A 144,179-nucleotide genomic window follows, 5' to 3' on the forward strand; every position below is an offset into this window, starting at 1 on the left:
TTCCAGTGTTTTTAGTGATCATTGTATTTTGTAAATAAGAATTATAATGCCTGCAACACACTTAAACAATCTGGGACAGCATCTAGTTCCATCAGCCTTCCTATTAATGAAACATTTTTCAGGCACTTTTTCAAGTTAAATTATTCTCAATTTGTGCTTGATATGAGAATTCAGTCTATGGTCACCGTTGGCTAATTGTTCACTTCAAGATGCACCATACATTTTCAATAGAAGATACAGTGCCTTGCAAAAGTATTCAGCCCCCTTGAACTTTTCAACCTTTTGCCACATTTCAGGCTTCAAACATAACGATATGAAATTGTAATTTTTTGTGAAGAATCAACAACAAGTGGGACACAATCGTGAAGTGGAACGAAATTTATTGGATATTTTAAACTTTTTTTAGAAATAAAAAACTGAAAAGTGGGGCGTGCAATATTATTCAGCCCCCTTGCGTTAATACTTTGTAGCGCCACCTTTTGCTGCGATTACAGCTGCAAGTCGCTTGGGGTATGTCTCTATCAGTTTTGCACATCGAGAGACAGACATTTTTGCCCATTCTTCCTTGCAAAACAGCTCGAGCTCAGTGAGGTTGGATGGAGAGCGTTTGTGAACAGCAGTTTTCAGCTCTTTCCACAGATTCTCGATGGGATTCAGGTCTGGACTTTGACTTGGCCATTCTAACACCTGGATACGTTTATTTGTGAACCATTCCATTGTAGATTTTGCTTTATGTTTTGGATCATTGTCTTGTTGGAAGATAAATCTCCGTCCCAGTCTCAGGTCTTTTGCAGACTGCAACAGGTTTTCTTCCAGAATGGTCCTGTATTTGGCTCCATCCATCTTCCCATCAATTTTAACCATCTTCCCTGTCCCTGCTGAAGAAAAGCAGGCCCAAACCATGATGCTGCCACCACCATGTTTGACAGTGGGGATGGTGTGTTCAGGGTGATGAGCTGTGTTGCTTTTACGCCAAACATAACGTTTTGCATTGTGGCCAAAAAGTTCGATTTTGGTTTCATCTGACCAGAGCACCTTCTTCCACATGTTTGGTGTGTCTCCCAGGTGACTTTTTATAGATATCTTTGAGAAATGGCTTTCTTCTTGCCACTCTTCCATAAAGGCCAGATTTGTGCAGTGTACGACTGATTGTGTCCTATGGACAGAGTCTCCCACCTCAGCTGTAGATCTCTGCAGTTCATTCATGCATCTCTGATCAGTCTTCTCCTTGTTTGAGCTGAAAGTTTAGAGGGACGGCCGGGTCTTGGTAGATTTGCAGTGGTCTGATACTCCTTCCATTTCAATATGATCGCTTGCACAGTGCTCCTTGAGATGTTTAAAGCTTGGGAAATCTTTTTGTATCCAAATCCGGCTTTAAACTTCTCCACAACAGTATCTCGGACCTGCCTGGTGTGTTCCTTGGTCTTCATGATGCTCTCTGCGCTTTAAACAGAACTCTGAGACTGTCACAGAGCAGGTGCATTTATACGGAGACTTGATTACACACAGGTGGATTCTATTTATCACCATCAGTCATTTAGGTCAACATTGGATCATTCAGAGATCCTCACTGAACTTCTGGAGTGAGTTTGCTGCACTGAAAGTAAAGGGGCTGAATAATATTGCACGCCCCACTTTTTAGTTTTTTATTTCTAAAAAAAGTTTAAAATATCCAATAAATTTCGTTCCACTTCACGATTGTGTCCCACTTGTTGGTGATTCTTCACAAAAAATTACAATTTCATATCGTTATGTTTGAAGCCTGAAATGTGGCAAAAGGTTGAAAAGTTCAAGGGGGCTGAATACTTTTGCAAGGCACTGTAGCTCTGGACTGCAGTTAGGGCAGTCAAACACTGTCAAACTCTGCTTCTATGAAGCTACACTATTGTATCATGTAAAGAATGAGGCATAGAATTCTGCTATTAAAATAACCACAGACTTTCCAAAAAAAGTCACCTTGGTAGCAGCATGTCTCTCTAAAATCAAAATATACTTAATAATCAAATATTTAAAATCAAATTAGGCTGCTTTTGACCTTCTTAGTATGTGGTTCTTTTTTTTGCTGTACATTTTTTGTCTGTTTACTTTATTTAAGTTAGCTGCAGTCTTGACTGTTGTGTGCATACGGGTGTGTATGACCTGTCTATGTTTTGTTTTGTTTTATTAGGTTTTTAACGTCATGTTTTACACTTTGGTTACATTCATGACAGGATTATTATTATTCACTCATTATACAAGATTCTTCAGTTCACAAGGTTATATCGAACACAGTCATGGACAATTTTGTATCTCCAATTTACCTCACTTGCATGTCTTTGGACTGTGGAAGGAAACCGGAGCACCACTTAGCCATGGTGTCGCCCTGACCTGTCTATGTAAATGTATGTGTGTGCTCTTTAACTGTGGCAGGTAGCTTTGGTTTCTGCTAAGGCCAGTGGGAATGTGAAAGGCAACCCAAAACAAGAGGGATTAGTGGCATTCCCAGCATTCCTGACATAGTCGAAGAGCAAATGCTTCCTGACCCTGCTTATCTTATCTTCTCCCAGAGCTGAACTCGCCCCGCTAGCCTGTGTGTGTGGAAGTATGCTTTGCATAACTCCTGTCAACTCTTGGTATTGCACATGGTAAACTTAGGGTTATGCGAGACTGCTCTATCATGTAAAGCCATTTTATAAAGCTTCTAATAAACATTTTAGTGCTCATGAAGTTACTAGAACCAATTGGAAGTACTACTACCAATTGGTAGTACGTGTTAAACTGAGGGAAGACAATTTTCACATGCTTTAGCACTTCATAATTGCATTCTATGAGCGTGTAAAGCGTACAGCTTTGAGATTAAGCTGTTTTTTTTTTTTCCTGGAGCACTGCTTATGATTAGTGCCACATTGAAAGTAACTAAACACCACAGTATAGGTTGCAGTATAGTATAGAATTGCAAATGACATGACTAAATAACTTAAGTTCTGTGAGGTGTGCCATAAATTACAAAAAAACTTTTGCACAGATAAAATAAGCCTGTGATGTAAACAAATTTTTTTTTTTGAAACACTGCATTTTGTATCTATATGAATAACATTTTCTAAGCCAAGCTGCTAGCGCTGTTGCTAGGTGCTGTTGGATGTGTGGATTGTTGGATGTAGCTGTGTGTGGGTGTCCCTCTCTCACGCATTATGATTCAGTATCACTTCAGTTACAATATCTACTGTTAATCTAAAAAACCGTGATGGGCTAATTCAGACACACACACATGATTTTCTGATTATCCATATAATCTATATGGATAATTATTCAAACTCAACCGACACATAGTATATTACAAACGTAATCAATCTCAGCCTTGAACAAAGACAACCCTTTCGACACACACACACACGCACACGCACACGCACACGCACACGCACAGGTTATAAAGTCCTTTTGGTTTATAAGTCTAATCATACACTGAAAATATACAACCCAAAATCAGAAAAAGTTGGGATGGCATGAAAAAAGCAAATAATAAAAAAACACAAAGTTTATTACATTTACTTTGACTTTTATTTGATTGCAGACAGGATGAACCTGAGATATTTCATGTTTTATATGTTCAACTTCATTTCATTTATTAATAACCATCCATTCCTGCATTTCAGGTCTGCAACACATTCCCAAAAAAATTGGGACGGTAAAGCATTTACCACTTTGTAATGTTGCCATTCTTTTTCACCACACTTAAAAGAAGTTAATGGACCAAGGATACCAAGTGATTTAGTGTTTCAGTTTTTATTTTATCCCATTCTTCCTGCAAACACGTCTTAAGATGTGCAACAGTACGGGGTCGTTGTTGTCACATTTTTCCTTTCAGAATTCTCCATTGGGGACAGGTCAGAACTGCAGGCAGGTCAGTCCAGTACTATAACTGCTTAGCATAAAAAGTACAATACAAATTTTACATATTTCATTTTCACGCTACTTTCTAATTTCAGGTTTGGTGACTATCTGAAAACATTGGGCACAAGGCAGTAATATTTCCTACCAAATCCCTCGAACCTGTCTCTCAAACAGTAATCATATATGAGAATTAAAACCAGGTACTTTTTATATTATGACTCATAAAATGAGTGGACTGAAATGTTATTGACAGTTTAAAGTTGGAACTATTAGCTTTTTGCAAACTAACTCGTGTAGTTTGTCTATTGACCTGGTACACTAAACCATAAGCAGATTCTCTGCCTTACACTTATTTAGCAATTCTAAACACACTTTTTGCAAAACACCAAACAGTTACTTACAACAGACACATCATTCAAAACTGAAAATACTGTGATTCTTTTGGAAAACATTGCCATGAAAATACCACACATACCTACCAATTACCCAAAACCCAGTTCTCACAGTTAAAAAAACAATGAAGGCCAGTGATAGACAGAGAGGACAAGAAAGAGGACGAGCAACTATTACAGATGAGATCCGGGCCATGTGGTCAACCATGGGTTGAGTTTTTGGAAGACTGGGCAGAGGGTCCAGCCTAATCTGAGCTGCTACACTGTAGCAAGCATCATGTGGACATTTAATATGTTCTATATACTGTAACCACTGAACTCACAGAGCTGAATTGTGTATACCACTGTACATTTTATTTAATGCTGAAAAGCCATTTACATCATATTTCTGCAGAACTGCTAGACTACCCCTTACTGGAGGAAGACGGCTATTTACCCCTGAGCAGGAAGAGACCAAAGTAAACATGGTCAGAGCAAACAATAGCATACGTTTAAAAGAACTACATCAGCACATTACTGACAATGTCATGTTCGGCAACATTTAATCGGTAAGCTTATCGGCACTGGGTTGTCTTGTCTCCTAAAAAGACATCAAGTACAGGTATGTACAGTATTCCAGTGTCCTGCACAACACAATATTGACTATGACTATTTCACACTGTAATACCATACTTCAGAGAGTGATGGAGCTAGATGCTGCTGCAGTAAAACACAGTTTTCATTACATTGATGAGGGTGGCTTTAACCTTGCCAAAACAAGGCACAGGGGAAGAAAAATCATAGGACACTGTCATTGTCCCTGGGCAGCATGGTGGCAACATCACAATGTGTAGAGCCACTAGCCAAAGTGGTGTTCATAATCAAGATATTCTTTGTTCTTACAGCACTGCCCACATCATCACATTCCTCAACAAACTGCAGAACATACTTATTCCCTGTCACCAGGCGATTGGACCTGAGTAGTCCAGGTATGTTGTCGTCTGGGACAAAAAAAGTTTTCACCAGGCTGCTCAGGTACGCAGCTGGTTCACTGAACACCAGCAATCTGTTGTGCTTCACCTTCATACTCTCCTATTCTTAATCCTATTAAAGAGTTCTTTTTAGCATGGAGGTGAAAGGTGTATGATCACCAACCGCATCAGCGCATACCCCTTCTCCAGGCCATGAAGGAAGCCTGTGGTGACATTGATGAGGCAGCCTGCCAGGGGTGGATGCATGACTCCAGGCGGTACTTCCCCTGCTGTCTGGTCCAAAAGCACATCGCCTGTGAAATCCATAAGAACTTGGAGCTGGACCCAAATAAAAGACCTGATGCACCCAAATTTTTTTTCTCAGTTACAAGTCTATTTTTATATACAGCATGTGTTGCAGTACTTTTCATGCAAAACACAGTAAATAAAAATAAACCTTCCCACTGTAATTGTTTTACTTTAAGGTGTATATGTACTAAATATACATAAATAGCCTGTATATTTGTGAAAATACATGTACACCTGAAAACTATGACAGCGTTTTACAGGAGACTGCTGCATCCTGCACACTGAAAAAACACAAGTTAGTATCACATCAGTGTGTAGTTATGTAGCAAAAGCTGTTCATTTAAAATTTGCGTGTAGAATTTGGATGCAAAAAATACCAATTTGGCAAAGAGTTTAAAAGAGTTTTGGATGAAGTGGTTGCTTTTTCCAAAAGTGTGAGACATAGTTTCAAATACTGGGTCTTAGCGACAGCAAAACAGTATAATATTTAACTAATAGACCACTAGGTAACAGGCTGACATACCAACTGCAAGAAACATGTTAAAATGTCCACTAACCTCTCGTCATAGAAAGTATCTGGTTTTTAATTTGATCCAAACATCAGTAAATATAATCAGGAGGACGTTATTCTTCAAAACTTAAATTGTTGTATCATGCTGTCTACAGATGAGGGCAGCAGAGGTCCTTAGTGACACCTTTCTGAACGCTGCAATCGGAAATATTCAACCCTTTAAAGAAAGTAAATTTGCAAAGCTAGATTGACATTTTTATCAATTGAATAATGAAGCGAATTAACAGAGAAAATTAATTATGCATTTTTGATTAGCAGGATAATTTGTTAACACTGCCATGTGACATTTATTCAATTAAACTTTTTTCTTTAACATTGCTGACCTTGGGTGCTCATGTAGCGCAGCGGTAAAACACACTAGCCCACTGCTGCTGAGATCTCGGAATCTTGAGATCTGCTATTGGCCGACCAGGCACCTGTACAGACATGATTGGCTATGTCTGAGGGATGGTGGGATGAAGAGATTTCTCATTGCTGCTGCAATTACGGCCTCTGCTGGTTGGTTGATGGAGCATCCACAGAGTTGGGGAATAATAGTGATCAAAGCATGACTCTGCACTTGTGATACTGATCCCTCTGTGATCTCGCCATGTGCAAGTGAAAAGAAGTGGTTAGCTACTGCACGTGTCAGTGTGTTAGGTACGGCCCCCCTCAGTCAGGGTAGGGCTCTGCAGCAGTGGGGGAGATTGGCATGCATGAATACAATTTTTAAAATACATTCCTGATTTTAAAATGGGTCATAACATGATTAAACCCTTGAGAACTTAATAACAACCCCTAATTTACTTTAGCTACAGAGCTGTAACAAAAGCTGATAGAAGAGATCATTTCATTTTGTATGGGCATAAGAAGATTTTTAAAGGCATTGGAAGTAATGACCAGAGGTTCCAAACAACCATAAGATCTCTTAATAATTAGGAACTTGATAACCAGACCATGATGCAAGCTACTCTTGAATAGGAAGCACAGGAAGGGACAACTGGAATATGCCAGGAGGAAGTTGAATAAACCTGGAAAACTTCAACCATATTCTAGCACAAGAAAGGCTTATGATCAGAAGAATACTGTCCCCATGGTCAAGCATGGAGGTGGGTCAGTGATGATGTAGGAATGTTTTTCTGCTGCAGGAACTGGCAATCATGACCATGTGACTGTCAGCATGGATTCTCAGAAATAACAAGGCATTCTAAAGAATTTTATGCTTACTGTGATGAAACTGAACCTGGACCTTTCAGTAAAAAAATAATCCCAAACACACTTTTAAATCAACAACTAAATAGGTGGCGGAAGCTTGATAGACCAAAAAAGCTTATTGGAGGTTATTAAGGCTGGGGGCTGAATAATAGTGCACATGGATATTTGTTAAGGTAACTACTGTAGGTTTTTATTTAAACTCAAAATTATGTCAACTTATGTTATTAAACTTGCTTGTATGTAATAATAATAAATATATTGTTTTTGTTTACTGAGACTTGTTACATATTCATGTTTAATTCTCTACAGTTTACCATAATACCTTTTAAGGTAAGAAGGAATGAATATTTCCGATTGCACTGCATATAGCTGAGAATCTAACATAGAGCACCAACACCTCACACCTGGTCAAAAATGCCCAACAACATATTTACATTGATGTACAATGAATTTAGAAAGTATTTTAAAAGTATTTAAGTATCAACAAAAGCACGTCGCCTATGAAATCCATAAGAACTTGTAGCTGGACCCAAATAAAAGACCTGATGCACCCAAATTTTTTTTCTTAGTTACAAGTCTATTTTTTGTTTATACAGTATATACAGCATGTGTTGCAGTACTTTTCATGCAAAACACAGTAAATAAAAATAAACCTTCCCACTGTAATTGTTTTACTTTGAGGTGTATATGTACTAAATATACATAAATAGCCTGTATATTTGTGAAAATACATGTACACCTGAAAACTATGACAGCGTTTTACAGGACACTGCTGCATCCTGCACACTGAAAGAACACAAGTTAGTAGTGTTTTCCATTTATCACATCAGTGTGTAGTTGTTATGTAGCATAAGCTGTTCATTTAAAATTTGCGTGTAGAATTTGGATGCAAAAAATACCAATTTGGCAAAGAGTTTAAAAGAGTTTTGGATGAAGTGGTTGCTTTTTCCAAAAGTGTGAGACGTTTTGCATGTTGTGTGTGTGGCTTTGCCTGCTGTGTGTTAAATTTTGACAAAAGGAGACATAGTTTCAAATACTGGGTCTTAGCGACAGCAAAACAGTATAATATTTAACTAATAGACCACTAGGTAACAGGCTGACATACCAACTGCAAGAAACATGTTAAAATGTCCACTAACCTCTCGTCATAGAAAGTATCTGGTTTTTAATTTGATCCAAACATCAGTAAATATAATCAGGAGGACGTTATTCTTCAAAACTTAAATTGTTGCATCATGCTGTTCCAACATATTTGTGTTAGTGCAACACCCACTCTACTACCTAGCTAAAAAATGTAGTACAATAATATTAGTTTTATTAAATAAAAAAAACTGTTTTGTGTTGCATTTTGCTTTGTTTCTTTGTAAAAGGCATACAAATTGCTTTTTCAGATGCACAAAATAAATAAAACAAAATGGTTTATAAAAAAAATTGAGATTAAAATATTCTGTAAGTGCTTTTTATTAGTGGATAAGCAATTTTAAGCATACATAACCCATTACTGATTTATTTCTGTTCTGCTCTTCAGTTAAATTTATCTTTGAAAAATTCATGCTTAAAATGTTGTATTTTCTAATTAGTTTTTTATACACTGGTTTATTTTCCCTTAAGACTGTCATTTACAAAAAATATGTCCATGCATACATGTTTAATTTACAAAGCAAAATCACCATTTAATGATATGTATCTCACCAGTTACCTTTAACCATCCACATAATGAGTCAGGTAATATAGTGTTCTCTGCAATGGAGATTATACAGTAGACTATAGCATAGAGACATTAGTCACGATTAGAACAGGGAATACTCATTTAAAGGTGTTTTTCCTCTGAAACCATTTCATGTAACAGCTCCATCAGTCACAATTTATTTTTTTAAAAATTAAAAGTTTGCACCCCCTTGTATAAACATTCAAAAAAATTGAATTTAAATATGTAAAATTAGGTGTATTGATCATTTAAAAATCAATGACCGCATTAAATGCTTAATGAGTGGCATCACGTGATTAGCCTTGTCATTTAAACGTGCGGTAAGGAGCAGTTTTAAGCAGTTTGCTGAGAGCAAAAATGATATCAGGCAAACTCCTGCCTTCAAATTTGGCATACCAGTAGCAACCTTGAAGACCATAATCAAGAAATGGAAGAAATTTGGACACATTAAGATTCTACCAAATAGTGAAACTAAAACTGAAAACTCTTTAACAATTCAAAACACATAGCAGTGATTTAAAAAAATCCTTATGGGCAAATGGAGTAAATGTGGAACCACAGTCTATACAAGTCTTTACTGTCTGTAAGAAAAGCATGCAGGAAGCCACTGCTTTCCTCTCTAAACAAAAGGCAGCATGAATATGAAGTATGCTTGGTGTACGCTTAAAAGCATATTTACAAACCAGATACATTTTTGAACAATATTATGTGGTCTGATGAGACCAAAGTTAAATGTTTTGGTCATAATTTAACACAGTGGTGAGATGTGTGGTCTGTGTCTATGAGAAGAAAAATACACTATTCACACAGTAAAACATTGTGGTGGATCACTGATGCTTTGGGGTGTACAGTATGTCTGTGTCAGGGACTGGAGCTCTGCAGAAAGTGGAAGAAGGAAGGCCATTATCAACTAATTTTAGAGCAAAAAAAGTAAAGCTAAAAAAGAAGTGTAAAGGGATACTGCAACAAGACAATTAACCAAAGCAAAGTCAACTGAGATACGGTTTAAAAGGAAAAATGTAAAAGTTTTGCCACAGCCTCCCCAGTCTCCAGTAGTCTCTTAGTAAAAAAAGTCTGTAAATAGATTTCAAGGTAGCAGTTCATGACAGCCAGGCCATCAATTTGGTAAAACTAGAGCATACCAGCCAGAATGGCTGGCATACTACAAGAGTTGCTCAGCAGATACCCAAAGATGCTGGAGGACATTATATTACACAGTATTTCAATAAGGGGGGGGGTGTACAAACTTGAAACGAATAATATTTAATGTATGCCAATATTATTTTTATGTTATGTCTGATTTTTCATAATATTAAGTTCATTAAGTACATTAAGTAAGGGGATCCAAACTTTTGCACTTGACTGTATGTGTGTGTTTAGGCATACAATAATTAAATAAGCTGAAAGAATGAAAAGTGTTTGTATTGTTCACAGTTTAGTTGTGTCTACACAGGTGCATATGTGAGTATGCCTTCTAACTACAATACAAACATAGAAATTCCCCAGTATAAAATATACTCAGCAACGCTTTCTATATGTGAAAGTGCTCGTTCATGAATATTCTTTATGAAAATGTCCATTTGAATTATTTTTATAATATATTGTATTTTATATACAAATTTACTTTCAACATAACAAAGTGAATACAGTTACACATGACAAATGTACAAAATAGAAGAAGTCATAATCTGGTCAAAAGCCAAATGTTCATCACATGTACATGGTAGCAAATGTATACTGTACCCAAACAGCTAATTAAATATAAATCTACACAAACAATGGTAAAACACATAAAATGATGAATGGTACAAATGGAAAATATAAAAAATCAATAAAAAAGTAGTACAAAACAGGAATGATTTTAAATAACGGTAGAAAGTCTTAGTGGCAACAATGATGTAAACGACTAAAACGTTTGAATGTACAAAGCAAGAGAAATTTATAATGATATTAATGAGTTTACCTATTTAATTTTTGTTTTGGGAAGGGGGTAAACCTTTGACAGAAAGTCAAACTTAAGTGCAACTTGACAAAATACAACATCTTACATGCTGTAATAAACTAGTTACAATTTCATTATCATGCTTACTTTTCTCTTTTGATTGTCCTCATTTTTCTGTGGTTTTCTTACCATGTTAATACAATTGATTAAGAACATAATCCAATACGATTGCTTCTGGCCTTTCTCATTAAGGACGAAACATAAACCTAGTGCTTCTTTCTTTAATAACTTATTCACTTTCATCGATAAGTTTTTGTGACAGAACAGCAACAATTTGATGTAGTTGGTGTTTTAACAGTGGTGCAAACATGGTGCAAATCCATGCTTTGGTTAGATTTTCATTTCTTTTCACATTTAAATTAATCTTAAAAGCATTCTTATTTTAAACCTAAATTTTCTCTAATAGTGCCTTAGCTGCATCACCCTTTCTAGAAAAAGGGTCTCCAGCATTTCTTTCACAAAGCTACATGGAGTAACAATGGGCTACACTACAGACTTATGTCACGTGAGTTCTGCTGGTAGCTACTGTTTGAAGCATTTGTACAGCACATTGTTTAGGACAAGGAAAGGTTAAGGAAAAGTTATGTCCATACATTATCTTTCCACTTAACAGTCAAAACCACTATCCAAGTAATCATGCAGGAAAGTATTTTGTACTATTTGTAAGTTTCGTCAACCAAACCACCACCAATCCACTGTAACGGTGGATGAAGTCCCCTGCTTTGAAAAGGCAGACTTAAGGTGCAATTCCTTCTTAAATCATTGGCTGTCAATAAAGGCACACACTTGTGTGGTTAAACCACCTCTGAACTGTGGAGATGCTGATCAGACAGCAGCACCATCTTGTGGTAAAACTACTTCACACATCTGCAGTCTCTATGCTTTACACACAAAGTTTATAAAGCATGAGCTGCACAAAATGATCCACAATATTACGTAACAAGTAATTTCCAGTTTGCCTGAGAGGGGTGATTAGACCCTTTTCTATTTTCTTTTACCTCAGTTTAAATCCATAGTCCATCTGTATCGGTCTCTTAATATTTAACTACTGGCTGAAGATAATGGCCCAAAACACCAAGTGACAGGTCGGTAATGGTCACCATCCCAGACATTGCCAATAAACATCCTGAGTCTCTGCAACTGTGCTTTGCATGGGGCCACAGTGGTGCCAGCACTAACATTTCCTAGTTAGGCTTTTTGCCCTGATGCACCCTCCTCACTGCTGTCTGGGCTGCCAAACACTGCCCTCAGCCAGGTGACACAAATGGAAACACACAGAGACCCAGAGGACCTGTAAGTGTATGAATCAGATTTCAATACAATTCATTAGATGATCACAGTGGTGGCTCTTCTTCCATTGGCTCTTCATCTGTCCTAAGGGTAAAAGAGTAAGAACACAAATTAATGCCAAGACAGTATAGATAATCTTCCTATTCATTTAAGAAGGCAGGTATTCTAGTCAAAAATAATTAAAATGAAGTCACTAAAATAAGAAATAAATAGATTGATTCATTCATTTTCAAGTGACTGCCACTTATTGATTTTTTAATTCCTGTATAACATTATATTTAGCTTGTGACCACAGATTGACTGGTATACTAATGGTGTACAAAGCTACAAGTACATCATACCATTAGGCAGGGGTGTAAGCCTAGGAGCACTGATGTTGGGTTTAAACTGTTCTACAGTAGTCTTAAAAGTAAACTTGAAAGAAGAGTACATTAAGAATGTAGTGATAGTAAAAAAAAACAGTGCTGATGAATGTAACCGGTGAATATGCCCCAAAAGTGGGTTGTGAGAAATAAAAGAGGTCTGAAGTGAATTAGATAAAATGGTGATGATTGTACCCAAAAAGAAAAAGAGTTGGGATTGGAGCTGACTTCAGTGGGTATGTTGGTGAAGAAAACAGAGGTGATAAGAAGGTGTAGTTATGGTGTTAAGGACAGAAATAAGGAAGGGCAGATGGTGGTAGATTTTGCATACATGGCTGTAGTGAGCACACATTTTAAGAAAAAACACTGTGACATAAAAATGGTGGAAGGGGCACAAAGGTGGAAAGAAACTGTAGACCGTACGGTGGTAGCAGGGGAGAGTGTAGTTAGATAGAATTGGAAGGTGGTCTGAAGGATTTCTTTGGAGGTGAAGAGGAGAAAAGTGAATAAGGGCGGAACCAAGAATAAGATGGTGGAGATTAAAGGAAGTGGTTCAGAGAAAAGGTAAGACAGACACTGCATGGTGGTTAAACACTTGGGCAACAACTGCAAAAGTGGTAAGGAAATCAGCTAAGAAGGTACTTGATGTGACATACTGACAGAGGAAGAAAGAAAAAGAGACTTGGTGGTGAAATGAAGAGAGCAGGAATGTTTAAGAAAGAAAAGGATGATAAAAAAGAACTGGGATTTTGAAAGAAACAAAGAGAGTAGACAAGAGTACTAGAAGACGTGCTGTAAGTCAAAAAGAAAAGTGACAGAGGCTAAGGAAAATGTGTGGAAGAGTGGAAAGGATTCCTCCTACAGACTACAGAGTAGTTCTACTGGAACATTTCATTGATCATTTTGAGAAGCTGGACATTTTGTAAAGTGCAATAAAAACAATGATCTGTGATTTCTTATTTTGCTTGTATTTAAAAGTACAAAGAAAAGATTTTTTGTGTTTTCACTGGCAACATTCACTGGATTTTTCAGCTGCTCCACGGTCCATGATCATTATTGTCTAATTCTCCTCTTCATGATGCACCATACATTTTTAATAGGAGACAGATCTGTAATGTAGGCAGGAAAGTAAAACGCACACTCTGTCTACAAAATCACATGGTTGTAACATGTGCAGAATGAGGCCTGGTATTGTCTTGCTGAGAGAACCATGAACTGCTGGGGGATAAATGTTGCATATGACAGCATATGTCTCTCAAAAATCACAATATACACATTCATGTCAATAGTACTTTCAGATACATGCAGGTCAACCCTGCTGTTTGCACTAATACACCCAAATACCATGACAGTTGTTGGCTTTTTCACCTTTTCCTGCTAACAGTCTGTTGCCTTTTTGTTTTTGACATGGATAACTTAATGAACTCATTCGACCACAGCACGATTCAACTATTGGTCCAGGGAACTTGGCAGCGTTTTCGAATAGAATTGATGTATGGCTTCCTCCTGGCATATCATAGGTTCAGGTTGCATTTTGTAATGCAGAAGCGGACTGTGTAAACTATGGTTTTCCAAAGTACTACCAAGTCCATGTGGCTGTATTTATCACAGCAGCATGACGGCGTCTCATGCCATCATATGCAAAACAGTTGTTTTTGGCCTTGCCCTGTATGGACTAAGATTTCTTTGAATTCCCTGAATCTTTTTCCGATATTATACACAGTACATGGTAAAAGACTTTAATTTGGCTTTAAATGTTTTTTTCCCCAATAATTTTCACTAAGTGGTGAGCTATGACCTGCCTTTGCTTGCAAAGACTGAAACTTTGTAGGATTCTCCTTTTTTTTTTTTTTTTTTAACTCTATTTTTATTGGGTTTTAACAATGGATACAATAAGAGAAAAGCAAAACAGTAACAAAAAACAAAAAAAATACAGAGAAGGCAGATCTTAAACTGTCAGGGATTATTGTTGGGTTACATTTCCTTAAATGTCCTTATCATTGATATTTATAGTCCTTGAGGTTATAACAGGGATGGATCGTTGACATTACAGAAAGATATACAGTCCCAATTTTAAGTCAGACAGAGCATAGGCCTTTATACAGAGATAAATGATGTACAAATTATTATAAAGGAGTAAATAAATCAGCTCAGAGCAATGTATGATTTCCAGTTTCCCCAGTATTTTTCAAATCTTTTAGCAGCGTGTCTCAATGAAAACGTCATTCGTTCCATGACATAAATCTCCTGAACTATTTCAACCCATTCTGAAATTGTCGGGGAATCTTTGCTTAGCCATTTCCTAGTTATGGCTTTTTTGCTACCTGCTAATAATATTTGTACCAGGTATCTATCCTGTTGTCTCAATTCAGCAGGCACATTTCCCAGGTAAATGACACTGAAATTAAAATCTAATTCAAAATTGATTATTAATCTTATCTCCTTTACCACATTTTCCCAATAAGTAGAAATGTTTGGGCATTCCCAGAAGATATGAAAATGATTAGCTGACCTATTACCACACATTCTCCAGCACTGTCCATATATGGGGTTCTTACTTTGTAGTTTTTTAATTTTGCAGGTTATAAAGAACCTTAAAATATTTTTCCAAGTAAATTCCCTCCAAAGACCTGAGCTAGAGGTAGAGGACAGTGTTTTGCATATATTTAACCAGTCATCCTCAGTTAACTTTATATTAGCCTCTTTCTCCCATTTTGATTTAACATACATTGTGGAAATACCCTTTTCTAACTGTAGAGATGAATATATCCTAGAGATCAATCCTCGATTAGTGCTCCCTTTATATGAGTCAGTAAATATCTTAATTAAAGTCATTCCCCTTTCTCCCACCGTTTTAATGTTTTTATCAAAATAATATCTAAGTTGAAGATATCTAAAAAAAATCTTGTTTTTCCAAGTTGTATTTTTTTGTAAGTTGTTGGTAACTATCTATACCCCTTTTGAAAGATATTGTACAGTATGAAGTAATACCCTCATTTATCCAATGCTTGAATCTACTGTCCATTTTAGCTGGTGTAAATTCTGAATCAAACGCTACCCAGCGTAAAGTTCGTGCATTTCTTTCAAATTCTGGGTCTTTGATTTCTTTGTACCAAATACTTAAGGGGACTGCAATCCATATATTCATTTTATCCAAATGTTTTTTTATTAGATTTGTGTCACCTAATACAGATGGTAGGGGGAGGATTCTCCTTTTTTACACAATCATAATACCCTTACCTGTTATTTCCAAACAGTGCAACATGAATATGTGAAAAAACTTTTATTTTGCCCTTGTACCAACTTTGTGAGAAAAAAACTCGAAATAAATTCTAAATAAATTAATCTGATGTTACACAGTTACATTACACTAAAAGGGATGCCTGTTTTTTGTTTCCTGGAAAGTATCTTGTTAGAGCAGCAAAACAAAGCGCAGGTAACAAGAAGTATACTCATAACAACCAGAAATAATTTGTAAATAATGAAAAAACTAAATATACAGGGGATTCTGAAAGACTTTTTGCACAATTTATTGTAACTAATAAACCAAAAAATTTATTTTAAAAAATTGAAATATCTTATCAAAACTTTGTAGCATCTCATAGTTGTGACGAAATACAGTTCAAGCACTTGATGGTTAAGGGCTGTTTTAGGGGCCTAAAAGTGACAACACTTAAGGACCTAATGACACTGTCCACACGTCTTTACAAGCTGGGCTTTGGCTGGGCCACTTAGACATTCAGAGACTTGCCCCGGAGCCACTCCAGTGTTGGTTCAGCTGTATGCTTCAGGTCAATGTTGTGCTAAAAGGTAAACTGTTGCCTCAGAGACTGTGTCTGAGACTGTTGTCTGAGACTGTGTGTACTCTGGAAAACGTTTTTTCTAAGCATGTTCCTATATTTGGTTGCAGTCATCTGTCTTTCAGTTCATACCAGTGTCCCTGTCCTACTCGCTTTGAAGTAATCCTATAACATAAAGCTGTCACCACCATGTTTACCTGTAGAGATGGTATTAGCCAGGTGATGTGTAGTGCATGTTTTTGGCCAGACTATAGTGTTTGCTGTTCTGCACAAAGAGTTAATTTTATCTAATTAAAACTGAAAATCCTTATCCTTATGTTGCCTCATGAATCGTTTACATGCCTTTAATATAGATTTTACTCAACAGTGGCTTCTGTCTTGCCATTTGGCCATAAAAGCCTGATTTATGAGTAGCTGCAGAGATGATTGTCCGTTCAACAGGCTCTCTCATACCTCCTTGCTTGGATCCATGCCTTGCCACATTTTGAACATGGAGATCCACAGACAGCTCCTTGAAATTCAAAGCTTGTTTTTTGTCCCAACAATTAGGGCTGCAATGATTAGTCGACGTAATCGATAACGTGGACTATAAAAATTTGTCGACGTGGAATTTCATTGTCGACTAGTCGTTATTGATGCAATGCACTAAAGGGACTGCAGGGGGCGCAGCATCGCTTCCATGGCGCAGCGGGGAGTTTATGAAGACAGAGAGGTAAAGATAAAGAGACTGAAACTTTCTAAAGTATTTCAGCCAAAATAACCCAAAGAAACGAGCTGGACGCAGACACTACAGAGCAGAGTTATGGTTTCACGCCAGCACTACGGTGAAACGCCTTGCAGCTGTGATGAGCAGCGTTATTACGGTAAGTTTTTACACCGCTTTGTGCTTTAACCAACGTAGTTAATGTTTGTTAATGCTAGAGTACTTGTCGGAAAACTATCTAAGAGATCGCTATTTTTCAGGTTTGTTTGCTAGCTAACTCATTAAGTGCAATAGTTAATCAGTCATTTATATGAGTAACGTTATATAACTTAACATTATAGCCAAACGTTAACCTGTCTCGTCTTCCATATTTTTTTCTCTCGTTTATGAGAGCATTCATTCTAAATAATAAGCCTCCTCCACTTAATGATAGCTAGTTAGCTCAGCAGATAATTCAGTTAAGATATTTAACCTGTTATGGTTTAGTTGGCATAGCCCAGGGGTCGGCAACCCGCGGCTCCGGAGCCGCATGAGCTCATTCATCCTTATACTGCGGCTCCGCGTGGCTTGGGAAAATAAATTATAAGTACAGTCGAACTTCGGATCCACATATGTATGTGAGCAGCTATTCTCCACCATGAACAATGTTAAAAACAAACACCGCTCACGCCTCACAGACGGCAGCTTACAGTCCTGCGTAAAGATGAAAGTGACTTCGTACAGCCCCGATTTGCAGACGCTGTGCGCAGAGGTTCAGGTCAAGGCTCCGCTACACGCTCCGAAAGCCCAAAGGCGATATAAGGATGACTGCTCACGGCATTTTTTGTTTGCTACATGGATATTTAAAGTTCAGCTTTTTAATTCATTTGAAAGAGACCTTCAACTCGGCGTGTTTTTTTATTATTATTTTTTTAAGAGTTCAGAATGTGTTCATTAAATAAATAAAACAAAATTTTCACTGTAGCACTTCATGGATTTCATAAGCAACACACTATACAGTGGTACCTCGGTATACGTCCTTAATCCGTTCCAGATCCTTGGACTTATACCAAACAGGACGTATACCAAACGAAAATCCTATTGTTATTGGCATATTATAAGTTGATGGGGTTGTATAAAATAATTTATAAAACGGATAGTTCCGGTGTTACGGAGAATTCAGTTCCCCCTGTTTCCCCTTTAACGCGCATGTGCAAAAATCATGACTTTTTTTCAGTCGCTTCGTTGAGCATCGGTTTATTTGGAATATGTATTTATAGCGGTATGTTCTTTTTAAATTTCATGTTGTATGTTAGGTAGTTTGTGATTAAATACATACTTTAAAGTACTGAGTGAACTACTGTCAGAGGTTTTATTGCTCCACCGCAAGTCAGAGGTTTTCACACTGCTGTCTTCAGCCTTGCTGTCAAACAACTAGAATTAACGTGTCAGATTTATTTGTAAATAAATCCTAATACAGGACATGCTCTTATTCACACACTAGTTTGTTTCTTCTCGTTTTGTGGCACAAGATAAAGTTTTGGTGCAGATACAAATAAACTATATCGTACAGGACAATAAGCAGTCGGTGTTATTATTTAAGGTTACTCATCTCAGCTGCACCACCATTTACTTTCAAAAATAGTTTCATTCATGGTGATCTCTCGTTCATTTAAACTTCACAAACTGCATCCATGTGATTTTAAAATTAACAAATAGTATGTAGAACAAGTTTAACCTATAGACCAGTCCATTACACTAACAACACAGGGGGGAACACATTTACCTGGAGAATATGGTTCCCCACATGTATATCACTGTGTGTGTAATTATAAAACACTACAGTGATGCTGGTGATGTATTTACCTGTTGTCATTATGTAGAACAAGTTTAAACTATAGATCAGTCCATTACACTAACAACACAGTGGAGAACAGATTTATCTGGAGGCCTGGGGAATATGGTTCCCCACATGTATATCACTGTGTGTGTAATTATAAAACACTAGAGTGATGCTGGTGATGTATTTACCTATTGTCATTATGTAGAACAAGTTTAAACTATAGACCAGTCCATTACACTAACAACACAGTGGGGAACAGATTTACCTGGAGACCTGGGGAAAATGGTTCCCCACATGTATATCACTGTGTGTGTAATTATAAAACACTACAGTGATGCTGGTGATGTATTTACCTGTTGTCATTATGTAGAACAAGTTTAACCTATAGATCAGTCCATTACACTAACAACACAGGGGGGAACAGATTTACCTGGAGGCCTGGGGAATATGGTTCCCCACATGTATATTACTGTGTGATGAATCTTTTTTTTTTTTTTATTGCAAACTGCACACACACATTTTAAGAACAAAATATCTGTATTAGAAATTAGTGTTAAAAAAAATTATGCATATATTACAATTATGCAAATATATAATAAAGAGGCCAACACATGACTGGTGGTACCATCTGTCACATCCATCACCGGCAATCTCAATGATCACACAGTCCTTCAATTGATCAATAAAAAGTCACACAATAGTTTTATGGTTACATTAGACTTCTCAATTACAAGTGTAGCTATAATAGATAGATCACTTTATTAATCCCAGAGGGAAAGTCAAGGACATATATAATAGCATGGTGCAATGAAAAAGCCAATAAAATTAAGGCATTATTACTATTTCTTTGGTACCACCAGTCATGTGTTGGCAACCCACCAGTAGAGGAAGATCTTCATTGTCCGGCATGTACTGAAGATTAGACCAAGGTTAACTGGGACGTTATTTCTAAAAAGTTTGCTTGTTGCTGTATTTTATTTTATGTTGCTCTTTTAGTTTATTTAAAAAGTAGATAGTAAATTAATCATTCATTTCTGTTTAGTAACTGCTTTATCCTGGTCATGGCCGTGGAGGATCCAGAACTGTTCCTGGGGAAACTGGACGTATGGCAGGAGTGCACTATGGATGTGATGCTAGTCAATCTCAGGGCACCATCCCCAAATAAATTTGCACATGTCAGATTTTATTTTATTTAGTTTAAAAAATATATATTTTTATTAAGCTATAAATATGTTAGTTTTTCAAGTATTTAAGTTTTACTTTGCATTGAGGTGGATTTCTTTATTATATATTTGCATAATTGTAATATATGCATAATTTAGTTTAACACTAATTTCTAATACAGATATTTTGTTCTTAAAATGTGTGTGTGCCTGTAGTTTGCAATAAAAAAAAAAAAAGAATCATCACACAGTAATATACATGTGGGGAACCATATATCCAGGTAAATGTGTTCCCCCCTGTGTTGTTAGTGTAATGGACTGATCTAAAGGTTAAACTTGTTCTACATAATGACAACAGGTAAATACATCACCAGCATCACTGTAGTGTTTTATAATTACACACACAGTGATATACATGTGGGGAACCATATTCCACAGGCCTCCAGGTAAATCTGTTCCCCACTGTGTTGTTAGTGTAATGGACTGGTCTATAGGTTAAACTTGTTCTACATAATGACAACAGTTAAATACATCACCAGCATCACTGTAGTGTTTTATAATTACACACACAGTGATATACATGTGGGGAACCATATTCCCCAGGTCTCCAGGTAAATGTGTTCCCCCCTGTGTTGTTAGTGTAATGGACTGGTCTATAGGTTAAACTTGTTCTACATACTGTTTGTTAATTTTAAAATCACATGGATGCAGTTTGTGAAGTTTAAATGAACAAGAGAGATCACCATGAATGAAACTATTTTTGAAAGTAAATGGTAGTGCAGCTGAGATGAGTAACCTTAAATAATAACACAGACTACTTATTGTCCTGTACGATATAGTTTATTTGTATCTGCACCAAAACTTTATCTTGTGCCACAAAACGAGAAGAAACAAACTAGTGTGTGAATAAGAGCATGTCCTGTATTAGGATTTATTTACAAATAAATCTGACACGTTAATTCTAGTTGTTTGACAGCAAGGCTGAAGACAGCAGTGTGAAAACCTCTGACTTGCGGTGGAGCAATAAAACCTCTGACAGTAGTTCACTCAGTACTTTAAAGTATGTATTTAATCACAAACTACCTAACATACAACATGAAATTTAAAAAGAACATACCGCTATAAATACATATTCCAAATAAACCGATGCTCAACGAAGCGACTGAAAAAAAGTCATGATTTTTGCACATGCATAAAGGGGAAACAGGGGGAACTGAATTCTCTGTAACACCGGTCCTAAAATCTGATTGGCTGAGCTGCGTATAAAGCCGTTGTAAAATCCCCGATACACACGCACCTGTCACCACCTCACATCATTCCATATTAATACGTCACTCAAAAGACAAAGTGCAAACTTGGTTGAACACTATTTTAAGTCATGTACTAATACATGGAAATGCCCAGATTAATATAAACAGTAATCCTAATCATTAAGCGGGCGTTTCGTCCAAGAAATAGTGTAATAGTTTGTGAATGTTATGTTCGCCCTCATGTTGCCTAGCAACACGGCACGCCGTTAACGGGACTACAGTACCTGAAAATTCACAGAGAGTTATAGCGCGTTATAGCTATAGATTATAGCGCGGGTTGTTCACTGAATGGTAAATTTTTCACGTCCAAACAGGACGTATACCAAGTTGGACTTATTCCAAAGCAGACGTATACCGAGGTTCCACTGTACTTGTTTATACAAAGCGTAAAGGTAAAAAAAACAATATATACAGCGTTATCTTCATTTTAGATGTCAAAAAGTATTCGCGGCTCCCAGTGTTTTCTTTTCCGTGGAAACCGGGTCCAAATGGCTCTTTGGGTGTTAAAGGTTGCCGACCCCTGGCATAGCCAGTACACTATTTGTAATAAACTATTATACATAGACTTCAGTTTGTAATAATTAATACAGCTTTCTCTTTTGTGCTTTCTATTAATAGCACTAAGCAATGGAGTGTGGATGAGAAGAGAAGAGGTTCATGCACCCCTCAGATGGCTGAGGTCTTCACAGACAGCATTCACATGTTTCTCAACCACATGTTATATATGTTTTTGACTTCCAGAGTGATAAAATCTGAAACATAACAGTTTCTAATGCTGTCCAAAGCTTTCTTATTTCATTGAATTTTTTTTATTGTGATTGTGTATTAATGTTTCAAATATATTTAATTAAACTATCAAGCTTAAGTGTAATACTCATGTTTCATGGGTCATTATTTTAATTTGATATTGGAACGTAAATAACATAACAGGGTTTTATGTTAAGGCAGAAAATGGAGGGTATGACATAAATAATCGCTGACTAGTCGACTAATCGAAAAAATTATCGTCAGATTAGTCGACTACTAAAATAATCGTTAGTTGCAGCCCTACCAACAATGCAGTGTAAATTGTGTGCCTGTACAGATCTACTGTAGGTGTCCATTTATTTCAACTTGCAACAGGTGGACTCCAATTGAGTTCTCGACACATCTCAAGGATAATGAAAACAAATATCTGATATTGTACCAGACCACAGTTTTAAGTGCCTCAGCAAAGGTATAAATAGATTTTAAAAAATAGATTTAAAAAAATAGATTTTAGTTTTTGTTTTTAATAAACATGTCGAAAAACTCTAGAAAATATATTTCTACTTCATTAAAGGTAACTAAGTGTCAAATAATGTGTACCACTGGCCCTTATATTTATTCAAAAATGAAATTCACAACACAAACTGTGCAAAAAGTCAAGGGATCTAAATATATATTGGACCTACTGTATTTCAGACTGCAGTTTAGTATGAAGATTTGTATTGATGTACCTTTTCTCCATAGTGGCTACCGACAGAGAGGCCATGGCACTGACGGTCTCATTTTCATCTGAGTCACAATGCTGAGCTTCCAGAAGAGAAAAGCCTACTGTGGACATGAAGTGCTGAACCGACCTCCAGTACTTAGCTTCACACACACACACACACACAAACACACAAACCAAGAGAGAGATATGTTAGTTCATTAAAGTCATTAAGTCAAAAAGTCATTAAACACAAAGTCAGTCATTAACTGAAACAGTAAGAGCTGTGTAGAAGGCTTTAAACTAGGTGAGGAACAGTCAAACTCTGCTTCAAAGGTAAGATTGTGGAAGATGTCACAGGTCATCCACCATATCAAGAGCACAGAACAGCAACAAGACACAAGGTAGTTATACTGCATAAGCAAGGTCTCTCCCAGGCAACTAGGGTTTCAAGATGTGCTGTTCAAGCTCTTTTGAAAAAGCACAAATAAACGGCAACATAGAGGACAGTGGATGCAGTGGCTGGTCAAGGAAACTTAGTGCAGAAGATGAAAGACACTTAAAATATGTTTACCTCCCTTTGAAACTGGAAGATGTCCAGCAGTGCCATCAGGCCAAAATTTGCCTGATTGGTTTTATATATACAAAACCAGTGGGACCCAAGTACATCCATCTACTGTTCTGAGAAGTCTGGCCAAAAGTTGTGTTCATGGAAGAATTGCAGCCAAAAAGCCACATTTTCATTGTGTAAACAATTGTGAACTGGGGTGCAGACAAATGGCAGCAGGTGCTCTGGAGTGATGAAATATTTGGCTGTAACAGAAGGCAGTTTCGGCTTGAGAGCGGTACAATAATGAGTGTCTGAAGGCAAAAATGAAGAGTGGTGGCGGTTCCTTGCAAGTTTGGGGCTGCATTTCAGCAAATTAAGTTAAATATTTGATCAGGAATAATCGTGTGCTCAATGCTGAGAAACACAGGCAGATACTGCAGCAGGACAACAACCCCAAACATACAGCCAATGTCATTAAGAACTATCTTCAGCATAAAGAAGAACAAGGAGTCCTGGAAGTGATATGGCCCCCAAAGTGCCTTGATGTCAAAATCATCGAGTCTGTGTGGTATTACATGAAGAGACAGAAGAATCTGAGCAAGCCTACGTTCACAGAAAAAAGTATCTATCTATCTATCCATCCATCCATCCATTTATCCATCCATCCATCCATCCACAAGATGTTTGGAACAACCTTCCTGCTGAGTTTCTTCAAAAACTGTTTGACAGTGAACGTCGAATAATTGCTGCTGTGAAAGCATGAACTTGTTAATTAATAAAAAAAAGTCTATTAACACTTCTATTTTTAAAAGCATAAATATATATAATCACATAAGAGGTAAATATGCAAAGCAGAAAACACTTACATTGGGTTTCAAGAACTTTTCCTAAAGAGCTCACAGCATTTGCACAGGGTCTCTGTTTCAGGAGCTTTTGTGAAAGTGGGTCCAACTTTAACAGACAGAGATTATATCACACACTTACATGAGGTACTACAAAAATTGCAAGTAACATATTCCAGTAGAATCTTCACAGCAACAGCATAGAAAAAGCCAAGCATTAGTCTTTTGCTTTTACCTCTTTCTCTAGTAGAGAAGATACACAGGCCTCTGAGGCATCACATATGGCTTTGAGGTCATGACCTCCTTCCAATGCCAGCACTACACGACCTCCGGCCAGCCCCATCAGTTGTTTCGTTAGGTAACCAAAACCTGCAGCACAAAACAGGATTATGAGCAGTACACCATTTACACATTTAGTATTTTTTATCTATACATAAGGATGTCATACAATTTGTACAGCAATGTAACTCTTTTTAAAATGCACTTTATTAACTGTAGTATTACAGTTTTTCACCATTTTATACACACAAAAATTAAACGATGCCAGTAATTAAAAGGTTGCCAGTTCAAGGCCTGCCACTGCCAGGTTGCTACTGTTGGGCCCCTGTGCAAGGCCCTTAACCCTCAATTGCTCTAATTCTATTCAGTCATAATTGTCATAATTAAAGTCGCTTTGGATGGAAGTGTCTGCTAAATGCTGCAAATGTAAATGTCAATGATAATGTATTACCAGATCGCTAAACTTTAAAGCACAATTCCATTTGTTTTCATGCAAATATAATTCTGAATCACAGATTTTTAAATCTCTGAACACAAATTGCATCATTTTACAGTAAGTGGAGTCCTAGCAGGCCACAGAGGCCATCAAGAAGAAGAAGAAAGAACGCAAAGGCAAGCCTATATTTCCAATGACATTTGTGCAACTTTGGTGGACAATTGTGGCCTAACCATGACTGAAGCTGGGCAGCAATTCTAGCTGAATTTAAGCCATTTTACAGTAGCCTCAGTTATTCAGGCGTTTAGAGAAGAGAATGGGTAAGTTACCACTTAAGTAGTCTTACAGTATTCACTATAGTAGTTACAATATACTGTAACTTTATGGTTTCTATAGATATTTACAGTGCTCACAGAAATGTACCCTAGAGTTTAATGTTTTGTCTTACATTGACGTATTTGTACAGTAAAATGTGTATATACTTTTTACAGAATAGAAAAACAACCAGCAAAAGGTGGCAGATGCTGGAATTTCACAGACAAGAAAGGAACCACCAGTCAACATAATTTTGAAAAATAATGCTATCACCCTAAAGAAAATCAAAGCCTGTCCACAATAGACTGTGTCTTGAATCAACACCAGCTGAAGGTGAAACATGTTTATTATATTCCATTTGAGTGCAACGCTGGCCGAGTGAAAAAGCAACAATACCAATATGTGCATGTAAATACAACAGTACTTCCAGTTTTCTGTATAGACATGACACTACCTCAGTGTTTCTGTAAATAGGCCTTTTGTCATTCTCCCTTTTTTAGAAAGAGCTTAAACTTGGGAGGAGCTTGTCAATGATCTCAAGGGAGCTGGGAGCACAGTCACCAAGAAAACCATTAGTAACACACTTCGCCGTAATGGATTGAGATCCTCCAAAGTCCCTTTGCTCAAGAATGCTCATGTACAGGCCCGTCTGAAGTTTGCCAATGAACACCTGAATGATTCAGAGAAAGCTTGGGAGAATGTGATATGGTCAGATGAGACCAAAATTGAGCTCTTTGGCATCAACTCCACTCGCCGTGTTTGGAGGCAAAGAAATGCCCGGTGGGGATGGTGTTCTTGGGGTCATATCCAGCATTTCTCTGCTCCCAGCTCCCTTGAGATCATTGACAAGCCCCTCCAGTGTAATTCTGGACTGACCTCACCTTTCTCAGAATCATTCTTACCCCACCAGGTGAGATCTTGCATGGAGCTCCAGAGTGAGGGTGATTGACTGGGATCTTGTATTTCTTCCATTTTCGAATTATCGCACCAACAGTGGTCTCTTTCTCACCAAGCTTCTTGCTGATGGTCTTGTAGCCCATTCCAGCCTTGTGCAGGTCTACAATCTTGTCCCTGACGTCCTTTGATAGCTCTTTGGTCTTGCCCATGGTGGTCGAGAGATTTGAACGGAAGAAACTGATTCTGTGACAGGAGTCTTTTATACAGGGACAGGACTAATTTGTGTGCCTCATGGGCACATAACCGGTCTGTGGGGGTCAGAATTCTTGCTGGTTGGTAGGGGATCAAATACTTATTTCCCTTAATTAAATTCAAATTAATTTATAACTTTTATTTAATGTTTGTTTTCTGGATTTTTTGTTGATATTCTGTCTCTCTCTGTAAAAATAAACCTTCCATAAAAATTATAGACTGTTCAAGTCTTTGTAAGGGGGTAAACTTACAAAATCAGCAGGGGATCAAATACTTATTTCCCCCACTGTATATTCATTGGCGAGATTCATTGCAGAGAACCAGGTGGTGTTGGAGAAACATTGTTGGCAACCATTTCATTGTCAGTCCCTGGGCAGCATAATGAAAATTTCACTATGTGTGCCGCTATTTTGTTGGAGTTTTGAGAAATTGAGCCCCTGTTCTGGAAATGTGTTAAAACATTTGTGGAAAAACTGTAAAACTGAGTTATCTGAGAGTAATCAGCATTAATTAAAGAAGGAATAAAAAATAAATTTATGAAGAGGAAGGATGGCGAGAACCAACAATCAAATTATGATGAAATAAGTAATTTTAAAAATACTATTGCAGTAAATGATAAAAAAAGAAAAAAAGATCTAAAAAATGTAAAATACTTACATTTGGAGGTGACCTTATAGCCTCCCAGTGGAGGCTGGTGTCCTTCCACAGCATCAAAACCTGCAGACACCAGCACAATGTCTGGAGCAAACTCAATCGCAATAGGCATCAGTACCATTCTGCAGAGAAAACCAACCAAAAGATAATATTAGAACAGTGGCTGCTTTAAAATAAAATGATAAAACATGCTCTGGGAAATTGAAAATGGTTGTTTAAAACCATAAACTGTATACCTACCAAAAAAGTTAGTAATGTAATATGTCTCTTTCTTAAACTACATATGAATTCTTAATATATGTGTGTGTGTGACACAGTCACATTATTATGACCACCAGCTAATATCCACATTAACCGCCGTGTGCAGCACGGCCAGCAGCTAGACGGGCTGGGAGTGACTCAGTAAGGTCCTGGTAGGTTGTCACAGGTATCTGGAGCCATGCTGACTGCAGTGCATCCCACAGCTGCTAGAGGGTGCGTGGGGGAAGATCCATAGAAAGTAGGAAGTCATAATACTGTGACTCGACTGTGTCCACAGTACTGTGACAGTATACTGTCTAAGCAATTGAGGTTTAAGGGCCTTGCTCAAGGACCCTACAGTGGTAACCTGGCAGTGGTGGGGCTTAAACCAGCGACCTTTCCATTACTAGTCCAGTAACTTAAGCAACCTACAACACCAACTGAACACTATTAGGATAAAATGGATTGTCTATTGCAAGCCAAGCCTTCTCATCCAACATCAGTGTCTGACCTCCCAAATGCTCACAAATTCCAACAGACACTCTTGAAAGCCTTTCCAGAAGAGTGAAGCCTGTTACAGCAGCAAACTTAAGGCTAACTCCATATTAATATCCATGGTTTTGTCATGAGATACAGTGTACATAAGAACAGAAGACTAAAACTAAATTAGCATTGTGGACACCACAAGCACTGGAAAGGCAACCTTCCAGAGGATTCTGATATAGAATGGCATAGACTACCATCCAAAGACTACTCTAAACTTGTCCAGAAATAGACATGAGGCGTTTTACTAAAAATAATATTTCTATTCTTAATTATTATAAGAGAAAAACTGAAATCTGCATGACATCAGGGACTATGACAGTTTTACATAAAAAAAACTGTGCATATAAAGCTGTGTGATACCAATTCAGTATTTATAAAACCAAATCTGTACAGTTATCCAAGACTTTCTCATGAGGCATTATATCACAGGATATTACTGATAGGTGTATTCTATAAAAGAACATAAATCTTACCTGAAGGCAGATAGGTATTCTGCATCACCCATAGGTGGATCCAAACCACCAGTAAAAGCTATGTTAACATTAAAACCCACTCCTGGTCCACTCCCCACCTGTGGATTAGCAGAACTGTGAGAAAAACAATGCCCCCACAAACATTTGCTTACTTGCTGCTGAGGTTCCTAATTACTTGATTACCTCATCAGGCTGATTACCTCATCAGAAGCCCCACTGCCTGGGAAGAAGTTCCCATCATCGTACCGATGGAGAGAGATATAAAGAACACTGGGGTCATCATAAAAAGCCTGCTGGGTTCCATTGCCATGGTGCACATCCTGTGTGGAAATTTTTATCAAAACACATTTATGAAACACTTCCAAAAATTCCATTTTGACGCTCTATCTCTGTAAATGTATAATCCAGGCACATTTGATGTAGAATTATTATTATTAATAGAATACTAAACAAGGAACTGTTTTGTACTATTTTTTTAGCTAATGGGTAGACTCGTTGGTGCTCCAGTTTTCCCAAAAGAAAAAGACCCTATCTAAAACTCATTCACCACAGAGTGTTGATATTTCCAGCTTGTGCAGGCAACAGTCTCCTTTCATTAAACACGGTCACCAGAAAACCTGCTGTGGCTCCCAACAGCCTTTGTCTGACAGGCTAGTTTGGTGTGCTATAATGCTGTAAAACTGTTTAAAAAAGAAGTATGTGTGTTATTGTAGACTAGTAAGTCAAAGAGGGCAGCCAGAGGTATGCAGCACATCTGGTGTACAAGTCAGTGTCTTAGTTCTTGTTACTGCATGGGCATAGTCAAGGTGGAGCTATATCTGTGTCCTTAATGTGGTATGGTGTGTGCTTTTTTTTCACACAGCTTTCACTCGCTGGCTAGTTCAGATGCTAATTCCCAAACATTTAATCTATTTTTGCAAACAGATTTTTGATCAAAATGTAATATAGGACACAGACAACCTCAGTTTTAAAACCTCATTTCATTTATCGAAGGGAAAAAAGGTTATTCAACACTAACTGGCCTGTGTAAAAAGTAATTCTCCGCTTAGTTACTTGAACAATCAATTAACCACATTTAATTGATAATTGGGTTTAATTAGACTAGACATGACAAGGTCCTGTTTAATCTAAACATTTCAGAAATATGAACAAGGTTAAATGATCCTAACAAGCACATTATACCATGAACAAAGAAATTCAGGAATACAGGACAAAAACATTACTGGAATATACCAGTTTGATAAAAGTTATAAAGCAATTTCTAAAACTATGGGACTAAAAAAAAAAACACACCACAAAAAAATGGGAAATGGGAAGAAAACTAGCATTAGTAGTAAATTCCCCCAGAAGCAGCTAGCATGGCAAAAAATAGTTTTTAATGTTTAAACTATAATTATTCTACAATTACCAAGTGTTAATACCCCAGGGAAAGAAAAAGCTTACCCAGTCAACAATCAGTATTTTATTGACATTAAGTCGCTGTTGTAGAAGTTTTGCTGCTATGGCAATTGAGTTAAAGTAACAAAACCCCCTGTAATAAAACAGAGAGTACAAAATCAGGGTCTTCCACAAAATAACTTTAAAATGACAATGTGATGTATAAGCAAACAAAAAAATGGGATGAGACTTACATAGGAGTGCTCTCTTCAGCATGATGTCCAGGAGGTCGCACCACTGCAAAGCCATTCTGCAAAGATGAGGACAATAAAATTCTGGCTATGAGTGACATAAGACAAACAGCACTGTCTGGGAAAAAAAATCATTCTTATCACCTTAAGTTCCCCTGATGCCACTTTAAAGACAAGTTCAACCACAGAGCCAACAGCCAGACGTGCTGCACTTGAGGAATGAACCTCATTCCAGATAGTGTCACTGTCCACCTGATACACATACACAACAAAGGGAAAGACTGACAATGTCTTGTATCATAAATAAAGAGATCTAATTTTGTGATGAGTGAGGAGTTGATTCGTATGAAGCGAAGCGTGTGTACATTTCACTCATATGCAGATGATACTCAGCTCATTCTGTCGTTTCCTCCTTCAGACACACAAGTCTCAGCTCGCATTTCAGCATGTCTGCGAGATATCTCACAATGGATGTCAGCTCATCATCTAAAACTTAATCCCAGCAAGACAGAGCTGTTGCTCATTCCTGGAGATCAATCTCCAACCCAGGACCTAGTCATCTCTCTTGATGACTCCCAGATCAGACCATCTGATACGGTAAGAAGCCTTGGTGTCGTCCTGGATAACCAGCTGACCTTCTCTCCAAACGTAGCCAACATGACAAGATTGTGCCGGTTCCTTCTCTACAACATCAGGAAGATTCGACCATTTCTCTCCATGGAAGCCACTCAGATTCTGGTTCAGTCACTTGTAATCTCATGGTTGGACTACTGCAACTCCCTCCTGGCAGGTGCTCCAATGTCCACTACTAAACCCTTGCAGCTCATTCAAAATGCAGCTGCTCGCCTGGTTTTTAACCAACCTAAACACTGCCACATCACCCCACTGCTGCGTTCTCTTCACTGGCTTCCTGTAGCTGCACGCATTCAGTTTAAAACTCTGATGCTCGCCTACAAAGCCAAAAATGGACCAGCCCCAAGCTACCTTCATGGTCTTATAAAACCACGATCTGTACCACGCAACCTCCGAGCCACTAGTCTTGCTCGACTTGATCCTCCACCCAGGACTAGAGGAAGACAAGCATCAAGGCTCTTCTCTGTACTGGCACCCAAATGGTGGAACGAACTTCCTCTGTCTGTCCGAACATCGGAGTCTTTTGCTATCTTTAAAAAATTATTAAAAACCCACCTTTTTACTAAGCACTTAAGCTAATTTGTACTTACTAACACACTTTTCCTAGAGTAATGAAATGTTTACTATGGAAGCACTACTGTAAGTCGCTCTGGATAAGAGCGTCTGCCAAATGCCGAAAATGTAAATGTAAATGTACATTCTGAGTTTCTCTCCTCAGTCAGCTCTCTGTTTTCACTCTTATTAATAAATTCTGTGATTTCAAATAAACACCAGCTACTACAGAACATTTTGTGTGACTCGCTTTCCTTACAGGTCAGAGGCTCAATTAAACTGAGTATTACCACAGAGCGACAGCCAAGTCAGGCTTGTTCTGGGCGTGGAACTAAAAGTTAGCTCCCCTGACTCTTCTGACTACTGACAGAAAGCGGGAATTAGGAAAGGTAACACTGCATTGATCAGCTGAGGACTCCACTAGCGAGGCCATCCATTACAATACTGTTAATAATCTACATCTTTTGGCTGTCAGTCAAAGCAGAGTATCCTAAACTAGCAAACTTAGCATTTGTACTTTTGCTCTGTGAAGCAACATTTTTTGCTCTCATCTACATCAAAAGCAAGTACCACTTACAATTTATGACTAGCTGGAACTGATATTGACCCACAAACTTCAATAAAAAGTGCTCGCAGAAACAAGCTCAGCCGTAGCATTAAGGTAGTAAATATTTAAATCAGCAAAATTTCATCATATGTATTAGAACTGGCACCGATCCGTGATATTGGCCCAAATCACAGGATTGGATATAGGAAGGAAAAAAAACATGTAATCCGATACTGTTGCTTAATGTAAATAACACTTAATGTAAATAAGGCCATTGTTTGTGTGTAAAGCAAATAACACACAAAGATACGTTCCAACAGTGCAGTTTATTGCCAGCTTGCAACTTGATGGCATCATTAACATGTGCCACTGATCTACAACTCATCTGCAAGAAAATTAAATTAAAACACACTGATCTACTTAAACTTTTAGCATTTCAAAAAATCTTCTACTTTTGCCAAATCTAAAAACACTGTTTAAACACAATAAAAATCGTTTTATAAATGATACATCGCTCACCTGAGATAAAGAATCTCTCACATCCTCAACGATAAATCCATTAGTGTTATGAAATAAAACAACTACACCGTTTCCCGTTTTCCTTGTCAAAATCCAGCAGGGTTTTTTAATAAGCGCGCTTTGGTTTTTAATAATCTAAAAACTTGACAGAACTTTAACAGAAAATCTCAACCAAACACTGCGTCAATTCTAATTGGTCCATCGTGTTTGATTGCTTGAACGTAAGTGAAACCAAAAATGCTGCTAAATGTTCTGTGTGTAAAAGTTAAAATAAAAACAGAAGTTTTGCATAACTGTGGTGTTGTAGGTTCTGTATTTATTCCTTTAGAATATTTGTTTCACAGTCTGAGCATTGTTATTTATATAGCTAGTTTAACCATGGTGCATTGAGACATGTATTATTACTGCTTAGTTGTTTGAGAGGAGAAATGACGGTATCGGATTGGTATTGGCAGATACTCAATTTGCAGTATCGAGCCAGCCCTATGATGAGCATAGCATGTTAAAGCTCCATATACAGCATACATGTAAAGTATTAAAATATGTGGTCAGCTGTTTCACACAGCTGCTAGACTGCAAACCAGTATGGCCAGTGTGGGTGTAGTGTCGTGCATGTGACAAATAAATTAAAAATGAAAGGAACAAAATTACAGACAAACATGGTTGCTAATAAAACTGTATTTACATGCTGTCCATATAAAAGCACACACATATGCATGCACACGATTTCCACTTACCCCAATACCACCACAAGGCAATCTGACAAACATGGACATCACAGAGCCTTTACAAGAGTAAGAACAACAAGTACATTTTAATACCAAGCAATATGATGATAAGTTATGTTCAAGTGTTATGTAAGTATAGTAAATAGCTTACTGTCTAGTTTTTGGCATAGCGGGTTGGTGCCATACAGCATGACATGAGCCTCAGAGTGCACTGTCTGTAGCTCCTCTAAAGTGGCCTTCCTTCCTCGAATACACTGAATGAAAGAGGAGCCAGTGATTATTATATTAAATGTACATACAAACATGAATATTGTCATTTCCAATGAACAGTACATTCATATAATGAAACACCTATTAATAGTCCAAACTAAAAACAGTCATATCATATATAAGACTAGTGGTGTATTATACCAGATAGGGTATTGTACCAGACAAACTTGCAAGGGCAAGAAGTCTATGTAAACCAGCCAAAAATTAATGGAGCACCAAGTCCTGTTATTAGATTGTTCACTTTCTAGAAGCACTACACTGATACCTACTGGCTGGATGTGTGATGTATTTATTGCAATATAACACAGTCAGCAGCAGGTAACAGCCTATCAGACTGCTATCATATGAACTGCTATTATATGGCCAAAAGTATTTGGACACCTAACCATAAGCTTGTTGGACATCGAATTTCAGAAACAAATGATATTAAAAATTGAGTGACTTCTGTCTGATCTTTTTAGCTATAACAGCTAAGTTCAGGGCTCTGTGCAGGCCACTGGGGTCTTTTTAAACCAAACTTTTCTTAATGTCTTTATAGCCCTTGCTTTGCCTTACATAACTCTTGCTGCAAATCTTTATACATATACATTACATGTATAATAAATTCATCCCACCTGTTAGCAACTGTTGTGGCTAAAACACAGCAATGTAGTAATTAGAAAGGTTGTCAAAATCGTCTGTATGTACGTGTATGTATGTGTATATATATATATATATATATATATATATACTGTATATATATACAGTGTATCACAAAAGTGAGTACACCCCTCACATTTCTGCAAATATTTCATTATATCTTTTCATGGGACAACACTATAGACATGAAACTTGGATATAACTTAGAGTAGTCAGTAGATTTAATGTCTTCTGAAAATAACTCAACACACAGCCATTAATGTCTAAATAGCTGGCAACATAAGTGAGTACACCCCACAGTGAACATGTCCAAATTGTGCCCAAATGTGTCGTTGTCCCTCCCTGGTGTCATGTGTCAAGGTCCCAGGTGTAAATGGGGAGCAGGGCTGTTAAATTTGGTGTTTTGGGTACAATTCTCTCATACTGGCCACTGGATATTCAACATGGCACCTCATGGCAAAGAACTCTCTGAGGATGTGAGAAATAGAATTGTTGCTCTCCACAAAGATGGCCTGGGCTATAAGAAGATTGCTAACACCCTGAAACTGAGCTACAGCATGGTGGCCAAGGTCATACAGCGGTTTTCCAGGACAGGTTCCACTCGGAACAGGCTTCGCCAGGGTCGACCAAAGAAGTTGAGTCCACGTGTTCGGCGTCATATCCAGAGGTTGGCTTTAAAAAATAGACACATGAGTGCTGCCAGCATTGCTGCAGAGGTTGAAGACGTGGGAGGTCAGCCTGTCAGTGCTCAGACCATACGCCGCACACTGCATCAACTCGGTCTGCATGGTCGTCATCCCAGAAGGAAGCTGACGCACAAGAAAGCCCGCAAACAGTTTGCTGAAGACAAGCAGTCCAAGAACATGGATTACTGGAATGCCCTGTGGTCTGACGAGACCAAGATAAACTTGTTTGGCTCAGATGGTGTCCAGCATGTGTGGCGGCGCCCTGGTGAGAAGTACCAAGACAACTGTATCTTGCCTACAGTCAAGCATGGTGGTGGTAGCATCATGGTCTTGGGCTGCATGAGTGTTGCTGGCACTGGGGAGCTGCAGTTCATTGAGGGAAACATGAATTCCAACATGTACTGTGACATTCTGAAACAGAGCATGATCCCCTCCCTTCGAAAACTGGGCCTCATGGCAGTTTTCCAACAGGATAACGACCCCAAACAATCTCCAAGATGACAACTGCCTTGCTGAGGAAGCTGAAGGTAAAGGTGATGGACTAAACCCAATTGAGCACCTGTAGCGCATCCTCAAGTGGAAGGTGGAGAAGTTCAAGGTGTCTAACATCCACCAGCTCCGTGATGTCATCATGGAGGAGTGGAAGAGGATTCCAGTAGCAACCTGTGCAGCTCTGGTGAATTCCATGCCCAGGAGGGTTAAGGCAGTGCTGGTTATATCCAAGTTTTATTTCTATAGTGTTGTCCCATGAAAAGATATAATAAAATATTTGCAGAAATGTGAGGGGTGTACTCACTTTTGTGATACACTGTATATATATAAATATAAATATAAATTTCACAAAACTTAAACGATGTTTTGGCACTGAGGATAACAAGCGACATAATGTTTCAGCTGTTATTTGATCCCATTCTTTCTGTAAACATATCTGAAGTTGTGCAACAGTACAGGGTTGTCATTTTTCATTTCAAGTTTTTCATACATTCTCTACTTAGCACAGGTCAAGACTGCAGGCAGGCCAGTCCAATATTTGTACCCTCTTCTTTTGCAGACCCACCTTTGTAATGTGTGCAGGATTATGCACTGTAGAGGAAGAAATATGCAAATCCTTTTCAATCCCTTTCAAGAAACATAATTTTTAAACATTTCAATAATTTTCTCCTGCATTTGTTGACAAACTGGAGATCCTCTGCCCACCTTTGCGACTCAAAGACTCAGCCCTGTAGTGACACTGCTTTTGTACCAAATCATGATTATAATCACCAGTTGACATCAGCTGTTTGAAATCACATTATTATTTATGCAAAGCCACCGCCATCCAACATCAGCAGAGACGAGAGGTATGCACTTACTACACTTAGTAAGGACAATAACATCATCATACTTCCTGCTGACAAGGGTAGATGTACTGTTCTGTTAAACCAGATAGACTATCATGAGAAAGTGATGTTGTTACTTAGTGACACTAACACTTATGAGCTGCTAAAACAAGATCCAGGTAGTAGCTACAACAAAAAGGTGATAGATTGTCTGAAAGTTTTAGAACAGAACAATGCTATTGACAGGGCTTTGTACTACAAATTATATCCAGGGGAGGCTACACCTAGTCTGTATGGGTTACCTAAGATACACAAACAGGATGTACCTTTACGACCCATTGTTTGTATGATTAACTCTGTGACTTATAACATTTCTACGTTTCTAGCATCGATTCTCAACCCGTTGGTAGGTAGCACGGAACACCACATTCAGAACACCATGGATTTTGTGGACAAGGTGAAGGGCGTCATCATGGAGACAGAGGAAACAATGGTCTCGTATGATACATCCCTTTTCACGTGCATTCCAGTTGCTGAGGCAGTGGAGGTGGTCCGTAGGAAATTACAAGGTGACCCCACCCTGAGCAAGAGGACCACCCTTACCGCGGACCAGGTGTGCGCACTCCTAGAACTGTGTCTTCAGTCCACCTACTTCTCGTACAGAGGACAGTTCTACAAACAAAAACATGGGTGTGCTTATGGGGTCCCCAGTCTCACCTATTGTTGCAAACCTGTACATGGAGGAAGTGGAAAAGAAGGCACTAAGGTCCTACTCAGGGACACCACCGAGTCATTGTTTCAGATATGTGGACGACACCTGGATTAAAATAAAATCAGAGGAAGTACCACATTTCACGGACCACATCAACTCAGTGGACAAACACATCAAGTTCACAAGGGAGGATGCAAGCAACAACAGTTTAGCCTTCTTAGACTGTGAAATTGCTATTCAAGATGGGGGACGTTTGAAAGTAAATGTGTACCGCAAACCAACACACACGGACCAGTACTTAAGGTTTGACTCCCATCATTCATTGGAGCACAAACTAGGAGTCATCAGGACGCTGCACCACCGGGTATCCCCACAGACACTTTGGCCAAGGATAGAGAGAAATCTCATGTCAAGAAGGCCCTGGGTGAATGTGGTTACCCCAACTGGGCATTCGTAAAAGCGGGAAAAATGCCCAAACATGGCTCCAGTGGATCGAAGGAAGGAGAAGGACAACCGCGGTCTAAGCGCAAACCAGTGGTGATTCCATATCGTATCGTGAGTATCGGAACAATTGAGATGGATATTCTCCAAACACCGTGTTTCAGTTGCTTTCAAACCCCAGAACACGCTACGCCAGAAATTTGTTCACCCTAAGGACCGGGTTCCTTGACACAAACAGAGTAACGTAGTGTATGCTGTTAGGTGCAGGGAGGATTGCCAGGAACTGTACATCTGGGAAACTAAACAGCCACTGGCGAAACGGACGGCCCAACAAAGAAGATCAACCTCTTCTGGCCAGGACTCCGTGGTTTACACCCACCTGCAAGCCAGTGGCCACTCATTTAATGATGAAGATGTGCAGATCCTTGACAAGGAGGAACGCTGGTTTGAACGGGGAGTCAAAGAGGCCATCTATGTGAAGAGGGAACGACCATCCCTGAACCGGGGAGGGGGCCTGAGAGTACATCTTTCACCATCTTACAACGCCGTAATAGGAGCTATACCCCAATCATATGTAAAAGACACACATGACCATTGTAATTAATGCTCATTGTGATTTGCATATGGACCTGATCACCAGTTCCATTGTTATGCAATGAGCGGTGATCGGTCGTTATGCAAATCGGCTGCATATAAGGTTGGGGTTATTCACCACCAGCTCAGACTGAAGAAGTCATTCGGATTGAGTGACGAAACGTATCTCTACAACAAACTTGTGTCCAGATGAACTGATTCAACTTTGTGGATTATTATTTAGTTTTCACTAACTCATTACTATCCCTAAATTGCCCTGTCCCAACTTTTTTGAAATGTGTTGAAGACCTGAAATGAAGGAATAGTTGTATATTAACAAATGAAATATAGTTTACCAGACAAGACATGAACTATCTTGAGTTTATACTGTCAACAAAATCAAAGTCAATGTAGAAAAACATCTAGCTGCATTAGAGAGGCCAGTCCACATTGTGCATGTTTTTGAGCGTGAAAGGACACCGCATTACCCTACACAAACAAGGGAAGACATGAATTTTGCTGCATAGCCAGTTTAGAATTTTGACTGATTTCAGCAAGTGATATAAAACAGAAATTTCACTTACAATGAATCGTATCAAAGTTGATTATTGTATGTGTAATCTACTATTGTAGAACCAATCTTTGTTCAGTAGAAGGATGTACTTTTTGTGTTATAAAATTTGTGTGGTATGGCAGAAAGAATACCTCACACTGCCCTCGTAAGCCTGTCTCCTGCAGTCGCGACCAGATGCTTTGAATCCGGCCTGCATGCTCGGGGTGTGTGCTAGTATTGCCACACATACACTGGTGCTTCTGCATCAGTGAGTCATATACAAGACCTGCAATAAAAGTCATATTGTGGGAGATGCAACAGATTACTTGATGATGAATTTGTGGAATGTGACAAGTCATGTGGGATAAAGCTAGAGAAATATAACAAGAAATAGAAGAGGAAAGGAGTGAATAGTGCAATTATTCTTTTCAAAGCTGACCTGTAGTAAAGCAAGGTTTGGACAGCGGCTCCTGTACGGTAATAAAGGAGGATGATGCTGGAGACGATTGGGCCCTGGAGAGAGGGCGGTGTCCTGGAAAGGTAACTGACATGCCAGCAGCCTCCATGGAGGCCTGGTAGTTCCTCAGCTGATTAATCCTCTGCTGCTCCAGTAGAAGGGCTTGCTGTTCACACAAAGAGAAAACAGACATGCTTAAATCACAAACATGTCATCTATATCTTCAGCTGTAACAAACTTCATAATCATTTTCCAGAAATTCCTCTGTATCCCTGAAATGAAGAATGCTTGAGCATTGATGCATTGTCTCTTGGGTGGTGCAATGGAATATTATGCTTGCTCACCACTGTTGAGATATGGGTTTAATTCTTAACAGTGCTATCAACCAACCAGGCATTTACACAGACATGACTGGTTATGTCTATAGGGGGGATTGCCAAAGCCCTGTGATGGTCCAGGGTATTTCTGCTTTGTGCCTGGTGTAATTCATTGGAACCGGAACCTTTGCAACCCTGACCAAAATAAAATAATTAATAAAAATAAAATTTATGATTACAGGTTTTATAGTAAATAAACACATTACACATAAGTTTTAATTGCTGCATGTTTGCAAAACAGGTTGCACAGCAAAGTCTTCAGTGTTGAATTCAAAAAACAACATGGGCAGTAACTTATAACCAAACCATATAATACAAAAACACGACACACAAAATTACACTTTTTTTGAGTGGCCCACTGAGATTTTAATTCAGATTATGGAAACTTTGCACATTAAGGTTAATTGTAAAGTTTAATAGAAGAAGACGAAGATAGAAGATATACTTTATTTGTCATATATACATATACAGGTGTACAGTACAATGAAATTCTTTCTTTGCATATTCCAGCTTGTTTGGAAGCTGGGGTCAGAGCGCAGAGGTCAGCCATCGTACGGCGCCCCTGGAGCAGACAGGGTTAGGGGCCTTGCTCAAGGACCCAACAGTGGCTGCATAGCAGCTCCAACCAAAATTACCCAAATGTACTGCACACTGCAGTGGTCAGTTTATAAAGATGTGTAAATGGTGCTAATAATGTGGGTGGTTCTTTTAACACTGCTTGGCTGAAAGCATTAGTGGCAAAATACTGTACTATATATGCAAAATCAATCAATTATCAACAATGTTAAGTACTACAAGTAGTATACTATGTATTAAGTATTGTGAGGTTTGGAACAGAGTCTCTGTAATGATGAGAGCATTTGATATGCATTATTAAAATAAGTTATTCACATGTTATGGTATCAGCATGCTTAATTAGATTAAAATAGCTTTAACAAATTTAAAAATGTATAGAAATAATAAAAGTATCTCCTTAAAAACATTAAAAGGTCCCCAAAATTCTTTTTTGTAGGACACAGAAAAGATACGCAAGATCACGTTTGATCATCACTGCCATGTTTTTTTTAAGATTTATACTTTATTGATTTTCTTCTCTCCGTTTCACAATATAAAACAAAGCAAATACTTCTGCAGATACATGACATATATACCGAAGAGTGAAAAAAAATAAAAATAAAATAAAAAAATCAAACGAAAAACACAGTAATACAGCAGGTATCCTCATAAACTCACAAAAAAAAAAAAAATAATAAATAAAAATTAAACGTACGATTTTAGAAAAACCTTAACATTTTTAATGCCGTTCCTCATAGGTTGAAATACAATAAAATGAATAACTCCCCACTACATACATTTAATTATCTGATTCTATCTCTTCCTCTTCTTCTAAATAACTTAAATATCTTCCCCATTTTTTAGTAAATCCGTCCATCCTCTGCCAGAGCCTGAATGACATTCTCTCATAAGCTGCCACTTTTGCCAGTTCATTTTGCCATTCATATGTAGATGGGATACCTGGTAATTTCCATTTCCTAAGAATTATTTGTCTTCCAATCATAATACACGTATGGATCCAGTTGGCCAGAGATTCTGGCCACTGTATCAAAACTGTAGGATCCCCAAGCACATAAAGTCTTGAGCAAAAGGGAAATTGTATTCTCATAATCTTGACCAAGTATTCATGAATTTTCAGCCAGAAGTCTTGAACTTTAGGGCATTCCCACAGGGCATGAATCAGTGTACCTTCCTCCCCTTGACATTTCCAACATTCTGCTGTTTGTTTTAACCCAAGTTTTTTAAGTCTTTGTGGTGTCCAGTAAAATCTATGTAAAATTTTAAATTGCATCAGGTCCCTTGACTGTTTTTTCAAATTCCGACATATTTTGACCCACTCGTCTTCACTAATATCTGTATTTAGATCCCGAGCCCATATTACCCTGAGGGCCTGCATATATCCTGCCCTTGATTGATTTATCAAAATTAGATAATATTTGGATGCTTCATGACCCTTACCGTATACATTTAAAATCTGAGACAACCAATCTGCAGGTAGTGGCTCTATAGCACCCAACTTAAAAATTTCTTTGAACATATGTCGTAGCTGAAAATATCTCCATAACTGTGATTTAGATAAATCAAACTGTTGTACTAACTGGTCAAATGATTTCAGATTTCCTTGTTCATAGACGTCTGCTAATGTTAAGATCCCTTTCTGTACCCGCTCTTTCCATAAGAAAGGTTTTTTGCCAATACACAGCTTAGGGTTTAGCCATATACTGGATGACAGATTTAGATATGGGTTGTTTTTGACTATATGACTCACCCTTTTCCAAATCTGTTGCATATTCACAAGAATGGGGTGTGATCTACCCTGTTCAGGTAGTCTAACAGATAGACAGTGAAGGAGAGGCAGTGGAGCCACCACTGACTGTTCAATACCATACCATGGTGGAGCTCTTTCAGGAGGTAGTGACCAGTGGGCTAAATGCCGCAGACCAAAAGCATAATAATAATATAGAAGTTTTGGAAGCCCAAGTCCCCCATCTCCAACCAGTTGCTGTAATTTCCCCAAATGCAAACGGGGTCTTTTTCCATTCCAAATAAATGTTTTGCATATTGTGTCAAATTGTTTGAAATATTTTAATGGGAATTCCAATGGTAAAGCTTGTAATAAGTAATTAATCTTAGGAACACTATTCATTTTAAGTGTGTTAACCTTGCCTGTTAAGGATAGATTTAAAGTTGACCATCTGCTTGTGTCAGATGCAATATTTTTCAATAGGGGATCTAGATTTTCTTTAACAATATCTTTAATATGCGGGGGGAACAATATACCTAAGTAACGTATCCCCTGTTTTGGCCATTGAAAATTTCCTGCCTGAAAAAGTGAAGCAGGACAATATTGTGTTAATGCGAGAGCTTCTGATTTTGCCCAGTTTATCTTGAAACCAGATACTTTAGAGAAAGAGTCAATATTATTAAGAACCGCCGGGACCGATTTCTCAGGTTCAGTAACAAATAACAAAATATCATCTGCATATAGCATTAACTTATGTATTCCACCTCCTAACATAACTCCTGGAAAATTTTGGTCCTTGCGTATTGCTATAGCCAAGGGTTCCAAAGCTAGACAAATCAATAATGGTGAGAGCGGTGAGCCCTGGCGAGTTCCTCTACCAAGTTTGAAATATTCTGAGCTAATACCATTTGTCCACACTGCTGCTTCTGATGAATTATATAACAGTTTAATCCAGTTAACAAAAGTTTTGCCAAATGCGAAAGTCTCAAGGGTAATAAATAGGTACTCCCATTCAACCCGGTCAAATGCTTTTTCTGCGTCTAACGATATGGCTGCAGTAGGAGAATTATTATTGGATACCGCCCACATAATATTAATAAGACGTCTTATATTATCCAATGAGCTTCGGTTACGAATAAATCCCACCTGATCATTGTGTACTACAGAGGGGATTACCTCCTCAAGTCTATTTGCAAACACTTTTGACAAAATCTTAATATCTAATGGCATTAATGAGATTGGACGATAATTTTTGCAATCACAAGGATCTTTACCTTTTTTCAAGATTAGTGTAATTAGTGCCTGTGAGAGAGTAGGAGGTAACCGCCCCACCTCATACGCCTCATTGAACATATTGTGTAGTGGTGGAGTGAATTCATCAACATAGCATTTAAACAGTTCTGCTGTAAGCCCGTCCGGACCTGGTGTTTTGCCAGTGGGTAATTTGCGTATTACACTTGCAATCTCCTCACCCGTAATAGGGGAATCTATTAAATTTTTTTGCTCTTCTGTTAATTTGGGTAATTTCAAATCCTCCAAATATGCACGGATTTCCTCAACCTGAATATTTGTTTCTGACGTATATAGCCTTTCATAAAACTCTCTAAAAGCCTTGTTAATTTCTAATGGTTCCACTTGGAGGATACCAGAAGAGTCCTGTATAGCAGGAATAATAGCTGTTGATTCTCTTTCTTTTATATAACTAGCAAGTAGTTTCCCTGCTTTGTCACCTGACTCAAAATATTTCTGTCTTAATCGGAACAACCCAAATTCTGCCTTTTGAGACAATATATTATTGTATTTATACTTCAATTGGGTCAGCATTCTCCTTTCAGGTAATGATACATTAGTTTTTGCTTTTGTTTCTAAGGCTTTTATTTCTTTTTCTAATTGTACAGTTTTGTCTCTCTCAGTTTTTTTCTTATATGATGCATGTTGGATGACATAGCCCCTAATTACTGCCTTAAGTGTTTCCCATACCACCCCATCCGATGGCTTTGATGGAACATTGATCTCAATGAATGTCCTTATATGTGTTCTTAAGTTTTCCCTAAATTTTTCATCCTGGAATAAGGAAGAGTTAAGTATAAACCTAAATGATCGCTTTCTTTTGATATAAGGCTTTATATTAAGGTCAACATTCGCATGATCAGAGATTATAATATTTCCAATTGAGCAATTCAATATGGAGGGGAGAAGAAGTTTAGATACCAAAAACATATCGATTCTTGAGTATGTTCCATGAACTGCTGAGAAGAATGTATAATCCCTGCCTACCGGGTTTTGAATTCGCCATATGTCAACCAGGCCTAGCGTAGCACACATATCTCTCATTGTTAATAGAGCTCTAGATGTTTTTAGCCCCCTCAGTTCACTGCGGTCTAACACTGGATCCATAACTAAATTGAAGTCTCCTCCCAATATTACTGGATAGTTTCCCAAACTAAGTATCTTATGCTCCAAATCCGAAAAAAAGTCGGGATTGTCTATGTTTGGTGCATATATATTTGCCAATATCATTTGTTGTCCCTGTACTTCTGCCAATAATAGAATCATTCTGCCATTTTCATCCTTAACCACTTTCAAATGTTTAAACTGTAAGTTTTTATTAATCAAAATTATCACCCCTTTGCTTTTACTATTTCCCACACTACTATATACTTGACCCACCCAATCATTGCATAATTTTTTAGACTCTTGCATTGATAAATGTGTTTCTTGTAAAAAGATCACATCATATTTTTTGGGTTTTAGGTAAGATAATATTTTTTTCCTTTTTATTGGATGTCCTAAACCCTTAACATTCCATGTAGTGAAGGAGATTCTACCAGATTTAGCTGTTACCATAGCCATTACATAGTATCTGCAAATCTATCAACAGAGCCACGTGAGGAACGGCACAATCAGTCGAGTTTAAAGTAAACAAAAACACAAACGCAAAAAGATAATATGACATCGTGTACATGCGCAACGCGCATCAAAACCGAACAAAAACCATCTACAGGGTCCATGAAACACCGACTGCGGATCGCCCCACGAAGAGCCACTCCGACGTCGCCATTACTTATAAACTTTTTGTCAGAACAAAAATAGACATTCCACTGAAGTTTACAACAGTAAACCTATCCGCATTTCCCGAATACTTCCTGATAAGCTTTTAGTACAAAATTCTAACATCGAGAGCAGAGAATTTCTTTACACAAACAACTCCCCCGATCTGGTTCTAGTTTACATGCATACTTATCCATAATTATTTGTTCATTTTGCGGAAATAGTCCAAAGCGTCTTTGGGATTATTGAAACGTTTATATCCACCGGCAACTTGAATCCTCAGAACCGCCGGATACATCATGGCGAATTGGATCTTTCGCTCTTTGAGCAATTTCTTGCACTCTTTAAATTGGTCTCGCTTCAGTTGTGTGTCTCTTGCGAAATCAGGGAAAATCATGATGCGTTTATCATTCCAGTACAGCTCGCCTTTCTCTCTTGCGAGCCGTAAGATGTAGTCTCTGTCCCCCGATCTCAGAAAACGGGCCAGGATGGTACGCGGTCTCTCACCTGGATTTGGACGTGGTATTGGGGCTCTACGTGCGCGCTCGATTTCCAACTGCCGCTCATTAGTGTCAATGCACAACATTTTCGGTATCGTTTCTTGTAAAAACTGCGTAGTATTTCCTTTTTCAATTCCTTCAGGAAACCCAACCAACCGAATGTTATTGCGTCTGCTGCGGTTTTCATAGTCCTTAAGTTTCTCGCGGAGAGCTTCTAATTCTGATCTAGCTGCTGGTGGGTTAATTGCGGCCTGATCATTTATCTCGCGGTTTGCATCTTCAAGAAATTCCAGTCTTTTTTCCACGTCCGTTATCCTGGTTATTAGAGCTGATAATTTTCCCTCAACCGAAACAGTAGTCTTTTTAACCTCTGCCAAACCTTCAAGTGCACTCGCCATTTGTTTCAGAGTCTCATATATTTTAGCGATATCCTGGGCCATATCGGTCTGTTCATCCTCATATTCGCTCTCGCCATCTTGATTAGTCTTTGCTTCGGGGCCTTGCGAGCGTAATTGCCTCTTACATTCACCAAATGTATTAATCTTCGGTTGTTTTGACATCTTTAAATTATAATTCACTGTTGTGTGCAAAAAAAAATTACTTCTGACAGTTTTCGGATAGTTTCAAAAGGATAAAAATAATGACGCGTCACGGAGCTCCCCGCTACGCAGCTTTCACCTTCATCGCGTCACGTGACTCCCATCACTGCCATGTTTGATAAACCAGCATGTAATCACAGCCCAAATAGAGAAATACATAGTTATACTTTTGGACTGATGTCAGGGGTTTTAAATGCATGTGTTACATTATAACAACAGTGTTCATGAAAAGTCAGTTGCAAACTAAATATGTCTAAAATTATTAAAGAAAGCTAATATCTCTGTTACCTTTCTAAAGAGAAACTCTTGTTCATTTTGTGCTTCCTCCTCCTCTTGGGGATCCGGGGGCTCCTGCTTGATGATGACACTCAGAGGTAGTCCTTCCACCTGGGTAGAGTCCTGCTGCTCCCTTAGCTCCTCCTCTGTCTCCTCAGGGTGGCTTTGGTGCTGCCGGCCCACCTCTCCTGGCTTGGGCAAAATCTAACAAATACGATTTAGAAAAAATAAAAAGTTGATCAGTTCCTACAAGGATTTGAGAACAAGAATAAAGATTCCTATTCCAAACTGAAGACAACATTTATACCATTTTTATCAAGTCATATGAATTACTGATTATATAGCTTGAACTGAGAGAGTAGTTAGCCCATATATCTATGTCAATGTGGTTGTCCGGTGATGCCAGGAAATATAGTTTACTGGCCTAGCTATAATTGGTTAACCCTTAAAGCACAGCACTGGTTTGATCTGCTTATACCTAAAAGCATCAAACACCATTCATTTTACCACTGTGACTAGCTACTATGAACTATGTTTGTTTTATCTACTTATAGTGTCAACTTATATACTCAAAAACAAGGATGCTGTTACTGAAACATGAAGATCGCTGGATGGCATCTTGCACAAGTAAATAGTGAGGTTTTAGGATCGACTTGTGTTAGGTGTCATTTATTTCCATATGAATAAAGATAAATGCCTTTATTTCTCATATATACATATACACGAAAACAGTACAACAAAATTCCTCTTCCATGTAACCCAAAATGTCAAAATGCCATTGTACAGAAAAAAAGGTAAGAAAGGAAACCCTGAACAAACCTGGGACATAATGAATGAGCTGAACTGGTGCTGCTCATGCTCAGTGTGGATCCATATGTGGAGCCTGCACTTTGCGCTCTGAGCAGCTTCTGTAATTACAGATGACAGAAACCACCTACACCCTCACCTCTTTTCTCAACCATCCTCATCTGCTTTTATTTTCATGCTTTTTGGAGCAGGAAAAGAGCCCATGGTCCTAGGTTGCCCATACAATAAAAAGGCAAATACACACATATGTAAATCCTAAGGCTTAGAAAACTATCCAGTCCCTGTTTAATTTGTATTCAATGGAAGACATTTCTCTCTGCTTAGCTTTATCACAGCTACAGACAGTGACTATAAATAGAAAAGCTGTCAATCACTTCTCCAGCACTCAATAGATGCATACCACAAAGTGATGCTGCGTAATCCTGCATGCACATGGAAGTGGATGCTTTTCAATAGGTAAAATGCTTCTGGTAGACTCTGATCATGGTATCATGGAGTTCGATTTACTTAAACCATACACTGCAATTCAAAGTTTAGTACCCTGTGGCCATGTATAATTTTTATTTTTAATTGTGTAAAATGACATATTTGTTTTGGATCCCTGCCTCTGGCAACTGCCTTGAACCCAGCTCTGTAAACATGTCCTTCTTACTCTAGGTCAAACAGTAATAGTCTAAAAACAATATTGCTCAGTTTAATACAGGTTTTATATTCATACTACCAAATAACCTTTAGTAACTCAGTACTCTGCAAATACTCATAGCATTATCCTTATCTTCTACACTAGGAGTAGCAGCTTGTGCCAGATCCAGCACAAAAGCACACCACTACTGCAGAAGAAATGCCCTGTCATGGATTGTTGACTGTGTTAAGGCCTTGTGCCCAGTGTTTCCAATATTGGCTCAGTATTAACAAACTATAAGCCTGGCCCAAAGTATAGCAATTACATAAGATGAACAAATTAATGAATAAATGTCTACAAAATGACAGAAAAGGAAGCTGATTAAAACTGCTGGCATTTTCTAAATTAACAGTATTCAATAGAGTAGTTTTCCCTGTTACATCAGTGTCATGCATACATCCTACAGATCACTATTTCTCAGCCAATATAACAAACTCCTGCACCACTTAAAACACAATGACAGCAATGCAAACTGAAGCGTGGGCGCTAAATACTGTCTACCTGAGACATTCTCCACTGCTGACTCACCACAGGCTAACACTGGAACAGGCAACTCAGGTCACATTTCCTCTGCATTACCATGGCAGGGCTATAGCACTGCCATCACAGAGCAAGACATCTCTCACTGTTTCTGTGAGACAGAATATATTCAGAAATAGAATATATTCAAACTTCGCTGGATATAATTAACCTCCCTTTTTAACAACAAATCAATAACAATGCAAAATGAGTCTTTGATTAAATTTTTACATACGTATAGGGAACCTTATTCCATTATATTGTCCATGTTTTTTTTTTTTTTGATTGGATGTCCATAAACAGAAGGACATCACACAGTTTACAATGAATAGATTATACTCAGGTATACTAACAACCACTTAAAATAATGTATCTGATTAAAGAAAATACATTATGTATTAGTCCATGAATACAATCTAAGCAAAGATCTAAGCAAAACAGGTTACCTTGTTAATGTGAAGCTGCTGAAACTGCTGTTTGTGTTTCTCCAGAAACTGCTGGTGCTGCTGCTGGACCACTAACTGCTGAAGAGCCTGGTGGCTTTGGGGGAGAGGGGCAGACTGTGTTCGACCCAGAGGACGGTGCTGCCTTAGCTTCTGTAGGGCAGGGGACTGTAGCGGAAGGGGACTAATGCCTGTCAGATGAAACGTTACAAATTTACTCAAATTCCCTACGTAACCGAGCATGGGTTTCTCTACTGGAATTTTGGACAAATCTTCTTTTGCCAACTGCTTCAGGTTTCTTAGATATAAAGTAATTGTTCGCAGGCTGTTTTAAGATCTCTCTATAAGTCTTTTAATGTAATTCTATAATGTTTAAAGTAATTCCCTGCTGATGTGGTTATATCAGCTATTGATAAATGACCGTTCTTGATGCAGTAAGGGATCACATCATTATTTAGTTTTTTTCACCTCATTACTAGCCCTAAATTGCCCCGTCCCAACTTTTTTTGAATGTGTTGCAGTTCTTGACATGCAGGAATGGATGTTTACTAATAAAAGAAATGAAGCTGGCCTCACAAAACATGAAATATCTTTCTTCATACTGTTTGCAATGAATAAAAAAGTCAAAGTAAATGTAAGAAACACTGCATTTTTTTTACTTTGCATTTTCCATACTGTCCCAACTTGTTTCTGATTTGGATCAAATGTTTCTTTGCTATTAACATCAAATAACTTTGCTGTACTCACCTGTAGCTAAGGGACTCTGAGGAGCTGACTGCTCCAGCAGAACCATGTGCTGGAGTAAAGCATTATGTGAACTGGTAGAGTCAGAGGTGCCCAGGTATGATGGTAGGTGGGAGGTGGCCAGGAAAGGAGTGGTTATGGGTAGACTGGTAATGGGCAGAAGTTCGCTGTCCTGCTGGGTGAATGTCACCTATAAAATCCAATCACAAAATCAAAATAAATGCTGTACAAAAAAAAATTAATTAAGCAACCAGAACATCCAGTACCACCTAGTGCCTTAATGCTGTATTTTATTATCACAGAGTTATAAGTGTTTGTTTTCTGATAATTATGTTACTGAAGAATTATTTCACATCACCCAAGGTATGCTCTCCGACACATCCGAAAAGACATCCAAAAAACCATGTAAGGGCTTTTGTATTATATAAGTATCAGGACGTAATAAAAATCATCTAGTCCTAAGCAGGTCTTAAAAACAGGTAAATCCAACTCCAAATTCCCTGTGTTATTATTTCTTTAACAAAATGAAGCCAAAGTGGAAAAGCCATGTGTAAAAAAAACTATGGGCATGTAAACCAATAGCATGTAAAACCACCTTTAGCAGTAATAACTTAAAGTAATTGTTTTCTGTATGACTATCAGCCTCACACGTTGTTCTGAAGGAACTTTGGCCCACCCTTCTTTACAACATTTTTCAGTTCTTTGAGGTTTTTGGACATTCGTTTATGCATAGGTCTCCCCACAGCATTTCAACTGGGTTTGCAACACCTTAATTCTTTCCTTTTTCAGCCATTCTGTTGTAGATATGATGGTGTGTTTGGAATCATTGTCCTGTTGCATGACCCAGTTTTGGCAAAGCTTTAGCTGCTGGCTGAATGGCCTCATGTTTGACTCCAGAATACTTTGGTAGACAGTCAAGTTCATGGTTGAATCAATGATTGCAAGGTGCCCAGAACCTGTGGTTGCAAAACAAGCCCAAATCATCACCCCTCCACCACCGTGCTTGAGAGTTGGTATAAAGTGTTTGTGCTGGTATGCTGTGACGTGGCACTGTGCAAAATGGCCAAACTTCTCCTTTTTGGTCCAGTCTGTCCAAAGGATATTGCTCCAGAAGTCTTGTGGTTTGCTCAGATGCAACTTTGTAAACGTAATCAATGCCACCATGTTCTTTAGACTTTCACCTGGCAACCCTTCAAAACAAGCAATATTGTTTAGTCTTTTTCTAAATGTACTGCCAACTTGAACATTTGACATGCTAACTAAGGCCTGTAGAGTCTAAGCAACGCACAGTCTGACCTTGGGGTGTATTTGCAGGAATGTCCACTCCTGGGAAGATAACTGTAACTGTCTTGAATGTTTTCCACTTGTAAATACATAATTTAAATAATTACTACTAGGGCTGCAACTAACGATTATTTTAGTAGTCGACTAATCTGATGATTTTTTTTTTTTTTTTTTTTTTCGATTAGTCGACTAGTCAGCGATTATTTATGTCATACCCTCCATTTTCTGCCTTAACATAAAACCCTGTTATGTTATTTAAGTTCCAATATCAAATTAAAATAATGACCCATGAAACATGAATATGAAACTTAGGCTTGATAGTTTAATTAAATATATTTGAAACATTAATACACAATCACAATAAAAAAAATTCAATGAAATAAGAAAGCTTTGGACAGCATTAGAAACTGTTATGTTTCAGAAGTTATCACTCTGGAAGTCAAAAACATATATAACGTGGTTGAGAAACATGTGAATGCTGTCTGTGAAGACCTCAGCCATCTGAGGGGTGCATGAACCTCTTCTCTTCTCATCCACACTCCATTGCTTAGTGCTATTAATAGAAAGCACAAAAGAGAAAGCTGTATTAATTATTACAAACTGAAGGCTATGTATAATAGTTTATTACAAATAGTGTACTGGCTATGCTAGGGGTCGGCAACCTTTAACACCCAAAGAGCCATTTGGACCCGGTTTCCACGGAAAAGAAAACACTGGGAGCCGCAAATACTTTTTGACATCTAAAATGAAGATAACGCTGTATATATTGTTTTTTTTACCTTTACGCTTTGTATAAACAAGTACAGTGGAACCTCGGTATACGTCTGCTTTGGAATAAGTCCAACTTGGTATACGTCCTGTTTGGACGTGAAAAATGTACCATTCAGTGAACAACCCAAAGCTATAATCTATAGCTATAACGCGCTATAACTCTCTGTGAATTTTCAGGTACTGTAACGGCGTGCCGTGTTGCTAGGCAACATGAGGGCGAACATAACATTCACAAACTATTACACTATTTCTTGGACGAAACACCCGCTTAATGATTAGGATTACTGTTTATATTAATCTGGGCATTTCCATGTATTAGTACATGACTTAAAATAGTGTTCAACCAAGTTTGCACTTTGTCTTTTGAGTGACGTATTAATATGGAATGATGTGAGGTGGTGACAGGTGCGTGTGTATTAAAGCAATAAGCCACGAGAGGCCGTGCATTACTGTGATTTTAGCACGGGGATGACGTTTTTGGCACGACGCGAAGCGGAGTGCCTAAAGCTTCTTTCCCCGTGCTAAAATCATAACAGTAATGCACGGTCTCGAGTGGCTTATTGCTTTTATAAAACAGCGGTCAACATAAAATGTAATAAATACAACAATGTTTAATTCATGAATGTATTTATTGTGTATAAACGTACAATAAAGCATTCTTCCGCGACGCAAAATAGTTCGATTAACAGTGTTGCTAGGCAAAATGAGGGCGAAAATAACATTAATTTTTTCTATTCAGTGGCGTATTAATATGGAATGATGTGAGGTGGTCATACAGTAGGTGTGCGTTTATCGGGGATTTTACAACGGCTTCGAACGCGGCTCAGCCAATCAGATTTTAGGACCGGAACTATCCGTTTTATAAATTATTTTATACAACCCCATCAACTTATAATATGCCAATAACAATAGGATTTTCGTTTGGTATACGTCCTGTTTGGTATAAGTCCAAGGATCTGGAACGGATTAAGGACGTATACCGAGGTACCACTGTATAGTGTGTTGCTTATGAAATCCATGAAGTGCTACAGTGAAAATTTTATTTTATTTATTTAATGAACACATTCTGAACTCTTAAAAAAATAATAATAAAAAAACACGCCGAGTTGAAGGTCTCTTTCAAATGAATTAAAAAGCTGAACTTTAAATGTCCATGTAGCAAACAAAAAATGCCGTGAGCAGTCATCCTTATATCGCCTTTGGGCTTTCGGAGCGTGTAGCGGAGCCTTGACCTGAACCTCTGTGCACAGCGTCTGCAAATCGGGGCTGTACGAAGTCACTTTCATCTTTACGCAGGACTGTAAGCTGCCGTCTGTGAGGCGTGAGCGGTGTTTGTTTTTAACATTGTTCATGGTGGAGAATAGCTGCTCACATACATATGTGGATCCGAAGTTCGACTGTACTTATAATTTATTTTCCCAAGCCACGCGGAGCCGCAGTATAAGGAAGGATGAATGAGCCGCGGGTTGCCGACCCCTGGGCTATGCCAACTAAACCATAACAGGTTAAATATCTTAACTGAATTATCTGCTGAGCTAACTAGCTATCATTAAGTGGAGGAGGCTTATTATTTAGAATGAATGCTCTCATTAACGAGAGCAAAAAATATGGAAGACGAGACAGGTTAACGTTTGGCTATAATGTTAAGTTATATAACGTTACTCATATAAATGACTGATTAACTATTGCACTTGAGTTAGCTAGCAAACAAACCTGAAAAATAGCGATCTCTTAGATAGTTTTCCGACAAGTACTCTAGCATTAACAAACATTAACTACGTTGGTTAAAGCACAAAGCGGTGTAAAAACTTACCGTAATAACGCTGCTCATCACAGCTGCAAGGCGTTTCACCGTAGTGCTGGCGTGAAACCATAACTCTGCTCTGTAGTGTCTGCGTCCAGCTCGTTTCTTTGGGTTATTTTGGCTGAAATACTTTAGAAAGTTTCAGTCTCTTTATCTTTACCTCTCTGTCTTCATAAACTCCCCGCTGCGCCATGGAAGCGATGCTGCGCCCCCTGCAGTCCCTTTAGTGCATTGCATCAATAACGACTAGTCGACAATGAAATTCCACGTCGACAAATTTTTATAGTCCACGTTATCGATTACGTCGACTAATCGTTGCAGCCCTAATTACTACTAGACATTTTAAAATTAAAGTAACACAAACATTTAGCATGTTATTCTGAGCAAAATATTGTGTGAAATTCTCCAGTCAGCCCTGTAATGGCACTATTTAACAAGTAGCTGCAAGCCAAATTATTCAGCCAGTAAAACGGTGAAATAAAATATAGCCTAAAACAAGCAAGCATTAATCTCTGAAAGTCTCATACTGCTATGTCAGATGCCCACTGTGTAGGTAAATAAAAGTACTTCAAACATTTCAGTCTTGATCATGCAATGTATTAAATAGTAAGTCTTTCTTGCTCCTTCCATTACAAGGACAATTTGGGTTCAAAGTACAGCTATAAAAACTGTTTGTCATTCCTTAAAATGTTCTTTCTACATAGGTTTAATGTCTAAGCAGAGTAAGGTGCATGCATCCACAGACACAAGGTACACTTAGGAGTTCTCTTTTTACTGTAATACTGTAAGCATGCAAATAATTTCTCTATTTACTTACGAATATTAAAGGGGGTGGGGGGGGCAGCCAAAAAACAGAACACCATCTCTTAATAGACAAAACAGCAATGGAGTGACTTCAGGGCAAGTATCTAAAAGTCCTTGAGTAATCCAGCTAAAGACCAGACCTAAAGCCCACCGAACAAGTGTGGAGAGACCTGAAGATGGCAGATCACATACACTTACCATCTAATTTCGCAGAGCTTAAGGAGATCTTCTGTTAAGAATGGAATTAACTACTCAAATCCAGGTGTGCAAGGCTTCTAGAAATGTATCCAGGTAGACATTTGGCAACTGTTACTGCTGCCAAAAGGGGCTTTTCCAAATGACTGAATAAAGGGTCAGAAAGGGTCGAACCAGGTCTCTGGTTTGCAGTTTAATTTGCTTTTCATTTACATAATCCATGGTTAAAACATAATTAATGAAAGAGCTGATACGTGTGATGAATGCCTGTGTTCTAACACAAACACAGGAACTGCTAAGCTCTCTGTTGTGCTCCAACGCTTGTGCTGCCAAATCAACAAGACAGTAGAACTTACTGTTATAGAGACAAGTTGGTGACTCCCCATTCAGCCTTCCCTCCCTTAAACATGGCCTACAGTCTCTGTTGGGTGTCCAACTAGGTCAAAGACCAAAACCCAAGGCTAGCACATTAGACTGTCAAACCACCTGAGCAATCTCATTACTTCATTTTCTAACTGCTTCTCTTAGTAAGGCTTATACTGTCAGCAGGCACAATGGCAATTCCAGCTACACCAGGACCCCAAAATGTTACCCCAGACTTGTTCATTATTAAAATGTAAGTTATTGACTTCATTCAGTAAACATGAACAGACTATAAGGGCAGATGTACTGTGCAAAATTTATACTCTACTCACTCTCATTACAATTTACTGCTATTTTAAAAAAGTATTCTTTAACAAAATCACCTTTGGACCCATAAGGCAAACCACAGAGAGACAGAATCATAAAGTGTAAAAGTGAGAGACTTCAAGTCAGTAAAGTGGTAGAAGTCTTGTGTAAAGGAGACACTCACGTTGTTGGTGGCAGCGGCTGGCAGGCCCAGGGTGATATTGGGCAAGGATGGAGACGTGTACAAAGACATTTGACTCACCGAGCCATCACGTCCCACTAGACTGTTAGCTAGAGACGGCTGGAGCAAAAGCACAAGATGCAAGCACCCACACATCATAAAGGAATTAAAATGAAAAAAAAAAAAGAATTTAACAACAGAACAAAAGAACAAAGAGAAGAATCTTTTTGTTAATGTTACCTCTACGTCAGTGTATATACATTAGCATGAGGTAGTGTTCTAATGTGCTACAGCATTTTTACCTCAGCTGAGCTGTTGGAGGACATGGCCAAGCCAATGCCATTTTCACACAGGTTGCTGTGGGAGCTGTTGTTTGGGGAGCTTGGGCCTGATCCTGGAGCACTGCTACATGCAGAGTCTATTTAACAAGAACAATCAAACAAAGAAAAAAAAGGTACAAGTGAGTCAAATTAGTTAAAATTTTTATAAATGCCCTAGTTGATTTACTAAAAGGATACATGGTGAAATGTTCTAATTTGGAGGTTTGTCGTAATGAATATGTAATTTAGACTGCATCTGCAGGTTGGTTTAAACTTCTTGTATTTTTGGATGCTTGAATGGCAAAAGAAGAGAGGCATGCAGTCCCCATGATCAGAAAGGATTTTATAATTTTTAAAAAAGCACACCAATATTTTTTTTCACTGAGTAGGTGGCAATGTGTACAAGATAAGCTAGTTGCATTGTAAAAAACAGGTTGTGCCCAGTGGGATATGGGATAGTATATTTTAACCTTGGTGAGCAGATCCATATTAATACCCATGATTTTTAAATGTGAGGACCAACAATAGAATAAAATGTCTGTTATTGTGTTAGACACCGTAATGAATAGTGTGTAACAGTGTTTATGGTGCACTATAATTCCATTATAGAATAAACCTATAAACAACAAAGCAGAGACAGATGTCTGTTACAGTGTGTACGAGGACAGTACCTGCCATGTCCAGTGAACGTTTCTTGGCTGTGCTGATGGGGTTATCTCTCCTGCACAGCATTGGACTGCTCCTCCTCTCAGCAACTTTCTGCTTCAGGCGAGAGCGCACCTTTAAGTTTGGCTCAGATGCTAGACAAAAAAAAAACAGCTTGTTTAGCAGGGAAAAACAAAACAATTCAACTAGACAGACAGTGCTTGCACACCAACCACATGTCAACTGAACAGACAGTAGTTGTGCACAATGACAGTGCCCCTGTCACATAAGGAAAGGACAAATAAAAACCCTTTTCTTGAACCAATTATCACATGGTCTTGGTTTATCTTATATTGGTGGAAGGCTTTTTGTAAAATCAACTATTTATTATAATCTTTTAGTGATGGATTCAACAAATGGAGCACAAGGGTGGAAAAGCAATCTATCTATTTATTTATTAGGATATTAATGTCATGTTTTACACACTTTGGTTACATTCATGACAGAAATGGTAGTTACTCATTACAGAAGAATCATCAGTTCACAAGTTTAATGTCTAACACAGTCAAGGACAATTTCCAATTCACCTCACTTGCATGTCTTTGTACTGTGGGAGAAAACCAGAGCTCCCGGAGAAAACCCACGTAGACACGGGGAGAACATGCAAACTCCACACAGAAAGAACCCGGACCTAAAACAGCTGCTGACTATTATTCCTCCTTTAACAAACTGTACAGTCGACATTATGGTCACCAGCTGTACTCAATAAACCAATATCTATCTAAAAGTGTGTCTGATGGTTTAGTATGTACAATGCTTGTCCACTGCCACTGTTTTACACCACTCTAGCTGACCCTTGGCATTGTGCATAGGAATCTTAAGATTATGTGTAACATTTCAGTAACAGAAGTCAAATTCAGGTAACCAGTTCTTGTGCTGATGTTGCTTCCCGTAGCAATTTGCAACTCAGTGTTGTGAGTGGTCTACCACTTCATGGCTGAGCTGTTGAGCAGAAATTTAAGAAAGTGACTTGTTGGAAAGTTGACAACTTATTTCAGTGTCATGTTAAGTCACAAAGCAGTTTTTTATTTATTTTAACAAATGTCGATTGACAATGTTTGTGTATGAAGACTGCATTATGGTGGCCGAGAAGTGCAAAACAAATTAACATTTTAGAAAACAAAATTACAAAAAAACAAAAACAAAATTACAAAAAACTAAAACAAAATTACAAAAAAACAAAAACAAATTTACAACAAAACAAAAACTAATTTACAACAAAACAAAAACTAATTTACAAGAACTGAAACACTTTTAACAATGCCGAAACAAATTTACAAACGGCAGATCTGACTGAAAGGGTAGGCACTATTTACAGGAAGTGCGTGTTGCTTACATGCTTTTTCCTGATTGTCCTGAAAATACCTGAGTGGGGGAGAAGGGGGGGGGGGCGGTTAGGGTTGCACCTATAAAAAAAATATAACGGGTCTAACACGGTCATGAGAACATTATCAAAATGTTTTATTTAGGGTGTTTAACATTTATTATTTTCATTCTTTATAATAATAAATCAGAACCATATTTTAGGCAGAACAACGCACTCTGCCCACTGCGCTACTCATACAGCGGTGTATTAAACAGGTTGTATTGCTGATATAACCTGCGCACACACCGCGTTACTAATAATAAAAGCGAACACTACTTAATATAATAACCAAACGCTTTCTAATTCCCACTGTAGCAGCAGTTTCCTTCTGTTTCATACACATCACCCCGTCTCCCATTGATAAAAATACGGAACAAAGCACGCCCAGTATCAGTTCAATACGGAACGCGGCGTTTAGTCTCCAAATAAAGAACAATTCTGTATTTTATGGGACGGTTGGCAACCCTAGTTTGACTGTCTCTTATATAGTCAGTGAGATAAAACACAGCACCAAAGCTTAGAATCAGTCGCGCACATTCCTGCTGGTTTAATACAAGCGCCGATACACTGAGTCCAGTGTTACAAAAGTGAAACAAGCTTCAAAACCTCGGTACTAAATGTTCCGTCCCTAATAAACAATGTTTTGTCCATTTTGTGTTAATTATTTCAGCCAGTTGGCCGCTTTTGTTTTTCTTGTGGGAATACTTTAGATGTTTAGAAGAGCGGACGGTAGATATAGATGCACAGGCGACGTCTAAACATCTGCACAAACAATCTAAGAACTTCCCACAAGAAAAACAAAAGCGGATCAACTGGATAAAATGATTTCCACAAACTAGACAAAGCATTGTTTAGCGTTACCATCACAAACTCCATTCACTTTACCCCAGAGAAACAGTTTGATTGACAGCATGTAAGCAACACGCAGTTCCTGTAAATAGTGCCTACCCTTTCCGTCAGATCCAGCCGTTTGTAAATTTGTTTCGGCATTGGTAAAAGTGTTTCAGCTCTTGTAAATTTGTTTCGGCATTGGTAAAAGTGTTTCAGCTCTTGTAAATTTGTTTTTGTTTTGTTGTACATTTGTTTTTGTTTTTTTGTAATTTTGTTTTTGTTTTTTGTAATTTTGTTTATGTTTTTTGTAATTTTGTTTGAGTTTTTTGTAATTTTGTTTTCTAAAATGTTAATTTGTTTTGCACTTCTCGGCCACCGTACTGCATGCCATGTGCTTGTATTTTTGCACCTGTATTTACCACCAGGACCTTCTGCTTCCCTTTAAATTTGATTAAATGTTTGTCTGAAGTGCTGTACATGGGCATGCACTGAATTATTGCTGAGTCAAAGCCCAGAGCAACAGTGGAAGACTAACCTGCAAAAAGCTGGATGTGTGGGGGCGTACATGGGCACCCATTCCAGTCATGACCTATGAGGGGCCAGTGACCCTGTAGGGGCAGGTCGCATCCACTGACGCATATTGGATGAAAGAATCTGTGAAGGGCCTGATGTATGCTGCTCCATAGATCTTTTTATGTAGCAAACAGTGAATGGAGCATAGAGAAGTTTTACAATAGACCCTAGTCATTCATTCATTCGCTGTTTAAAAGTTATAAGAGGATTGAGATTGGAAGTAATTATATCAGTGTGTAAAGATGTGCAAGCTCATATAACAGCCTAAGATGCTTGATATTTGCTGGTGGAAATTTTATTGAGAAAGGCTGAATATTTTTATTTAAAAAATGTAGTCTACTTACAACTTGACATGATTTACGTTGATGATTACGTAGTGCATTAAGAAAATTATTATTCTACCTGTTGTTAAACATGTTATTAAGCAGTAATTGCATGAATCAAAGCAAAAACAATACTTTGTTGCTAAAAGCATTTGGCCACTTAATGTAACTAGTCATTTTAACCACAACAATTACAAACAGATGCATAAAATCAAGCAAGAGGCTTAGAAAATCTTCTCGCAGAACCAGACAGTGAGCCAGAATTTATTACTTAAAATTATTACTTAACCTAAAAAAAGGGTGTATTCCACTTGAACATTTGTTACTCATCCAGGTCTGTTTGGACACATTACTTATGTGCATGTGTAAAAACAAGGGTACTGATCTCAGGCCAGCCTGAAAAAGAGGGTCTGTGGTTTGCATTAAGTGAGTTTGGTTGCAGACGGTGCTGTGTATAAATGTGATCCACCCCCTATTCTGTTACTGATCAAACTTGTAACATGATTTCCTGTTTTAAGACCTACATTTAAAAAAAAAAAAAAAAAAACCTGTAAACGTGAAATTGATCCTGAATATGGACCGGATGTTGACACCAAGTGTAGTTTAAATGGAAGTAAATTGCTGGTTATTTTTCAAAAGCTAAGGCAAAAAGTTTAGCAGCAAATATGGAATAACTGCATATGAATGCAAGTGGTTTTGAAGTGCACATTTAAATGTAATGTCTGGTGTCTACATAGATTTGGACATGTATGCTGAAGTTAGGCAAAAGTGACAGAGACATTTCATTCCTAATTATTAATCAGTTATGCATGGATGAAGGCTGTGGATTTGATTCATGCCCCAGAATGTAGTCTCAAAGACTGCATGCATTGGAGCTTTTGCATTTACATAAACACAAGAGAAAGGCTTCGTTGATTCGTTTAGCTATTACTGGAAGCGACGCACATATCGACCACACTAAGTGCAAAATAAAGGAGCTCCTAACTAACAGACTGTCATTAACATAAGCAAAACCCACAAACTTGTCACTACTGTGGAAAAAAATCTAAGAGGATGAATTAATTTATTGAAGGAAGCTGTTACTTCTGGTGGAGACAGCTGATAGTTTTCCAACCACCTACAGAGTAGTGTACCTTATATGTAATGTGAAGCAAAGCCAGTTATTACAAACATAAACCAATAAATACCTAAAAAATCATTAAACACTAGTGAGTTGGTATTATGAAAATGACCTACACCTGAGAGTTCAGCTAAAACAAAGTGCAAACCAAAAATCACTTGCTTGTAAAAACTAAGCCACTGAGTAATAACAACCCCCCTTACACACACTTACTTGTATACCGTAATCCATCCCAGCAGGGTGGAATCTGGTCTCGCAGCCAGAGTAAACTGGCTTGCTGCGGCATGGCTAGAGTCAACAGCATTGCACGGTCTTGTGGTTAGGTGAATAATTACACTGTACCAGCACACTTGGACTGCAAACCCACCTAATAATAATTTCCTATGCACACATTCCATTAAAACCTTGCCTGGCTCTTCTAAAGTTAAATGCTGCAAATGCTTAAGCATTCAGAGCAAGACTCTGGTCAGTGGCAGAGACACTGTAAACATCATTGTTGTTTTTGACCAAAGCACATCAGGTTTAAGCCAGGAGAATTAGGCACTCAGCCCACTCAAACCCAGTCTTCAGCGACTATAAGGAAGTATGTGTATTTAAAAGAGTGCAACACCTGTCTTGCGGAGCGGGAAGTCATCCTTCGAGTCATAGACACCCACAGTAGGGTGGCTGAATGGAGACATGCCAGTCTGTGGAGGAGAGCTCTGGTCCAGAGAACTGTGCTGGGTCTTCCTGAACTCATACAATAAGAGCAAATTAAACAGAAAAGAGATATTTATAGAGATATATCTTAATAGTACAAGACATTTGTAGAGCAATAATAAACTGTGGTTTTAACGTTGCAGATCTATTAAGTTCGTTTCATAGAGCAAAAGTCAACCAAAAAATAGAAGCACCAATGTCTTTATTTAAAATCCCAATTTCTAGTTTTTAATATCTGGAACATGTTCAGGCTCTTATCATTTTCATCATTTTTCAGCAGCTCTCACACTCTATACACCCAAACCAGAATGCAATTACAAGGTGGATTAGGTACAATTTGTTTGATAAACACTTTTTTTGTTAAAGGAAATGCTACTTTAAAAAATGCTTGTTCTTATTGTGGGCTGTATTCAACTATAAAAAATGTATAAAAAAAATGAAAGTTCAAAAGCTATTCATACAGTGTATCACAAAAGTGAGTACACCCCTCACATTTCTTCACATTGCAGATATTTAAGTATATCTTTTCATGGGACAACACTGACAAAATGACACTTTGACACAATGAAAAGTAGTCTGTGTGCAGCTTATATAACAGTGTAAATTTATTCTTCCCTCAAAATAACTCAATATACAGCCATTAATGTCTAAACCACCGGCAACAAAAGTGATTACACCCCTAAGAGACTACACCCCTAAATGTCCAAATTGAGCACTGCTTGTCATTTTCCCTCCAAAATGTCATGTGATTTGTTAGTGTTACTAGGTCTCAGGTGTGCATAGGGAGCAGGTGTGTTCATTTTAGTAGTACAGCTCTCACACTCTCTCATACTGGCCACTGAAAGTTCCAACATGGCACCTCATGGCAAAGAACTCTCTGAGGATCTTAAAAGACGAATTGTTGCGCTACATGAAGATGGCCAAGGCTACAAGAAGATTGCCAACACCCTGAAACTGAGCTGCAGAACAGTGGCCAAGATCATCCAGCGTTTTAAAAGAGCAGGGTCCACTCAGAACAGACCTCGCGTTGGTCGTCCAAAGAAGCTGAGTGCACGTGCTCAGCGTCACATCCAACTGCTGTCTTTGAAAGATAGGCGCAGGAGTGCTGTCAGCATTGCTGCAGAGATTGAAAAGGTGGGGGGTCAGCCTGTCAGTGCTCAGACCATACGCTGCACACTACATCAAATTGGTCTGCATGGCTGTCACCCCAGAAGGAAGCCTCTTCTGAAGTCTCTACACAAGAAAGCCCGCAAACAGTTTGCTGAAGACATGTCAACAAAGGACATGGATTACTGGAACCATGTCCTATGGTCTGATGAGACCAAGATTAATTTGTTTGGTTCAGATGGTCTCAAGCATGTGTGGCGGCAATCAGGTGAGGAGTACAAAGATAAGTGTGTCATGCCTACAGTTAAGCATGGTGGTGGGAATGCCATGGTCTGGGGCTGCATGAGTGCAGCAGGTGTTGGGGAGTTACATTTCATTGAGGGACACATGAACTCCAATATGTACTGTGAAATACTGAAGCAGAGCATGATCCCCTCCCTCCGGAAACTGGGTCGCAGGGCAGTGTTCCAGCATGATAATGACCCCAAACACACCTCTAAGACGACCACTGCTTTATTGAAGAGGCTGAGGGTAAAGGTGATGGACTGGCCAAGCATGTCTCCAGACCTAAACCCAATAGAACATCTTTGGGGCATCCTCAAGCGGAAGGTGGAGGAGTGCAAAGTCTCGAATATCCGCCAGCTCCGTGATGTCGTCATGGAGGAGTGGAAAAGCATTCCAGTGGCAACCTGTGAAGCTCTGGTAAACTCCATGCCCAGGAGAGTTAAGGCAGTTCTGGGAAATAATGGTGGCCACACAAAATATTGACACTTCAGAAACTTTCACTAAGGGGTGTACTCACTTTTGTTGTTGGTGGTTTAGACATTAATGGCTGTTACACAAAATGTTCTGTGTAAACTGAGGGTCCTGTTCCAATTTTTGTTTTGCCCATTCTGCAAATTCAGTGCGCCGATCTGGGTCATCCTCGTTAAGATGCTGCAGCAGCTGGAGTTTGTAAGGGTGCCATTTGTGAGTAGCTAATATCCGCCGAAGGGATGTTCGACTGATGCCACTCTCCAGTGACATGCGGCGAGTGCTACGCTGTGGGCTCTTGCTGAATGAAGCTAGGACAGCCACTGATGTTTCTTCATTAGTGACAGTTTTCATGTGTCCACATTTTGGCAAATCCAACACTGAACCAGTTTCACGAAACTTGGCAAGCAGTTTGCTAACTGTAGCATGGGAGATGGGTGGTCTCGTAGGGTGTCTTGCATTGAAATCTGCTGCAATGACCCGGGTACTGCGTTCACCAGACATCAACACAATTTCTATCCGCTCCTTACGTGTTAACCTCTGTGACATGTCAATGGCTGTAAACAAAGAGAAGCTTGTAAATAACTCATGAAAGAATAAAGTTACGTTAAAACCAAGCACACCATTGTTTTTCTTGTGAAATTCTCAATAAGTTTGATGTCACATGACCCTCTTCCCATTGGAAAAAACTAAAGTTGGATCCAAAATGGCCGACTTCAAAATGGCCACCATGGTCACCACCCATCTTGAAAAGTTTTCCCCCTCCCATATACTAATGTGCCACAAACAGGAAGTTAATATCACCAACCATTCCCATTTAATTTAGGTGTATCCATATAAATGGCCCACCCTGTACTTAAATATCTGCAGAAATGTGAGGGGTGTACTCACTTTTGTGATACACTGTATATATATATATATATATATATATATATATATATATATATATATATATATATATATATATATATATATATATATATATATATATATATATATATATTTACACTGTATATATACTGTATATACACACTGTATATACATACTGTATATTCACACTGTATATACATATTGTATATACACTGCCTGGCCAAAAAAAAGGTCAACACCTGGATTTAACTAAGCAAATAGGTAAGAGCCTCCCATTGGATAATAACTGCATGAGTGATTGTTTCAGCTGGCAACAAGTTATTTAACCCTAACTTCTCATTTGTTAAACAACCATGCCGAAGGACACATCCTGTGGTCTGATGAGACCAAGATTAATTTGTTTGGTTCAGATGGTCTCAAGCATGTGTGGCGGCAATCAGGTGAGGAGTACAAAGATAAGTGTGTCATGCCTACAGTCAAGCATGGTGGTGGGAATGCCATGGTCTGGGGCTGCATGAGTGCAGCAGGTGTTGGGGAGTTACATTTCATTGAGGGACACATGAACTCCAATATGTACTGTGAAATACAGAAGCAGAGCATGATCCCCTCCCTCCAGAAACTGGGTCGCAGGGCAGTGTTCCAGCATGATAATGACCCCAAACACACCTCTAAGACGACCACTGCTTTATTAAAGAGGCTGAGGGTAAAGGTGATGGACTGGCCAAGCATGTCTCCAGACCTAAACCCAATAGAACATCTTTGGGGCATCCTCAAGCGGAAGGTGGAAGAGCGCAAAGTCTCGAATATCCGCCAGCTCCGTGATGTCGTCATGGAGGAGTGGAAAAGCATTCCAGTGGCAACCTGTGAAGCTCTGGTAAACTCCATGCCCAGGAGAGTTAAGGCAGTTCTGGGAAATAATGGTGGCCACACAAAATATTGACACTTCAGGAACTTTCACTAAGGGGTGTACTCACTTTTGTTGCCGGTGGTTTAGACATTAATGGCTGTATATTGAGTTATTTTGAGGGAAGAATAAATTTACACTGTTATATAAGCTGCACACAGACTATTTTCATTGTGTCAAAGTGTCATTTTGTCAGTGTTGTCCCATGAAAAGATATACTTAAATATCTGCAGAAATGTGAGGGGTGTACTCACTTTTGTGATACACTGTATCTAGGCTTATACTACGTAGGTGTAAATATTTTAAGCAGTATACTCATTCAGATTATGAAAATAACCTCTGCACAGTTATGTCTGTGCAGTACGGAGCCCCTAAGGTGACATCCCCTAAAAAAAAAATAACGTGTGGCCACGCGTTATTAACGCGTTCCCACGCCTTATTAAGTCGTGGCAACGCATTATTAACGCGTGGGAACAAGATAATAACGCGTGGCCACGACTTAATAAGGCGTGGGAACGTGTTAATAACGCGTGGCCACGACTTAGTAAGGAGTGGAAATGAGATCGTGGCCACGACTTAAAAAGGTTGAAACAGTTGAATATTGTTTACTCTGTTCCCTTTCTTGACTATCGTGTCAATAAACAGAATGGACGATTAAAGCATTGTACTTGCTTACTTTATATTTATTACATCTACAACAGTAGCAAACATTAACGTGTGTATAAACATTACTATGACAACCCGCATACATCTGTGTGTGTGTCGCTCTAACAGTTCCATACTGAAACATAAAACATCACACGTTCCATACATCTCCACGATCTCATTCCCACTCCTAACTAAGTCGTGGCCACGCGTTAACGCATTCCCACGACTTAATTATCTCGTTCCCACGCGTTATTAACGCGTTCCCACGTGTTAATAATGCATGGCCACGACTTAATAAGGCGTGGGAACGCGTTAATAAGGCGTGGCCACGCATTATTTTTTTTTAGGGGATGTCACCTTAGGGGCTCCGTAGTGCAGCCTTTAGACTCACCAGGTTTTTCCTAAATATCAGGGGCATGTTTGTCTTCCTTTGTTTTTTTTTTTTTTACCAAGCTTATGTCAGCCCTAAAAATCAAACACTTGCCTGTAAGCCCTTCCACCCAGAGTATGCTTTACTGTTCTAAAATTAACAAACCACTTACATGAGTCAAAACTAAATTAGTGAAACCAAGCACTAATGTGTTAGTACATACATGTAAAATACTCGTTTTTCTTCTTCTTCTTTTTTTTTTTTTTGATGCCACGTGCTTCATACCAAAGACGAAAAGGACCATCCACACTGTTTTGCAGTTTGCAAGTCCAAAAGCCAGTCTACCATGGTATGGGGTTGTGTCAGTGCCCTTGGCAAAGGCTATTTACACTTCTGCAATGGCATTATTAATGCAGAAAAGTACACTAAGATTTTAGAACAACATATGCTTATTCTAGACAACATCTTTTCCAGGGACGTCCATGCATTTTTAACAGGACAATGCAAACCCCCATGCTGCACACATTACAAAAGCATGGCTAGAAGAGGGTAGGGATACTGGACTAACTTGTTTGCAGTAGCTTCAGTTGGTCAGGATGAGACTCAGCAATGTTATGTGGCAATAAAATGAAGTCAGCTGACTATCTGAATGTACTGAATGACCAGATTATCCCATCAATCGATTTTTTTTTTCTGATGGCATGGTCAGATTCTCAGAAAACAATGGCAAAATTAATGGGGCTCAAATTGTGAATGGTTAACGAAGCATGAGGAATGATTTTCACATGGGATTACAGTCCTGACCTTAACCCCATTGAAAATCTTTGGGAAGCACTTGAGTGGCGCAACGGTCTAATGCGCTAGCTCACCACTAACCTGCCAGCAGTGATGGCATAGTTACCTTGAAAAAGTAATCTGATTACTCCTTTAAAAAGTAACTTAGTTACTTTATGGATTACTTGATTTTAAAAGTAACTAAGTTAGATTACAAGTTACTTTATTAGTTATATAATGCGGAATATTTCAAAGATATTCCTTTGCAATACTTTATCATTTGGCTGCCAATTTGTGTGTACTGATGAGACTCAATTGAATCCCAGAACATGCTAGTGTGAATGCATGGAAAACAAATTTAAATTTTCTTTCAAGAATATGATACAGACTGACCAACACTATTATGCTAAATCAGCATTGAAAATTGACTTTACTTTTAATAGCCTTCTACAATGCTGGAGCTTCTTAAAACGGAAGATTTTCTTTTAAATAGAAGTGTTATTTACCTGCTATTAAATTGTTTTCCAACAAAATCCGCCAAATTGGGCGGATTTTGTTGGAAAACAATTTAATAGCAGGTAAATAACACTTCTATTTAAAAGAAAATCTTCCAACATAAATGTCAACCACCAACACAATTACAGAAGTACAGTAGTACTATTTAGTAGTATTCGTAGCGCGCCACGAATACTACTAAATAGTACTACTGTACTTCTGTAATTGTGTTGGTGGTTGACATTTATGTTGAGTGTATTACTGCACTGTTTTGGTGAAGAACTACTCATCTGAGGTGCGCTGCTCCTGCGTGCAGAAATGCTTCCGCAAAAAAATTGCCGGCAAAACGGTGGTGGGGGGGCCAGAGGGGTGGCCGAAGATTACTTTATGGTGGCCATGGCAACCACTGGCCACCCCCTGGCTCCGCCCCTGCCAAGAAGAAAGCAAAAATATCTTTTCACTAAGGAAAATGACAAAAATAGTAACGCACAGTAACTTGGATAAGTAACTTTAATCTGATTACTGGATTGGAAATAGTAACGCGTTAGATTACTCGTTACTGAAAAATGTGGTCAGATTAGAGTAACGCGTTACTAAGTAACGCGTTACAGACCATCAGTGCCTGCCAGGCATGTTTACAAACACGACTGGCTGTGTTTGTTGGGAGAGATGGTTGAAGTAATTTCTCGTTAATACTGCAACTGCGACCACTGCTGACTGGTCATTGGTCTCCTGCCTATTGCATTAGAGATGATGGAATAATGGAGGGGAGTGCTTGACTCGCCAGATGTAATACTGCTCTCTGAAAGACCCCATCCATGACAGGTGAAAAAAGCAGCTGGTGACTGCACACATGTTGGAGAGAGTGCATAATAGTCTTAGTCCAGTCTTGGTCAGAGTAGAGGTCTGCAGCAGACCACTTGAAAGAGACACCTGACTAAACATTCAGAAGTGTAAAACAAAAAGTTTGGCACTGCTTAAACTGGGTTATACAAGGTCACATAGTTCAGACAGTGCCAGATTTAAAACTCAAAAACTCAAACTTAAATGTTAAGAAGCTTTCTGTTTGCATTTTCAGACACGATTTGTTTGTTTAACAGAATTTAAACTGATGGTAGGTGGTTACAGATTACACATGATTCATCAGTTAAAGTTTAATGTCAAAGACCATTATGGTCAATTTTGTATCTCCAATTTACCTAACTTACATGTCTTCAGACCATTAAAGAAAACCATGAGCTTGTGAAGGAAACCTATGCAAAAACTAGGAGAACATGCAAACTCTATATAGAAAAAAACAGAACTGGAAAGAATTCCCACATCGGTGCATCACTACTTGTAGAGGACATGTTTGCCATGGCAGTCTTGATATTTAAATGATTTCTGCAACTGTTTTATCTCTGTAACATACTTTTGCCAAAGACAAAGCTCAACAAAATATATTGGGTTAAAAAATATACCTATCAACTAAGAATATAGATTTTGTAGCGTACAAAGTCCTGCAATGTAATTTAACTTGTATGGCCCCTTAATTCCTCCTTAATTATTATAATTGACCACAGCTAAAAGGAAAATTAGATGACAATGTTGAACTTTTTACACCACTAAATTAACCAATTAACTCAGTCTCCAGAATTCAGACAGTTTAGGTCCTAAAAGCAACTACTTGTTGCCATCTTTTGTTTTTGTTTTTACTACAGCTTTACCCTGGTCAGGGTCGCAGGGGGTCTGGTTTCCCAGTTATCATTTGGTGCAGTGCAGTAACACTGCCACAGATCTGACCAGATGCAAAAGTATCTGATCAACATAGAAGGAGCTAAGGGACAAATAACTAAATATTCTGTGTGCTGTATGTACAGGTGTGTGGACACCAGACCACAAGCTTGTTGGACATCCCATTCTAAAACCATTTTTTCAGGGTGGGGTTTCCACTAGATGGAACAGAAAAGTAACAAATTTCAAACAGTGGCCACAAAGTTGGAATTATACTTTTACTTTTACTTATACTACTGTATTACAGAGTCTGTTATAGAACATTCTGTAAATATTTTAAGACGATCCACATTAAACTTTTACAAAACTTTTTTGTTAGTTTTATTAAAAGTTAAAAACAAAAAAGTTGCAAAGAAATCCCAAGACTGCCAACACATACTTTATTAACTGGCCATTTTGAAGCATAATGACAAATGTGTGTTCTGGTAAAACATTTTTAGCTGACAATTAACTTGCTGCAACTAATTTGAACAATTTGTACTAAAATCCAAAAAACAGACCAACAACAGAGATCAAGCATCATACTTTAAGGAGGGGGTGTAAGGTACTGTTCAGCACGGGTATCTTTGTGTCTGCACTTAACATAAGTCTGTTGGTGTTTGTTGGCAGAAAGCTCTATAAAGAACCACGGTCACTCTGAATGTTCCAGTACCATCTGGGAAACTATAAATTCCTTGGTCCTTGACAACAGAGGCTGTATTTTTGGCATCCTACCCCAAAAATGAATGGTCACTCAAACCATCCTCCACATTGCGTGTGTCGTTAATACAGACATACTTCCTCCTCCAGGCTGATTCTTTACGGAAGACCATTCAAATGTTCTTAATGACTTTAAAAAGTAAACTTTACAACATAAAATATGAACAGGAATATAATTTGCAGGGCCACTAATAATTGTAGCACACAAAGATTTAAGAAAATTTAAGTTTTCTTAACCATTACATTTCTAATACAGAACAGCTTTTTTGTAATATTCTGAATAAAACTTTAATAATAAATAATGTTTTTCATGGGTGCCAATATTGTTGGAGAGAAATTATGTACATAACCCCCACTGCCCCTTTCAATGGGCCATATCTAACATTTTTATATGAACTGCTCTATCTTTTGCATTTAAATTTCTGACTTTTTACAAGTCCAACAGCCTTTATTTACTGTGAAGTGGTAAAATATAATGATCATAATTGCAACACGTTTAAAAGATCATGGATTTTCTTACCCGTACCAATAGCGTGGGTTGTTGGTCATGCAGTGGTTAAGGTTGCGCTGAGCAAGTGCTTTCTTCTTGTTTAACACAAACTCCTGCAGCCTCATTTTTACTTCTGTACTGGCAACTGCACCTAGTCACAGCAACATACACACTGGTAACAAGAGCTGTAAGGCTGTCACAGAAACATTATATGGCCTTTGTGGCAATTTTAAATACAACCCCCAAATCAGAAAAAGTTGGGTAGTATAAAAAATGAAAATAAAAAACGCAGTGTTTCTTAAATTTTTAAATTTTATTATGTTATATTTCATACAACCCCAAATCAGAAAAAGTTGGAACAGCATGGAAAATGCAAATAATAAAAAAACACAGGGTTTCTTACATTTCTTTTGACTTTTTTTAATTGCAGACAGGATGAACCTGAGATATTTCATGTTTTGTCTGCTCAACTTCATTTCATTTATTATTAAACATTCATTCCTGCATTTCAGGCCTGCAACACAGTCCAAAAAATGTTGGGACAGTAAAGCATTTACTACTTTGTAATGTTCCCATTCCTTTTCACCACATTGAAAAAAAACAACTGATTGTGTTTCAGCTTTTATTTGGTCCCATTCTTCCTGCAAACACATCTTAAGATGTGCAAAAGTACGGGGTCATCGTCACATTTTTCGTTTCAAAATTCTCCACACATTCTCTATTGGGGACAGGTCAGGACTGCAGTCCAGTACCCATACCCTCTTCTTCCGCAGCCATGCCTTTGTAATGTGTGCAGCACGTGGTTTTAAATTGTCTTGTTGAAAATGAATGGAGATCTCAATGTACTTTTCTGCAATAATGCTGCCATCACAGAAGTGTAAATAACCTTTGCCAAGGGCACTGACACAGCCCCATACCATGACAGACCCTGGCTTTTGCACTTGTTACTGATAACAGTCTGGCTGGTCCTTTTTGTCTTTGGTCCAGAGCACACAGCGTTAATTTTTTCCAAAAAAGACCTGGAATGCTGATTCATCTGACCACAATACACGTATCCACTGTGTGATGGTCCATCCTAGATGCCTCCCAGCCCAGAGAAGTCAATGGCGCTTCTGGACATGGTTAACATAAGGTTTTTTTTTTTGCAGAGTAAAGTTTTAAGTGCATTTGTGCATGTAACTAGTGCTTGAGAAAGGTTTGCCAAAGTAATCCCTTGCTCATGTGGTTATTCATGTGGTTATTATCAACTATTGTTGAGTGGTGGTTTTTGATGCAGTGCCATCTGAGGGATCGAAGGTCACGGGCGTTCAGCTTAAGCTTGCACCCTTGGCCTTTACGCACTAAAATTCCTCCTGATTCCTTGAATTGTTTAATGATATTTTGCTCTGTAGAGGGAGAAATATGCAAATCCCTTCCAATCTTTCTTTGAGATACATTATTTTTAAACCTTTTTAATAATTTTCTCACGCAATTATTAACAAACTGGAGATCTTTGTATCATCAAAGACTGAGCCTTTCATTGCTGCTGCTTTTGTACCAAATCATGATTACAATCACCTGTCTGGAATCACATCATTATTTAGTTTTTTACCTCATTACTAGACCTAAATTGTTCCCGTCCCAACATTTTTTGGAATGTGTTGTAGGCCTTAAATGCTGGAATGGAGGTATATTAACAAATGAAATAAAGTTGAGCAGACAAAACATGAAATATCTTGGTCATAAAAGTCAAAGTAAATGTAAGGAACACTGCATTTTTATTTTTTTTGCATTTTCCATACTGTCCCAACTGTTTCTGATTTGGGGTTGTATTTTGTCTGGTTAACTTAATTTTGTTTGCCAATATACATCCATTACTACATCTCAGGACTGCAACACATTCCAAAAAAAAAAAAAAAACTATATCTATTATATATATACAGTATGTATATATATATATATATATATATATATATATATATATATATATATATATATATATATATATATATATATTTATTTATTTTATTTTTTTTAAACAGGTGATGTCAACAGGTTATTGTAATCATAATTAGAAGAAAAGCAGTGTCCATGAAACGATGAGTCCTGGAGGAGCAAAGGTTGACAAAGAATCTCCAGTTTGTTAACAAATGTGAGAAAATTATTAAAATGTTTAAAAACAATGTTCCTTAAAGAAAAATTGGAATGGATTTGCATGTTTTAGATGCTACAGTGAATAAAATCATTAAAAAATTCAAGGAATCCAGAGAAATTTCAGTGCATAAAAGGTAAGGCCGCAAGTAAGCGTACTGGAATGGCCTGCCTGCAGTCCTGACCTGTCCGTAATAGAGAATGTGTGGAGAATTTCGAAACAAAATATGTGACATCAACAACCCCGGACTGTTGTACACCTTAGGATGTGTTTGCAGAAAGTATGGGACTAAATAACTTGAAACACTTTATCATGTTTCAAGTTTTTTGGAATGTGTTGCAGGGCTAAAATGCAGGTTGTATATTAACAAATAAAATTATGTTGACCAGACAAAACATGAAATATCATCAGACTGCCTGCAATTAAATAAACATCCTAAATAATTTGTATTTTCCATACTATCCGAACTCCTACTGATTTGGGGTTGTATTACTGAATTTATAAAACTGGGTGTGGCTAAAACACCTGAACTCATTAATCAGGATTAACACGTTTCATCATATTGTTTATCACTTAAAATATCCAACCAACAATCTCTTATTTAAAATATCTCCTGCCACAACAGTAGGTCCTTCCTTGTTACAGTCATTATTATTTCATAAATAGAAATGTAGAATTGGGTTGCAGACTGCATTTTACTTTTTTAATTTCTTCATGTCACAGGAAACTGATTAATATGTAGGTATATATGGCAAATAAACTGGCAAAATCTATTTTTTTCTGGGCTTTTCATCCTCTATCTCCCAATGTAGTCATTTCCAATGTCTGATTGTAAATCACTACACACCCCTTCCAGCATGTGTCCAATCTGTGGGCACTTCTTAACACCTGCCAGTGTTGGATTGCCACACAGAGCTACACTGTGTGCAGAAAGCCAAGGACTCCCTCCACCTCACACAGGCACCTGCACCAGTCCTGGAGATCATATCGCAGTGGGAAGAGACCAGGTCCGACCTTCCCACCCTTAAACACTGTTAATTGTGTTTGTGAGGACACCTGGCATGGTCGATGGAGCGCACCATTATGGTGTTCTGTCTTTAGATCTCAGATTACTTTCTATTCACTTTATAAGCACCTTCAAATTGTTAAAAAGTAAAATCACACTTTTATAACTGTACTTAAATGTATTATAAACCAAAGTAAACTAATCTGGCATGATACTATGCATCTCAGATATTCCAGCAGGCTTGTCTCTTATTCTAAAACACTGTCAGTAATTATACCAAACAACACTCTCCTAGTTACTCTAATCAAATCTTCCACTACTTTTCCAAGCCCAATACAGCAATCTCATAGCTTCAAACAGGAGAACTAGGGTAAAGAAAAGAGTTTGAGACTCACTCTCCTGTCCCCTTTCTTTGTTTTTGAGGAGTTGGAGTTTCTGCTCCCGCTGCTGTTTCTCCAGCTCCTGCTCAGCCCGCTGCTTCTCAAGCTTCATTTGGTGCTCCAGGAGCTCCTGCTGATGCTAGATAAGCATAAAAAAGATTTAAGCCCCTAGTGACATTCAGCCCTTACAACAAACAAAAACAGTTGAAAATAGTTAATATTTTAAAAATGTTTTTAGAGAAACTGATCAGAGAGGGTGTGTGGTGTTCTGGCTCTCACTAATCACATTGGGGATTGTGTAGGCAGCGGCAGATTGACAAATGGTAATTGGAAACAACTAGATTGGAAAATAAAAATAATAGAGAGGGTCCACACAAAATGTAATCTGGTCATTTTCTCTTAGCAGAGGGAGGATTCATCACGACTTAAAAGGCCATGCCAAAAGTTAAATGATATTATGTAACTTTTTACAGCCTCAGATGGATGATTCAAGTTGCTCTGTGTAGAGATTTGACCCACCACAGTTTAAAAAAAACAAAAACACAATGATGTCTTGAAAGAATTCAAATTTGTAAGCGTTTCATTTGGTCAAAAAAGTATGCATTTAAATCATTTAGTTACAGAAAAAAAAACAGTTGCAGAAGTCATTATTATCCAAAGACTAGGCACACAGGTGGCACAGCATTCTAATAGGCTAGTCTACCACTGATAAGATCCAAATTTAAATCTCAGTGGAGCTATTGACCAACTGGGCACCCACACAGGCTCAATTGGCTTTGCCTGTAAGAGAGGGAAAATTTATTGCTGCAGTACAATTGTGGCCTCTGCTGTCTGGTTATAGCCATATAATATTGTGAGATTAGCATGTCTCTTCTAACGCTATGAAGCCCTCAGGCAGGTGAAAAGATATGGCTGGCAACTATGAGCATGTCGGAGGGGTTTGATAGTCTCAGCCCTCCTCAGCCAGCCCAGGAAAAGCAGTGCTAATAGCATGATTCCAGTGGAAGGAAAATAGAGATAATAATAATAATAATAATAAAAAATATTAAAACAAAGACTACTATGACATGTCCATTACAAGTGAATGTACTTATTTGACTTTAACTGTATAACCCTCTGATGGACCTCCTTCTTTATACCACAAGTGTTCTGCCTGCATAATACAGATATAGTCCTGTTACTGCTTGAATTTGTTCAGGCATTTTTTCTTATTAATAATTTTGAAGATGATGAAGTGATTACTGGCATTAAATACTATTTTCTAATAATAAAATGCCACAAATGAGCACTATATTTAAGAATTAATCTCTAGCACAGTGTTCATTAGTAGTTCTTCATATAAAATTTTCCTTTGCTTGAACAATTCCTCATCTCTCTCACCAGGAAATTACATAAAGCAGTTTATACAGCGTAGCTCTAAGTCTCTATTCTTACAGTGGTAAATAAGGTAGAAGAAGCTATACCCATAGACAATTTTTAATTGCTAGACAAGATACTTTGTACTGTATCTACATCATTAAGCCCTTGTGTTCGTTACCAAAAGCCTAACCTAATGTATTTCTCTCCACCAAATTAACAGCTGCCTTCTCTCTCTGTTTGTCTGTGTAAAATATAAAATGTTTTATTGTGGACTGAGCATGCCAGAGCACCATTCAATTGACGTTTAAAGGCTATCTCTCCATCTGGCTGTGACATCACCCCCATTCATCCACCGCTCCTTTCTAGCCAAGCTATGAGAGGCATTTACGCACATGAGAAGCAGAGAAGCGTCAACAGCCTACTAAATGGGTTGTATTATAGATCAAGGATACTCAGTTTACAATGAACCTAGAGGTCCACAGTTACCAAGGTTGTGATGAAATTTAATTAGCACAATTTCATATAATTCCATTGTTCATTAGGTTATGTTCCTTTGAAACTGCAGCATGAGATTACAAACCAGATGATGAAAGGAACTGCTGATGTTCACAGGGAGAAGGAGAAACATTAAAAGATCATATAATGAAGAGTTATTAGTAACCAGGGCAGACCTCTTTATCTTGTTTCGCTATCTAGCATAGGCTTTCTTACTGCCAGTCAATCTGTCAAACCTGGTGCCTGAAGTCTTCTCTTCTTGGTAAAAATTTGCTTAGACTGACCAGTGTAAAGTTGTGCCAAAAGTTGTACAAGTACAAAGTCTTGTAAGATGCCTCTCATGGAAGCTTTAAGTTGTTTCTTTTTAATAGCTGCCAGCTGGCATGTTATTAGAAAATAAAAAGTAGCTACAAACCATTCCTCTTTTGCTTCTTATTGTTATCATAATTTCTTTTCCCCCCGTTTATTTTCATGTATTACCAGTGCTTAACCCTGGTCAGGGTCATGGTGAGTCTGGTTCTTCTGGTTCTTCTTCTTCTTATTATTATTATAATTATTGCTTTCGTTGTTATTCTAGTGTGGTGTTTACCTTAACAGTTAGGATACTAATACAAGATTGTTAATAAGAAATAACCTGACCTTGAGATGCTCCTGCAGCTGGGCTTCATGTTGCCGTGAAAGCTGCTCATGTTGCCGCTGGAACTCGGCAATGAGCAGCTGCCTCTGGACCTGCTGCTTGTGTTTAAGGGCCAAAATCTCTTGCTGTAGCCGCTGCTCCTGCATCCCTTGATCCACTGTATCTGAGCCTGTACCACCTATGTTTGTGGCTGCTTCCCCACCAGAAGACTGGTCCACACGCAAGTCCATAGGGATGGCAGCTGGGGGTACTCTTAGTGGCAAAGTGGAACTAAGGTCAACTAGAGAGAGAGAAAGTAGAGGGAAACGGGTACTTATGAAATATAATAATTTAAAAATTGAAGTCAGTTTTTAAAAGGCTTGTTTCTTGAGCAAAACATCTTAATACATATAAAAGGTCAACTGTAAAGCTGATGTGGTATTAGGATAAGTAGTCAGAGAATGCTTTAAAATGCAAATAACCGGAACTAAAGAACAGTTGTGTACAAAAATTAAATTAAATTACTCCACAGTGAGTAGGGTTATGCAATAATTGTTTATTGAGCAGAACATTTTAATACATATAAAACGTCATCTGTAAAGCTGATGTGGTATTAGGATAAGTAGTTGGAGAATGCTTTAAAATGCAAATAACCGGAACTAAAGAACAGTTGTGTACAAAAATTAAATTAAATTACTCCACAGTGAATAGGGTTATGCAATAATTAGGAGGTTATTACCTTTTTACTAGCTGCCTCTTAAATAAACTAATTGATGTCTTCTCATGTTTTTTTGTGTAAAATCATATCAAAGGACAGTGTTAGCTCAGTGATTAAGGTACTGAACTATTAATTGCCAAGTTGCCACTGTTGGGTCCCTAAGCAAATCCCTTAAACCTAAAAGACTTGATTTATATTCTGTCACAACTGTAAGCTGCTTCGGAAGTTTCTGCTAAATGCTTAAAATATAAATATCAAAGATTTTTAATGATCTCAAACATTCAGATGTGTCAAATATGCAATAACGAGCAAAATGAGAATATAATTAAAATATATATTTTTACATTTAAGCTGCATAATTATTTAAGATGGCAGATGAACAAGGATTAAGCCACAAACATGCTGTTTAGTCACTTAAACACTTACTACATCAGGAAACTCTTCAAGGGCATACTTCTGATCAAAATCAGTCCAAAACAGGTTAACAAATGGTTCAAAGGACCACCATAGGTTTTTCAACTAAAGCTTGATGCTAAACCCTCAGGACATAATGAAAACCTCTCTCTTTCGTCATACCACATAATTTCCTAAAATTTTTATTTTATATGTATTTTATTTTATTGATTTATTGATATTGAATGATCTCGCATTCTCCCTTCCACGTCTTTTTTTCTCGCATACAAAGCCAAAGCTATGATCATCTGTGAAAGTCGCTGCAGTAAAATATTTTAAGGGGGGATGGGGGCAGCTCAAGGTGATTTTTTTTTTCTTGTGGAAAAAAAAATAGTTGAAGTCCACTGCTCTCAGTTATTAGATATGAAGATTCAACAAATGCAGCTGAGTTAGCACATCTTAAAGTGACCAGTGAACAGTGCAGAAGCAGGACAGTGCTACAGAATTTTACTAGCAGGTTATTTTTAGTAATTAACTTATATCTAACTGTCTACAGAAAGTACATGTTCAAACAATTTCTGCTTAAACAGAAAACCATGAAGTTGGCTACAAAGAGTGTTAGTAAGGTAAATATCAGCCCTTCTAGCCCCGCTGAAGTAAACAGCAAGTATCAGGACTGTAAACAAGTAACCTTGCGAGCAACAGCAGCTTAGCCATAAAACAAAACACCTGACAAGCTTGACTCTCGGTACACAATACTGATTTTTGTGTGAACCTGGCTGGTAAAAGTAAAAAGAAGAGGTTGGCTACTGCACACCTTTACTGGAGGGGGCATGTGTTAGGTACGGCCCTTCAAGTTCAGGGTCGAGATCTGCAGCAGTAAAAGCGATACAAATGAGTAACTGGAAGAAAATAGAAAAATGCAAAAATACATATTTTCCTAAAAAACTGTGTTTAGCAATACATTGCAAACCAGAGTGATCTTGATATAAACAATTTAGTCATAACACTGTATAACTAAGAACACTGCATACTGAAAGGGGATTTCCCTGCTTACACACATGTTAAAGAGTGGAAAGGACTGTCTTTAATTATTGATTTCCAGATACTAGAGAAAAGAGGAAGTCAAGAGAAAAGGGGGACACATGTCCAGTTGAGACTGCAACAAATTACAGTACACAGTTGGTGCTACCCATCTGGATCAGGTTGTGTTTGATAAGCCAAACAGATGCACATGGTTATAGAAACATGGCAAGGACTTTGCAATTCGATTCTCATGATTTCACACACCCATAAAATTATAACACACCCAAAAACCGTTGCTTTCATAGCTGAGGCTGGGTGAATCTGTTTAACTGGCCAAGAGAATGAAAATTGTGTTGATGTTCGGACAGTATAGGGAATTATCTACTAAATACTATTCAGTAATCAAAGGTGATGGCTGAAGCCACAAGTGTGTTGACTCTTTTTTGCATTATGACCATGATAAGCTAGTGTGTTTCTTGAAAAGAAACCTCAATAAATATCAAACCTCAATAAATGTAATTCTAATTCTGTAATTTATGCATATGTATCCAATGGAAAAAGAGCCCTGATGAAGACATGTTCTGAACAGCTAAATGCAGTTGGCAAAGTTTCCCACTTGGAAATGGGGTAAACAAAATTAATAACACATAAAATTGCTTATGTAAATACAACTTATAATGTGATGCACACTTATGACATCTCAAATAGGCTGCCAGATTAAACTTCTTTTTACTTTTAGTCATCAGAGGACAACCTGTAAAAATGAAATATGCTAAAACTTAAGCTTTTCAAAGAGAAAACAAGGCAACAAAAAAGAAATGAAATTCTAAATGTACCAAAGGCCATGTGAATACATCACTCCCTACATGTCTTTGATAAACTCTTAACTTTACTTAGTCATGTCATGGTTGTTGCAGATGTAGTAATGTGTTTTTCCTACCCATCAGTGCTGTGGAGGAGTGCAGGGGAAGCCCACTATCCCAGTGGAAATGCCTCTCAGGCTTTCTCTTCACTCCTCGCGTGCAGAGTCACAGTGATTATCAATGCTATTTCCTTTAGTCTCTCAGCTGCTACCTTGCCTCTTCCCTCCTCTATTTACTCCCTCCCTCTTTCTGTTAATGCCCTCCCACAGTACCCTTATCTATCGCTCCATATCTCTCTCTCACTCTTTTTAAAAAAAAACAAATAATTACACAAAGTAAACACAAACTGTGTGTGTGGACCAATCTACCAATTTTCTTTTTGTTATATTAATATATCTTCAGTTTCTTTTTTTACTTTAAATTTCTAAATATGAACATTAACATACATTACATAAGGGGTCAAAAGTTCACATACACATCTTGGGATTTCTATGTTTCCTGCAACAGTTCTTTTACTGTCACTGAATGATTAGAACATATTTTGGTCAACTATTTTGGCCATCTAGTGGATATGTGTCAGCCACATCCATTGCTAACAGATGTATTCAACAAATGCCATTCATTAAGTAATAAATGTGATGAATTGCCAGATTCTACATATTTATTGTACTAAACCAAATGTATTGTTGCAATATACAGTATATTAGCCATCTGATTATTTCCAAAAACAATATGGGTTAATTCTGATTATTTCCATAACAGTACTAAATAGTATGTTGGATACCAATGAAAAACAGACAATTTATTTAGTACAAAAACTTATAAAACTTTGGACACTGGATTTAGAAAGCAAGACTATGGGCATAGCTTTGTCACAGCTTTTGACATTTGTCAGGACTTTTTTTCCAGATGTTCTTGCTTGTAATGAGATCTGTCCAAAAACCAGGGTCTGTCATGGTATAAGGCTGTGTCAGTGCCCTTGGTAAAGGCAAGTTTTTCATTTTTTCCAGGGACATCCATTTACAGGAAGCATGGGACAAAATATCACCTAAAATACTTAGTCTTAAAGAAGAATGGCAACATCACAAAGTGGTAAATGCTTTAGCATCCCAATTTTCTTGAATGTGTTGCAAGCCTGAAATGTAAGAATGGATGTATATTAACAAATAAAATGAAGTTGACCAAACAAGAAATATCTTGGGTACATACGGTCGGCATGGCTGGATTACTGACCGGGCCAGTGGGGCCAGCGCCCAGGGGTCCTTGAGGTCAGGGGGCCCCGGGGGGGCCCTGGCCCAAAACATTTTGCGATGCCTATCAACATTTATGATACAATATATTTTTCTTTCCGAGGGCCCTCCATTTTAAGGATCCTCTGACTATTAGGGACTTTGACCCCAGGGCCTCTTGGGGGCCCTAGCCATGCTTTTGGTGCCCCTAGCCATGCTTTTGGGCCCCTTATGAAAATGGATGAGGCGTTGTGGCACTGCTCTGACTTCAACTTCTGGCTATTAGGGGTCCTAGGAAAGAGGGGGGCATATTTTTAGAGGGCCCTGGTTATGAGAGCCCCTACCAGGGGGCCCTAGAGAAGAGCAGGGCATACCATTAGAGGGCCCTTGATCACGAGGGCCCCTGCTATGGGGCCCTTGACTTCCATAGAAGTCGTTTACCATGGCTCCTTGACTTTCTAGGGACCTACAAATTGCCAGGCAAGCTACCATATTTCATTCAGGATTAGGATGCGCCAAAACCGCCTGAACTCACTGTCACTTCTGGCCATTGAATCAGATTTGGTCAGACAGCTTAATTTTGATGAATTAGTGGATGACTTTGCAAGAAAGAAGAGTAGAAAGAAACTTATATAAAATAGATTTTTGTGTTAGGGTTAGTTATTGACAGGTTGTTTAATGTATTAATTTATTTATGTTTTTGGAGGGGCCCCCCCAGGGGCGGGGTGGGTCCCTGGGCAACTCTTTGCCCAGGGGCCCAGACTATCCTTAATCAGTCCTTGACGGTCGGCAATGAAACAAAACTCAAAGTAAATGTAAGAAAAATTTTTGGTTTGCACTTTTCATACTGTCCCAACTTCTTCTGATTTGGAGTGCACATATGTACACATGGTGGCTTACTAATTAGAACTGCTATATAAGAATAATCACATTATATTATACATACGTATATGCTTATACATTCCTCTCCAAAATTATAATCACCTCTGGTAAAGATGAGTAACGAGGGTTGCTCAAAGAAATGCATAATTTTAAAAATTCAGACTTTAATTAAAGTAAATTTATTCCAAGAAAAAAATTATTACCAAAACCACGTTGCACAATTATTGACACCCATGCATTTAGTATTTTGTCTGATTTCTCATTGCGGATGAAACAGCACTTATATGATTGGAGAGTACAGAGCAGGAAATTTAAGACCATTCCTCTTTACAAAATTCCCTCAGATCATCCATTGTCCCAGGTCCTCTCTTCTGCACTTTCCTCTTTCGCTCACCTCAAAGATTTTCTATGAGGTTTAGATCAGGAGACTGAAATTCCAATGGTAGAAGCTTGATTTAGTGTTTGATAAATCATTTTGTGTTGATCTGGACATTTTGGGTTATTGTTTAACTGGTAAATCTAATGACACAAATACTTGCTATTTTATTTTAAGCAAATTTATAATTTTTTTAAATAAATATATAAATATTATAAATATGTATAAGTATAAAAAATATCCTTATTAATTCTTATATAACACAAAGTCATTTGCAAAAATTTGGACACCACTAATAAAATTAAAATAAAAAATGTATGTGCATGTATTTAATATTGTTTGGGAAGTGTGTTTCATTGAGAGGTCTGAAGCTGGACAAAAGCTAGAAAGTAAATCTAAGATTGCATTACATAATCTACAGTGCTACGTTCATTTTTTTCCCAGTAAATGAAGCCAATGCCACGTGCCATGTAATTAAACAGGCAATTTAATTTTATTGAAATGTATGCATTTTTTAAAATTAAAACACAAATGTTTTGGGGAAAATATAGATAACTGATTTACATTTTATGTAACCTTTGCATGAAATGATTTTCATGTGGCAATATTTTCATGGAGCATGGAGTGAAGCATTTGTGACGGGAAAGGGCATTGAAGCGCTGTAGGAAAATAAGTGCCCAACTTTGAACCAACCATCTCCTCCCACAATTTGATAATAAAAGAGACCATTTATTTGTGTCCATTCACTACCCAATACTTAGTTTAGTGTTAACAAGGACCACAGAAATTGACATTGATGTTTTATTAAATGTGATCACATATTAAACACAATATAGACTCTAGGTACAGGGCAAAGTGTGTAAATGTTTTATCTGGTTAAAATACATTGTATGTACAGCTGGATTGTGGTGTGAGCAGTTTTTTCAGAAATCACTAAGCAGAGCTTATCTCTACATCTGGCCTCTCAGTCTCTGTGCACTCTGACGTCAAAGCCTACATCAGTTTTATAGAAATGACTTAGATGAAGCCATTGGTTTCACTTCCAAAAAGGGCCTGCAAAACTACAGATAAGTAGGAATTTCATGTGCTGACATGGTTGGCATGCATGATTATGACATTTTAGACCAGGTAGCTGCATCTAGCACCAAGAGATCATTTCGATAAAATGCTATGGAGGAACAAGACCTGCATATAAAAAAGTTTATGACCAGACAAAACAACAAACACTATCTATTATTAGAAAATGTTAATAATTTTATATGATTAAAAGCAAAAGGCTAAATTATGTAGACTGGTTACACACATGCCAACTCACAATAAAGTACAGATAACACTGTTTAGTCCAAGTCTATATTCATGTTACGCAACCATTCTACATAATCAGAAATCAAATGAAAGGTAATTATGAATAAATAAAACATAATGAAGACATGTGTTCTATCTAAAGGAAATGTATGGAAAATTGGATAATATTTTCTATTTATTTAATAGGGTAAATCATCAGCATTTAAAGCCTGTGTGACTAAAAATGAATGTTCTTTTTGTGCATACTGTTTATTATGCTGTTTTTGTACATGCCCTTACTTTTATTTTATTTTAATACTAGTACAAAAATATACGGATAAGGCGCTGGATTCAGTACAGCTGATTTTGTTTGATTTTTTGGTGGGAAAAATTTTTTTTTTACAGGTAAAAAGTTTTGCCCAGCTGTGTATACTTTTATTATTTTGTATTTTGAGTCCCAGACAAAAGGTTTTGAGTCATGCAAGTAGGTTACTTTCTTTTACGACCAGTACTTGTTCTTAAGCACAAAAAGATGGGTGATGTGGACTGCTAAGCATATTGCTTCAATGGGTGCAATAATATAAATGTTTTGCAAGCATGCAATACTATTATATTAACAGCAGCAGAAAGCATAGGACAGTAGTCTAAAGAATTTATACAATCATTCATTAAATATCATCTATATATTACGAATAATATGCCACTCAAACTCTCAATTCCAGAAAAAATGGGACATTAAGTAAAATGCTCATAAATACAGTTTTTTTATTAGCCAGTGACCATATAGAAGCAATTTGTAGTTCTACAATTACTAACTGTAGTCCAGCTATTTCTCTACATACCTTTTTAGCCTGCTTTCACCCTGTTCTTCAATGGTCAGGATCCCCACAGGACCACCACAAAGCAGGTATTATTTAGGTGGTGGATCATTCTCAGCACTGCAGTGACACTGACATGGTGGTGGTGTGTTAGTGTGTGTTGTGCTGGAATGAGTGGATCAGACACAGCAGCGCTGCTAGAGTTTTTAAATGTCCACTCACTGTCCACTCTATTAGACACTCCTACCTAGTTGGTCCACCTTGTAGATGTAAAGTCAGAGACGATCGCTCATCTATTGCTGTTGCTTGAGTTGGTCATCTTCTAGACCTTCATCAGTGGTCACAGGACACTGCCCATAGGGCGCTGTTGGCTGGATGTTTTTGGTTGGTGGACAATTCTCAGTCCAGCAGTAACAGTGAGGTGTTTAAAAACTCCATCAGCATTGCTGTGTCTTATCCACTCATACCAGCACAACACACACTAACACACCACCACCATGTCAGTGTCACTGTAGGGCTGAGAATGACCCACCACCCAAATAATACCTAATCTGTAGTGGTCCTGACCACTGAAGAACAGCATGAAAAGGGGCTAACAAAGCATGCAGATAAACAGATGGACTACAGTTAGTAATTGTAGAACTACAAAGTGCTTCTATAGGGTAAGTGGAGCTGATAAAATGGACAGTGTGTGTAGAAACAAGGAGGTGGTTTTAATGTTATGGCTCATCGGTGTATATATAAAGCATTTTCCCTTCAGTTCTGAAACAAAAATATATCAACATAGAAAGCAAACACGGAGTGTTCTGGCCCACCACCTGTATCTCTAAAAGTTCTTTAAAGCATCTTGTTTTACCATTTGTTTAGTAAAGAGAACAGTTGTGACTGTTCCTCTTTAAATGATTAACTGATCGAGGCTCAGCAAACGCTTAAGATCCTTAAGCACAGAAAATGGGATGGTTCATTTAATTAAAAGATTCAATTTCTCTGGCTGCTAGCCTCCTGGTTTCCCGTAAAGCTGTAAATTTGCTTACATAACAACAACATTGTACTTTCAGTCACAATATTGCTGGCCATTTCAGCCTTCAATGTTTTAGCTTCCTCAAGCTTTTTGTTCAACTGCTCGGGCTCCTGTTACAGACCCGCTGTGCCCTGAGCTGGTGGCTCAAGTTTCTAAAAATTTTTTTAGTAAGACAATGCCAGGCATAGTGGTTTAATGTCTGTAATCCGTCATGATCTTGGTACATTTGATGGTTGGTCTCTGCTAGTTGGCATTAATAGATGCTAAAAGAGGCTGGCACGAGGAAAGCCGCATATTGTATGTCTGATGTCATTTATGGCTAAGCGAGTAAAAAGAGGAGGGGGACAAGTGGCTCAACTGTTAAGCAAAAACATTGTCAGGAGAACAGGCAAAAATTCTGACAATTCTGACATCAGTGTCTGACCTCACCTGCAGGGCTTCAGCCATTTCCCATTTCCATTAGTTTTCCGTTTACGCAAAGTAAAGAGCCTAACAGTGTGCTGTAAGAATGCACAACTAAATAGCCTTCATTTAGGAACAGAGGAATTGTGAATTTAGTACAATGTAGTTTTTAAATTGACACTCCATTTTCTTACCAGCTTTTACAATACAATCATATCAGAATCTAGTAGGTTTTTTGTGATTGGTACAGACAAAAAATATTAAATAATTTTGTAGTATCTTTTCTCAAAGTTTGTAACACTTTTTTGCATTTTGGGTGGTGTGAGAAAGAATGGCAATATTACAAAGTGGTAAATGTTTTACCGTCCCAACATATTATTGCTTTCTTATTCATTTATTAGGATTTTAACGTCATGTTTTACACTTTTCGATTACATTAATGACAGAAACAGTATTTACTCGTTACAGAAGATTCATCAGTTCACAGGTTTAATGTCTAACACAGTCATGAACAATTTTGTATCTTCAATTCACCTCACTTGCATGTTTTTGGACTGTGGGAGGAAACCGGAGCTCCCGGAAGAAACCCACGCAGACACGGGGAAAATATGCAAACTCCACACAGAAAGGACCCGGACTGCCCCACCTGGGGATCGAACACAGAACCTTCTTGCTGTGCCAGCGTGCCGCCCTTTGCTTGCGTAAACAGTTGTGTTTAAGTGTGTTAATGGTGCAATGACAAAATTGTGGGACCTTGCAAATATTGTAAATATTGCAAAATACATTGCTGATTGACTGATATCAGAAGACAAAGCTATCTAGTTTATTACTTTATCATTTAATAAGCCGCATATCGACCAGTAATGATCCAATCAAGGGGTTTTAGCTTTAGACCAACAATGGCTTAAAGCGCTGGCAGAAAAATTAAGAAATGATTTACAGAAAATGTAAGTAGGAACAAAAAGAAAAAGATGGAAGTGAAAAGCATAACATACTTCGAATGAACTGCCTCTTTTAAATCATTATCATGCTGGATGGAAATGTTACTGATATTGAACAGCCTTAGATTTTATTCGCTTATTTCGCACTCTCTTTTTTCACTGTATTAAATAAAGGCATTACGCTGAGATGAATCGAATACACCGGTACTGCTGGCTCACTTTTTCAAACAGAACACTGAACTTGTGCTTTTAATACATCAGTGTGAGCAAAACATTTTACACAGCTCTCTATAGCATAAATACTGTACATTTTAACTGTAAAATCATGACACCTAAATTGTCTTTAAGATGAATCAAGTCACACACTTTTATTTTGACTGACTTTACTGTAAATTTATTGCATAATTATAAGTTTTAACAAATTTCATTTTAAACTACAGATCTACAAAAGTATGTTGGACAATGAAATTAACTGAAGTTCTCATCATTTACCATATATTCTAACAAATTAAATTGATATTTATATGTATACTCCATTACAATAATATATACTTATATACTTGCTGACCCCACTTTCCAAACAAGATGGGATATGTAAAGTTGTATGTATGTATATATGACAATGAAGGCATTCTCTAACTCTTCTGCTTTCATTCAAACATATAAGCCTATTGATGTTCTGGTTTGTCTATAGTCACATAAATAATAAAGGGAAAATTGCATGAAAATGTACATTTATGGCTTTTTAAATACAATTCAAACAATTTAGCTTTAGGGGCCTTGCTCAGGAGCCCAACAGCAACAACACTGTCCTGCAATCTCTGACAATCAGAAAGAAGGGCCAGTGGACTCCCAGCTAAGGCAAAATATATCTTATCATTGAGGCTTAAATTTGTGACCTCCAAATGATGGGGTGAATGTTTTCTGTGGCATCATACTAAAGCCACAGTAACAAATCCCTACATTTTTGTTGAGGAGAAAAACAGATTGGATGTTCAAGTCAAACAGCCATTATGAGCAAGCCAACAGCATATTCATCCACTTAACCCCTCCTTCCCGACGCACCTTTGAATAGAACAGCATTTTAACACTCAGAACAGACTCCATGTCTTACCTGTGGGAATGCAGTCAAAGGTCAGCGGTCTTAAGAGCTCCACAGGCTGCTCCATCTGAGAATCTGCACACAAAAAAGAAAATGTTTACATTTAGGTTTATTACCATTTTCTTGGCAGACAGACACAGACTCAGAGAAGCCACTGGGTACATACAACAACAAAACACAGCAGTGACTATTTGTCAGTTGCATGCTGAACTGTTGTTTTAGTTTCAGAGATAGCTAATGAGGGAGAGAAAAAGCACCAAATATAGCTAACTCTAATCAAATGCGGCAGGACAAGTAGAAAGAACACAGATCGATAAAAACACAGACTTTGATTGAAAACAGCACATGTCTACAGAACAGCAGTTTCAACAGTGTTCACCTCCTTCTTCTAATTACTATAAAAACATGAAAAGGCTTTCATAGTCTCCCAGCAGCCCCACACAGCAAGATTCGGCTATAAATAACCCAGAGAAAGAAAGAAAGAAAGACAGACAGAGCAGAAATCAGTATGCAAGGAGGCACACAAACCAACCCACCACAATAAGTCCCTTTCCTATAACAAGCTGAGGATAAGTGCCGAGAAGGAATTTATTCAAAACTTGTAAAGCATGTCTCTCTTTATCATCATTTTAATAGATGGTAAGAACAATAAAACATCAGCAACAAAAAGAGAAATCCTTCCAAAATAAAACTTTACTCACTCACCTGAGGATCTATGTTTTTTTCCCGAGCACTATTTTGGAAAATTCTCCAAGGACACAATCCCTGAGCAAAACAACATGATGCTACTCTAATTATCCCCTGGTTAATTAAGAATACTGAATGCATCAATAAGTAAAAGAGAGTGTGAACATGCATGAATGTATTTTTGCAAGGGCTGTTTATGCTCCAAGATAAAGCCTTGATTTATGATACTGCAGAATTTAAAACACAGAAGGCTCTGAAACAGTATGATGCCAAGATGGGGCATAATTTAGTTGTTATGAGCCTGTCCTTTGTTCCAACACTACTGAATTCCAAACTCCTTCTGAATGCAACATATGCACAAGAATTGCTACGTGGCAGCTTCAAGGACTGGCCAAGCAGCCACACAGAAGCCTTAGACTAATATTTGCAGTGATAAGCATATGTGGTGTAAAGCACACATTAATTGAACTCTGAAGCAATAAAAGCATTTTAACTGATAAATCATGATTTACAAACCGAAAGACTGATGGATAAATTTTGTGGATGTTAGGAGAACACAACGAGTCTAAATCCTTCATAATGGAAAGATTAGTGGAGCAGAAATAATATATGGGATATTTTACTGCTCCTTTTATAATCCCCTTAGAGATAAGAGATCCCCCATCTCTTATATCAGCTTGCAATGCACCTGCACATAAGACAACATCCCACAAGGAAGGACTTTGCCTGCTTTGTTCCTACAGTAATGTACAGTAATGTGTAACGCAGCTCAGCTGCTGTGAGTCGCATTGAAGCCGTGTGCTTCTGCGTTGCCATTTTTGGCCAGCAGAGAGGGCATGGAACTGCAGATGTGTGGCTCATTTTAATTAACATTCATCTCATTAGCATTAATTTGCTTCAGGTGGGAGTCTTTCTATATCACTGTTTCTGTTTCACCGTTAGGCGAGCTCCTCCATTTAGCAAACCTGCTTTTTCTGAAACTGTGATAGCACGCTTGGTTTGATTCGGTATTATGCTGGCGTGGGATGACAGCACACTTATCTCTTTCTAGGAAGGATACCACCCTGGGACAGAAATTGCCTCAGAGGCAGTGCGACATCCCCTTTCCTGAGCAGATTCCACCTATAAATCCACATACAGTATCTTGGTTGGGTTTGCATGCCGCTCGTTTATTGCCTCCGTGGATTGCATTTATGATTCCTTATCCTTCATTTTTGCCTAGAACTGGGTTGTTGCAGATGGCTAGAGCAGCCTGTCATATTGTGACAACTATTTCTCAGTTCTAAGCTATGCCTGTTCTGTCCAATTTCTCTGTTGTGGGTCTTTCACATGTTGCATTATTTACGTTATTTTGGCCACCTATTTGCATTTGCCCCTTTTTTGTTTGTGGCTTTATAGCCACAATATTGTTCTAATTTGGTCAAGCATTCTGTACTTTGATTCTTTTCCCCAATTATTGCAGCTACAGGGGGCGGTACGGTGGCTTAGTGGGTAGCACTGTCGCCTCACAGCAAGAAGGTCCTGGGTCGATCCCCAGGTGCGGCGGTCCGGGTCCTTTCTGTGCTGAGTTTGCATGTTCTCCCCGTGTCCACGTGGGTTTCCTCCGGGTGCTCCGGTTTCCTCCCACAGTCCAAAAACATGCAGCCAGGCTAACTGGAAACACTGAATTGTCCCATAGATACCTAGCCGCTAGATGCACAAACCAGTGCATTGTAGTGCCGGTCCCAAGCCCGAATAAAATAGGGAGGGTTGTGTCAAGAAGGGCATCCGGCGTAAAAATTGTGCCAAATCAATGCGGATCATGATCCGCCGAGAGCCGACACCGCAACCAAACGGGACAAAGGCCGAGGAAGAAGAAGAAGAATAATTATTGCAGCTACAGGGATTTACCTCATGCATCACTTGCGAGGCGCAACCCACCCTGTTACAGTAAAGTCTGTCTTTTTAAAAATCCATATTTACTTTGCACATGCACTTAATTGGGCCACGCAAAGCCAAAGGAAGAGAAATACAAATGTAAAATTCTTTAATAACTTCCATAACAATGCCATATACTTTACAGCCAGCAGATTTTTTCCCTCAACTACTCTAAAACAAAAACTCATTGTCTATTCAAATCACACAAAATTGCTGAACTGAAGGCAAAAAGCCCCTCCTTGGTAGACTCCTTCAATACAGGATACACTCATTTTTTTTTTTTTCAAACAACTGACATTGTGAGACACGTGTAGCAACAGGGTCTACACGTGTCATAAAATTGTAATAGGTTTTTTAAATAATAAAAATACAGCTATCAAAAAAGGTAGGCTGGATTATGCATAGCATGACTTTGTCTGCATTCTGTGGAAGGCTCTGATTTACTTATTCACAGTAATTAACATTTGCTAATTGATTCGGAAAGACTCAATTACTTTCTTACAGTCTTAACTGTTTAGCTCTTGCTAAAATGTGCACAGGCATGCTTCAGTGAAGATTTGCAAGAAAAACAGAGTGTTGGAGTAATCATGGAGGGAATAATGAGGTAAATATTTATATATGCTGTGGAGCAGAGTAATGATTGGAGAAGGATTTGATGCATAGCCATGTGTCCGATGATCTATTCAGCAGCAAGAGCTATGATATTTCTAAATAAAAAAAGAAAAGCTATTAAACACTGGGGCTGAAATGTAAGTACTTCACAGAAAGTGTAATAGTAAACCATGGCAAGTACATTAAAATAATTTGAATGGGTATGGAAATTATAGTTATGTTAGGCTCTATTAATGTTCTTGCATGCAAAAGGGTAAAGCCTAAACCAAACAGACAGGAAGAAACAGTGCAGCTGCTCTCACCCTAACCTGACACTATTTGAAAATGAGTATTATGTTTCAGGTAAACATTTGGAGTTCACTGGTTGGGAGTGATTTTAATAGATCAATATGGTATCATCTTTCTTCTTTGCTCTACAATTGTAGTTTGATATTGTTGGTAATAAGTGTTTGCATGGCAGCCAGAAAGAGGAGTCTTTATGTACATATGTATAGGTGTGATACTTTGTACCTCATTGGATTTCATTTTGGTTTACCTCAATTATCTTTTCTTTTTTTTTGCATTTTACTGGCTGCGTGTGTGTGATCAGGAATGACATTACTAAGTAATTCTGTGCTCCCATGCCTGTCAGCATCTTTCCTGTCTGAGCAAGTGGGTACTGTAACTACTTTCCCAAACCCTTACCATATTTTGTTATGCCTCTCTAGTTACTTTCTTCTTTTGTTACATGCCAAATTAAATTCTGTGGTGATTAATAATATTTAATAAAAAAATGAAATAATTAAAACGTCTATAATAAACAAGAAATCTAGAAACTAAACTGGTTTAGTTTTCGGGAGCTTAGGTGGCACATGTTAAAATGCACTAGTTTACCTAGGAATAAGTCTCAGCTGTGCCACTGGCCCAGTCAGACATATTGACGGTGTCACAGGAAAGCAAGGCCAGCTGGGGATCACAAGTGATGAAGGAATACAGAGGAAGGAATTCCTCTGTTCATGTTAAAGCTCCCAATGTATCTTCTGCTGGCTGCTTCCCACTCGGTGCCAATTTTTAATTTTATTATAACCTGAGTCATGCAAAGTGTAGTTGTGTTTGACACACTGGCAGCTGATTCTCCAGAAGCTGTGCCAAGCTACAGAATCTGTATGGAAACACAGCTACAGATCTGGGTGAAGTGTTGCAAAACAACATGAAACTGGAAAAAAAACAAAAACACACAAATTGAGGACAAAGAGAGGCTAAACATATATCAGAAGGGTACTAAGGGCACATTGTAGGTCACCTTAGCTCTCGGTGTCTCGCAAGGACAGCCACTATTGCAGCAAGATTTAGCCTCAGTCACGGCAGTCACATGGATACACCAACAATTTTCTGGAGGTCACTGGAGGAGCTTCCAAAGAACATGCAAAATGTCTTAAACTTAAAAAAACAAGCCAAGTATAAATAAATGAATAGAATTTAAAATAGATTCACTATTTTATTTCATTTCTCAGTTTCGATACACTGTACTTGGTTGCAACCTCTCTCTTGGGTAACAGCAAAACGCAATTCTTCAATGCAAAACTCCAAGGCACTTTTTCCAGTGGATATTAAGCCACTCAAATTCTGGTCCAGTCACTTGTAATCTCATGGTTGGACTACTCCCTCCCGGCAGGAGCTCCCATGTCCACTATTAAACCCTTGCAGCTCATTCAAAATGCAGCTGCTCACCTGGTTTTTAACCAACCTAAACACTGCCACATCACCCCACTGCTGCGTTCTCTTCACTGGCTTCCTGTAGCTGCACGCATTTAGTTTAAAACACTGGTGCTCGCCTACAACCCCAAGCTACCTTCGTGGTCTAATCAAACCCCGCTCTGTACCACGCAACCTCCGAGCCACTAGTCTCGCTCGACTTGATCCTCCACTTAGGACTAGAGGAAGACAAGCATCAAGGCTTTTCTCTGTACTGGCACCCAAGTGGTGAAACGAACTTCCTCTGTCTGTCCGAACATCTGAGTCTCTTGCTGTCTTTAAAAAACGATTACAAACCCACCTTTTTACTAATCACTTATGCTGACTTGTACTTACTTACTAACACTCTTTCATTTCTTTAAAAAAAAACAAAAAAACACTTTGGTTCTAACTAGAGATGGGACGATCGATCGGCTACGAATCGGTATCGGCCGATTTTTAATCAAAATATGCTATCGGCGATCGGCGATATTTCCTAAAAGTAGCCGATCCGATCGTGTGATATATAAAGACCATGTTAAGTTAACAGCTCAGTGGATTGATCCAGACTTTGAGCTACGAAGCACCAACCATCACATCACCATTCATCAACAATCATACAGAAACCATCATGAAAGCTCTTACGATGTAATTTTGCTGATTGTAATATTTACTTTAAAAAGATAATTCAACCCGGTCACATCTGAGTCGATTCTATCAGCACGTTATATAAACTCCTGGTTCACTTTGGTAAATCGTAAGCGGTTCTTACTTGTGATGTAGATGAGAACAGAAGACGTTACAGAGCCAATCCGAGGCAAAAGTTTATTCATTACCAAATTCGTTAGTTCAGGATCATCTGCTGAACTTTTAGAAAACTTTTAGCTCCTTAGACGGAACGAGTCTGACTCGGTTACAGATCTGTGGTAATAGCAGTTTAATTAAGCTTTTTAATTAAGCTTTTTAATGTAAGAGAGTCACACAAAATGTTCTGTAGCAGCTGGTGTTTATTTAAAACCATGGAGTCCCTGAAAGGAGATCGGAGATCGGAATCGGTGCCAAAAACCCTGATCGGTCCATCTCTAGTTCTAACAGCTTTTAGCAGATTTGTGTTCTTGGACTGCTGTTTACTTAAACTAGTGTAAGGTAATGTTTACTATGTAAGCACTTCTGTAAGTCGCTCTGGATAAAAGCGTCTGCTAAATGCCGAAAATGTAAATGTAAATATAAAAGTCTACACATCCCTGTTACAATGGCAGGTTTTTGTGAGGTAAAAAATTAGACCAAGATCAATAATTTTAGAACTTTTCCTCCTGTAATGTGAAAATTAAAATCAAACTAAAAACTTTATATTGGTAAAATAAAAACCTACAAAAAGTGGTTACATAAATTTGCACACACTTAAACTAATACTAGATTGAAGCAACTTTTGATTTTATGACAACATTCAGTATTTGAGTAGGAGTCTATGGAACATCTTGACTTGCCAGTCTTCGCCCACTCTTTCCTGCAAAAGTGCTGCAAATCTGTCACATTGCGGGGGGCCTCTCCTATACATAGCCCTCTTCAGGTCACCCCACAGATTTTCAACTGGATTAAGGTCTGGGCCCTCCCCTCTGGTGAAGCTGTTCTTTTGCTGATGTGGAGGTACGCTTTGAGTCATTGTTGTGCTAAAAGGCAAAATTCCACTTCATCTTCAGCTTTTTAGCAGGGGTCTGATGGTTTTGTGTCCAGATTGGCTGATATTTGGAACTGTTCATAATTCCCTCCACAATGACCAAAGCTCCAGGTCCAGTTGAAGAAAAACAGCCCCAAAGCATAATGCTGCCACCACCACCAGCCACTTCACTGTGGGTATGGTAATTTTTGGTGGTGTTGTTTTTGCTTTCTGTGTGGAGTTTGCTGTTCACGTCTGCATGGGTTTTGTCTGGGAGCTCTGGTTCCGTCCCACATTTCAAAGACATTAAAGTTAAGTAAACTGGAGATACAAAATTGCCTGTGATGGTATTTGACACTAAACTTAAACGGATGAATCATATGTAACCTGTAACTTCCTGTCCTGTCATAAATGTAACCAAAGTGTAAAACATGATGATAAAATTCTAATAAATATACAAACACAACAAAACAATATTTGCTTATTTTACTCATGTACACATGTTTACAAGTGGTTTCCTGGTTGTCTCCGTAATTGCATTCATTCTTCCACATTCTTCTACAAATGTAACTAAATAATTCTTAAGTTCAATTATAACTTAAGTAACATAACTTTAATTATAAGACGTTAGACAATTTTATATAGTAGTGTGAGTTGCTTCAAATGCAAATTCAAATTTAGATTAGCTTATACAATTCAAACTGAGTTTGTACTCTCCTTAATGAGTCTTTGTTCCTATCCACCTTTTAAGCCAAAATCATCAGATTCAGACAGAATCAGACAGATTCTCCATAATGTAACAAAGTAGAACTTCGAGCCTGCAAGACTTACACCTGTACAGAGAGGTTTGCCAAGCCTTAATCTGAAGCCACCCAGGAAAGTGGCATTGCAGCTTTGGAGTACAATGCTCAGTCTATATGGATTCTTTAAGGTGATATACTTCTGCTTGGACACAAACCGGGGACTGATCACCCTCGGTTGGGTCGCCCAGGTGAGGGTGTCTGATGATTAAAGACCCGAAACACCCAATGACCCTGGGTTCATCACTGACGATGTGTCCAAGCCGCACCGTCAAGGTGTTTCATAGAACTATTACTACTGGCTTGGCCAGTGACTTCCAGGAAAGGCTGGACGACAACCATGAATAGTGCGGTGACAACTAGAGACAGTGGACAGCACGGAGAGACGGCAACCAGGGCAGCGAGGGTCAGCACCCCGAGCTGCAGCTCCCGTGAGGGAGCACCCATACCAAGCTACAGAAAGTCCCAAGGAAAGATACCCCCAGGGGTGCCCGAGAGGGGGGGAGAATGAGCATCCCAAACGGACGGATCTCAAGGTACAAGACATGAGCGACGGATTAACGGTAACGAGAGTAACCTGTTTATGTGGGAAGAACCTGAGAGGCCTGAGGATCCACCAGGCCAGGATGGGCTGCACAAGGAGGAAGCAAGTTGAGCAACGCACAGAGCCAATGTCTAGCTTTGACCCTGGTGAGACGGAGGAGGAGCAGGTCCCGGAGCAACCCCACAGTGTCCAGAACCTCCACGCTCTACATGTTGCACCTAGCATACCATCGGAATATCGTCGGGTCTTATGGCCTGCCGCACATAAGGAGACTGAGTGGCGCCAGTTGGATGAAGACGTGGATGCTACCCTAGAAACAGTATCCAGGGGGGGAGTCGATCAGCGACTCCAGCTGATGTCTTCTCTAATCATCAGTATTGGCACTGAGAGATTTGGCATTAAACAACCAAAGGCCAAGAACACCGCCAGGCCAAACCGGCGTGAGAGCAGGATCGCCCAGCTCAGGAAAGAAATGAAGGCCCTAAAACAGCAATACAGGAAGGCAAGAGAGGAGGAAAGGCCAGCCCTTACAGAGCTCAGGAACATCCTAAGACAGAAGCTTATTTCCCTCCGACGTGCTGAGTGCCACAGGAAAAGGGGCAGAGAGAGGGCTCGCAAGCGCACTGCTTTCATAGCAAATCCTTTTGGATTCACTAAACAGCTGCTAGGGCAGAAACAGAACGGGACCCTGGCCTGCCCAGAAGAGGAGATAAATCAACATCTCCGTGACACATACAGTGACAGCAGGAGAGAGGAAGATCTGCCCCCCTGTAGAGAGCTGATTATACCACCAGAACCTTCCACCCAGTTTAACGTCAATGAGCCCACCCTGACAGAAGTCAGGGACGTAGTGAGAGATGCTCGGACCAGCGCAGCCCCAGGGCCGAGTGGAGTACCATACAAGGTCTACAAACATTGCCCGAGACTCCTTGAGAGGCTGTGGAGACTCATCAAGGTAGTATGGCGGAGGGGGAAGATAGCGAAGCAGTGGCGATATGCTGAAGGTGTCTGGATACCCAAGGAGGAGAACGCAAGCAACATCTCACAGTTCCGCACCATCTCCTTGCTCAGCGTGGAAGGCAAGATCTTTTTCAAGATTCTTGCTAACCGGCTAACTGAGTACCTCCTGAGGAATTCCTATATTGACACATCAGTGCAGAAGGGAGGAGTCCCAGGCATGCCAGGCTGTCTAGAACACACAGGAATGGTCACGTAGTTGATACGGGAGGCAAGGGAAAACCGAGGGGACCTGGCAGTCATTTGGCTTGACCTTGCCAATGCCTATGGATCCATTCCTCACAAGCTTGTGTCAACAGCTTTGACAACATACCATGTACCAGAGAAGATCAACAAACTCATTTGGGACTATTACAGCAGTTTTAGTCTGAGATTCACCTCTGGGACAATAACATCAGCATGGCATCGATTAGAGAAGGGCATCATCACTGGTTGCACCATATCAGTGGTGTTGTTTGCCCTAGCGATGAACATGATGGTCAAAGCAGCAGAAGTGGAATGTAGGGGCCCCCTGTCCAGATCGGCCATTCGCCAACCTCCGATTCGAGCCTTCATGGATGACCTGACAGTCACAGCAACAACAGTGACAGGATGCCGCTGGCTCCTGGGGGGACTAGAAAGGATCATCACATGGGCGAGAATGATGTTCAAGCCAGCCAAATCCAGGTCTCTGGTCCTGAGGAAAGGTAGAGTGGTGGAGAAGTATCGCTTCAACTTAAAGGGAGTCCTCATTCCATCAGTGTCGGAGAAGCCTGTCAAGAGCCTGGGGAAGACCTTCGACAGCACTCTTAGAGACAAGACAGCAATCCAGTCAACGCAAGCGGAGCTGAAAAACTGGCTATCAGCAGTGGATAAGTCAGGTCTCCCAGGAAAGTTCAAGGCATGGATATATCAACATGGTATCCTGCCGAGACTCCTGTGGCCACTGTTGATATACGAAGTCCCAATAACCATCGTGGAGGGCCTTGAGCGCAACATCAGCCAGTACTTGCGCAGGTGGCTGGGCCTGCCGAAGAGCCTAAGCAGCATTGCCCTGTATGGGCACACCAACAAGCTGCAGCTTCCTTTTACTGGTCTGACAGAGGAGTTCAAAGTCACCAGAGCCAGGGAGGTGCTGCTCTACAGAGACTCAGCTGACAACAGGGTCTCCTCCGCAGGCATCACCATTAGAACCGGAAGGAAGTGGAAGGCGCAGGAGGCAGTTGAACAGGCTGAAGCAAGGCTGAGGCATGGCATTTTGGTTGGTTCGGTGGCAGTTGGACGGGCTGGGCTTGGCAGCTACACAAGACAATGCTACGACAAAGCCCAGGGGAAAGAGAGACGCCAGATGGTCCAGGCGGAGATCCGTGCAGGGGTGGAGGAGGAACGCCGCAGCAGGATTGTGGCCATGCGTCAGCAAGGAGCCTGGATTAACTGGAACAATGCATCTGCATGGAAGATCACCTGGACAGAGCTTTGGAAGTCAGAACCAGCAAGACTCAAGTTTCTGATCCAGTCAGTGTATGATGTCCTCCCAAGCCCATCCAACCTGCATTGCTGGGGGCTAGCAGAAACACCAGTCTGTCCACTGTGCACGGTTCGAGGCTCCCTAGAGCACATCTTAAGCTGCTGCCCTAAAGTCCTGGGAGAGGGGAGGTACACTTGGCGCCATGACCAGGTGCTGAAGGCAGTAGCTGATGCCATCTGTACTGGAATCCAGCAGAGGAAACATCAGCTCCCAGCAAGGCACAACATCACCTTCATCAGGGCAGGAGAGAAACCTCAGGCAGCACACAAGGTCTCGACTGGGCTATTAGCCACAGCCCATGACTGGCAGTTGAAAGTGGACCTTGGGAGGCAGCTGAAGTTCCCAGAGCACATTGCAAGGACGTTACTCAGGCCTGACATGGTCTTAACATCTGAGTCCACTAAGCAAGTAGTGCTGCTGGAGCTTACAGTCCCCTGGGAAGACCGGATGGAGGAGGCCCATGAGCGTAAGAAGGCCAAATACCTGGAGCTGGTAGAGGCCTGTAGAGAGAGTGGCTGGCGAGCCCGCTGCGAACCAATTGAGGTGGGCTGCAGGGGTTTCCTGGGGCAATCTGTGCACCGGGCATTCAAGCTCCTTGGCATAAATGGGTTGCTAGAACGAAGAGCCACCAGAAACATCAGTGAGGCTGCCGAAAAAGCCTCAAGGTGGCTGTGGATCAAAAGGGGAGATGTATGGAGTAGCGCGATGCTTGGACACAAACCGGGGACTGATCACCCTCGGTTGGGTCGCCCAGGTGAGGGTGTCTGATGATTAAAGACCCGAAACACCCAATGACCCTGGGTTCATCACTGACGATGTGTCCAAGCCGCACCGTCAAGGTGTTTCATAGAACTGCTATTATATTTAAAAGTGGAAACACATGAAAAAAATAATGGCTTAGCCTTAGAATAGTGAAATTTTATAAACAACTATGTCTGGTTCAAGTAATAACAAAATGCCAAAATTCCACTACAAAGAAGTGAAAGACGTATATTAAATTATAGAAATCACTGATGTCAGAGAGTGGTGAGTGCCTTGCGATCGAGGCGCCAGGTGTAATGCCTCATCTGCAAAAGAGATAGAACCCATTTGCAGGGTACTTAACCAAGGAAGAACAATATCATGGCTAAAAAATAATAAATGGGGAAATAATGGCTAAACAAATAAACATCATATTAAAACTTGAAATAAACACAGCGCGATATTAGATAATAGCACAGGCAGATAAAAACACAAGAGCAGTACAAAAATAACTCTACAGGGAAAAACAAAAAGGCCAACAATTGCTCTATGTAAGTCTGATCAGCAATCGCCTAATAACCCTGAAAAGAAAGTGACTGCAAAAGAAATATAGAATAGCTGGGTTGCCACTTGTGTGAGCTAGTAAATCCACCAGCAAGTAACAACCCAGGCTCTTAAAAAAGAACCAAGAAAGTAATGCCTTTGTAAAGTGTGCAGCATGTGGTTTTGCATCGACTTGTTGCTGATAACAGTCTGGATGGTCATTTTCGTCTTTGGTCCGGAGCACACAGCGTCCATTTTTTCCAAAAAAGACCTGGAATGCTGATTCATCTGACCACAATACACGTTTCCACTGTGTGATGGTCCATCCTAGATGCCTCCGAGCCCAGAGAAGTCGACCCTGCTACTGGACATGATTAACATAAGGCTTCTTTTTTGCACAGTAAAGTTTTAAGTGGCATTTGTGCATGTAACTTCGTATTATAATGCTTGACAAAGGTTTGTCAAAGTAAATCCCTTGCCCATGTGGTTATATCAGCTATTGTTGACTGGCAGTTCTTGATGCAGTGCCGTCTGAGGGATCGAAGATCACGGGTGTTCAGCTTAAACTTGCGCCCTTGGCCTTTACGCACTGAAATTCCTCCCAATTCCTTGAATCATTTAATGATATTATGCACTGTAGAGGGAGAAATATGCAAATGCCTTCCAATCTTTTGCACGCACACACATGCAAACTGAATCACTGAGATTCAGATTTTGGGCGGAATTTCTATCTCTCTCTTGATTGGCTGTAAAGGCATAAGTGACAGTATAGTGAATGAATTACCAGTTTCAGCTTTTTACCTTATAGGAGGATAAACACATTTGGAAATGGATTTATATATTCTGGAAATATTCTGGAAACATATAAGGTGGCCTTCAAGAAGAAAAACAAGGTGATTATATCTCTAATGGAACAACACGCAGGTACGCAGCGGTTATGATTTTATGCTGCTGTGTGGTTGATCTGGGTCGCGGTGCTGTTGTTTAACGTGTGCTTTCATTTTGCAATGATAGCAAAGCATTATCAAATATTAAACTTTTTCGGGATTTTTTTGATGCTCATTTAAAATGGACAGCATAAATGTGAGATTCTGTTTGTTTGATATAAATATTGTCAATATGAATACAAATACAGCCTTGTAATAATACAAAATATAAACACTGTAGTTCTGATAAATTCTGACAGAATTACAATGTTTTGTAGATAACTTGTAAACCAAATAAGCTAAAATACGAGCAGTGGTCTGCCACTGTACTTTAAGTTTACATTATATCGTATCGTATATCGCCACTTCTCAATAGCATATCAAGATATGAGTTTTTTAGTCATATCGCACAGCCCTAGGTCACAGGCATTCAATATTGGTTTTATAGCCTTCCCCTTTATGCACAATGATTTCTCTGAGTTTTCTAAATATTTTAATAATGTTTTACTGTAGACTGTAAAATACTTAAATTCCTTCCAATTCTGCATAGAAAAACGTTGTTGGACTATTCATCAAGCGGCTTTATCATGATATCAAGTATTAGGTCTTTTAGAACATCTGGTCTTGTTTTTTTCAGTTTCATCTTTCTTTGTATGTTTTGCAGGCTTCAAATTAGAAATTTGATTTTTTTTTTATTTGAAAAATATATAAGCTAATAATGCAATATAAATGGCATGCATTGAATGTCTTCATAGTGCTGTGTTCAAATAAATACATGTAATATTTGTAAAATAATGTAATAATTGTAAATGTATTTTACAATTATTGTTTTCATTTTTTTTTACTGTCCTAACTTTTAGAATTGGGTTTATACAATGAACTACTGATATTTTACAGAAGGGTAAGTTTTATTTAATTTCTTTGAGTAGTTGCAAGAACCCATAAAAATACAACCACAAATCAGAGTGTTTTCTGTGATGGCAGCATTAATGCAGTAAAGTACATTGAGATTTCAGAGCAACATATGCTGCCTTCAATTTGAAATTTTTTCCATGAAGTCATGCATTTTTTTCAACAAGACAATGCTAAATCACATGCTGCCCACATTACAAGCCAGCGCGCGATAGATAGATAGATAGATAGATAGATAGATAGATAGATAGATAGATAGATAGATAGATAGATAGATAGATAGATAGATAGATAGATAGATAGATAGATAGATAGATACTTTATTGATCCCGAAGGAAATTAGAGTGCTAGTGCTAGGGAAGAAGAGGGTACAGGTACTGGACTGGCCTGCCTGCAGTCCTGACCTGTCCCCAACAGAGAATGAGTGGGGACTTTTAAAACAAAAAATGTGACGACAACCCTGTACTGCTGCACAATTTAAAACGTGTTTGTAGGAAGAATTGGACAAAATACAAACTGACAATATCAGTAGTTTTACAATGAATGAGTTGTTGCTATGCAACAGTAACAATTAATTTACTAGCCTGCCTTAACACAATAGGCTGCAAAAGTCTTCTGGTTTAAATAACACCACAAAGTACTGACAGTTTGAAATACAAAGTGCAAATAAGCAATGATGAAATAGGACAAAAGGACAAATAGGAAAAAAGGACAAAAACCAAAAATAAATCTTTACATTATCTGTACGATACAAATTTGTTTGAATTCTGTTTGTTTCTATCAAATTTCAGCATGTTCAGTTGTTCTGCCATCACTGCTGTCCACCTAACAGTTTTAATGGTAAAGGCAGATTCCCAATTTGATGTGTGTCTGTAATCACACTTTTCTGCCCAAACGCAGGCTGCAGTTTATTCTATCAATTTCTTAAAAACCATTTTTTATCAATTTCTTGTTTTACATAAGCACAAATACAAAACATCCAATGTTTTTTTTCCAGTATGAAGGCAAACTAATCTAATAATGGCTAGAATATTGTTGTCAAGAGAAGCTTTAATATAAGAACTGCGTCTCAATCAGTTATTACCATGTCTATTTAAAGCTTGTAATGAACTGTTGGCTACTATGTTTAAAATCTACATTCTAAATGTATTCTCATTCATTCAAAATGGTTCTGCTCATGGTGTTGATGTTCATCTTTCTGTGCTACATTGTTGCCATGCTTACTATATTACACTATTTTATTAAATAAAGTATAAATGCTTATTCCTATGAACAGAAGTTAGCAAAATTAACTGCTACCGTCAAGTTGCATTTATTACATTTACATGTCCCCATCTTGGTCTGTAGTACATAGCTAACAGAAGTCAGTTCAATTCATGTCCTCACTTCCCAAAAGTGAACTGACCATCTGGTATGATGTTAAATATTTTGAAAGAACCAAAAATCTTATAATCATATAGTAAAAAATGTAAAATGAATAAAGGTGGCTTTAAGATAATGCTCATTGCAAAAAAGTGCTATGCAACCAAATCAGAGATTTAGATTTTCACATCCTCCAAAATACCCATACTTAAACATTGAACTTTTATGGAAAGTTCTGTGCATAGTGCAGACTATCTCAGAAAGTCTTTTTAAAAGTTTTTCTTAAAGAATGCTTTGACATCTCATCACACATCATTCAAGACTTGTATAATAAAATTTCAAGAAGGATTAAAGCTGCTCGTGTGGCAAAAGTTGGCTAGACATTTTATTACATGAATGTATGAATGCAATTACTACTGTGCTCAAAAAACCTCATGACAGAATGGTGAAAATCAGGAACATCTTGCATAACTTTTAATTAGATGTTAAATCATCACAATCTTTACATCAATGTCCAGCGCAAAATGTTAAAAGTCTGTAAGGCAGGGGTGCTGTTTGTTTGGCTATAATTGGTCCTGTCAGGACTTTGGCAGAACATCCAGTGTCTATCTGTTACAAGTGAGAGTACAGAGGCCCTGACATCACACTACCTCCTGCTCTTCCCATTGGCTTTCACTGTCTCTATTTTAATTCCAATTAAAATCAGCATGGTTCCATGCATGTTCTGAAAACCAATCTCTGGTCTTGTTTGCTCAATGCAGTTGTACAGAATCTTCTGCAAAACAACAATAGGTGCAAGACTCTTGTACGACTTACTAACAATGCCCACCAGTCAGGTCTTTTGTTCTAGTCGAAATAAATTTGTCCTACGAGGCTAATGGCTCTATCAGTAATACTAAAAGGTGCCAGACTTCTCAGCGTGCTGAGTGAATCAGCACAGCAGATTAGTTTCAATCTTGGTTCATTTTAAAGGGAGAAATAGTACCTGTATCAGTGAAAGCTTCAGTGGCTTGTGAAAAAAAAAGACAAGCTTGGCCATTGTGCTAGTAAAGCGTGAGGTTTAACTCAAAAGAAATCAGTGTGAGGAAAAGTGATAGACCCTACTATAATACATATTTCTGATTATTTTACAGATCCTTTCCATCAGCCCCCTACCTACCTACCTACCTACCTACCTACCCACCTACCTACCTACCTACCTACCGCAATCATTTGCTTGTTCTAAAGCACAGTGCATCAAATCACAATTTTGCCAGAGATGTACAGAAGTAGCAGTACAGTGGTACCTTGTAACTCGACGACCACTAAACTTGAAATCTTTGAAACTAGACACCCTTTATTGAGAAATTTGTACTTTACGTTTCCCATAAACTCGACGTGTGTGCGACTGTTGCTTTGTTCAGCACTAGGCTTGAGTGGTGAGGTAAAACGTCATCAAAGTATTAATATTGACAATATTTATATCAAACAACCCAGCAGAATCTCACAAACACATTTATATGATCCATTTTACTTCAAATGAATGAGCATAAAAAAATCCAGAAAAAGTTTCAATATTTGATAATGCTTTGCTATCATTAAAAAAAACTAAAGTGCATGGTAAAAAGCAGCACTGCAACCCAGATCAACCACACATCAACATAAAATCATAACCGCTGCTTACCTGAGCTTCTCTTCTTCAAATTGAGACCAAATCTAAAGGGGTTGGACAATGAAACTGAAACACCTGGTTTTAGACCACAATAATTTATTAGTATGGTGTAGGGCCTCCTTTTGCGGCCAATACAGCGTCAATTCGTCTTGGAAATGACATATACAAGTCCTGCACAGTGGTCAGAGGGATTTTAAGCCATTCTTCTTGCAGGATAGTGGCCAGGTCACTACGTGATGCTGGTGGAGGAAAACGTTTCCTGACTCGCTTCTCCAAAACACCCCAAAGTGGCTCAATAATATTTAGATCTGGTGACTGTGCAGGCCATGGGAGATGTTAACTGGTTAAATTGGTAGTTAACTAAGCTGTCACTTATACCTCTACAACCAATAAAGAGAGAGTTTTTCCATTGCCAGTTCACCCAAATCACACACATTGGAATAATGAAACAAAAAACAAGCATACAGTGGGGAAAATAAGTATTTGATCCCCTGCTGATTTTGTAAGTTTACCCCCTTACAAAGACTTGAACAGTCTATAATTTTTATGGAAGGTTTATTTTAACAGAGAGAGACAGAATATCAACAAAAAATCCAGAAAAAAAACATTAAATAAAGGTTATAAATTAATTTGTATTTAATTAAGGGAAATAAGTATTTGATCCCCTACCAACCAGCAAGAATTCTGACCCCCACAGACCGGTTATGTGCCCATGAGGCACACAAATTAGTCCTGTCCCTGTATAAAAGACACCTGTCACAGAATCAGTTTCTTCCATTCAAATTTCTTCAAAAGACCAAAGAGCTATCAAAGGACGTCAGGGACAAGATCGTAGACCTGCACAAGGCTGGAATGGGTTACAAGACCATCAGCAAGAAGCTTTGTGAGAAAGAGACCACTGTTGGCGCAATCATTCGAAAATGGAAGAAATACAAGATCACAGTCAATCACCCTCACTCTGGAGCTCCATGCAAGATCTCACCTCGTGGGGTAAGAATGATTCTGAGAAAGGTGAGGTCAGTCCAGAATTACACAGGAGGAGCTTGTCAATGATCTCAAGGGAGCTGGGAGCACAGTCACCAAGAAAACCATTAGTAACACACTTCGCCATAATGGATTGAGATCCTGCAATGCCCGCAAAGTCCCTTTGCTCAAGAAGGCTCATGTACAGGCCCGTCTGAAGTTTGCCAATGAACACCTGAATGATTCAGAGAAAGCTTGGGAGAATGTGATATGGTCAGATGAGACAAAAATTGAGCTCTTTGGCATCAACTCCACTCGCCGTGTTTGGAGGCAGAGAAATGCCCAGTGGGGATGGTGTTCTTGGGGTCATATCCAGCATTTCTCTGCTCCCAGCTCCCTTGAGATCATTGACAAGCTCCTCCCGTGTCATTCTGGGCTTACCTCACCTTTCTCAGAATCATTCTTACCCCACGAGGTGAGATCTTGCATGGAGCTCCAGAGCGAGGGTGATTGACTGTGATCTTGTATTTCTTCCATTTTCGAATGATCGCGCCAACAGTGGTCTCTTTCTCACCAAGCTTCTTGCTGATGGTCTTGTAGCCCATTCCAGCCTTGTGCAGGTCTACAATCTTGTCCCTGACGTCCTTTGATAGTTCTTTGGTCTTACCCATGGTGGTCGAGAGATTTGAACGGAAGAAACTGATTCTGTGACAGGAGTCTTTTATACAGGGACAGGACTAATTTGTGTGCCTTTTGTGCACATAACCGGTCTGTGGGGGTCAGAATTCTTGCTGGTTGGTAGGGGATCAAATACTTATTTCCCTTAATTAAATACAAATTAATTTATAACTTTTATTTAATGTTTTTTTTCTGGATTTTTTGTTGATATTCTGTCTCTCTCTGTTAAAATAAACCTTCCATAAAAATTATAGACTGTTCAAGTCTTTGTAAGGGGGTAAACTTACAAAATCAGCAGGGGATCAAATACTTATTTTCCCCACTGTATAGCATTATGGATTAGAGGAACAACTAGAATTCCGCCCAAAATCTGAATTCAGAAGCTCTGATTGGTTTATACAGCTGTTTTTCAAGACCTGAACCAAGACTGAATCTCTGAATCAAATGTGCACTGATCCATGGAGTTGTTTACGCACAACACCATAATGAACTGGAGTGAATCTTTACAACAGATAAGAGCACAACTTCCTGATTCGATTCCTATGAATAATTTGTTTGAAAAGAGTCGTTTCTGACTTGTTTTTACTCAGTGATTTAGTTTGCTTTTTCATAGACTGATGTGAAGAAATGGGGGAGGGATAAATTTTATGTAAAGTGCAGGTTTTATTGTATTTTTATATAAATTTTTAACTGTTTTGCAATTGTATTGCAGTGTTTTCTATACTATATGTATACTATGTATACTATATGTATTTTCAGTGTATGTGTCAAAAACAACCCCATTATTTTACATTAGACTAAAATATATGCAGTTCCACATTCCTATGAGAAAGATACCTTGAAACTTAACACATTTTAAACTTAACGCCACTCCCAGAACCAATTGACGTTGAGTTTCAAGGTACCACTGTATATAAATAAAGCCTCTTAAATATACAAAGCAATAAAAACTGATGAGGGTGCTACCATAGTTAGAAATCAGCAGCCCATCTACTACATAATTAAGCAAATTATTTTGAAGAGCTCACACATTTTTATACTGAGCTAGACACAGTCATAGACACACTGAGTCAGCTACAGTGCTCAACAACATACAAAGTCAGAAAGTAGATTTCTGTACTAAAATTATCTTACCGAAAACATGGTAAAATATATTTACACTGATTAGCAAAAATTTTTATTTTTATTATTAAATTCTCCAGAATTTAATACTGGAGATGAGGTGAATGTGTACATCAAATTGTTTTGTGTATAGGGCTGCGGAGTCACAGGCCAGTCAAAGTGCCCATGCTAACTCCTGTCTACCATTAAAAGCACATACTTTTAGCACAGGCATCAGAACTGATCAGAACAATAGAAGAAGTTTACTGGTGTAAACTAGTGTGATTTGAAGAGCCAGCTCTAGAGTTTGAATCTCAGACAGTGCTATCAACTTGGCTGGGCATCCAATTAGATACAGCTGGCTGTCAAGTGACCTCTATTCTCACTGTATGGCTCCCTGTGAGACTCCACTGGCAGATGAACAGAAGCGTTTTAAAAAGCAACTGGGTGTGAGTCAAAGAGGACATGTGATAGCACGGGGGAGGTACAAGAGTCAAGAGGATTGTTAGGGGAGTATTATTAATGATGTTAATTAATAGATAGAAAACGCAAATGAGTATATTTGTATGCAGTATTTAATGGTGCCAAGTCAGCAATACTCTGATAAATGTTTATTTAATATTTTCCTTGTATTAGCCTTCTTTTCCGAATACAGTTTCTAAATATTTATTTTAGGTACTGTGCTTGCTGTTCTGGCAGACAGTAGCACATTGAGAGTGCGTATTGTAAAGGCCCTTGCTAAATTTAGCCCGTTACATGTGCAAGGAGATCAGAGCTAAGCAAGAGGGAAATACAGGGGCTAAAAAAGGTTTGTTTATGATCTGCATGTTCAGGATTTGTTCAATAAATAGAGCTTAGTTAAGCCATTTCAATGCAAACAGAACAGGATTTTAATACTGCATTCAAAACACTTAGAAATATAAAAATAACAAGGACAGATGGAGACATATCAGCAGGATTATAAATAAGGAACACACATATCATGTATGGAATATATGAATTAAAAGCCAAAAATGTTTTGTGTAGATTCTCTGAACTGAGAGTTCATAGTTTTTTTGTGAACAACAGCCAATCGTTGTTCATGCAACCGCCCAGCCCAGTCGGAAGGCAGAGCTGAGATTCGATACGATGTATTCGAAACCCCAACTCTGGTGCGCTAGCGTATTTTACCGCTGCGCCACCTGAGTGGCCATTAGTTCAAGTTTAATGTCAAACACAATCATGGACAGTTTTGTACCTCAAACCCAGGACCTTCTTGCTGTGAGCCGACAGTGCTACCCGCCGCCCACATTTTGGTTCTGATGGAAACCTGTTTGCCCACCTGAGGTTGGAGCCTGCAAGTTCAGACTGCTGTGCCAACAATGCTGCTCCTGCTGGATATGATGAGAACCTGCCATGTTTGCAGTGTAAATGTCCAGAACTCAATACTGACTTTATCACAGACTGGACTGAATGTATGAATATAAATAATGTTTTAACTTTTAGTTTAAATTATTTTTGTGTATTTATGGTTTGTTTAAATTCCACTCATTTAAACTCTTCTCCAGGCCACCCAAAGAGGATGGGTCCCTGCTGGGTCTGGTTCAAGGTTACTTCCTGTGATTTTAGGGAAGGTTTTTTTTGTCACTGTCACCCTTGGCTTGTTCAACAGGGTTTTTTTGGTCTGTTGGTCCTGGATGCTGTAAAGTTGCTTTAAAACAATGTCTGTATAAGTGCTATACAAATAAAATGGACTTGACTTTAAGAATGAAATGTCAAACAAGCTCATGGTCTGGTGTCCACATACTTTTAACTATATAGCATACATGCTCAATATAAGTACAATTTTCTACACTTTTGTTCTTACTGACTATACTACATTATTATAAACAACTGAAAGGATTTATTCCTTTACCACTGTAGTTGGGAATATGTACATGATGAAGAACTACATTCAGAGCAGATTAAAGTAGAAAAGTAGAAAAGTGGTGTAAATGTGAACTGGCCTTACCTGAATCACTTAAGGAGGTCATCTTTAACATGCAGATGTAGTTCTGAGAAGGTTCAAGAAACTGTTGAGCTACTAGGCCCAAAAACCAGCAAACAATAAGAAGCTGAGGACAGTCCCTCAAAGGAATACAGCTGCAGAGAACACAATAAAAAATCATGCAATAAATGACAAATGTCATGACAACTGCTTTTACCAATTTGGATCAATTATTACCAGCAAAAGATCCAGCAATCAGAAAACACAACACAGCCTGACACTTGGCAGAACAATATATTGTGGAACTAGGCAGGGTTGCTGTCTTTGACCTCTATTATTTGCTATTGCAATTGAACCCCTTAGCCACAGTGCTGACAGAAGAGAAAATCATTAAAGGGTTGGGGAGAAAATGGAATTCATTATATGAGGATGACATGCTTTTATTCATCTTTGATCCCCTTAGTTTACCAAAAACCACAGGATCCATTTAAATATCTAGGAATCCGGATTACACAGTTTCAAAAACCTTTATAAAGCTAAATTCTTTCCTTTTTTAACTAGTCTTAAACATACTTACTTTAATTATAACTGGGAGTTAACACCATTAAAATGGATGTGTTGACCAGATTTTTGTACTTGTTTTAATGTCTCCCAATTTTCCTAACTAAATCTTTTCTAATGATGTTGACAAATTGATATCTGGCCTTTTTTTGGCACAAAAAAAAACCTTAACATGAGGAAACATATTACAGCATCATATTACCCATATACAGTGTATCACAAAAGTGAGTACACCGCTCACATTTCTGCAAATATTTCATTATATCTTTTCATGGGACAACACTATAGACATGAAACTTGGATATAACTTAGAGTAGTCAGTGTACAGCTTGTATAGCAGTGTAGATTTACTGTCTTCTGAAAATAACTCAACACACAGCCATTAATGTCTAAATGGCTGGCAACATAAGTGAGTACACCCCACAGTGAACATGTCCAAATTTTGCCCAAAGTGTCAATATTTTGTGTGACCACCATTATTATCCAGCACTGCCTTAACCCTCCTGGGCATGGAATTCACCAGAGCTGCACAGGTTGCTACTGGAATCCTCTTCCACTCCTCCATGATGACATCACGGAGCTGGTGGATGTTAGACACCTTGAACTCCTCCACCTTCCACTTGAGGATGCGCCACAGGTGCTCAATTGGGTTTAGTCCATCACCTTTACCTTCAGCTTCCTCAGCAAGGCAGTTCTCATCTTGGAGGTTGTGTTTGGGGTCGTTATCCTGTTGGAAAACTGCCATGAGGCCCAGTTTTCGAAGGGAGGGGATCATGCTCTGTTTCAGAATGTCACAGTACATGTTGGAATTCATGTTTCCCTCAATGAACTGCAGCTCCCCAGTGCCAGCAACACTCATGCAGCCCAAGACCATGATGCTACCACCACCATGCTTGACTGTAGGCAAGATACAGTTGTCTTGGTACTTCTCACCAGGGCACCGCCACACATGCTGGACACCATCTGAGCCAAACAAGTTTATCTTGGTCTCGTCAGACCACAGGGCATTCCAGTAATCCATGTTCTTGGACTGCTTGTCTTCAGCAAACTGTTTGCGGGCTTTCTTGTGCGTCAGCTTCCTTCTGGGATGACGACCATGCAGACCGAGTTGATGCAGTGTGCGGCGTATGGTCTGAGCACTGACAGGCTGACCTCCCACGTCTTCAACCTCTGCAGCAATGCTGGCAGCACTCATGTGTCTATTTTTTAAAGCCAACCTCTGGATATGACGCCGAACACGTGGACTCAACTTCTTTGGTCGACCCTGGCGAAGCCTGTTCCGAGTGGAACCTGTCCTGGAAAACCGCTGTATGACCTTGGCCACCATGCTGTAGCTCAGTTTCAGGGTGTTAGCAATCTTCTTATAGACCAGGCCATCTTTGTGGAGAGCAACAATTCTATTTCTCACATCCTCAGAGAGTTCTTTGCCATGAGGTGCCATGTTGAATATCCAGTGGCCAGTATGAGAGAATTGTACCCAAAACACCAAATTTAACAGCCCTGCTCCCCATTTACACCTGGGACCTTGACACATGACACCAGGGAGGGACAACGACACATTTGGGCACAATTTGGACATGTTCACTGTGGGGTGTACTCACTTATGTTGCCAGCTATTTAGACATTAATGGCTGTGGACATTAATGTTAACACACATTAACACACCTGGACGCTGGGAGGGGTAATTATGTTAAAATGCTGTTTGTTGACTACAGCTCAGCATTTAACACGATTATCCCCTCTACACTAACCATCAAGTTGGAGAACCTGGGACTTCATCCATCCTTGTGTCACTGGATCTCTAACTTTTTGACGGACAGAACACAAGCTGTGCGGGTAGGTAAACACATCTCACCCACACTCACCCTTAGCACTGGCGCCCCCCAGGGCTGTGTCCTGAGCCCCCTGCTGTACTCGCTGTACACACATGACTGTGTGGCCACTTCCAGCTCTACCACCATTGTCAAGTTTGCTGACGACACTGTTGTGGTGGGCCTGATCTCTAACAACGATGAGAGGGCCTACCTAGAGGAGATTAAACACCTGGAGGACTGGTGCCAGGACAACAATCTCCTCCTCAACGTCAGCAAGACAAAGGAGCTGATAGTGGACTGCAGCAGAAAGCAGGAGAGGAACTATCACCCCGTTATGATCAGTGGCACCGCAGTGGAAAGAGTAGACAGTTTCAAGTACCTTGGAGTTCACATCTCTGAGGACCTGTCATGGTCCTGCCACACCACTGCGCTGGCAAAGAAGGCCCGTCAGCGTCTCTATCACCTCAGACGCTTAAGGGACTTCAAACTACCATCCAAGGTGCTTCGTAACTTCTACACCTGCACCATTGAATCCATCATAACGGGAAACATCACAACCTGGTTCGGAAACAGCACCAAGCAGGATAGGCAGGCTCTACAAAGGGTGGTGCGTTCAGCTGAGCGCATAATCCGGACTGAGCTTTCTGACCTGCAGTCCATATACAGGAAACGGTGCTGGACAAGGGCCAGGAGGATAGTAAAGGACCCCAGTCATCCCAGTAATGGACTGTTTTCTTTGTTACAGTCTGGGAGGCGTTTTCGTGCTCTAAAAGCCAAAACGGAGAGGATGAGAAGAAGCTTTTTCCCACAAGCTATTCGTGTCCTCAACGAAAACAGCATTTAGGACCATTTACACAATGTGCACAATCTAATTTATATGTGTATGTATGTGTATATATGTGGACATATGTATGTGTATATAAGTATATGCGTGTATACTGTTTTATGTGTATATGTATGTATATGTATAGATTAGTATTGTGTATTTATTATTTATCACATCTGTATAGCATTATGTAGCATCATGTTGCACAGTTTCTGCACTACTTGTCACTTTACACACTTGTTCACTTTAAACTGCCCCTTGTAATTATATTGTAATTCTTCTGATGTTCACTTTACTTTAAATTGCTCTTTTTAATTATATTGTTAATTTTTCTAATGTCCTAAACTCTTACTTTTAAAAACTTTTTATATTTTGTTGTATAATATATTTTTTAACTATTTTGTAGTTTTGTAATTACTGTGGCGGAGCAGTCACTAAAGCATTTCACTGCCAGTTGTACTGTGTATGACCATGTATGTGACAAATAAACCTTGATTTGATTTGATTTGATTTTGTGTGTTGAGTTATTTTCAGAAGACAGTAAATCTACACTGCTATACAAGCTGTACACTGACTACTCTAAGTTATATCCAAGTTTCATGTCTATAGTGTTGTCCCATGAAAAGATATAATGAAATATTTGCAGAAATGTGAGGGGTGTACTCACTTTTGTGATACACTGTATATACCAAAAGGTGGCCAAGTATATTAGACAGAACACACTTCTTTTCTACATGCTTAACACTACTATCTGCTTTAACTATAATTCAAATATCAGTCCTACATGCCACAGATGCTAAGCAGAACCAGCAACACTTTCATATGTTTTAAACTAACAGCATTTTCAATCAGTGATAAACTTTCTGTCACAGGCTTTTAAATGACCCTTTCAGCTCTTTCCTATTACAGCACTTTTGGCATAGTTCCACAAGAGCTCCACTTAGAGAAACTTCCTTTAAATGTGATGGCTTTTGCCACTTTTAGCCAGACAACATATTATTTCAATAGAAGGACAAATACAGATACAGCCGGATGTGGTAATAAATGTTATACTGTTTGGAAGCCTGTTCTGTCATACATAGATAACATACATAAATTGACTCTATTGCTGATTAGGATGTGTGAAATTAATCTCTCAGAAATTATGTAACATTTCTGTATTTTCATTATTATAGTATTTATATGATTTCAAATATTTAATTATATTTACATTTACATTTTCAGCATTTAGCAGACGCTTTTATCCAAAGTGACTTACACAGTGAGCGGAACACGATGAGCAATTGAGGGTTAAGGGCCTTGCTCAGGGACCCAACGGTGGCAACTTGGTGGTGGCGGGGCTTGAACCGGCAACCTTCTGTTTACTAGTCCAGAACTTTAACCACTGAGCTATCACTGGCCACACTTTTAATATTAAATTATTTATCTTTTATTTGCATGTGTATTACTATTTGTATATTAGTATATGCAAATACATGTGTGCAGACGTGTATGCATAATTACAGCCATAAATTTGGTGTAGTATTGCAAGAGTGTTTATTGTTGGGGAGGGTTTTTTGTTGTTGATTTCTCTATTGCTTAAATACAAATAAAAAAGTATTTTCTGACTTCAAGTCAGAAAAAACTGCTAGCAGTTTTTTAGGGTAACACAGCAGTTAATGTGCAAGCCCACCATGCTTCTAACCTAGTTAAACATTTAACAGAGACAAATGGCCATGTCACCTTGCTGTTATAACAACGACTCTTAATGTCTAGTGAAGGTGATCGCATGTGCTGCAAATGGATAGATAGCATAGTATAATCCTACAAATGTGTAGAGGATCTGTGTTAGAATTCACCATGGTTTACCCTTATCACAGGAAGTGGACTTTCAGATGCAATCGGAAAAAAATCTGCAAGCTTGCGTATAGAAAACAGCATTTAGCACCCTAATAAAACCTACCTAATGTCCTGTAATGACCTGTTCTTGGATGGGGTGACTCGCTTAGTAGAAGGGAACTGGTTATAGCTTAAAAAAAAAAAAAAAAAATAGGTTAAAACCATGTTGGTTTCTTGTCATAACCAAATAAATAAATCATGTTTATCGAAACATAACAGTACACCCTTATCCGTATGTACAGAGTTTAATATAATTACTATTGCAGTGCGCTCTTTGCAAGCACACTAATGGTGTTAAATTGTGCTGAGTCAGTCATCAACACTCCATTGGATTTCTCTCAGTGGTACTGATGTGTGAGAGATTAATGAACAATGACTTACTTGTCATTGATTAGTTAATCATTATTTTTTTAGCATAAGCAAACAATTGGTGAAAAGACATCTATAAACATCAAGTCATTGTCAGCCCTGTAATTCCACAATCTTTCATTCCTGTTTGTTCCAGGAGCTTTCTGCCCTTTAGCCATGCCTCTAGTAAATAAAATTCAGCTCAACAGGATCCACTTGGCCTAACATTCAATTTAAATGTATTTGTTTAAATCTGAGCAGGTAAGATGCTTCTGTACATTCAAAGATGTTTTCTGCTACAGTTCACTTTTGTGGTTCACTTTTTAACATTACTTGGTTCACAGATAATGTTAGACCATGTTTTATCATAACCAATTAAATAAATAAATACAAATTCATCTTTATATAATTATTGAACCATCTTATGTATTGTTTCTAACCAGTTCGATAATTAAATTCATGAAACTAATTATAAATGTTGAAAAAATATTATAGCAATCTGCACTGATCACAAGTACATCACTAAATTTCACATAAAATGTCTCATCATGGTCTGCTTTACCAACACTGACTTTTCTTAGGTACTCATGTTGACAGACGAGCAAAAGACCACAGAAGCATCATCTCATCATACAGCAACACACAGCTGGCCAAGAAACAGCTGGGCAGTCAACTGTTCTATTACTAATAATATCCTACTTTTTGTTTACAGAGGGTCATGTAATTGTTATAACTTTAGGAGAAAATCAGTTCAAAAAGAACATTTCTCAAGGTAAGACTGCAAATTATGTATCTTTTAATATCTACGATAATGTGTGTGACCTTTGAGCTCCCAGGCAACAGTCTCATATCAAGCAAGAATGGACAAAAAATTGCAAAAGTGCAAAAATTGGTGTCCTTAATTTCCAAACCATTGAAAAGTCTTATTAATGGGAAAGGTGATGTAACACAGGGGTAAACACGCCTCTGTCCTACCTTTTTTAATGTTGCAGGACTTCTAAATTCTAAATGTTTTACATTAACAAAATACAATAAAGTTCATCAGTGAAAGAGTTTAAGGGTACAAATTTCTCCACAAATTGCCACATGGTTCAAATATTTCAAGTTTAGGAGACGCCAAGTTACAAGGTACCACTGTAATGAAACAGATTTATCCTGACTGAAATAAAGTAAAAAAAGAGTGTGGTGTAATTAGAAAGAGTCAATAACTCAGTAAATCCACATAAATCTTATGTGATATAAAGGTTTTGGCAAGGGTGAAGGTTTGTTTTTACTATGTGGCTACTCTGGGGCATCAAGGGTTTCCTCAAACATCCAAATCATTCGAAAAAAAAATGTTAGAATTACCTACAAATAATTATTTAATTATTATTTTGCTGATATTTTCTGTATAAAAAAAGCTAATAATTTTAATGTTTTTTTGTTAAACATACATACAACCCCAAATCAGAAAAAGTTGGGACTGTATGTAAAAATGCAATGTTTCTTACATTAGCTTTTATTTTATTGTAGACAGGGTGAACCTGAAATATTTCATGTTTTGTCTGTTCAACTTCATTTCATTTGTTTATATACCATAACCAGTCCTGCATTTCATGCCTGCAACACATTCTGAAAGAAAGTTGGAACAGTAAAGTATTTACCACTTAGTAATGTTTCCATTCCTTCTTACAACACGTAAAAGACATTTTGGCAATGAAGTGTTTCAGGCATTATTTTGTACCATTCTTTCTGCAAACACGTCTTAAGGTGTGCAACAGTATGGGGTTGTCTTTGTCACATTTTTCAAAATTCTTCAGATATTCTCTTTTGGGGACAGGTCAGAAATGCATGTAGGCCAGTCCAGTACCCGTACCCTCTTCCTCCGCAGCCATGCCTTTGTAATGTGTAGCATGTGGTTTTCATTGCCTTGTTTAAAATGCATGGACGTCCCTGAGATGTTGTCTTGAAGATAGCAAGATCTCAATGTACTTTACTGCATTAATGCTGCCATCACAGAAGTATAAATTGCTGCATCATTGGTGCACAGCTCCCCACCATGTGAGACCTCTACCATCAGCACTGTGTACACTGAACATGCAGCATTTATAACCTCCTGCCTTTTGGGAGGAGATACAGAAATAGCTGTGCCAGAACCAGTTGGTTTAGGTGCTGCTACTTCCCCTTATTCATCAGTCTGCTGAACTCCTTACTACACAGGTAATAATTACTGTCAACAATACACACGCTGACTTATTTATCCCTACACTAACCCTGAACTAACATTGCACTGCTTGATATACACATAATACTAAATCGCTGTACATTTGAATCACTGTACATTTTTACAGACTTCTATGTATAAATTGCATATTTATTACACTTTTGCACTCCTGGTAGATGCTAACCACAGTTCATTGCCTTGTATTTTGCAAAGACAAAGTTGAATCTATTTGTATCTATCTATAATGGGAGCATTACACAAGTACAGCTGACAGTTGTCTTGTTGCATGGTATACTTAAACAGCAGTCACATCAAATACAAAAAACTCTGGAAAAAACTCTGTTCATTTAAATGGAAAAGGACATCACACTGTTAAAAAGGGATAAGCTATATTGCTCTTACAATGCTTCTAGAGGCAGTTACAAACTCTGCATGAGTATTTACAGTAGTTATAAAGTATACACACCCCTGTTAGAATGCCAGGTTTTTGTGATATAAAAAAAATCAGACCAAGAAAATTTTAATGACATGTGCTTCTTGCATCTAACAGCATTGGCCACAAAGAGCAAAGTATCTGACAATTTTATTGTTAAAGGTATCAGTCAGAAGAAGGGTACAAAAAATTTCCAAGTCATTACATATACAGCACAAAAGTGTCATTACTAAGAACTGGAAATCCCTCCAAAATTGATGCAATGACAAGAGGTCCAAAATGCTGCCAGGAGGCCTACAGCAACATAAAAAAGCTGCAGAAATCTCTGGCAAGTACTGGTTCTGTCCTTCATGTGTCAACAATCTTCTGTATTTTTTATATGTCCAGGCTGTGGAGTACGGTAGCAAGACAGAAAGAAAAACATCCAAAGAAAAACATCCTACAAAGAAAAACATCCAAGCCTGGCTACATTTGCTAAAACCGACATGAAGTCTGCCAAAAGCTTGAGAAAAATGTGTTATGGTCTGATGAGACCAAGGTTGAACTTTATAATCCAAAAGGTATGTTTGGCACAAAAACAAAAATGTGCAACACCAACACAACACCATAACCATAGTAAAGCAAGGAATAGTAAGCAGATTGCCAAGTCAAGAAGTGCAAAGCTGATAGACTCCTACCCAAAAACACTGAGTGCTGTCATAAAATCAAAGGGGCTTCAACAAAGTATTTAGAAGTGTGCATACTTATGCAGTCACATTATAGTTTTTTTTTTTTTTATCCATCCCCCAAATGAATTCAGTTTTTTAATTAAATTGTGCAGATTATAGGTCACATAAAAGTAAATAATTTATCTTGATCTAATTTTTTACATCACAAAAACTTGGCAAATTTAAATTTTTGTTTCATTACCTTAGGCTGTTTGTTTACCTTGATGCTCTTCTATTGCTCATGGTAATATCAGAGCCATATTCTCTGGTTGTTGCTAGCAGCTGTACCAATGTTTCTTTTGGTTTGGTTGCCTAAATGCAATTTAGTGAATGCACAACTTCATACAGTAAATGTCTAATGTGTCTCTTTGGTATGACTTTTGAATGTTTGTTTGTTTCCCTGCATGTGCAAAAATACAGTTTATGGAAACAATACTGGTATTCACCAATTATTATTTGTTTATATGGGGAAGATTTCCCAGATCCAAAATATAACCAACAAAATAGCACATAAAACCTAAAATAACATAATAATAATAATGGCTCACTTCAAAACAAATGCACTTTTTCATAAAAGCAAAAACTTCTTTTGATTGGCGAAAACAGGTTCTGTACCAATGTAGGTCTTTTATAAAAGCAAAATTTAGTAAAGAAAACTTCAGAAAAGCGGGAGATACTTGTAGTAATTATCTGCTGAGATTAATACTGATTATGATTACTTTTAATAATTTTTAGCCAACGATATGTGAAACATGCACTTTTTTTACAGTAATGAACTGGAAGTAAAATGTCATAAGGTAGAAAGTGGGGTTGTGGTGGGGTCATAAAAATGTAGTTCTTAAAATCTGATCTGATCACTTAAAAAATGCTGAAAACCACTGTTGTGAAGGGTTTCATATTACAATCTCTGCACTTTTTGCGGGGTAATGCACAAGATGCAATTCTTACTTCTTAGAGAGTGTACTCACTGGCCACACCTGTATACCTGCAAATTTAATTTGAGTAATTATTCAGTCAGTGCAGTGGTGTAATACTCTAGACCACCATCGCAGTGTTGTGAAGTTCAAGTCTTGGCTGTGCCAGTCACCAGTCTCAGCAGTGACAATTGATCATGTCTGAGGGAGGTACGGCTGGACCGTTCACCAACATGCACAGAAAAATTGAGCACATCTAAATTGGGTGCAACAGGTGAAAAAATTTACAAAATAATAAAGAAACCAATTAAGACTGTAGGGCTATGTAAACTTAAAAAAAACAATGAGCAATGTGTCAAGCCTTAAGGTGAATGTGTCTAGTTCCACTCTTTACTACCGATTGAAAAACATTGCCTGGTCTATACAGACAGTAGTGTCAGAATTTGGCATAACAGCAGTGAAACCAGATGTGTTCTTCTCCTGTTGCATGCCATCTGCCTTTGATATGTGGTGTACTTTGAAATACTTTTTTGCTGGTTCATCAGACCAAAATTTTCCCCCAGAAGCTTTTGATTAGTGTATGTAAATTTTTATGCGCTGTAGTACTGCCTCATGACTGACTGATTAAATAATTGCACATAACAGCAAACTCATGTAAAACTCATGCTTAAACAATATTGTTTGTGAGCTGCTAGCTTGGTAAGAGCTAACAAGTGTGGGCTCAGTCAGGACGCGCTGCGTGACACTTGTAAGAGCCAGGGACGCGGTTATCTAGGCTTTTCCTAGGGCATACCACACTGCCACTAAAATAAGTAACAAAAATTAAAATAATTAAGTCAGTGTGGTGATTATTGTTGCAATAAACTATAATTGTGTGCAGATTGGTGTTATTTGTGTTAAGCTACAGTTCACGTGTGCAGTAGTGCTTTTGGTGGGCTTAGCACTACATCCTGTATACAGCATACTGATTTGGGGCCCCATCAGTACTTGAGCAGTGTGTAGTGGGCTATTTCGAGTCTGGGAACAGACTCCTGCTCCACCCGTTGAGTAAAAAGCATAAAAATGACTCCTCTGGAATCGTCCTTGACTGAGCCGACGCCACAATATTATGGTAAAAAAAGCAAGTAGTAAACAAAACGAATAAACAGCAATATTAGTAATAACACTCCACGAAATGGCCTCTTGAGCTTTATCCAAAAAATACAAAGCATCAATGTGCCACCTACTTCACGCAACATTAAGCAACATGTAAAGCAAGCATCAGATTGTGTCTTATTCATAATGTTCTTCTACGCATGTTTTGTACCCAAAAACCCTATGCTGGATGAAACATGTATGTGAACAGTTGTGTTGGCGCGGCTTCACCGCCTCATTCACAAAAATGGTCGCCGCCCGCCCATCTTCGTTCAACTGCTATCATTGGTCATTAGCGCCTTTAGCCACACCAGCGCATATCGCTTCTAAACCGGGTTTACTGTTGTTGTTTCTCTGTACTTCTCGCTAAATACAAACAGCTTTCCTTGCAAATGTATTTATCTATTTGCTGAAAGGAAAAAATCACTCCGTATCATTCAGTGAAAAGAGTATATGAAAAAGAAGCGCGCTGGATTACCATTCGATGATAACACGCTGTCATATTTCACCCTTCATTCATAAAAAAGTTCAGCACAATGTAAAAATGTAGCACGCATAAGAACAGCTCGATCGTGTTTTTATTTGTCACCCCGCTCTGTTGAACTCGCCTTCTTTATCTACTGGAGCGCTGGTGGGATCTGCGCATTTTGTCCTGCATACACACCCGAACTGAACATTAACCTGATTAATCCGTGCAGCCGCAGACACACTCACCTTCATGCACCTTTATTCAGTAAGCACAGCACACAGTCGGTTCAGTCATCCCGTGCAACGCAGGAGTATCACAACCATCCGCTGTCAGATTCCGCCATACTGGATTTTTGATTAAGGAATCACGTGTGGTGAGTCTCTACTGTATGTGCTGAAGAGGCGGGATATAGCAAGCACGCTGCTGCTGGACTACTACAGACACACACACACACACACGGACACACACACACACACACACACACACACACACACTTCTGGACTGCTGCATACTACATATATCCAAAACATGCTGGACTACTACACATGGTATACACACAAACACACAGATGTTGGACTGCTGCATACCCTCCATACATGCACATCGCTTCTGCACTACTGCATACTACATATACTGTAGATCAAACATGCACACTACTAATGGACCATTACTACTACTGCTACTTTTACTACTGCTGCTACTATTATTACACACACGCAGCTACTGAAGTACTGCATACTAGATGCACACTAAACACGCACACTGCTGCTGGACTACTTCACATACAGGAAACACAAAACATGTACTCAATAGAACATGCACACCACTGCTGCACACTACATAAAACACACCAAATACACACAGTTGCTGGACTACAAGTAAAATAAACTGGCACTACACATACACTAAACACTATCCTAATAAACTATTGCAAACTACAAACCCACAAAACATACAGATCTCCTGCTGCACCACACATACCCAAAAAGCTAATTGTTTTTATAATTTGCATTGCATTATTGCAATATACTGTAAGTATGCATATATTATTTTGCATAGTAAATGCACACTAAATACAAACCAAAATGCATACTGCTGTTGGACTGCTACACACTACATACCAACTCTAGACATACATGTACACATACACACACAGCTGCTGGACTACCACTAAAAACACTAAACATTCACAATGCAGCTGTACTACAGCATACTTTAAGTGACATTACTGGAAGCCTTCCACGAGCTGTTCACAATAAGCTGCTGGAATTTTGGCCCATTCCTTTTGACAGAACTTGTCAAACGGGTTTGTAGGCCTTCTTGCTTGCACATGCTTTTTCAGTTCAGCCCATAAAGTTCTGCCCCAACTTTGAACGTTGCTGCATGGTCCCATGATGTTTAAACTTGCAAGATATTGTTTAAACAGAAAAATGTGGTACTGTAAGATGTTTGAAAATTGTGTCCAAGGATGTACCAGACTGTCAAGCAAAAAGACAAGTCAGCTTTAAGGGTAGGTCTTAGTACACCTCCAGTTAACTCAAATGCCATTATATCATTTTCTGGAATCTTTCAATCAATTCAAAGGCACAGTCAACTTGGTGTCAACTTCAACAGTCAACTTCTGACTCACTGGAATTTGATATATTGAATTCATAAGTGATAATTTGTTTTTAACCATTTGTTGAACAAACTGCTTGTATCATGTACAAAGTAGATATAACAAACTTGTTCAAACTATTGTTTGTTGACATGGAGTCTGTGAAGGGGATACAAATGAGTTTTAGTAAATGTATGTAAACTTCAACCACATACACAATAAACTTGCACACTACTGCTGGACTTTAGCAGACAACATTCACATCAACACTGCACACATGCACACAAAACATGTACACAACAGAACATGTAAGCTAAACATGCACAAAGCTGATAGACTACAAACCCATGAAACATGCTGGATTACTGCATGCTACATTTTACTAATAACTGCTGCATACACTACAAACCCACAAAACCTGTACACCCTCACTAGACTGCTGCAACACAAAAAAAGCACACTGCTGCTGGGCTAGTGCATGGACTATTGCATTATACATGCACATGAAACACTCATACATTCTGGCACACTATTATTGCTTTGCTATAATAACCATATTTTGTAAATAATGTCAAGTAATAGAATACAAATGGCACATTTACTTAAAAATAAGCATGTTTTTAAACTTGATAAACAATTATGTACATTTTGCAAAGTGGAAATGTAGACATACTGGGTTCAACAACGTAAAGCATCCCTATCATTCTATGTAAGATAAAGGGGGTGGCGGGGTGGCGGGGTGGCGGGGTGGCGGGGTGGCACGGTGGCTCGGTGGGTAGCACTGTCGCCTCACAGCAAGAAGGTCCTGGGTTCGATCCCCAGGTGGGGCGGTCCGGGTCCTTTCTGTGTGGAGTTTTCATGTTCTCCCCATGTCTGTGTGGGTTTCCTCCAAATTCCTCCCACAGTCCGAAGACATGCAAGTGAGGTGAATTGGAGATACTAAATTGTCCCTGACTGTGTTCGATATAACCTTGTGAAATGATGAATCTTGTGTAACGAGTAACTACCGTTTCTGTCGTGGATGTAACCGAAGGGTGTAAAACATGACGTTAAAAATCAAAATAAACAAACAAAAAAATTTAAGATAAAGGACCTAATAAACAGTGGGAACAACCTTTGCAATAATTGGACAAGTCTTTAAGAAAGTGTTCTTGTTCTTTGAGGTAAAAAAGTTATGCATATCTACTTAACAGTCTGTGTTGGATTTTTCTATAAAGTTTGGGCAGGTTATTAAAAGCAATTATTGTGGTATTTTCAAGTCACTATTAAATTATTTTAACAATATTTATGCATTACATATTGTTTATCGTACAACATTAAGCAATTAATGGTCCTGTTGCTTTCCATAAAATGACTGGACATGTCATTATATTTCCTAATTTGTACTTAACACAGTCTGCAGGCAGTAAATAGTTAATCCATAAGATCAATTTTTTCCATTGCCCAAGGGTGAAATAAGTAAAGTTGTATGGGAGCCCTTCAATTAAGATCACGTGACGTTTGTACTGTTTTGTACTAGATCATAAAATTCTGTAGTTATTTTGTAGTATTTTAACGGTTCAAAGCCTTAACTTCTGAATTATACTACATTTATTTTATTTATTTAACGGTTAATGGTTTAATAATTTCCATAATCCACCTGCTGTGGAGATGCTTATATACTTACAGTTTATGGCCAGAAAAGGTGACCTGGATGCGCAGATTATTGATGTGTCGGCTCCTCCTAAGGGCCAGTTACCTGTGCCATGTTGAACATTAATTTGCTCTAGATGGAAGTGTTTCTAGTTATCACAGTTTCTTTTTGGCCATCATGACAGGACCACCCTGAATGAGTGAGCTGCCCCAGAGGCAGCTTTCCGGAATGGGCCCATCCCTGTTTATTGCAAAGAAATTGAATAAGGCAACATTTCCGTTTGTTATTGGGTTTCACACCCACATTAGGGGTCAGCATGGATTTGTACTTTTTACTGGGCATATCTAACTCTTGCTCTACCCACTTATATTTAGATAGCTTGAAGAGGAAATGTTACCTGATACTGATTACAAATTATTAAATATGTAATCAGTGATGCAATAATTTAGAGCCCTGTTTCCCAAATTGGGTTATGCATACCCCCAGTGGTACTTCTAATGGTGATGGCAGTACTAACACTTGATTTTATTGTATTACCTTAAAAACAACATTAACTTGATACTTTCTCACTGCATGTCAATATGTGCAAAGACCTTGACAAATGTATGTATATCCAAGCTAAGTAAGTGCATCTAAGATGTGCATCTAAGATTTTTTGCCCCATACATTTTTCTGCTCAGACAAGCCCGGTCTGGCTGACACTGCCATCTATGACATTAAGACCTTAGTGAACTGGCTGCATAATTAAGAAAACTTGCATGAGGTGGACAGCACAAACTGGATTTGCTATCCACTTCTCTACCACATTTGCAGTTTATGTACTTGCACTTAACCTAAACTGCCGTGAGCATGGGATTCATATCCTGATTCAGCAAATCCCACTGATAAATCATTTATGCTGTAACAGTAATGTATCTTTGTGACAGTGGGTTCTCTACCCTCAACATGTAAACTGAATTCTAAAACAGGCCTTATTTACTACTCAAAATGTATAGGCTTTATGCATCATATTAACTATGTACTTCTCTTTAATCTGTGTTGTTGTTTTTTTGTTTGATTTTAACGTCATGTTTTACACTTATGGTTACATTCATGACAGAAACGGTAGTTACTCGTTACACAAGGTTAATCAGTTCACAAGGTTGTATTGTACACAATTATGGACAATTTTGTATCTCCAATTCACCTCACTTGCATGTCTTTGGACTGTGGGAGGAAACTGGAGCACCTGGAGGAAACCCGCGTGGACACTGGAGAACATGCAAACTCCACACCCGGACCCGGACCTCTCCACCTGGGGATCGAACCCAAGACCTTCTTGCTGTGAGGCGACAGTGCTACCCACTGACCCACTGTGCCGTGCCTGTGTTGTATGTGCGTGATGTGCAAAAAATTTGTTAAATAACTTTAAATCTCTGGTTATAGCATCAACAATTAAAATCATCCATACACGAAGAAAGACTGAATCCAGTTATAAAACCTCATTTATTAATGCAAAGGAAAAGCTGACTTATCTTGTTGTCAAAATTATTATCATCACCAAAAATTAAGACACACTACTGGACAAAGTAAAAACAATATTGGCTTGATGACAATCTCCACATTAACGCTTGGCCATATAAACATGATCAAAATGAATACATTATAAAAATGTCCTATAGACACTTCCACTGCCATTACTAAAATACAAACCCCATTTCCAGAAAATTGGGATGTTTTATAAAACACAATAAAAGGACGAATCTGTGATTTGTTAATTCTGTTAAAAAATGTCCCACCTCACCACACATCATAATAAGGTCACATAATGATTAAGTATAAATATTCAAATCCAGGGAAAACCTAGTTTCCTATGAGCTGGCTCAAGGCCTTTTACTTTGCCAAAATGCCTCAGCAAACAAAATCCATAACACATCCAAAAGGGTTGCTGACTAACCCCGGCTCGAGCTCACCAAAAATGAATGAAGAAATGTGTGTTTGTGGTCTGATAAGAGGGTCTTCCAGAAATAAGGATGCTGTGTTCTCATGGCAACAGAAAAAAATTATCTAGATTGTTACCACCATTACATTCAAAATCTATGTTCATGATACATGGTGTATGGGTGTCCATGGAATGGTTTATTTGCACACCTGTAAAATCAACATTAATGTTAAAGTATATATTCACATTTAATATGTTTCCATGTTTATTTCAGAATGACAACATCTAGCCACATTCTGCATGTGTTAGAACAACATGGCTGCCTAATCAGAGTGCAGGTTATAGCCTGGCCACCCCTATCTGAGACAAAGGTACAGAGCTAGGGGTTCATGGCCACAAAGATTGAGTAATCAGGCATGTTTACCTGCTGTTATTCTGTCTCTTACAATCACTCAGGTTTGTTGACAATGGGAAGGGTGGGCACTGATGTCCTAAGACACAGTACACTAAGTGGACAAAAGTATTGGGACACCCCTTCTATTTTTTTAATAATGTGTGTTAGTCACAACAATTGCTAACAGGTGTAATAAATCAATTGTATTTTATAAATTTCATGCTTTTAACTTTCCATTTTAGGGAAGGCTCTTTCCTCTTCAAACATGACTGTGTGCCTGTCTATAAAGTTTTAAAGAAATCTTGGTTTAAAGAAAATCAAGTGGCCTGCTCATAGCCCTGACCTCCGCCCCACTGAACATCTTTGGAATGAACTGGAACATCATTTAAGCATTAGCTTTCTCAACTAACACCAGTGTTCAGCCATACAAATGCTCTTCTGACTGAACAGGCACAAATTTCCTACTTCAAAGTCTTGTGAGAAAGTGACAAAGTCTGTGGCTGTTGTTCTATCTGAACAGAGTACATTGAGGTCACTCTATTTTAATATTATTTGTTGTTGAAATGGAATGCCCATCAAACTCATGGTCAGTTGTCCAAACATTTAAGGTCATATAGTTTAACTTTTGGTTTTTACTTTTAGCTATGCTGTTATAATTAGGGATGTCACAGTCTCCTCTGGTTATGAACTATTTTGTTTGCCATATATCTTAACTACAGTTTTTATTTTTTGTACCCTCCATTTTGTTCTGACATTTATCTTCTTATTCACTTCAAGCACCCTGTAGACTTGAGCTGTTACTGCTTAATTATCAGACTTAATTATCTACTTGGGTGGCAAAGTAGCTTGTTGGGTACCACTGTCGCCTCACAGCATAAAAATCCTGGGTTCGATTCCCTGGTGGATTGTTCCAGGTCCTTTCTGTGTCAACTTTACATGTTCTCCCCATAAGAGCTCCAGTTTCATCCCACAGACCAAAGACATGTTAGTTAGGTAAACTGGAGAAACAAAATTGCCTGTGATTGTGTGTGACACTGAACTTCAACTGTTGGATCATGAGTAACATAAAGTTAAAATTCTAATAAACAAACATATTATCTACTACAGTCTGAACAGAAGGATGGTGAACTTATATGCAATATGCTTTTTAGTAAACTTTTTCTTTTTAGTAAAATAATTGTCTTTTTTTATATATTTAATATTGGTTTGCTTATTCCTAGTTTCATTATGTCAACTATTCTCTAGGTCACTCAGTTAGAATTGGCCCCATTTGAGTTTGCTTCCACTCAGGGTTTCTTCTTTATAATATTTAGAGAGTCTTGTCTTGCCAAAACAATGAAAATAAGCAGTTTGCTATTTGCACTACTATCACTGCACTAACTTCTTTACTAAATATGCACTTCAGTTCTTTTTAATTTCCTTCTGTTCTTGTGACCCCGATACATGCAACACACCCACACATTTAGCCACAGAATAACTTACCAGTGTGAATTATTTAATCATTTAACATTATTTAAAATCTTTACCACACATGAAGAATCACACTATGCCTTCTGTATTTCTCCACCACTCATTACTGCTTTAGGGTCAAGGAGTTGATTCCCCATCCAGCCTTCTTTCCTTCACAGCTCAGCATGACTGCAGAGTGCCTAAACAGGATGTGTCACCATTGTAATTTAGGCCCAGGTGTCAGTGGTATTAAACTGGGATATTAGACTTCAGTGCCACCCCACCAAGCTCAGGCCTTACAGTCAGAATGATCAGGAGGAAAGCTACAATTACAAAAAAAATAAAAGTAAACAATTGGCATATTAGCAAATATGCTGTAAATACTGTTGCAACTGCAAAAATGTTAAAAGAATTCCACATTAAATATCCTTTTAGTACATATTACATACTTTAAATGTAGTGCTTAGAGTAATTTAGAATAGATTACTCTAAATGCTAATTTAGAGTGGCATACAAGGGTTTCAGAGAAGCAGACATTTTGGACAGAAGTCCTTCACCTTTATGAGTCATACAATGGGTATTTTTGGGAAACAGCCCATGGCTGTGTGTGCCTGGCAGTCCTGTGGCATGCCAGCCAGTTGGGACTGTGGTTTCTATAGTAACAGAGGGCCTCCACATTTCTGTTTGAACCTCTGAACACCAGTTACATAACTCATCTCAGACACAAATTGAATGCTATTAGGGTAAGATGCATCCCACAAGCATCCTACCTACTATTTCTTGTTCATTTCTGACATTTGAAAAGAAGACATTTAGTGTGGTGATTACCTTTATTAAACATAAAAATGTAAAAAAAAAAAAGGTGTAAATAATGAGACCCAAAGGTAAGGAGCAATAAGGTGAAGCTGGCAAAGTGGGTGCTGCACAGCGACATAGATTTTAAATACCTGAGTTTCATCTTCATCTCTAGTCACTGTCTGTCTGAAGTTATGCATGTTCTCGTTGGGTCTGTGTGTGTTTCTTCAGAGTACTGTGGTTTCTTTCCAGCTCCAAAAATATGTAGAAGATTAACTGGCTATTCTTTTTTGCCCAAAGATTTAAACAAGTGAGTAAATGTATGAATGTGTAAAAAAATGTTGATATCACAGTTAAATTATTTGTCCTACCTGTGAACAAATATGATGTATAGGTGTAACAGGGTGGATTGCACCTCATCATTAAGGTATAATTTCAGGCCTGAAACACATTCCAAAAAAGTTGGGACGGGGGCAATTTAGGGCCAGTAATGAGGTGAAAAAACTAAATAATGATGTGATTCCAAACAGATGATGTCAACAGGTGATTGTAATCATGGTTTGGTACAAAAGCAGCATCCAGGAAAGTTTGAGTCTTTGATGAGCAAAGATGGCCAGAGGATCTCCAGTTTGTCAACAAATGTGTGAGAAATTTATTGAAATGTTTAAAAACAATGTACCTCAAAGAAAGATTGGAAGGGATTTGAATAATTCTCCCTCTACAGTGCATAATATTATTAAACAACTCAAGGAATCGGGAGGAATTTCAGTGCATAAAGGCCAAGGGCGCAAGCTTAAGCTGAACGCCCATGATCTTCGACCCCTCAGACGGCACTGCATCAAGAACTGCCACTCAACAATAGCTGATATAACCACATGGGCAAGGGATTACTTTGGCAAACCTTTGTCAAGCACTACAATACAGAGTTACATGCACAAATGACACTTAAAACTTTACTGTGCAAAAAAGAAGCCTTATGTTAACCATGTCCAGAAGCGGCGTCGACTTCTCTGGGCTCGGAGGCATCTAGGATGGCCCATCACACAGTGTAAACGTGTATTATGGTCAGATGAATCAGCATTCCAGGTGATTCTTTTTTGAAGAAAAATGGACGCTGTGTGCTCTGGACCAAAGACGAAAAGGACCATTCAGACTGTTATCAGCAACAAGTCCAAATGCCAGGGTCTGTCATGGTATGGGGCTGTGTCAGTGCCCTTGGCAAAGGTCATTTACACTTCTGTGATGGCAGCATTAATGCAGAAAAGTACATTGAGATCTTACAGCAACATATGCTGCCTTCAAGACATCATCTTCTCCAGGGATGTCCATGCATTTTTCAACAAGACAATGCAAAACCACATGCTGCACACATTACAAAGGCATGGCTGCGGGGTACTTGACTAGCCTGCCTGCAGTCCTGACCTGTGCCCACCAGAGAATGTGTGGAGAATTTTAAGACAAAAAATGCGACAACGATGACCCCGTACTGTTGCACATCTTAAGACGTGTTTGCAGGAAGAATGGGACAAAATAAAAGCTGAAACACTAAATCCCTTGGTGTCCTCAGTGCCAAAACGTCTTTTAAGTGTGGTGAAAAGGAATGGCAACTTTTTTGGGGAATGTGTTGCAGGCCTAAAATGCAGGAATGGATGTTAATTAATCAATGAAATGAAGTTGAGCAGATAAAACATGAAATATCTCAGATTCATCCTGTCTGCAATCAAATTACAGTCAAAGTAAATGTAAGAAACTTTGTGTTTTTTTATTATTTGCATTTTTCATGCTGTCCCAACTTTTTCTGATTTGGGGTTGTAAATAGAAACACTAAACCTGGAGTGAAGTAAAGCTTAACAAGGCGCATGTAAAAACAAAAAATACGTCAATCATTGCCTCCGTGCCCCATCTGCTGGCCAAATTTGGGAAGGCAGAATGACGTGATACCCCTAATAACTGAGACACGCCATTGATTTACACGGGAAGTGAGCTCATTAACAGTGAGAAAGTATGTGTTTTTAATGTGCAAACAATAACAATGGCTGGTGCTGTGTGAAATATGCAATGATGTGGTCACAAACATTTTGATAAACACTTTGATAAATACATTTAATGTCAATTACTAAATGTTGCAACTAAAAACATCGTTGTGACACCTGACTGGCGGTTTTGGATATTTGGATGTTTTAACACATTTTGCACATGTTTTTGTGCTTCTGAAATGAATCCCAACAATATTTCTGGCTAATTATACATGTGGAACATCCACATTCACAAGAATGAAGTCACAGACATTTTGAGCCTATGGGTTCACTGGCTAAAGATGGTAGAGAATCGCTAAAGTAAGCCAATGCATTATGCAAACATTAAGAATTCTTATCACAATTAACAACTCCTGGCTATTATTAAAAATATTTGTTTGTGCAGATTTTGTAGTGTTACCCTTAAATACTGCACTCATTTATTTTAAACACTAATTAAGTCGTTGGCACTTTCTACCCACAAACTGGAGAAAAATTTGGTGGTTATTAAAAAACTATACTATAGATCAGGGGTCACCAACCTTTTCGAGACCGAGAGCTACTTCAAGGCTACTGAATAATGCGAAGGGCTACTTGGTGATACAAACTTCCTGAATAACATAAAGTTGCATGGTTCACCTTTAATGATATTATTATTATTATTATCAATATTCATATATATGAAGAGACTATCTGATCATATGTTAATGTTTCCTCAGAATAATTATTAACAACGATTTACCATGGTAGGAAACATATATTTCAACATGTAACATTATTTATCTCTATTAATCTAAATCTGTCAGAGCTATCACATCTTTGATATTTTTGTAAATATCTTTTTTTTTTTAAAACAAGGTTTGTAGGAGGTAAGGGACAATAATTTTGTATATAAAAATAGTTAGACATTAATTCATGAAATTATACAAGATTTTAATAGATTTATTTATTTGCACAATAAATTATTATAAAGTAAATATAAAAATTAATTCAAAAACAAGGTTTGTAGTAGGTGAGGAAGATTGATTGTTTGTATATAAAAATGCTAAAAAAAATTTTTTGAGATTTTTATAGATTTATTCATCTCCATTATAATTTTTTGACAAATTTTCCATACTTTATTGATACTTTAAAATTAATGGAAAATAAATACAAACGTTATTTTGAAAAAATATGGTTTGTAGTATTTAATGTGTTTGTATAAAAATAGTTTGACATGAATCCATCAAATCATTGCAAGACTTTAATGGATTTATTTGTCTGTAATAAGTGCAGAGTAAACGTCTCCTATGTTTTTCTGTTAGTTTGATGACGGTCCCTAACTCGTTAGATGAAGTGGGAGCTTGATCAGCGGTTTTATTATAACCTTTCTGTAAATAAATACATGTCATCTTAAAATTACCATAAAATAGTTTTTGTAGTATGTTGTCTACTTTTATCTGTGTAAGAAATCAAAAATAAAGTGAGTGTTAGGTGTTTTTTCAACCATTTATAAAGATCGAAATGATCGAATGTCAAACGAATGTTGAATATTAAACTTTACTGCAGTAAATACTGCCCTGTTTGTACTTATCACTACCTGCAACATTTTAGAACAAATCATGTTTATTATCAGTTATGTACGATTTAAAAAAAAATCTGCGATGTACAGGGAAGTTTTTGTAACACGTACTGAAGCGTCTCTCCACATTCCTCCCAATCATTGTGAAAATATTAAGTTTTTTTTCGCTTTACTTTTCAAAGCTCACATAAACATCAAACATTATTGTTTTTTAAATTTTATATTCAGTATTGTCATTTTATAATCTACATCAATGCAAGTGTTATTGATTCAAAAAGAACAGCAACACAAATAAAATTTTTAGACGGAGCTCTATAGTCACTAGTGCTATTTTGGAACATGCCCTGCGGGCGACTCACGTGGTCCCTTCGGGTGACCAGGTGCCCGCGGGCACCGTGTTGGAGACCCCTGCTATAGATTATTATACCTCAGAGCTGTTGGAGTAAATATACAATAACTAAGACCAATATTCATTGGTCATGCCCATTACATGCAAAAAAGTGAATCAATTAAAATGAAATGACTGCACTCTTCAACTGTGACAAATGAATTATTTTTGCATGTGATGATGACATTATTTGGTAAACTAAAAAAAGTAAATTTTAGATGCTTTAGATGATTTAAGAGCTACATTTTAATTATTTTTATTTTAGTTTTAATTTACTTTGATGGTGGATATGTGGGTGACGCATGAGGGGTTTGTAATCAAAACAAATTACTAAAAATAATTACAAAGCATTAAATGTTATCTAATGCCCAACAGTGGCTGCATGGCAGAGCTGGGTTTCGAACTCTCAAACTTTTAGTTGATAGCCCAAAGCTCTACTGACTAGGCTACCACTGTCCTGCACTGTCCACACTGAGGTGCCAGGTGTAGCACTGCTTAAATGTTCAACCAAGTTAAAACTGTACTCTGGCCTAAAAAGCCACAAACCAAAACCCAGAACAGGCAGGGGACAACAATGCAGGAGAGGCACCCAACCCACATGGGTACCAATGTTGGGGCCTCTCTAGAAATAGCCATCACGTTGCCTGGGCAGCTTGCTTGTCCAGGGCAGTTCCCTTGTGACAGCCAAAAAGTGCTGTGCCGTGGCTCTTCAACGAGTTCAAGGAGAAGGGTCTGACTGCAGACATGATCTCCAAGGCTGAGAGAGCATCTGTGAGTGCATGTCTGCAGCCAGACCCTACTGTTACCGAGCCCTACAGCTGAGCTTATAAAACCCTATGTAAATTGTCTTGCAAGGCGAATGTGCAGTATAAGTACACATTGATAAAGTTATGAAGCCATTTTTTACACTAAATTGGAACTTAAATTGGCTTCAAAACTTTATTAAATGTGTATTTATAAACATACACACTTTACCCAACATGTCTGAAAATTTCCTTGGAGGTTGTACGAAATGTCTGTCCAAAAGTTTATGAACATGTAACTCAGTCAATGTGTTGAATTAAACGATAGGGAGAGAAGGGAGACGGGAGCGTTTTAGATTGGTTTTAATGTGATAGCGACACTCGGTGTTCGAAGTGAGGATTTCTCTTTCTTTATAACCAACTAAATACGGAGCCAACCGTCACTTAAGTTCTAAAATCCCCGAGGCTGTACAGTAGTTTGGACACTCCTGTACTATTGGTGCCTATGACTAAATAAAACAGAATAAGAAATATAACATGTGTCAATTAACTTTATTTCGGATTAACAATATTTAAGCAGTTTGTGTTTCATTTATTTAGAAAGACAAAAATTAAGATTTAGACTGTAATACAAAGTGCGCGTTCCGACGAGGAACTTAAGAGCAACAATCAAATAACCAAATAACCCCTCTGAGCTGACAGCCCCTGCCATACTGCACCCTCACGTGGTTTTCACAGGCAACACAAGCTGCCTGCAGGAACGGAAGTCCCGCCTTTATGTTAATGCATTAAGAGGTTAAATCCTGAATGACTCTGGAGTTGTTGTATACGTCCACTCTAAAGGGTATGAAGTAGCGGTTTATGCGCCCTACGTAGTAGACTATGTAGGTAAAGCGATACCATTTGGGATTCGGCGTTGGGAACCTTTACTTCAGGCTTCATGAGCTGGCTAACACGTGAATTAACACTAAACTCACTATTTTTTTTTACACTTTACTGTCGAAAAAGTTGTTTTTCGGTAATTACATTTGTTCAAAAAAAATTCTGTTCATGAGTCTTTACTCTACAAAAAGGCTTCTAAAATATTTTGCTTGTGTAAACTAGTAAGATAGTAAGGCAGGAGTTGGACAGCGCTAGCGTTGAGGCCATGGAGAACCCAGAGGAGGACAGTGTGCAGATTCATGGAGATGAAGAAATTATAGAGGTTATTGATTTAAATGAAACAGAACAGTCTGCAGGTGAGTCCCTGCGCTACTATTTGTATAAACTAACTAGTTGTGTTTAGACCAGTTCACTCTTCTATAGTGGGTAAACGTGTCAGCGAGCAAATTAGCGAATGTACTAAAAGTATTTAACACACTAGTGTTTTACACTGTTCTTAAGGGAGAACTAACTACAGTGTCTTGTTTTAGATGATCTGGCAGATGATTTGGAGGATGTGGACTTTGCTGATGCAGAAGGTAATGCAGGTGATGATGAAGGCTGGGAGACTGAAGATGAGGAGATGGAAGCAGAGCAGGACGACAGTGAATTTACTTTTTCTAAACACACCGGTAACTTTTTTTCTTTAATTCACTTCCACATAACCGAGACATGGTGTTTATTGGGATTTAAAAGTAAAGGAAGATCACAAAGTAACAAACGCAAGGAGATAAAAAAAAATAAATCATTGCTGTTTGTAAGAGGAAAAAATTAAGGCACTTTGTTTGCTGTGTGATGTGAGCTTTGTCGGTGGAGGAAGAGATCTTGGTACTTGAGGGGAATGGCAAGCTGCAGCTATCAGGACCCAACACAGTACTTTGGCTCCTACTTTGTATAGACAGAAGGTTGGAGGGGTCGCTCCAATCAACCGGCTGGTCAGGGCAAGCCCAAGGTTATATCTTCAATAAGATGCCTAGAAGGTGCTGGTATTGGTGCTCAAGAATATCGATGGAGTATATGCCGTATATACTCTCTGCATCCCTGGTACGCCTCCATTGGATATCCGCTGCTCTGTGTATCCCTTTGTTGGGCTTCAAGGTGGGTGGGAAGTAGAGATGATGATTCTTCATACACTAAATATGGCAACTAAACCAAACCCTAAAAATAAACTTATAGACCAAGACCTGGACCTGACCTCTTTGTTTTCACTCATGACATGCTATGAAAACTGGGAACGGTTAATCATACACCTTTGTTTCTTGAATTCCCACTGATCAAGTTTTTTCCAATTTGCCATCCATTAAGGCATCTCAGGAATTGTGGGTTCAGGAAAGGATGCCAAAAAACTAAGATCCTAGTAGAATGCATAAAAAAGACCCAGATGGAACAACAACTGTGCACAATCCAGCAGACAGAAATCAATATAAGGCCTTCCCCACCCTCTACTGAACAGGAGCAAATGAGCCACCCTAACCAGAGACCTAGAGGGTGTAGATAAAGAGGAAATAGCAATGGAACTTTTCCCTACCCAAATCATATGCTGCAGTATTAAAAACCTCTAGATCAACTGAAACCCAAACAGAATTATCCTGGCCTCAACATATCCTCAACTAACCTCAGCATATCAACTGACCGCAAAAAAACTCGCCTTAAGTAAAAACAAACCAAAAAGTGTGCAGACACCACTCATTCCCCAAGCAATCCAAACTAGCCAGCCCCATGCCCTTTGACTAACAAAACAAAGAAAAACCGACTTCCCAACAATCAAGAGTTAACCAAGACATTAAATACTCCAAAAATACTATTCAAAGCCTCCAAGCCATAGCAAAAGCCGATGTCCCCCATTCCATCAACATAATGGAGTAAAAACACATTATTTAATGAAACTTCACAGAACCATGACATCTTGCAACCTCCCTAAACCCAATCGGCTTTTGCTTGCAGCAAACCCCTTTACCCCCCCAACCCTCTGAAAGGGTACATGATCTACCAGACCCAAACCCAAAAGACACTGCATTTCTCCGGAGACTAAACTATTCCGATTAGTACAAATGTTATAAGACTAATCTCAGTTACAGCAAAACTCCAAGCCACCGTAGTAAACTTAACTTTACCAACCCATAACCTTGTGCTCAATGTACATTCCCCCCAGTACCCCATGAACTGCAACTCCTCACCTGATTTTCCCATCAATTAAAAAACTAAAAGTACAAAACAAAATAAATTTTTACTAGACAACTTCAAGCCCTACAATAAACCCATCCTACTTATAAAACTTAAAAAACACTGTCAAAAGATCACAAAAACAGGACACGCCAGAGTCCATAACTAGTGCTTGAAGAACCTATCTAGTAATACGCTACCCATTTTTCGAAACGTCCTAAACTTAGTATGGATTTTACGCAATATTCCGACCACCTGGGAGGAAGCTGTTCTTATCTTCATTCCAAAGCCAGGAAAAAAATCACAGTGACCCCAACAACTATTGCTCTATAGCGCTCACAAGTTGTCTCTGTAAAAAGCTTAATAGAATGATAAATAACTGATATCATCTGGATATTTAAATCAGAGGACAAGATCTTTTTCGATCTGGAGATCCGTATGACACTTCGTACTTATTTGTATCCAAAACTTCTTGTAACCACCACTTCAAAGTAAAAGTGGGCACTACACTATCCAAAAATATATACTTAAGAGATGGGAGTCTCTCAGGTCACCCTTTTTAGTGTAACGTGAAACAGTATTCCAAACATAATAGACCCCAATATAATGTGCAGCCTCTACATGGATGACCTTTGCATATGCGCAAGAAGCACCAACATAAACTCAATAACACTCCAGCTCCAGAACAACCTGAATAAATTTCATGGGCAGGTTAAAACAGCTTCAACTTTTTTAAAACAAAAACTGTCTGCATACATTTTTGTCAACAAAGAGCTCTACACCCAGATCCAGAATTATTCCTAGGCTCAGACCCTATCTAAGTAGTGGATAAAACAAAACTCCTAGTTTTGACCCTTGATAAAAGATTGTTCTTCATTCCTTATCTATAATCATAAAACTAAATGCTTAAAAACTGAGATCATAAGAAAACATAAAACTGCTAGCAAACATTAAGTGGGGAGCAAATTACGATCTCCTGCTTAAACTTTATAGAACAGGTAAGATCTCAACTCAACTGTGCTAGCATCATACAATGATCATACAATGCTGGACACCATTCACCACCTAGGCCTGTTCAGTGTACAATTTAGGATATGTGCAGGGCATAAAATTAACACTTTCCAACAGAATTGTATCTGTTTTAATGATAAGTGTAACATGAAATTGGTTTTGATAATGTTTTTAATAGTAAACAGTAAATATGTTGGTTATAAAGTAAAATCGTGTGTTTTGAGTTTCAGTTTTACCTCATTAGGACTTTTCAGGCTTTTTTCTTGCACCCTGTGCTTAATTAAAAAATAGGTGTGCCTATGAAAGGAATACTCTATGCTCACTGTTTCCCTTTGCTCCTTGGTTTGGCTCCTCAACCCTACAGTTACTGTTGCAGCAGCTAGGAGGTGACTCACAATTTAGCCTTCCAAAACCAGTTATGTCTGTTGAGCTTGTATAATGAGCAAGCTTTCCTTTATGATTTGGCAATGAGTGAAATTCACCTTACACTAGACATTCCAGATGTTGACTGTGCATTAAAGCATTTTAGTAAATCTTTTTTATCAGTAGTAAACAAACATGCCCCCTACAAAAAGTCAAGAATAAAAGACAGGACAAGCCCCTGGTTTACTGATGAAGTTTCCTCATTGTTTAAGTCTAGAAATAAAGCTTGGTCCATTGCCAGACGCATAGGGGAGAGAGACCTTTGGCTAACCTTCAGACAGCTGAGAAATAAATGTACTTTTGCTGTTAGGAAAGCCAAATCAGACTATTATCTCAGCCTGATCAACAACTCTTCAAACCCCCAAAAATTCTGGAAAATAGTAAATTCCCTTACAAATAAAAATAATTCCCCTATCTTTCCAACTAGAGTTTTAGTTGATGATCAGCTGATTTCTGACCAGAAGGAACTCTGCCACGCTTTTAACACACACTTCACTGCAGCTGGCCACATTTTTGATAATACAGTTATAAACAAATATACAGATACTGACACAGATACTGTTTTTAAAGGCATTGGTCTCTTCTCACTCCAGCCCTTCTCTCCATACTTAGTTGCTAATGCCCTGGCTAAAATTAATCCACGAAATGCTACTGGAGAAGATGGGTTGGACCCCTTTTTTTTGCATCTTGCAGCCCCAATAATCTTAGAACATATTTTATATATTTTTAACCTTTCGGTCTTATCTTGCAAAATTCCCAGGGTTTGGAAAACAGCTCACGTAATTCCTCTGCATAAAGGTGGTGAGGCAACAGATTTAAATAACTATAGGCCAATTTCAAAATTATCAAGTTTAGCAAAAACTTTTGAATCTCTTGTGAACAGTCAACTGAAATCATTTCTTCTTGAAAATTCTGTTCTGTCTCATTATCAGTCGGGTTTCAGAGAAAGACATAGCACTATCTCTGCTACGCCACTGGTTTTAAATGATCTCTGCACAGACTTGGACAGGAAAAAACATTGTGCAGCTGTTTTTATTGATTTAACAAAAGCTTTTGATACACTCTTCTTTTAAGGAATTTAGAAAAGATTGGCTTTGATACAAATGCTCTGGAATGGACCCAAAACTACCTTGCTGATAGACACCAATACACGGCATTGAGTAATTATAAATCAGATCCATTGTCTATATCCAAGGGCGTTCCACAAGGTTCCATTCTGGGCCCAGTTCTATTTAATATTTATATTAATGAAATTGCTGCATCTATCTCAGACTGCAAAATACACCTTTATGCAGATGATACAATTTTATATTGCTCAGCTGATTCTATTCATGCTGCAGCAACAAAATTACAAAACTCTTTTAATGCTCTGCAGGTTGCGTTGTATAAGCACAAACTAGTTTTAAATGCAAAGAAAACTAAGTTCATGCTGTTTTCCAGATCTTCTAATACTCATTGTTACACTGTAAATATTACTACCCTGGCAGGATCCAACATTGAAAGAGTCTCAGAATATAAATACCTTGGTATTTGGCTGGACGATAAACTCACTTTTAAAACGCACATAAACAAATTGATCAATAAATGTAGACAGAAGCTTGGTTATTTATATAGAAATAAATCCTGTTTCCCTATGTACGTTAGGAAAAGAATTGTTGAAGCAACCTTACTTTCAGTGTGTTATTTATAAATATGCCTCTCCCAGTTCCCTCAAATTATTGGACCATTATATGTACCATTCTGCACTGAGGTTCATCACTGGCGACCCTTATAAAACTCATCACTGTGAGCTATATGAAAAAGTTGGCTGGCCATCATTAGCAGCAAGAAGGGAAACACACTGGCTCATTTTTGTTTATTAAACACTCTCCGGCCATATGCCACAATATATCACTTCTCTGATGAACATAATTAGTAGTAATTATCAGACACGCTCTAGTGGTTGGATCAGCTGCCAGGTACCTAGAGTTTTTACAGAACTGGGAAAATCTGCTTTTAGTTACAGTGCAGTGGCGAGCTGGAATTCACTACAGGAAACACTAAAACTCAGCTCGCTGGTATCACTAAATCATTTTAAACTTTTAATTTCTAACCACCTTCAGACAGCCTGTAACTGTTTTACTAGATCTTAATTACTTTACTTTTTAGTTTTTGGCTTTTTCTTTATATGTTAATTAGCTGCTTATTTACCTTTGTTGTTTGACTTAAGATTACTAAATTTTGACTTGGTTTTTATTTTTATTTCTTCATTTTTTGTGTATTGTACATTCTCGGCTGCATTGAAAATGAAGGTCACCCTCAATGTATTTCCGAGTTAAAATAAAGGTAAATAAATAAATAAATAATGTTACAGTAATAATTTACATGCAAAACTGTTTTCATTATTTTATTTTAAGAAAACCTAGCATGTAAAATATCTTCTGCATAGGTTGTGTTTTCTGCATCCATTTGGACCCGGTGACAAACAACCTGGCCATCACTGGTGGTGAGGATGACAAAGCATACGTATGGAATGTCACCGATGGGGAGGTGCTGTTTGAGTGCACAGGTATGTTGAAAATATATATTATAGTGGTCATGGCTGCAGATCAAAAGTTTTTAATAGTTGTTTTTCTGTTTTTATTAGGTCATAAGGACTCTGTTACTTGTGCTTTGTTCAGCCATGACTCAAAGCTGGTGGCATCTGGAGACATGAGTGGTCTAATAAAAGTGTGGAAAGTTGATACCAAAGAGGAAATTTGGTCTTTTGAAGTAGGCGATCTGGAGGTAAGTAGAAGCCAGACAGGTACTGCTTGATGCTTTAAATGACTAAAAGTATGTGGATATCTGACCATGAGCTTGTTGGACATTATCCTAATTTATAGGTATTGATAACCCCTTTCTGATTTTGCAGTGTTTGGTAATTTGTGCCCATTTGGGTGCTTTAGGTCTGGATCATAACCTGGTTTTCATTTGGGTTGAGGCCAGGACTCTGAGCATTAAAGTTTCTCCACACCAAACCTTTCAAATCTTGTTTTTATTGACCGTGCATTGTGTAGTCATCATTCCTTCCTACCTTCCCCAAACTGTTACCACAATATTGAAAGCATTATAAAGTGTATTTTATAAAATTGATTTTATAAACCTTTTAACAATGTGTGAACAATCTGAACTTAACAATTAGGACGGGTATTCTCATACTTTTTGTCTTATGTTATTACTGTTAGAATTTCTGTAAAAATTATTATAGAACAGGTTTTTTGTTTTGCAGTGCAATCTGTATTAAGCTTTTTTTTTTTTGTTAGTGGCTGCAGTGGCACCCTTGTGCGTTAGTGTTGCTGGCAGGTACTGATGATGGCAATATGTGGATGTGGAAGATACCAAGTGGAGAATGTAAAACCTTTCAGGGACCGAACTGTCAGGCAACAAGTGGAAAAATTCTCCCTGATGGTATGACAACTAAGGTTCTATCACAAATGAAAGAATTATTTTTTGATAGTCTTAACAGATGACACAGAAACTGTTCTTTCGAATTCTTTAGTATATTTGCTTTATTAGTAAATGTTAGTTTTACTGTATAATCTATATTTGTCTGTGACCTACATGAAGGAAAAAGAGCAATGGTGGGTTATGAGGATGGAACCCTTCGTCTGTGGGACTTAAAACATGGCAATGCCCTCCATGTTATTAAAGGTAAATTTCAAATCTATAAATTTAAGAAACTAAGGCACATTAGTTCTCATCCTAAGCTTAGTCTATGCTTTTCAACCATGAAAATTAGATAAATTTTTAATGCTTTTTTCATGTTTTATGTATTTTTCATTTTGATAAAGCAACATTGTTTCAGGTCACGATGGCCACCAGGGGCCGCTCACATCCATGGAGTGCAATAAAGATGGGTCTCTGGTTCTGACCGGATCAGTGGACGGCCAAGCTAAACTTATAAACACATCAACAGGCAAAGTAAGTTCACAGAAAACAAAATACAAACCCAGTATTTCTGGAAAAGAAGGGACATTTTGTATTTATATACATTTATATATATTTTGTATTTATATACATTTATATAATTGATTTTATACACCTGTTAGCAATTTGTGTAAGCCTCAAACTCAATAATTAGCAGAGGTGTCTACATATAGTGTATCTGCTGTTTTTGTACAATAACGTTACAGAGGAACATCTGTAGTGATTATAATACTGCATTGTGTTAAGCTGGTTAATTTATAACAGTATTTAAACAACCTTTTTTATAGAGCATTTTAAATGTCATCTGTAGTTTATTATTCCTCTTTTTTTTTTTATCACAGCAAGGATTGGTTTGTGGGGAGACAGTACTGACAACACGTTTAGCAATTTTTTTACTTAAAAAACTCAGTATTCTTACATATAGAAAATGTTGAACATGTCAGTTAGTATAGGTTTTTTATTTATTTTTTTTATTTTTTATTTTTTTAACTAAACATTGTCCATGCAAATGACCATGTAAAATGGATTTAAAATCACAAGTCACATTGCCATGTAATACTAGTGCTAAACAGTGACAAGGTGAAACCTGCAAATTTGGATTTTTAAAAAATGAAAGCATTGTAGCCGATAAAGATTTATGGCAAGAAGTTAAGTGAGTCATTAGCGAATCAATTTAATAATTGATTCTTAAGCTGAGAAAAAACACACCTATCTTAAGCATTTTGTAAAAAGATTCTACCAAGTAAATGGCATGTGACTTACAAACCGTGTCACTACCTGTTAAGGTAAATCTGTATTGACACAGTTTTTGATTGTAATAGAGGTTAATACCAGTGAGGTGTGGGTTTGGACAAATGAAATATCTACCTAAATAAATAGCTCTAAATATGTGAGTGAAATTTTAAATGTGTGAGTTAACAGTAAAGGTCATTCTGCTTTTCTAGGTATTGGGCTCATTCTCAATCGAGAACAGTGAAAAGAAAAATGCGGCGGAGGAACAGGATTCCATTTCGGTTGAGTCTGTAGGATTTTGTAATGTGTAAGTCTTAGTGTTTACATCATGTTATTTCATTTATGTATTTGAAATACTTACTGATCAAATTTGTTTTTAAATGCATGCAAACATTGTTATTATTATTTGTAATGTTGTGTATTTTTTTTGTTCCAGACTGCCTCTCATTGCTGTGGCATATCTGGATGGCACCCTGGCCATTTATGACTTGTCTACGCAAAGCCTTAGGCACAGATGTAAACATGAGGTGACTGAAAATTGAAAGTTTTTTTTCTTAAATGTATTTATTTTTCTTCCAAATGCAAGTAAAAAAATTTTCTTTTTAATGATTATTTTCAACCATTGTAAACCTGTAATGTGGTAAAATAAATAAATAGTCACATGCACCTACTCCACCAGGTTGGCATCGTCCATCTGCAGTGGGAGGAGGCTTCGGCAGTGGTGGCCACCTGCAATCTTGGTGGAGTTGTAACTCTGTGGGATGCTCGGTCAGGAAACATGGTGGCAGAGTATCGCGGACACACAGCAGAGATCCTTGACTTTACTCTCAACAGGTGACCATTGCTGTTTATACTTAGCACTAGACTTTTTGCATGAGCTACCTAAGCATACCTATTTGAAAATGAGATGTTTTATCATGTAAATGTGAGCTTTAGAATGTTTTGGCGAAAAGTTTGTGGACACTCAACATGCATAAATAATGGCTAAAACCATGGCCATTCATATGTGGAGTTAAGGCCACGGCTATGTGCTGGCCAATTAAGTTTTTTTTTTTTCAAGCATCAACATTTACCTGTACTGAAACTAAAAAGTTGTTGCCTGTACCATAAAAAGGCTAAAGTCTTTATTTCTCCTGAATCAAACTTTGTAGATGGCATAATGATAGCAACCATGTTTCCTAACTTTCACCAAACTCATATCTATGTGATTTACATTACTTAGCTGACAATTTGCATTGTGCATAAGGTTAGGTGTGTAGAGCATAAAAATATCATCATAAAAATGCAAACTGCATAAGTGTGTGCCCCACTGTTTGGCAGCTGAGCAGATATTTCCATGTTACACTAACAACACAAAATAGACCTGGGGAGCTCTAGCAGGGCTGACAGGCAGTAGACTGGCAGTGTCATGCCAGTCAGACAATCTGTTGTCTGTCAGTAAAGCACGTTACTATGGAGGCTGCATGCGTCACCTGAACATGATCATCTTGTATCACCCATTTCAAAATCAAGCCTGACTTGCTATTGACATTCCAAGTAACCCGAAAGTGTTGTGTGGTTAAGTTTAGGGCTCTGACATTATCTGTGGCTAAAAGTTCTGAACTCAGTCATTAGAATGGGTGTCCATATACTTTGTCAAATAGTGAATGTACTTGTTGGCAATAGGTGTGACTTAAATAGCTGTTTTGCTAGTCTTTGCTTTTGGCCTTACATTCAGTTTGCTCTACAGCTCTACAGTCAGTTTGCATCAGATTTTGGTGGCTCTTCATGAGGACACTAGGTGTATGTTTTAGACAGAAATGATAAAATTAGTACTTCACCTTTCAGTTGTTTTAGCTTTAAACCACTATAATTACATTTCTTCTTTCCTGTAGAGAGGCTTCAATGGCTGTGACAGCAGGAGGTGACAAAAAAGCCAAAGTCTTCTGTCTTCAGAGGCCAGATCGGTAAAAAAAATAGTTGTCACAAAGACCTCAGCAATTGGGTAACTGTAGCACCTGTTCAGAGAAGGTTCTTGCCTTCTAATTTTGTTCTACTGTTTGACTTCTCCAGCTTCTTACATCCACAGGCTGGTGCTTTTACATAGTTCATTTGGTCCTGTATAATTACTGGTGAACTAATCACAGAATACAGCTAGTTTTAAAGCTGGAGATACATGGACTGCTGTTTTTCTGTTAAAGAAAACTTTTTTTAACGAATTGCTTCATTTATGTGTAATCTATAATGTACATTGCTTACATTTTAATCTTGTATGAAAAAATATGCAAGTTCTGCCATGTTGATCGACAAAGTAAAATAATCAGTGTTTGATTCCTGTTGTGTTCTTTACTCTTTTACTTATAAGCAACACCCTGATTTGGTTTACTTCTGAGGAAATCAAAATTTTTATGTCATTTAGGTTTTAGAGTTTCATTTGCTTTGCACGCCTGTTAAGATCGAAAGATTTTAGCTGTTGTTAAACGAATTATATTAATATACAATGAAATATTATTGTTATTTTGTTCCCCATTGTCATATGTACTCAGTGGTCAAAATGATGTGGACATCTAACTATGAGCTTGTGGTACAGCCCATTCCCAAACTATGGCCATTAATGACTCCCTTTAGCAGCTATAACAGCCTCCTCTTATCTGTGAGGACTTTTTTTTCTAGTGTGTCTGTGGTTGCTTTACACCAACTGTCTATATGGACCTTGTTTTGTGCAAAGAGTGACAGTCATGCTGGAACATAAATGGGCCTTTCCCTGCTGCCACAGAGTTGGGAACGTATATTTTAGATTATTGTTTCTATATGCCTGTTTGCAATGAGTATGGCTGGAAAAACACCAAAATCTCAAAAACTGGTTTGTTGTTTGGATACTTTCGGCTGTTTATTGTACAGTCAGTACATTCTGTTATTGCAATAGTATACACACACACACACACACACACATATATATATATATATATATACATATATACAGTGAAGCCCGAAATTATTCATACCCCTGGCAAATTTTGACTTAAAGTTACTTTTATTCAACCAGCAATTTTTTTTTTGGACCGGAAATGACACAGGCGTCTCCCAGAAGATAATAAGACGATGTACAAGAGGCATCATTATGGAAAAAAATATTTCTCAGCTTTTATTTACATTTGAACAAAAAGTGGCATGTCCAAAATTATTCATACCCTTCTCAATAATTAATAGAAAAGCCTTTATTGGCTATTACAGCAATCAAACGCTTCCTATAATTGCTGACCAGCTTTTTGCATGTCTCCACTGGTATTTTTGCCCATTCATCTTTAGCGATGAGCTCCAACTCTTTCAGGTTGGAGGGTCTCCTTGCCATCACCCTGATCTTTAGCTCCCTCCACAGATTCTCAATTGGATTCAAGTCAGGACTCTGGCTGGGCCA

At 38.3% G+C, this 144,179-nt stretch overlaps 2 protein-coding genes, 1 long non-coding RNA gene and 1 pseudogene across 5 annotated transcripts; 2 read left to right on the forward strand and 2 right to left on the reverse strand.

The window, feature by feature from the left end:
- Positions 1–10,579: 10,579 nt before the first annotated feature.
- Positions 10,580–86,631, reverse strand: LOC134317001 (histone deacetylase 4-like). 3 transcript variants are annotated; one of them, XM_062997633.1, is made up of 25 exons: positions 86,517–86,631; positions 75,473–75,750; positions 72,995–73,118; positions 69,499–69,613; positions 60,491–60,609; positions 55,634–55,762; positions 54,945–55,060; positions 54,646–54,762; positions 48,938–49,124; positions 48,194–48,381; positions 45,752–45,943; positions 38,620–38,803; positions 38,333–38,466; positions 33,139–33,241; positions 32,997–33,043; positions 30,153–30,260; positions 30,012–30,067; positions 29,824–29,911; positions 28,581–28,700; positions 28,381–28,478; positions 27,125–27,243; positions 24,524–24,657; positions 24,313–24,397; positions 22,925–23,060; positions 10,580–12,370 (listed from the first exon to the last, which is right to left on the reverse strand). In XM_062997633.1, the coding sequence occupies exons 1-25, from the start codon at positions 86,569–86,571 to the stop codon at positions 12,331–12,333; spliced, it is 3,072 nt and encodes a 1,023-aa protein (XP_062853703.1). In that variant the 5' UTR covers positions 86,572–86,631; the 3' UTR covers positions 10,580–12,330. The 3 variants fall into 3 exon arrangements, 2 of the variants coding, with proteins under 2 accessions (XP_062853703.1, XP_062853702.1); XM_062997632.1 differs by having other exon boundaries at positions 69,493–69,613; XR_010013155.1 differs by lacking the exons at positions 10,580–12,370; positions 22,925–23,060; positions 24,313–24,397; positions 24,524–24,657 and having other exon boundaries at positions 27,185–27,243; positions 28,564–28,700; positions 69,493–69,613.
- LOC134317002 (uncharacterized) lies at positions 50,527–53,101 on the reverse strand. The gene is made up of 2 exons (XR_010013156.1): positions 52,803–53,101; positions 50,527–50,771 (listed from the first exon to the last, which is right to left on the reverse strand). It is a non-coding gene; the product is annotated as an uncharacterized LOC134317002 (long non-coding RNA).
- Positions 86,632–94,501: 7,870 nt separating the features above from the next.
- On the forward strand, positions 94,502–97,689 carry LOC134316424 (uncharacterized; annotated as a pseudogene).
- Positions 97,690–132,526: 34,837 nt separating this feature from the next.
- Positions 132,527–143,092, forward strand: aamp (angio-associated, migratory cell protein). The gene is made up of 12 exons (XM_062996786.1): positions 132,527–132,602; positions 132,689–132,822; positions 132,997–133,137; positions 138,531–138,650; positions 138,729–138,868; positions 139,387–139,531; positions 139,691–139,774; positions 139,929–140,044; positions 140,995–141,089; positions 141,219–141,309; positions 141,462–141,616; positions 142,657–143,092. Exons 2-12 carry the CDS (start codon positions 132,732–132,734, stop codon positions 142,730–142,732), a joined length of 1,254 nt encoding a protein of 417 aa, XP_062852856.1. The 5' UTR covers positions 132,527–132,602; positions 132,689–132,731; the 3' UTR covers positions 142,733–143,092.
- The last annotated feature ends 1,087 nt before the right edge of the window (positions 143,093–144,179 follow it).

This window comes from Trichomycterus rosablanca, chromosome 6 (genome assembly GCF_030014385.1).
Source record: "Trichomycterus rosablanca isolate fTriRos1 chromosome 6, fTriRos1.hap1, whole genome shotgun sequence".
Lineage (NCBI taxonomy): Eukaryota > Metazoa > Chordata > Actinopteri > Siluriformes > Trichomycteridae > Trichomycterus > Trichomycterus rosablanca.

Excerpts from the sequence above, each read along its gene's own strand:
- LOC134317001 (XM_062997632.1), bottom strand. The coding sequence starts at position 86,571 with ATGGAGCAGCCTGTGGAGCTCTTAAGACCGCTGACCTTTGACTGCATT. Across the intron at positions 75,751-86,516 it reads CTTTGACTGCATTCCCACAG|TTGACCTTAGTTCCACTTTG; the intron begins GTAAGACATGGA and ends CTCTCTCTCTAG. Across the intron at positions 38,804-45,751 it reads AAGAGTTTCTCTTTAGAAAG|CAAGCCCTTCTACTGGAGCA; the intron begins GTAACAGAGATA and ends TTGTGTGAACAG.
- aamp (XM_062996786.1), top strand. The coding sequence starts at position 132,732 with ATGGAGAACCCAGAGGAGGACAGTGTGCAGATTCATGGAGATGAAGAA. Across the intron at positions 139,532-139,690 it reads TGGAAAAATTCTCCCTGATG|GAAAAAGAGCAATGGTGGGT; the intron begins GTATGACAACTA and ends ACCTACATGAAG. Across the intron at positions 141,310-141,461 it reads GGCACAGATGTAAACATGAG|GTTGGCATCGTCCATCTGCA; the intron begins GTGACTGAAAAT and ends CTACTCCACCAG.